This window comes from Melozone crissalis, unplaced genomic scaffold (assembly GCF_028551555.1).
Source record: "Melozone crissalis strain CALT ecotype California unplaced genomic scaffold, PUWL_Pcris_2 ptg000198l_1, whole genome shotgun sequence".
In the NCBI taxonomy this organism is placed as follows: domain Eukaryota; kingdom Metazoa; phylum Chordata; class Aves; order Passeriformes; family Passerellidae; genus Melozone; species Melozone crissalis.
In genome coordinates this window covers 27110-169481 of record NW_026535962.1, presented here as the reverse complement: position 1 = coordinate 169481, position 142372 = coordinate 27110, and the positions used below count along the sequence as shown (strand labels likewise).

Here is a 142372-nt window from a genome sequence, read left to right as displayed (position 1 = left end):
ATTCCACCTCCTCACAACAGCAGAGATGCTACACACTAGGTCAGGTCCCACTCCTCTCTCTGAAATAGTGTTGTCCATAGTGGTGACCAGAAAGAAGGTTGTTTTGGGGAAGAAAATATATTCACATAGCCCAAGTCCTACCTTCCAAGTCAACACTACTGGATATAAGGTTTGGACACTGTGAAGTGTCCATCAAAACTAGCTCTCACCAGCAAATTTAGTTCCACCTTCTCCACGTGCTGTTTTAAGGTGGGTTTGCACACACTCTGGTGACTGAGCTCCATAGGCAGGAGGAGTTACATAAAGCAATTTAATTAGTCTTTTGTGCAAGCCAGATATTCTTCTTCAACTTGGCAGGTACCCCATGAACTCACTTTTGACCCATTGTGGCGGCACAACCACCCCTGGCTCAACAGTTACATAGGCACAGGGTGGGTGCACCATGCTGGTTTCAAAAACTCACAGCAGAAAATAGTTGCAATAGCCCCCGTTACAAATCCCTGATCTTCCATAATCAGAGAATAGGGTTAAATGTGCCTAATAAGCTCATTCTAAATTGCCATTACTGTTCTAATAATAGCTGATAAACCAGTCTTTTGTGGGACAACAAACATTTCTGTTATTCCCCAAGCCCAGCTTGGGGATAGGACAAATAAAGCCAGCTCTTGTTTTAAAGCAGGAGGTCATGCTTCCTCTTAGGATAAAGGCACTGCTACCCTTTCCCTGGTTTACAGGCTTAAAGGAACAAAATTCAGTGATACAAAATGTCAAAGAAAATTAGATTTTCGAGCAGGAACAGCTAAAGACAAGTCAGACAGACTGGCACTGAGCTCCCTCCACATGTGTGTTTAGCAGATAATTTGTTATCACCCCAGTTCAAAGTTAACCTGCTGGAAAGCAGCTGCGGGAGAGTTGGCTGATCTGCAGTTTCAGATTTCCATGTTTCAGTTGGACGCAAACAAAAAAAACTCAAAAAGCTTGTTTCTTATTAAGCCTGTTGCTGCCGGGTACAAATACTTACTTTCTAGGTGGAAGTTCATTAGGGCACAAGCACCAAACGTGATTAATCACACAATGCCCAGTGCCATGGCTTGGGTGGCGGCAGCTCTTGATGCTGCCCTGTGATTTTCACTTCCCTGTCCTGAGCTGGAAGGACGAGGGAAGAGGAGCAGGATGACAGATTTTCCTTACACCCTCTGTCTTTGGGGATTCAGGCACTGGCCTGGGTAGACTAAAGTCTCAGACCCCTGCACCGGCAGCCCTCCTCGCTGAACAGCACCGTGAGTCCCCCGAGTCCCCATTTGGCTCCAAATGCCCCAATGCAGGGATTAAGGGACTCCTTCAGCTCCATCTCGTTGGGTCTGTGGCAGGAAGCTGTGGTCAAGGCTGTTTGCCTGCCCAAGCTCATCTGCTATTCTTACCTTGCGGGGGTGAGCTGTGTTTTCACTGTCTCAGAGATGGGATTTGCCTGTTATGCTTTGGAAAAGCAGCCAACTATGGTGCAGAGAGCTCACAGCAGATATTTGTCGTAGGGCTAGCAGGAGCTGCAGACCTTGCTTCCAGGTCTCCTGCAGCATCCCAGCCCCCTTTGCCTCTTTGCCTTGTGGGATGCCCTGACCATGCTCCCCTAGGATGCCCAGGGCTCAGGTCTCCCAGGATGGAGAGTTTCCCTCTAAGTGTCTGAGCTCTGCCAGAACCAGCCCAGCATCTCTGCGGCATTGCAAGCTGCATGGCCGCCTCTTGCTCTGCCCCTCAGCCCGTGCTGGGGGAAAGAACCTCAGCCCCAGGGCAGGAATGGCCACACTGCCACCTGCCAGTGTTCCCCCTGCACCTGGGGGCTCAGCTCTCTGCCACAAAGCCACGGCACCCTGTCCCAGCCTCTTGTGTGTCATGGAAAATCCCAGGTCCCAGCTGTCACCAGCCACCCTTGACTGAATGACCCCTCCTCTGCTGTCTGGTCTCAGATCAAGCCTCAGCAAACGTATAGGCCAGGCAGGTCCTCATGTGTCACCAGCCATGGGCCCAATAGGGCTACACGTGCACGTGGCTGTGTAATGCCATAAAAAGATTACACTGCAACATGATGGTCGTGAAATAATCCACAGTATCATTCAGTAAATCCCAGGATCCAATTACCTTTCCACATGACACCCCTTCCTGAGCATGGAGAGGCCAAGGGGCTGCAGCCTAGTGCCCTGCCCTTCCAACAGCCTCCTGCTCAGCTCCTCCACTCCCCTGCACCACTCTACCTCCTTGTCATTTAAGATTAACAAAGACTGTGTTTCTCTGCAGGAGCTCCAACCCTCTGCCAGGCTCTGCTGCATTTTCACAACCAGCAGCGCACCGACCCCCTGCCCACTCAGCCCCGGCTCCCTCACCACCCCAGCATCTCCCGTCCCAGCTGAGCTGCTGCTCAGCTGGCTCAGACAGTGATTCCAGCCTGCCCGGGGTGGGGCGAAGGGCCAGTCTGGCTGGTCATGGCCCACAGTGTGCAGGAGTGCTGAGCACACTGCAGTGTTGAACCCAGAGAGCTCTGGTGTGCACCCTGCCTCCCACAGCAGCAGCGTTGTTTGCAAACATTGTTTTTCCAGGTCATTTTCCTTGTCCTGGCAGAGCTGCTCCCAGGAGCCAGAAGATCCCTTTCTGTGAGAATAAAGCCCGGGGCACAGGTACAGCCGCACTGGGCGGCCCAGTAGCAGTGCCAGGGCACGCACGGTGCCCCGCGGCCGGCGCGGCGCACTCCACTGCGGGCGCCACGGTCGCTCCTGGCCCTGGCAGGTGTTCAGACACCAGCGCTGTTGCCAAGTCAGGCAGGGAGTGTGGCCAGCTGCAAATTTCAGCTTCGTTTTTGGAGCCTTTGAATCACTGGCCAGCCGCCAGGGTTGTTATTTGTTAGTGTAAGTATTTTTTTCCCAAGTGAATTTCAAGCTGGTCAGAGGAGCCAGGCTGAGGAATTTGGCAGAGGGGCCTTCAATATCCTCAGTGCCAGGGGAGTGGGAGTGCAGGCAGGATACTGTGGAGTGGTCTCCAAGAGACCCCAGCAGGCTGCATCAGTGCTGGCAGAGCCTTCACACCAGGAAATCTTTAGTTTCACTTCCCTCGTGGGGGAATTCAGACGAAACTCACGCTCACGGGGCAGAATCCATGGATCAGCCTGCTTGGTACAAGGTGTGCACCTCTTGCACATCCTTAACGCTGCATGGGTCTCGGTGAGGTTTCAGAAGCTGCGACCCCAGGTGTGGATCCTTGGGGTGAGCAGGAGATTAATCAATCATTTCTATCTGAAGAAAACCAGAATCCCACCAGAGCTGAGGCCATACTGAGGCTGGGGCTGTGTCCCATCTGGATACCAGAGCCCAGGAACTCTAACTCTGGCCCTGCTCTCTACCGCTATGCTGTCTACTCACTCTCTGGCATGGGGGGCTGCACTGAGCTGCAGCTTTGTGCTTGGCCAGCTTGCACTTGCTGAGCCCAGGATGCAGGCAGCTTGCTGGGAAAGGCACCTGGCTCCCACACCCACTCATGTGAAGGTTTGGGCAGAGTTCACAGGGAGATCATACTTACTGGGGTGGCCCTGGGTTCCAGGGAGACCAACCACAGCACCTGTGAGCTGCCCGAGGGACAGCAGCCCTGGCTTCCATGGCTGTGTGAGGAGAGACAAAACAAAACAGGGGCAATTTTCAGGGGAAGAAATTGCTTTTCTACCCTGGAAAACTGAGCCTCTGGCTTCCAGAGATTGGGAAACAAAGACTTGGAAGGGAAGGGCTGGCAGGTCCTTGGGAGAGCACAGAACATGGGGACAGGGATGAGACTGTGACCCTAGGGAAGTGCCAGCAGGAGGGAGCCTGCCGGGATCTGGCAGGGACAGCGCACACGCAATTGGAGCATGTCCTGCCATTCCCCCCACACTTCCCATCTTCCCATCACCTTTCCAGCCATTGTTTGGCAGCTCTGGGGCTGAGGCACGGCATGGAGAGAGGCTGTCTTTTCTACTTTCCTGCCCCTCCACCTCTGCTCCCACCCCACCACCTTGCAGGTGGTATCTGAGCCCTACCACCAGGCCACATGCCACCAGCTCTCAGGAATGCGGGTCTAGGGCACCCTGTGCTCTGCCTGCCCCAACACCCCACCACTGTGGGGAACAGCAGCTGGCTTATCCCAGGACGGTGTGGCAGCAACCAGCACCTCCCCAGGAGCCCATCCACAGCCAGGAGCAGGGCCAGGATCCAGCTCCACACAGACAGAGACACCCACAGCATTTAGAGGGGCTCTGTGGCCCTCTCTGTTTAGATGGATAAATATTCCATGGTCCCATCTCCGGGCAAAGCCATTTCTGTCATGTTGCCTCATTCTCCTAACATTACCATGATGGATTTTGTAAGAGAACTTTCTGCCAAATTGTTGAGTGTCTTTTCTGTGGCTGAGCAGTGGCCACTCGCTTGCCATTGCAGCCACATCAACCTGTCTCTTCCAAAGGCAATCCCAGCCCACCTGATGGCAGATTGAAAGGCTGTTCCTGCCAACAGAGTGGGAACATGTCAGTGCCCACCCAGTACATGGCACAGTGGCCGGCAGCTCTGTGCTGGGGGGACACTCCAGACCCCTGGAGATCCCTCTGTGTGCAGGGACCCTGCTGACATTTCCCAGCACAGAGCTGGCAGCCTGTGAAGCCTCACAGACAGCACAGGGGGCACATGGGAGCCCCCAGCGCCACAGCTGCAAGTCCCACACGAGCCTAAAAGATTAATGACCTTTTCCCAGTGTTTGCTTTAGGCAGGCGCTCGTGCTCCAGGGCTTTGCTCAGATAACAGTCTGGTATGAGAATAAGCTCCCCTGGTGAGGTGCAATTTGGAGAACTTGAATAGGGGCTACAAAACGAGTTGCAAATAAAGAGATTAAGATCAGTATTTGTCCTTTTCTTTTCCTTTTTCCTTCCTAGTGGAGCAAAAATATTCCTGTTTATTGCTATAAACCCTTGGGGGTTGTGTGGTAAACTCCCAGTGGGAATTACTGTCTCAAGAGATCAGAGATCCCGAGAACATCCCCTTGCCAAATTTACAGTTATCGTTAGTTTTAATTAGCCTTGTTTATCTCTCCCTGCAGTGGTATTTGGGGAACTAGCTCAGGTCAAACATGGGGCAGTTCCCTTATTGTTACCAGATATCCAAAATCTCCCTTCAGGCCACACCAAAGTGTCACAATGTGGACACGTTCCTCAGGCCTCTCCTGGAGCCTGGCTCTGGGCTCCTGCATGTCTGTGAGGAGGAGTAAATGGTGCTGGGAAAAGGCCAGGAGAGGAGGAGACCCTGTTATCCCACTCCCAGCATAGCTCCCGCAGCCCCCAGCCACCCCAGCTGCTCAGCTGCAATGCCTGTGCACTCACACCCTCCCTGCTCTATATTCTTCCTAAGAAAATAAAGCATCACTGTCCTATTAATTATGTGAGTTCTGGAGCAATATTTTTCCCAGAGTCACCTACTGGTTCACGTATTCGTTTTCCAGGCAGCTTAGCCAGTAGCCTGGCAACATGGTGACCTTATGCTCTGCTCAGCTTTGAGCATTTTATTAGCCACACTGGACTCTCTCCACCGCTCCATATTGCTGAGCCCCTCATTAGTACAATTAATAAGCCGCTGCTGTCAATTCAATCAAATGCCAGGCTCAACAGCAGGAGAAAGCTTTGGCAGATCAAGTAGGGGAGATTCTGGGTAGCACTGGGAAATTGTAGGAAACCTTTCATCTCCCCCAAGGAGCCAAACAAGAATGGAATTGTGGGATTGGGATTCTCTCAGGTCATGTTTATTTATCGCTGGCTCGTTAGTATAATAAATCAGGTCCCCTGTCACTTTGAATGAGCTCGCTGGAAGGAACTTGGCAGAACACCTTGATATTATTAGTGATGGTGTGGACAAAGCCCCCTGAAAGGCAATGCCCTGGCTGGGGTGCATGGGCACCTCACATGCACCCACTCAATCCCGCACCCCACCAGAGACTGGCGCAGTCATGTCAGGGGACCAGGATTGTCTTGGTACACACCACACAGCATGTCCCAGGTACTCAATAGTCACAGAAATGGATGATTCTCCCTGCTCCTGTGCTTGCTTCAGGAGATGTGCATGGTGGGAGACGTCCCCATCTTGGCCCGGTGTGTGCTGCCAGTGTGGAGCGCTGGGCAGACTGTGTGGGCGACGTTCTGTGCTGGCAGTCACATGGATCAGGCACATGTGACCACCCTTTGCCTTTCACACCTTTCTGTGTCCTGCCAGACTTTGTCCTGGCTCTGACGTAGCTGTGCTCTTTGGATCCCATGCTGGCTCCAGGAGCTCCTGCCACAGCAGTGCTGGGAGGTGCTGCAGCTGCAGGGCAGGCGAGTGGCAGGCGAAGGCCTCATGCTCTCACTGGTGCTCACTTTCTGCACCGGTGTGGCTGTGGCTCCTGAGCCTGACCCTGTGTCCTCTGAGTGGGACCTACCAGCGGCAAGGGACCAGGAGATGGCTTTCACATTTCACCTCTCCCTGAAGTGGGCACACCCAGTGGTCTGCCAGAGATGCTGGAGGTCAGAGTCTCCTGCCTTGATCCAGTGCTTTTCCACACCAGAGAAGGGGATGTGCAGGTTGGTTCCCACATTGGAAATAATGCTGAGTGACAACAGGAAGAGTTGTGTTGGTGTCATAGTCTGAGTGCCCCAGTACAGCAGCATGACAAGTGTATGTCCCAAAACTCTTCTTTAAATAAATTCCCCAGGAAATCCTTTGATCTGGTCTGAGGGTGAGAACATAAATTTGAGTATAGTTTAAAGGTTACAAAATAGCCGTTCTGTTTTATTGTTTAATATAAAATGTTGTTTAGTCTCCCTGATGTGATAAATATTAAACTGTTCCTAATTCTCTTTTCACAGACCTTCTCTACGAAGACCTTCACCTTTCACTTTCACCACAAGTCAATTCTATCATCTTTGAACTGGACCTGCACCATCCTTGAAACGCAGGGATTCCCATATCAGCTGTATGCTGTTGAAGCATGCCCCATCTCCATCCCACCCTGTTCCTAGTCCATAAGAGCCTGGGAAGTTCCTGAGGCCATGCTCCTGCTCATTAGTTCTCTTGACTCCAGCTGACCTATAAATGTTAAAGGAAACAAAACAAACTGCTGGGAGGGAGAGGAAGGGCTGTCGGTGTTGGCCACATGTCAGCGGAGCCAAGCCAGACTCCAGCTGAAGATGCTATTGTGTTGCAGTGATTTCTCTGGAAAAACAGGCCTGGAGATCTCCTTACTGTTCCTGGGAAGCACTTGATGACTGGGAGGGTGTGGATTTGAGGAGCCCAGAAGGCTGTGGGGGTACTGGAGGCTTTTGACAATGTTATGAATGTGATCCTGAGCAGACGTGACTGCAAACCTGCAGGACTGGACAAGGCATCGGTGCCCAGTTCCAGCACACATGGCTGGACGTGCCAAGGCTTGGCTCTGGTTCCCAGACAGACAGTGGGTGTCTGCAAAGAAATGCACATGGTGCACTTGGAGAGGTCCAGGACACAGGCACAGCAGCTCCTGGGCTGCTTCCCATCAGCAGCTGCAGATTTGTGGTCCATTGGGCACCAAACCCATAGACTAGGAACCAGGAAGGAGATTGTGGCAATGGAGGTGTCTCCCGTGTGTGTCCAAGCAAGACCTGTGAGCCCTGACCAGGCCCACGACTACTGCTCTTTGGGCTTTGTCACCCCTTTCAAGGGCAAAGTTCAAAGTTCCCTACTGGTTTGTTGACAGAGTGGATGTGAGAAGGTTAGTGTCCTGCTCCTGGAGCAGATGCCAGCAGACTGCTGCATCCCAGGGTTGTCCGGGGGAGGCAGCAGTGACACCAGCCCCCTGGCACTCATCCCTTCCTCCCAAGAAGTGCACTGGCCTGCATACTGGGGGCCATGGGCAGACACAGCCAGGATCACCAATTTGCATCCCATCCCTCAGGGCTCTGGTATGGTGCAGACACCCTGGGAATGGACTGGAGGAGACAGGAACATTCCAAGAACCCCAGCCAGAGCTCAGCCATTTCTTCTGACCCTCAGCCATGAGGAGGGTCTGTGGGTGATGGAGTTCTCTCCAGAGCTTCACAGGCAAATCACTTCAATCTTTTTAAAGGTCTGGCTTTGACCCTTAAACCACCACCCAAGCATGCCATACATCCCCAGTCCCTGCCCACACTCAGCATGGTACATAGAAAGCTGTCTGGGGACACAATGCTGTCCCTCTCCTGCACCACAGGGGAACCTCCTGCATCCGCCACCCCTGGACACTCCATCAATGCCCCCTCCCTCCTTATCTTTCCCTGAGCAGCAGGGGTCTTGGCATCTCCTTAGCCCCTGTTTCCTCTTCCAGCTCCTGTTGACACAGTGGCTGTGGGAGAACAATGGGGCCAAGGGCAGCAGAGAGACAACCTGTCTGTTCCTCTGGCTGTCCGCTCACTTTCCTGGGCACAGCTGGGCCATGGGGACCTGCGGCACAGCTGATGAGGTGGCAGCGCCAGGGAGAAGTTGGGGCAGGGTGACCCCACAGGTGGGCCACAGCCTGAGCAGTCTGGCACGCCCCCATCCCAGCACCGCAGCACTGGGCATCCCACAGCACAGGGCCACCCTGCACTGCCTGGATGCTGGTGGAGATGTCCCAGTGAGGAAAGGGATGCAGATGAGAACAGGGCTGAGAGGGCAACAGGGGCAGATAGAAAAGTGGATTTGGGGGAGAGACGAGTTTTTATTGCGAGTTATTGGCCAGGCTGGCATCCTCTGCCCTCCAGCAGTGTCATTGGCACAAACATATTAAGTAAAGAGCTCGTTTCAGGCCGTGCTTGTGAAGGCCAGCAGGTTTCAAAACCTCCCTGAATTTCCAGCCTGCGAGGAGCAGGGAGGTAAGTTCAGCCTTATCTGGGGGGAGTGCTGGAAGAAAACTGTGGGCTCCTGAGGAGCGGCTGGACGCCCAGCCGGAGGTGCGGCAGATACTGCTCAGCCAAGGTCAGAGTCCCGCTCCGACCCAGCTCCGACAGTCCCGAGCGCGGCGTGCAGGGAGAGACGCGAGGGGCCGGGAGCCCAGCACCTGCCAGCACCTCCGGCAGCCTCCGGCACCCCCAGCCCGCAGCCGGCAGCGCTTGGCTCAGCACCCCAAGGCCACCCAGGCCCCTCTGCTGGGGCTCGTGTGCCATCCAGTGGCGAAGGCTCAGCTCCAGCGCAGGCTGAGCCTTCCCACGCTGCCGCCCAGCGCCGCGGAGGAGAGAATCGCGCTGAGCTGGAGCCTGGAAAGCATCTCGCCGTGGAGGACCCAGTGTGGAAGCTGCAGACAGCAGTGGGATGCGCTGAGTCTCCATTGCCACCCGGCCGGAGAAGCATGCCCAGGCCAACGATGCTCCTGGCAGAGGCAGGAGCTCCTGGCTGTAGCAGGATCCCAGGCTTCCCCTCGAAATGCCCAGGAAGCAATCCAGATGTTGGGAGGGGAGAGTGGCCCGAGGGGGATGAGCAGGGCTGGACTGCAGCAAAGCCTCCTGCACCTTCCCTAGGGATCCAGGATCTGTGCTGCAGAGTGGGGAGACTCCTCATCTCAGAGAGTTAAAGTCCTTCCACGGCAAGTCCCTGACCACTCCGTCTGTCTTGTCCCCAACAGGGAAGGGATCGAGTGCCTCTTCCATTTTAAACCATACTGACACTGATGGCTGGGCTGTAATTACCTCCAGCAGGGTTGTTTCAGCTGTACCCTCGGTACCTGCCCTGCAAAGGCTGGTGCCCGCTTTAGCACAGTCAGCAGGACTGGGCTTTGGAACACCTGTGGGCAATGCTGGGCACACAGGAGGTGTTCTGTCTATAGCACCAGCCCTGCGTGGGCAAATGGATTCCAGAGGCATCGTCCCAGAGGACCCTCAGAGGGATGTCATGTCTAAATGGATACTGTGGGCAGCTGCACAGGTCTTGGAGCTGTGCTGGACTGGGACTGGCAGAGGGAGCAGGAGAGAGATCCCTGCCCTGCAGTTTTAAGGGAATTGCCTGAGAAGGCAGGACCTCCAGCAGTGGCAGTTGTAGCTTGGTGAATCACAGCAGGTTCCTTTCTGCTCCAAGCTGTTAGGAGCAGCTCAGCAATTAAGACTGGCTTCTATTAATATGCAAATTTCTGCTGCCATGGCAATAGTCTTATAAATGCAAATTGCACTGGGAACAATTGATGGAGAGACCTGTGCTGGACCCTGGACTTTGTCTAAGCAGATTCTCCTAACTGAGCTCCCCTGAGCCTGCGGCAGCTGGGGGCAGCACTGCCTGATGCAGGCAGCGGATTCCCACCTGACATCTTCCCTGTCCTTGCTCAGCCCTTTTTGCACAGATCATAAGGAATATCCTGAGTTGGAAGGGACTCACAAGAATCATCGAGTCCAACTCCAAGCTCTGAACAGGACACCCCAAAATCCCACCCTCTGCCTGAGAGCATTGTACAAACATTCCTTGGCTCTGGCAGCCTTGGGACCATGCCCATTCCCTGGAGAGCCTGTTCAGTGCCCGACCACCCTCTGGGAGAGCCTTTTCCTAATATCCATTTTGACTGTCCCCTGACAAAGCTCCAGACATTCCCTTGGGTCCCGTCATTGGTCACAGAGAGCAGAGATTGGAGCTGCACCTCTGCTGGCCTCGGGAGGAAGCTGCAGCAGATGCTGATGAGGTCTGACCTCAGACGTCCCTTCTCTGGGCTGAACAAACCAAGTGATCTCAGCAATTCCTCATTCAACGACCCTCTCACTCTGTATAACTCCCTAAGAGGAGGGTGTAGCCAGGAGTCAGGCTCTGCTTCCAGGGAATGAATGACAGGACAAGAAGAAATGGCCTCAAGAGGTGCCAGGGGAGGTTTAGATGGGACATTAGGAAGAATTTCTTCAAAGAAAAGGTGATTAGACATGTAACAGGCCGCTCAAAGAGTCACCATCCACGGAGGTGTTTCAGGAACAACTGGGTGTGTCACTTAGTGCCATGATCTTGTTGACAAGGTGATATTCAGTCACAAATTGGACTCGATCTTGGAGGTTCTTTTCCAACCTAAAGGATTCTGTGACCTTGGCCAACCTGGAGGCCATGGCCATGGCAGTGGGATATGGGAGCAGCCTGAGACCCCCGTTAGGACGTAAATGGCATGGAGGGGCTGCAGAGGGCACACAGTACTGGGCACACAGCCGGTGGTTTGGTCTGTGCCCAGGTGCTGTAGCCAGGCTGGGCACTGGCGATGGCCATTGCTGGCCATGCTGGTGTGATCCAGGCGGGGCCCTGCAGGTCTGTGTGCCCTCGTGGTGGCTGTGGGAGCGCAGACTCAGGCCATGGTGCCAGTGGAGCCGCATAGCTTTGGGGACACCTGAGCACAGGTGCGCTGCAGCCACAGCCCGGGGAGAGCGTGACACCCTCGTGGGGACACAGAACGGTCCACTTGGAAGGAACAGCAGTGGGTCATCTGAGCCCTTCGTGCAGACCCCGACACCCAGCGAAGGACAAGCTGGCGGTGCAAATGGACGAAGCGGAGGCACCGAGAGCGCCCACCCTCCCCGCCTCAGGCCGCCTCAGGCGGCACCAGGCCCCACCCCTACGGCGCCAAGCGGAAGTCTTGGTGGGAGGGGCTTGCGGTGGCACCGCCCCTTCTGTGCCTGTGGGCCGCAGGGCCGCCTGGGCTGCCGGCCGTGTCGCCGCGCATGCGTGCCACGCCCCGAGAGATCAGTCGGGGGCGCTGGGCGGGGCTTGAGGTGGCTCCTCGCTTCCCTGGCCCCGCCCAGCCCGGCAAATCAGCCGGGAGGCAGCGAAGGGCGGAGCTTGTGTTGGCTCTGCCTTTCGGCGCTTGCGCGTTGCGGTAGCTCCGGGCGGGGCGGCGCGGCCGGGCCGGGGGATGCGGGGAGCGGGGCCGGCCGTGCGGGCCGCCCGCGGGCCGCCGCCGCTGCTGCCGCTGCTGCCGCTGCTTCTGCTAGCGGCGGCAGCAGCGCTGTGTGCGCGGGCGGCCGTCGCTGAGCCCTGCGCCGCGCCTTGCTCGTGCCGCCGCGGCCTGCTGGACTGCAGCCGGCAGCGCCTGCCCAGCGGGCCGGGCCCACGGAGGATTCCGCCGTTGCCCGCCGGCACCACGGGGCTGTGAGTGAGCGCGGGGGACTGCGGGGCTGGACGGGCGGTGGGCTGTGCGCAGGTCTCGGCCTGGCGGGGGTGCGGGCCCGGGGCCCGGCGGCGGGGGCGGTGCGAGGCCCGGGCTGAAGGGCCGGCAGGGCTCGCGGCTCGGTGTCCTTATCTCGCTCTGTAACTCCTGTCAGGAGGGTGCAGCCAGCTGGGGGTCGGGCTCTCTTGCCAGGTAACAAGCGGTAAGACAAGAGGACATAGTCTTCAGCTGTGCCTGGAGAGGTTCGACATCTGGAGGAATTTCTTCACAGAAAGGATGATTAGGCATTGGAAGGAGCTGCCTAGGGAGGTGGCGGTGTTCAAGGAACGACTGGACGTGGCACTCAGTGCCGTGGTGTGATTGACAGGGTGCTGTTTGGTCATAGGTTGCACTCAGTGGTCTTGGAGATGTTTTCCAACCTACTAGATACTGTGGTTTTGTCCGCGGGATGTTCTCACGGAGCCCGGAGGGCTGCGGGCCGAGCACCCGGCAGTGGTGCCCCAGGGTGGCAGGCAGCTCTGCAGGTGGGGTCTCACCTGAGCGGGGCAGAATCGCCCCCTCCTTTGCTGCTCATGCTTGGGGATCAGCCCAGGACTCGTGGAGGGGAAGGTGTTCTGGGCTGCAGATGCACGTGTCTGTTGAGCTTCTCATCCACCAACATCACCAAGTCCTCCTCAGAGCTGCTCTTGATCCATTCTGTGTCTATCCTCTGTTGTGGCTTTCAGGATTTTGGCAAATGAAGCATGGGTGATGTTTTTTCTTCCCTAGTACTACTCTAGAAATTCTGAATCTAAATGAGCTATAATGTATACCAGCTGTTTAAAATTAATAAAAGCCTAATTTTCCTCACATGATCAAGTCCCTGATGTGCTTTTCTCTACTAGTTCTGTGATACCATTTCAACTGGCTCTGAGGACTAAAAATTCTTCATTTTCCTAATTCTCAAATTACTTGCAGGTGGTGCTTCCAGTGTGTGTGTGCAGTTTGGTTTTATTTTTCACCTTTTGTTTTTATTGAAGCCAGCAGAACAGAACTTGATTTTCATGATGGAAGTACTCAGGAAACTAACTTCATTTTGCCTCTGAAGTTATATATGTTTTATGGCTAACCTGGTAGATGATGAAAAGTGTTGTGAAGTTAGGGAGTTATGAATTTTTTTTTTGTATGTCTGCCTCTTAACATTAGTTTCTTTGGAGTAAGGAATGCCAGCCCTGTGTGTAGGAGCAGAGAGAAGCACAATGCTGGTGGTCACTGCCTCTAGTCCCATAGTGGCAGGTGTGTTTATATATCCTGGTAACCAGACAGACGATGAATAGAAGTAGTTCAGGTATCAGTTGATTTGTTCAGCAAGTTCTGTTCCCAGTAGATGTTTTGGGTGAGCTCAACTGGCTGCCTGCATTCTGCATCAACACCTCTACAGTGCCACAGTATGCTTAGCTTGGCTGAATTAGGATCATTCTTCATCCTCCATAATCACTTTGGTATGTGTGTTCTGTTTTGTTTACTTAAGGGATGAGTACCACTTAAGCTCAAAATGAATGTTTAGATGATGTTATATACAATACCAGATGAGTCTCTAAAATACAAATTTTGCATGTTTGCTCTGTATTCTGCACAGCGTGCGCCTCCCAGTTACAAAGGCTGCTTAAAGGATGGGTTCTTTGGTTTTGGCTTTTCCAGAACAAGGGAATGACATCTGGTTCTCCAGAATAGCAGGAATCTTAGCTGTGTGATTGAATTATCTCTAAACACAGAAAATCATCCAGTGTATTTAATTCTGTTTTTTGTGATCAGTTGGTCTGTTTGAAAAAGAAAAGCATTAGTAACAGAATGTAGATATAAATAATGTCAGAATCACTTTAAATATCAACTCTACCCAACTTCTTGAAAGAGGACTTATTGTAATGAAAACTTTGTTGTAGTCCAAATCTGAGTAATAATAGAAAAATACTTCCCGTGCTTTCTGAATTAAAATCCTAATTTCTAACTCGGTATTTCGACAGTAGGTTTCTGGGGGTGATAACTGGATGTTAGCACATCCTCATCACCTTGGCCCCATGGCCAAGTATTTAGGAGGGATTTGGAGGAATTCAGTGTCCTGAATAATTTTAATTTTTGGTCAGTCCTGAAGTAGTCAGGCAGGTGGACTTAGAAGGTTGTTGTGGGTTCCCTACCCAGCTAACATATTCTATTATAGTCTTCCTGAAAGCCTTAGAAAAATAAAGTTTCAGTTTTCTATGTGTATTAATCTTGCTTCCAAGATGTATGTCAGTGCCCGCTAGCTGTGCCTGACATACAGGTTGGTCTGGCTCAGAACCCCGTGGCCTGGTTTTGCTCATTAGTGGAGTATCTGCACACCTTGAGGGGTGCAGCGTTATATTCCATGTCCATTGTCTCCTTCCTCCATCTCTTGTGCACTGGTTCTTTGGAAACAGCATGGCTTAGTACTTCCTGCTCTGGTTAAACACTCTGTTCCAAGATTAGACTGCCAGCACTGGCTGGGTGCCTGCATGTTTGAAAAATTCAGGAAATTCTACTGCTGGGATTTAGGATCATATTTCTCTCCACCTGCCTGTGCCAGGCTCCTGTGGATGCCCAGAGGCTGGGGCTGAGCAGGGTTCAGGGGAATGTGGGCAGCTGGAGAGAGTGTCTTGAGCATTCAGCCCCCTGAGGTGGGAAGCCTGCTCAGGAGCAGCTCATGCTTGGTTGTTTTTGTGTTTTTCCTAGTGTTTAGGGCTGGCTTAATTACCACATGTACTGAGGAAGCAGAGCTGCAGAATAGTTCTGCAACTGGCTGCAGTTCTTCTCTCCAGGTTCTCTTGAGTCTTTTTTTTCCAATTGTTTCCAAACTCACACTGCTCTATCTGTGTAAGTTGCATCTTGGTGTAATTAAAAGAATACATTAAGAACTGCCTGACTTGCCATGACACCCAGGATTTTAATAATTCAGCAGAATCTTTACACTGAACCTGAGTGAAAGTTAACAACTGTAACTATACTGTAGTCTGTCAATTTTCAGTCCATGTTGTCTTTTAGTAGGTTGTGGTCTTACAAATCAAAAATAATCTGCCAGAGCTCAGGGAGTGTTTGGACAATGCTCTCAGGCATGCGGTGGAATTTTGAGGTTGACCTGTTCTGGACCAGGAATTGGACTTAATGATTTTTGCAGGATCAAGTTTGGCCCTTGGTGTATTTGGAGTCAAGCATTGGCCCAAAGCTATTGCAGGAACAGAGGAGTGTGTGGATGCTGTGGCTTGTCCAAACATGGTTGTCAATGGAAATATTTTGAATTATACTAATTTGCATTTTAATATTCATTTTAACAGATAGATAGAGTTTTGGTTGCAAAGTGTGATTTTTGTCTCTTGTGTCAGCATAGCTGCTGCCTGCCTGATACACAATGATTCAGGCTCTTGGCATGAGCTTTCAGAGATTCACCTCTGTGCTGGACTTGTACCAGCAAAATGTCACATAGATGGGTTTGTGTCACCTTTTGGACTGACATCTGCCTGTGTTTTCTGGTATGGCTGGGACCGGGTTTCCATCACAAACCTGATTTTTTTGGTTCATCATGACTAGAGGCAGCCTGTGCTCGGAAGTGGATGCATCTGTCGCATTTATGCACCAAGTCCAAGGCAAAAGTAAGATACTCTGTAAAGTTACAGCAATGGGAATAGCACCAACACCCAATGTGAGCATTAAAGCTGGATTTAATGACTCTTGCCCATTGAAAGAGTCCAGCTCCTGCATTTGATTCTTATAAGTAAAACCAGCTGGTGCTAAAGCATCTGTTTGTAGGATTCCCAGCCTCAGGGTTCTCTTTACTTCAGCTTGTTTGGGAATTCTGTGTATATTGTTCCTTTAAAATATGCCTGCCTTGGCTAGTCAGCATCTTTGGAAAGCTGAGAAAATGGAAGCGGTTCAATAACGGGTGTTTTGTAAGAAATTACTGTCATGTCCCTGCAAAGTTTTTCTTTCTTGTAGTGGACAAGTGTTGTTAATAAAGCTCTGGATTAAAGCCAAAATTCTCTGGTCAAGTACAATGTTCCTATCAAGAAGCTTTAACTAAAGTTTTTTTATTCAAATGGAGAAACAGAACTGTGTAGACTTTTAATTGTGAGTGACCACTAAAACAAGCTCTTTTCTTTAGTGAAGGAGCAACCGTATAAAATACATAAATGCAGTTTCAAACTTGAGATTGCATAATGTATACATGTTTTGGGTTTGTTGAGCTTTTTATTATTATTCCAGGAACTAAATAACTTTTTTCTCTGTTCTCTAGGGATCTAAGTCATAATCATTTATTATCATCCAACTGGAGCATTGATTTGTCTGTCCCTACACTCCAAGAAGTGTAAGTTGTTTTTTATGAGGATAAAGTCTAAAGATATCCTTTCTAATTAGAATGTTTTATTGCATGTCAAGATACCTGGTCTGTCTTGCAGAAATATTCAGTGCAAGTTAATTAAAAATTGATGCTCCATATTGGCAGCACATTTTATGTATAAAACTATTGTGTTGTGAGCAGAAATCTTTCTCATGAAGGAGCAGAAGACCAGTGTTTTTAAAGAGCAATGAGGAGTATTTGTTTTGGCTATAGCTGATTTTAAAGGAAAGAGAAGTAATAGTATCCATGAAAATGAGAAAAGCTAGCATGTTTCACTGTTAAAATTGTTAGTATTTAAGCTCTTGAGGAATCTTTTTTGTCAACTACTAAGTATTGTTAATACAGTAAAATTTTTAAATGCATTGATATGAATTATTTCTGTATACAGAAGGATTTTTCTCCTCTTTGAAGTGTCTTTGATGTAATTTTTTTTGCCCTCTATTTAAGGAAAATGAATTACAATGAACTAAGTGAAATTCCATATTTTGGAGAAACCACTTCCAATATAACTCTTCTTTCATTGTAAGTAATAGCTCATCTGCCTTTTTGTTGTTTAACAAATGGGAGAACCATGTTAGAGTTCTGGTATCAAATTGTAGGAAAACATCTTTTTTCTTGAAATACTGCTCACATGAAGAGCATCAGGAAATATGTAAGCACTCTTTAAAGAAATACAAATCAGTTGGACAATCAAGTCACCCTAAATTACCAATAAAATTCAGTCAACCAAGGCAGGCAGCTTTAAACAGGTGGGATTCAGCCCAGGAACTTCCCACAGGACCAGCTCATCTATCGGCCTCAGAATTTGAATCTGTTCATATGTCATGGTGGCAAATAGCTCTTGGATTTGCAGTATTTCTTTAGGAATTAACACTTTTGTAAGCATGTTGTGCATGTCCCATTCATGAAGTTCACTGGTACAGTTGATATACAGAACCCTCTTGCTGTTTCAGCTGTGCATCCAGAAGGATGAGATATTGTGATAATCATATTTATTGCTGATCTTTTTCAGGGTGCACAATACCATTCCAGAAATAAATGCTGAGCAACTCCAGGTCTACCTTTCATTGGAAAATCTAGATCTTAGTTCTAATCTTATCTCAGAAATCAAAGCCTCTTCCTTTCCGCGAATGCAACTGAAGTACCTGTAAGTATGAGTGATCTGCTGTCTCTAGGATTCCTGGCTCCACAATGATAGCGTTGGAGATCTCATTTACTCTTAAATTAGTGTCTTAAAGTCAACATCCTTATACAGCTTTGAGCTGATAGCAGTGCTTAGTGGAGCTACAGATGTCCTTGAAATAAAATAGTTTTCATACCAATCTGTATTGTATTTTCCCAAGTAACATAGAAAACAGCAATTGCTGTTGTCAGAGTGCAGGTACATAAGCCGTCAGGGACAGGGAATAATTTCTGCCCTGTTTGAGTAGATCACTGTGGACATTGTGTTAACCACTTCTAACTGAAACATGGTCGTGCTGTAAAAATCAGCTCCTCACACCTATTCCTTTGGGAAAAAGGCTTTAGCTTGGTGATTTAGATTTCTCATGTGACTTAGCAAGGGTCTCGGGTTCTCTTAATCAGTGGTTGCTCTGAGATGCTTGTGCCATTGTGTTCATCAAATTTTCTGTGTTCTGAAAGGCCTTCTTCCTTTCTTCCTTAGGAACCTGAGTAACAACAGAATAACTACTCTAGAAGCAGGTTGCCTTGATAACTTATCTAGCTCACTAATGGTGATAAAACTGAACAGAAATAGGATTAGTATGATTCCACCAAAGATCTTCAGATTGCCTCATGTGCAGTTTCTGTAAGTAACAGTCTTGAAAACATCCAAACAACATTTACAGCTGAGCTGTTAATCTCAGCATGTTCTTGACTTTCACACAGTGATGCTTGTTGCAAGGTGTCTTAATATTTGACTGTCATCTTTATAAAAGGGAACTGAAAAGGAACCGGATTAAAATAGTGGAAAGTCTTACATTCCAAGGATTGGAATCCTTAAAATCCTTGAAAATGCAGCGCAATGGGATTAGCAGATTAATGGATGGAGCATTCTTTGGCCTGGGTAATATAGAGGAATTGTGAGTATGCCTGGTTGTGGAGTTTTATAGCGTAAAGAAAATGGCTCTTGGGGTTGTGTCCTGTATGGTTCCCCTTATATCAAGGCTGTGCTGAGATATTGACAAAATCATGGGAAAATAGTTCTCCCATTATTTTTGCCATGTCTGGTTACTTCAGAAGTGGTAATATACATTTCCCCATTCCTGGGGAAGTGTTTGAGGCCAGGCAGAATAGGGCTGAATAGGTTGAGTAGAGCAACCTGGTCTAGTGGAAGGTGTCCCTGCCCATGGCAGGGAGCTGGAATTAGAAGATCTTTGAGGTCCCTTCCAACACAAACTAGTCTTGTGATTACTTTATATTGGTCCTCTTTCCAGCTTCTTCCTACATGCTGTTCAAGAATGTTTGCCTCTGTAGTTGCTTTTTGCTGGTTTTTATTTGCAGTCTCCATAACATGGGGTTGTTCTTTCCGCTGTGACTTTGACAGTGTGAACACAAGGATATATGATGTGATGTTAGCAGAAAACTTCTTTTTAAGAAGCTATTTTTGAGAATAGAGATTATAGTTTTGTTTCTGCCACCCGTCCCTGGTGTTTAATTACTCAGTTCTTCATATACTTTAGTTACTTTTTAAAAATTCAACAGGATTGAAAGAATCATGCATTTTGTGTTGTCTGAGGCTTAAAGTTAATAAATAATTTTGACATCCATAAGGTGAAATTTTGTAAGTAGATGTTTCATTGGTTATCTATTTGGCAAATGTTTTTTCCATCTAATTCATTAGAGAACTGGAACATAATAACTTAACAGAAGTAAACAAGGGCTGGCTGTATGGGCTGCGGACATTGCAACAACTCTATGTTAGCCAGAATGCCATCACCAGGATCAGCCCAGATGCATGGGAATTCTGCCAAAGACTTGCTGAGCTGTAAGTCCTGGGCTACTATTCATTGGGGATTTTTGAAATGTTGCCGTTATTGATTGGCAAGAATTAATTACTGAAGGAAGTACTCAATTTCCTTGCTAGGCCCATGGTGATGTATTTTAATTATAAGTATTCTGTTGGAGAAATTAGAACACAATAGTTAATCAAGTCAGATAGTATCTTAATAATTAATCCCCCTGCATGCCTTTAAAGTGTGTATTGAATGTTTTCAGAGACTTGTCATACAATCAGCTCACTCGCCTCAAGGAATCTGCCTTTGTGGGACTTGGTTTATTGGAGAAGCTAAACCTGGGTGACAATCGCATTAGTCACATTGCTGATGGTGTCTTTAGAGGTCTGACAAATCTTCAAACCTTGTAAGTACAGAAAACTTCAAGCATAAGTTTCAGTTTAATGCAATTTTAGTTTAAGTGGAGCTTTTGGAAGTGGAGACAATGGATATTGCACTGTAGGAGCCTGAGATCGTTGTTGGTGCTGTCCTGCCTGCAGGTGTGGAAGGGCTGTGTGTCCTGTGGCTTCTGAGAGGTGTGGGTGCCTTGTGTTTCCAGTTGTGGAGCAAATAGCCTGGAGCTCTTTATTCTAGAGGGTTTCCTTAGGTTTGGAACCTCAGAAACCAAGGACTGAACCTTTCTGTGTTGTAGAAGGTGTGGTTTAGCCCATCTTGCTCATGTTCTGACCTCACAAGCGTAACAGGGGGTGTAAAGTTGCTTCTTGCTGTTTAAGGCACAGCTTTGCACTTGCCAGGACTTTTTCTGGCAGATCTTGGATATTTATGAAGAGATTCAGTCCTGTCCCAAGTAGATCTGAACAGTTGTAATTATCTTAAACAACAGTACTTGAGAAAGGAGTGAAAATTTATAACCCCTCTGTCACTTCATTAAATAAATGCTTAAATAAGCAAATTCACCAGAGAGATTCATGTAAGCATTCGTACTCTGATAACCTTAATACAACCTTTTAATGAAATAATTAAACCTAATTTCTTAGATTTAGAGTAGCATGAAAAAGAACAAGAGGAACAAGAGCAGATTAATTAGTAAGTTGTCCTGGGCTCTCAGGGGTGTCAACAGTGAGGGCCTGGCCCTTTGCTTTGGCACTGGAATGTGCATGATGGAGAGCAAGGGTGATTAACAAGGCTCCAAGCATTAGTGCCCAGCCAGGCGTGAGGAGCCAACTCCTCTCTCACACAATGAGGCGTTTTCTTTTGGGCTGCTCACTTATTTTGCTGAGTGGTCTGAGTAGTGGAGTGTAAAAATACTTCAAAAAATAAGAGATACTGTGTGGTTTTAGTTCCATTGTTGGTTGTGTGCTGGTTGTTTGGTGCTACAGCTGGTGTATGTATTTCTCTGTGTGGTTTTAGCAGGACTTCTATATTTCAGAGGAAGAAAAGTTAAGAAAATTGTTGTTACCACTGATGATATCCTGGAGGTTGATCCCAGTCTCTTCCACAATGGTTTTCTACACAGTTTACAGTCTCACATAATGGGAAAGTAGATACTTCATTTAACCCTCATTAGCACAGGGAAAGAGGTGCTTGTATCAGTGGTATATACAGTTCCCTGTGTATGTAGCTAGATTTGTGTCAGTTGACTTGTTTGGAAGCTTCATCTAGCTGTTTGCAGAATATCAGGTAAAACACAGGCCAGACTATTTTTTATCAGCGTGATTTCCTTTAAACACACTCCTCTCTATGCATGGTGGTACCAAAACAGCTGCTTTTGGCTCAGTCCATGCCATTCAGGCTAAAAATGCAAGTGAATTTATTTAATCTTCTTTCTGAAGAGCATTTAATCCTCTCCAAACTGTATTGCTCTATTGCTTTTGCTGTTCAGACCTTTCTTCTCCATGAGGCCCTGAAGTGCTATGCTGAGGTCAATCAGAAATACCATTAGCTGATAACAAGATTTGTGAGCAGAATATCAACTTCATCTTGAAAAAGCCACCAAGGTGTGCCTGGCAGGCCTACACTGTAGCCTGGGTGTAATTCCTTAATGGGCTAATGCTGGTATAAGCCTGTTACTTGTGAAGGTTAATGCTGCTGGTGTATTGGTTAATTCCCTTACATGAACCAACTTGCTTCAAGAGCCTCTCCCAGCTCCTGGCATATAGTCCATCACATGAAAAGTACTGGTCAGACTGGGGCTTTCCTTAAATACCACATCAAGAAGTTCTGCTGTGGAATTTGTTTGTGGTGCTTACTGCAGCACTCATCATGAAGTTTTCCCTTTTGCCCCTCTGAAGTGAGAAATTCATTTCCTGACAAGTTTAGTTTTGTAAAAGATTTGAGACCTTGCAGGTGTGCCAGAGCCCCATACCTGACCTGTCTTCCCCAGCTCAGCACTAGCCCTGGTTAGAATCATGTTCCAAGTCTTCTTTCTGAGGAATGTCTTCTCCTGCAGGGACTTGCGGAACAATGAGATCTCCTGGGCCATAGAAGATGCAAATGAAGCTTTTGTGGGACTCGGCAGACTGGATAAACTGTATGTATTACAAATTAGGGGAGCAACAGCATTTCCCAGGCATGCAGAGAGGGCGAGTGCAAAATATTAAGTAATTGTCAGTCAATGACATGAGGTAGAAAGCCTTTCTCACAGTGTTTCCACTTGTGTGTAACAACCACCTGATGTAGTCCTGGGTTCCTTGTTCAGGGGCATTAGATCTGTGTAGCACTGCATTTCCTTACAGCACCAATTTGATGAGATGACGCATAAGTATTTGACTGCATTTATTATTGAATACCTCACTCCCTCTGTGTGGTGATTGTCATTTTGCTTCTTTGGTTTGGGTAGAAGTTACTACTTCTCAAAAAAAACAACCCCCAAAATACAAAGTATCTTTGAGCAAATTTGAAACACTATTGCATTAACAACCTGCTTGATACTTAGACTGTGCACTTTTCATCTGGTGCCGCACTGTTTTCTGGGAAGCTCCATCTTGTGTAGTTACAAACTTTGTTTATAACAAATAGCCTGGTGTGAGGGTGCGGTCAGGAAGTTGTGGTGGTAGCAGGTTGGTATTAGGAAGTTATTGCTCCATTCCCAAGTTCTACTTACTGCTCTTTCATCCTCCTGACTTAAATTATTTTCTGACACATTTCTGATCCAAATCTCTAAGTTGAAAATAGAAAAAAGCCCCGTTCTCAGGAAAAATAGTTGAGCCTTTAAGCTAAAAAGAATAATATTTAGTCCTGTATCTCAGCTACAATTAGAAAAAAAAATGTAGTTAAGCATCATAGGGTATTTCTTTTGGGTCTTGTTTCTGAACTCATATTAACATACAGACTGGTTTCTGGGCCTTTATTTTCAGAATCTTGCAGGGAAACCAAATTAAGTCAATTACCAAAAAAGCATTCTCTGGTCTCGAAGGACTTAAACATCTGTAAGTATTTTAATTTGTAGAACTCCTAATTATTTGTCAACTTTAGTCTTGTGTTCTTTGTGAGATTTTCAAGTATTTAACTGAAGGCAGCATATGAAATCACACTGACTCCTCATTGTACTCTTTGCTTAACTTACAGAGATTTAAGCAACAATGCAATAATGTCCATCCAAGAAAATGCCTTTGCCCAGGCTCAGCTGAAGGAGTTGTAAGTTCACAGCAATTATTTAGAGATTGTTTACAAGCCCTGCATTGGAAAGAATTCTTCAGCCATTGTAGGGTTGCTTGAAGTTCTCTGAAGTGTGCCTGCTTTCATTGTGAAATATTTGCAGCAATGCTGGTAAAACATCGACTCAAAGTTGGTAGCAGAATATTTAGATTTAAGGTTTGATAAAATCTTCAACTGCATTTCCTTATTTGCAATTAGGAGGAGTTAACTTTTTCTTGCAGTACTGAACCATTAAGCTTTTCCTGTCCTGATTTTGCAGCAGGCTCAGTACTGCATGTAGACAGTGAACAAAACAAATAATTCATCAGGATTCTCTCAGGGGGATTAGCAAATCCTGTGTTTTTCTTCCTATTTTGGGGGGCTAGGGAAAGGCTTTAAAATTCACAGCTAGACAAGATTTTCTATGTGCTCAGCAGATGTTTAAGCTGATAGGGTCTCTTGTGGTCTTCAGACATCTGAAGTAGTATAACGTGAAATGACCTTCGCACCCAAGACTAATACTACTGTATTGCAGTCCTTTCTGTGAGATAAAGTCTCTGACTGTTGTAATCTGGTCTAAAACTGTTTACTACTCCATTAGTTAACTTTGGCCAGATGGACTTAGTCTGCAAGATCTACTGCTGTGAGGAGACTATTTCAGGTGTTAAAGTTGCCTCCTCTGATGTATTTTAAAAGCAATGAGTCATGGATATGTGCAGGCAAAGAGCAGGATGGAATCCTGGCTTGTTTGGTGCCTCTTTTCTTCCATGACTGGCTGCATCTTAGGATAGATCACTTCTTATTAAATGCTAGACTGTCGCAAGTCAGTCAAACTCATATTTGGAGTATGGCAAATAAAACTCAGCCCCCATGTCTTGAAGTCAGTTCAGAGGTGGCGTCTGGCTCTCCAGCGAATGAGTAATAATACGTGGGAAACTTTGAAAGCAGATGGTAGGAAAGAAGAGACCCATCAATTGCTTTCTGTTGGTAGGTTTTCTGTGGAGCAGAGAAAATGAGCTGCAGTTGATATCTGTATGAAACAAATTACTTTTGGCCTTAAATATTTATCAGCTGGCATTAAAATGAGAATTGAGGCTTTTGCTCATTTCATAATGGCAGTTGTGTTTACTTTGAAACGTGAAGCTGCGCTGCAATGTTATGTTCTTTAAATTGCTTTAAAGAGGAATGAGTTAATTGTAAAGACAGGCTTAGTGGTTTTGGGATTGTTTTTTTAGATGTTGAAACTCTGAGTTTATATTCTCCAGGATTAAAATGAAATGTTAGGTTTTAATGATGATATAGAGAGACTGATGCTAGCATAAATACCCAAGATTTTATAATAAATACCTGCAAGTATAAAACAATACTGTAAATATGATATGTCTGTATGTGTATGCTTTAAGTTGCTCTGCTGTGTGAAATCACATGTATGCATGTGAAATAAACTTCACTCACCCTTTTGTTTTGCCCTGTTTCTGCAGAGTGTTGAACACAAGCAGTTTGCTTTGTGATTGCCAGTTGAAATGGCTGCCCCAGTGGCTCAGTGAGAACCATTTGCTGCAGGCTGTCAGTGTCAGCTGTGCTCACCCTGAGTGGTTGGCAGGACAAAGCCTTTTCAGTGTGGATCCTGATGACTTTGTTTGTGGTTTGTATTTTTAGTGACTTGATACAAAAGCACAGTAACACAAGTCATGTAGCTGAAATCAGGCTGTAGTTCTGGGGAGGTACTTGGTCCTGGCCATGGTGCCCATGTACATCCCTGAGTCTGCTGTAAGTTTGGGGTTTAATTCTGTATCTCTTTGCTCTGTTTTGTGGTGTTTGAGCACTGAAGTAAACCCAAAGGAGTAGTGCTGTTGGGCATTGTTTTTTATTTAGCTTACTAGTAAGAAAGGATTATGCTTTCATTCTCCCTGCTTATGACTACCTTTAGCTTTGTAAGGTCTGTTTGACATTTTCTTCCTGCTTCTTGCCCGTACCAGCAGAATATTGCAGAATCATAAAATAGTTTGAGTTGGAAGGGACCTTAAAATCATCCAGTTCCAACCCCTGCCATAGACAGGGACACCTTCCATGAGAACAGGTTGCACCAAGCCCTGCTCAACCTGGCATGAGCTCTTCCAGGAATGGGACAGCCAAAGCTCTGGGCAAAAATTAGAGTAGCTCAGGCTCTGGCACATTTTCTGGTGTTCCATAACTGTGATGTTTATGGTGGTCTGAAACTCTTTGCCCAGAGTCTGCGTGAAGCCTGTGGCAGGCCTGATGTTTCCTTTTCCTGGTGAGCAAATTTATAACAGTTATTTGTGTATGTGCAATTCTTTCATTGCTTTGGTGGCAAAGGCTACAATAGTAATCATGTAGGTCATGCACCCACTTCTCCACTCCAGTACCACCACAGTGGCATCTGACAGAGCTCTGCATGTGCCTGTGGGAGTGTCTTGGCTGAATTTATGGATATGGAAATAATTTTCATCGAGTGGGATGAGTTAGTGGAGTTGCAGCTTGTTATGCTTTGTGCTTGTAGAACTTCAAGGCTCTTCAGGGTACTTAAACTATCTGAAAGTAAGTCTCAGTCCTTCATAAAATGGTCTGGCTCTTCAGCTGAGCAGGATTTTTGAGTGTGATCTAAATATAGCAAGTTTCAGAAGTTGGACAAAAGGCAGGGCTGCTCAGCACCACATCTCTACACAGATTGTTTTCAATGCTGATTCTTCTGCCTCCTTCACAGCTTGATTCCCAGCTCAAAATAGCTGAATTTGTGCCCCTCAAGCAGGACATCTGTTCCCAAAGTTTTGGTTTTGTTTGCATTCTTTTGAGTGAGTTTTTTTGCAATGTTAATTCAAGTTTAAGAGGAAAGTAGCTGATCTTCGTGCTTTTCTTTTCAGATAATTTCCCTAAACCGCAGATCAGAGTGCACCCAGAGACCACGGTGGCCCTGCGAGGCACAAATGTGACCCTGATGTGCACTGCTGTGAGCAGCAGTGACTCGCCCATGGCCACGGCCTGGCGCAAAGACAGCGAGGTCCTCTATGATGCTGACGTTGAGAACTTTGCCAGGTACCAGCAGCAAAGTGGGGAGGTGCTGGAATACACCACTGTCCTGCACCTCTTCAATGTGAATTTCACTGATGAAGGGAAATACCAGTGCATTGTCACCAATCACTTTGGCTCCAATTATTCCAATAAAGCCAAGCTGACTGTCAATGGTAAGTGATAATGGTAAAAAAGGAGAAACACTCTGAACCCAAAACTCCATTTAAGTAGCTACAAGTCTATTTTTCACTAAAGCTGGCCCAAAATACTCTTGCAAATGTCAATGGGATTTAGATGTATCACACATAATTTTATAAAGCTGGAAAGAAGTGATTTTTTTTTTTGTGGATGAAAGGCTTCTGTTCACTTTTTTGACAGTGGCATTTATCTCCCATATGTTATTAGGACACAATTAGTTGTTCATTTTGTTAATTGGAGGTGGAATCCTTTAAACTAAAAGCTCCCTCTACTGTCTCCTCAGAACTCAGCACCTTTCCCACATGTTTGTAAAACTGGGGAAGACTCATCAGAAAATAAGTGGTAAAAACTCTGAAAAGTCAAAAGTGAAGTATTTTTTTTTTATTTTTAGCCATCATGATTGTCTTCTTACCTCCCTTCCCTTAAAATAAACAATGTTCACATCAGTCAGCAGACCACTGGTCCCCACAGTACCTCAGAGCAGAGGTGATGAGATGGAAGCTTGCCTTCCCTGTTAGCAGAGAAGAAAAATGTGACAAAGACTTTTCCCTTGATTCTTTCCATGAGAAATCATCTTCTTCCCTTTATCCTCTTAGAGGAACTTAATGGCTTTAAACTGAAATAGAGTATGTTTGTATTGGATATTAGGAAGAAATTTCTCTCTCTGAGGCTGGCACAGGTTGCCCAGAGCAGCTGTGGGTGCCCCATCCCTATAAGTGTTCCCATCCCTATAACGCCAGGCTGGACAGATCTTGGAGCAAGCTGGGAGAGTGGAAGGTGTCCTTGCCCTTGGGCATGTATTGTCTTAAGGAGCTCTTCCAAATCAAAGCATTCTGTGGTTCTATGAACACTGTAGGTACTGCATTTAAATTTTGGGAGAAAGACTCTTAAAAATAACCACTGAAAATTTGTACAGTTCTTCAGAAGAATCTGTTGCTCTCTCTTATGGAGTGTTTCAGATGCGTTTTCAAATTTCCTCTCTACTGTGGAGCTTTTGCTGCATTTTACCTGATAATGAAAATGCTGAATTAATGTCCCCTTTGTTCCAGAGCTCCCTTCTTTCCTGAAAACTCCCATGGATCTCACTATCCGCACCGGGGCCATGGCCCGCCTGGAGTGTGCTGCTGAGGGCCACCCACCCCCACAGATCTCCTGGCAGAAAGATGGTGGCACAGACTTCCCTGCTGCAAGAGAGAGGAGGATGCATGTCATGCCTGAGGATGATGTGTTCTTCATTGCAAATGTGAAGATGGAAGACATGGGGATCTACAGCTGCATGGCCCAGAACGTCGCAGGGGGACTGTCAGCCAATGCCACCCTGACTGTGCTGGGTAAGTGTGACTGGCCTGTACTGGCAGATGGATCCCTGCACATCTGCGGTGGAAGTGTAGCTTAGCCATAAGTAGCAAGTTGAAATGGTGGAGAATGAAGTTAAAGTACATGGAGCAGCACTTGGTGTGATGTTTACACAGTGAAGCTTTAGAACCTGAGTTGCAGAGCTGCCTGGTGCAGTTGGAGTTAGTGTGATCTTTGCAGGGAGCTGAGGGGCATATCTTAGTCCAGCAGTGTAGATCAGGCAAGTAATTTGTGTTGCCTTATAGCAAATTTTGTCACAGGTAACAAACTTGCCACAAAGAAGACCAATGGGATCTTGGGATGCATGAGAAAGAGCATTGCCAGTAGGTCAGTGAGGTGATCCTGCCCCTCTGCTCAGCCCTAGTGAGGCACATCTGGAGTGCTGTGTCCAGTTCTGAGCTCCTCAGGACAAGAGGGATTCAGAGTCCCTGGAGCAAGTCCAGCAGAGGCTGCAGAGATGATGAAGGGACTGGAGCATCACTCTTAGAAGGAAATGGTGAATGGTTGGACTTGATAATCTTAGAGGCCTTTTCAAACATAAATGATTTCATGATTTTGTGAAAGGCTTATGGAACTGGGCTTGTTCAACCTTGAGAAAAGATGGCTGAGAGGAGCCCTCATCAATGTGTGTCCGTGTCTGCAGGGAGGGGTCAGAGGATGGACCTGGCTCTGCTTGGTGCTGCTCAGCAATGGGACAAGAGGCCATGGGCAGAAACTGATGCGCAGCAAGCTCTGCATGAATGTGAGGAAGAACTTCTTTACTGTGCAGGAACAGGCTGCCCAGAGCGGAGTCTCCCTCACTGGAGATGTTCCTGGATGCAATCCTGTCCCGTGTACTCTGGGATAACCCTGCTTGAGCAGGGAGGTAGAACCAGATGACCCACTATGGTCCCTTACAAGCTGACCCATCCTGTGAACTATGCTGAGTAATAATGGAAGGTCAGTTCCTTCCAGACTCTTAACATTATGGCCAAATTTAGAATTGGAGTGGCACAGGTTTCCCAAAGCAACTGCAGCTGCCCCATCCCAAAAAGTGCTCGAGATGCTTGGGTGGGGCTTGGAGCAACTTGGTATAGTGGAAGGTGTCCCTGTCTATGGCAGGGGATGGGACAGGATGATTTTTGAGTTTCCTTCCAACCCAAACCATAATAGTTTTCCATGATTCTTTAAAGTTATCTTACAATTTCACTTTTTGTCCCCAGAAACTCCTTCCTTCATGAGGCCCCTGGAGGACAGGACAGTGACCAGAGGTGAAACTGCCGTCCTGCAGTGCATAGCTGGTGGCAGTCCTGCCCCTCGCCTCAACTGGACCAAGGACGATGGTCCCTTGACAGTCACCGAGCGGCATTTCTTCGCTGCAGCAAATCAGCTCCTCATCATTGTGGATGCAGGACTGGAGGATGCTGGGAAGTACACATGCATCATGTCCAACACACTAGGCACTGAGCGTGGCCACATTTACCTGAATGTCCTGGCTTCCCCCAACTGTGATTCTTCCCAGAGTGCCATTGTCCATGAAGAGGATGGCTGGACAACAGTAGGGATTGTGATTATCGTTGTTGTGTGTTGTGTGGTGGGAACATCCTTGGTGTGGGTTATCGTCATCTACCACATGAGGAGAAAGAATGAGGACTACAGCATCACTAACACAGGTTAAGTGTCAAATCAACAGTCTCTGGTCCTGTTTTTAGTGCAAAACACTTGATATTTCTGGGTTATTTACAAATGGATAAGATTAAAGAATTGAAGATTTCCTTCTAAAATCCCTTCAGGGTTTTGCTCAAATTCCTCAATTTTAGAAGTTCTTTTAAATACCAGAAGTGTGCTAATTCTATTCCTTATACACTAGGTTGCCCTACATTGAGGGAAAACAGTAAAGTTTGGAAGTAGATATTTGAAGAAATTTAGAAATGTTTTCAGGGCCTGGAATAATAGGTGTAAAGTGTCTTTCTGGCCCTGTCAACTTTGAACTGGCTGTGTAATTATTGAGTTAGAAAAATGATACCTACATGCAAGTTGAAATTCTGGATATTCTTGTTAATGTGGGGAATAGTGGTGGTAATACCTTGAAATCTTTACACTGTTTAATGTTGCCAATGTTAATTCTGCCTTGCAGAGGAGATGAACCTACCTGCTGACATTCCCAGCTACCTGTCCTCCCAAGGAACACTGTCTGAGCCTCAGGAAGGCTACAGTAGCTTGGAGGCAGGGAGCCATCAGCAGCTGATGCCTCCAGCTGGCAGCTACATGAACAAAGGGACAGATGGTAAGCAGAGGCCTCAGGTGTGTTGCCAGTGCCTCATCAGGATGCCAGTGCACAGTCTCATCCTCACAGCTTAAGTGTCAAGATAGATCTTTATCCTGTTTCTTTCCTTTGGCATCTCAAGAGCCCAGGCAGAAGAGGTGGAAAATAGATTTTGCTTGGAAGATGACTAGCTGTGACTCCTATCCTTGCTATAAGGTTGGCTGGTTGGTTTGTTTTAAGGTTGGTTGTCTAGTTACAGTTATAACTAAAGGGTCTGCACTATTTCCCTACCTTGTTTGGACAATTTTCTGGATGTTCATTTCATTGAGCTTACAGAGATGCCTTCTTTGTCATCAAAATGCTGAGGACTCATCACTCGTTATATAGGCTGGCTTGAAAATTGATCCTCAGTGTAAATTTTTCACACCCATCCATGGTCCCTCCAGCCCAGTCCCACTGCACTAGAGTCTGTATGAGGAAGGAGTTGAGAAGCAGCTCATCTAAGTGACCGATTTATCATCAGCTTTGATGTGTGTGGGCATGCAGGGGCAAGTCAGGTCCAAGCTGGATGTGGGCAGGTATCCCAGTTTAATCCCTAGGCTGTTTCACCCTGGTGCCCAAGCTGGCTGCACCTGCATTGAACTTTTTTGCCCATGAAATAGGGGAACATGTCTATGGTTCCCCTGGTCAGCTTCATAAGGGGACTGCTGTGGAGAATTTGGATGGGGGAACCTGAGTGATTTCTCATGTGACCTCTCAAGCCAAGTACTCTGTTAATCCCTTAACTGTAAAAAGACCCTTCAATCTGTGCTGCTATAATAAATGCTCATACCAGGACATAAAGCTTGTGGAAATCTGGCATCCTCATCCTTTTGGGAGTATTTTATTTTTCCATTGTGTTCATCAGGTGGTGCAGCACCATTAGTAATCTGCTCAGATTGTTATGACAATGCCAACATCTACTCCCGGACGCGAGAGTACTGTCCCTATGCCTTCATCACCGAGGAGGACCCCCTGGATCAAACCCTTCCGAATCTCATGGTGCAGATGCCCAAGGAAACGTACACAGCACACACCCAGAATGAAACCAATGCTCTGGGTAATCTCTTAGCAGACACAGATGTGCCTGTCTTCCTTGCCAACCATGACAAAAAAAGTGATAAGAAAATCTCTTCCCAGCAGATTATTGGTGAGTGTCCACTTTTCCTTCTGTTGCTTTGTATTCCCTAATAACTTTGGCTTTCATTATGCTGCCCTTCACTGTTGACAAACAGCTTCAAATGCCAGTAGTTTGTGGAATAACTCACACGTTAAACCACTTGTTTTCCAAATGCCCATGTTTTATCAGCGAGCAACAGCTTGCATCCAGTACCTGAGATTGAAGAGGGTGATGTTAAAAAGATAGAATTTCTTAATTTGCACGTTTAAGTTTGTGAATGTGAGCCTTTGCTTATACTTCAAGGACATGTATTAACCAAAAGGTGGAGCTTCACAAAAGAAATTCAAATAGCCTTTCTGTTTGAGCTGGCCTGAAGTTCAAAGAACTCCCTAAATTGGTTATTTTTCTGTTGACTTTCTTCCAGATCACCTTTTTAAAAATTCGCACTGAAGCTCTGTGTGTTCCTGGTTATTCTAAGAGATTGCTGGAAAAGGAGAGAATCTAGTAAAATATACTTTCAAAACCAGAGAAAATAATCTCAGAAGGATTGTAATTGCCGAGTCACAGAGCTCAAATCTTTTTAAAATCTCAGTGTGATTGATCTCTGCTCTTTATGAGCAGTGACAGCACCTGAGGAACAGCTGGAGCTGTCAGGAATGGTTTGGATTGGGTATCAGGAAAAGGTCCTTCCTCCAGTGGGTGGTTGGGCACTGCCCAAGTTCCCCAGGGAATGGTCATGGCCCCAAAGCTGCCCAGAGCTCAAAGAATGTTTGGACAACGCTCTTCAGGCACAGGGTGGAATTTGTTGGGGTGTCTGTGCAGGGCCAGGAGTTGGACTCCATGATCCTTGAGGGTCCCTTTCAACTTAGGATATTCCTTGATTCTATGAACTTGCTTCTGTTTATCTTCTAATTTTTCTCCCTCAGAGCCTTTCCAGGTTCCTCTCTGGGGAGGCAGCAAAGACCTGGCTTGCTCTCACCCGCAGTTCCTGCACCATCCGTTGGCCCACGAGGCCCCACAGCCGCTCCGGAGCGACAGTATTGCCAACAGTGGCCGGGACCAGGCATCACCCAGGCCCTGCCACAGGCTGCGGGAGGAGAGTTTTGATTTTAACAGGACACGGAACATTCATGACCACAGTGAAACCACATAAAACACTCGCAAAGCCTTGAAAACAAATCCACATTTTGACTGACTGTATTTACTACCTCAGTACTAACCCCAAGGCCAAAGATGCTTGTGTATGTGTCTGCAAGTACTAAAGAGTCAGACTCTCTTGGAGGAGATGGCACATGCCCTTTTTTCTGCAATTTTTCCATTGGAAATGGGAATGTGCACCAGAGAACACATGGAAAATAAGTTCTATCTACAAAAATAACATTAAAACATGGATTGTGTGATGCTGGAAGCAGTCTTTGTGGTGGTGCATGTTTTGGAAAGCTCTGAAGAACATGTGTAGCTATTTCAGTGTTTTGTCTGCTTGGAAACAAACCATCAGGGCCTCCTCGTGGAATTCCCCCGGAACTGTAAGTGTAAAACTCTTGGCCAGCTTTTCCTTCCTTAGACTGTTGGCAGGTGTCTGTTGCCAGTCTGAATTTGGGACTTGTTTTCTTCTATGAATAATGGACTCTAGTTGTAAATAAACTCGCATTTATAAATATTTTGTATACACTAAGCATATAAATGTGTTGACTGTAATGTAAATTATTTTTTATTATGCCAAAGTATGTATCATACTGTTAGTCTTGACGGTTGCATATCAAGCCATATGGGGAGCTTGGGGGGACTGAAAGCTTGTTTGTGAGGGAATAGAGCTGTCTTTATTTTGAAAAGTGCATTTACTTATAGATATGTGGTAGAACTGTGATATTGATGAATTTCATTGCTGCCTACAACTGTGTGCCTGGTTGCAAGCTGATTCATTTCATGATAGTAGCAGAATTTCAAGGTGTATCTAAGCTTTTATCTATTAAAAAAACCCTTTGTATTGTATCTGCTGAGAGGGTCTCCAGCTGACAGTTCAGTGAACTTTTTTCCTAGCTGACAGTTAAGTGAACTTAAAAAGAATGTGGTGATAAAAAGCATGAGGTAAATTGAGAGAGCACTTGATGAATACTTATTTCTTCTGCATAGCCAAAGGCATATGGAATTTAAAACACTGATCCTTTTCTGTTGGAAAATATCAGGCTACATTGTTGAACTAATAGTTCCCTTAAATCTTGGTGTGGTCAAAATATTTAAATATTTGACAGGTGAGAAATGATACAATGCAGGGAACCCCTCACTACTGAAAGATCTTGCAGACACAGAGGAAGCTCAGACTCCATAGTTTCAGTGAGATGTGCCTGAGAAAATGAGGATGACAAATGACATTATAAAGGCTTCCTGGAAAGTTCTTTTTGGGGGAAAATGCCCCTTTTTGTAGAAGGTGTTAAAAGACTCCTTAGGGATGGGTTTTCAGCAGGTACATTGTGCTCTGTGGTCACGCCTTTAGAGTGAGATGCTTACTTCCTGCTCACTACTGTCTGCTTTGGAGCTATAGGATTTGGACCCAAATAAAGCCATCTGTGTGATATTTTTATAAAGAAACCCCTTATTGGCCCAGTTCAGTTGTAGGTGTGTGAGAATTCCCATTGATCCATTCCTGGACTGAAAGGTTTGCAACTCAATTGTTAGGTCTAGTCGTGCAGAATCACAGCAGAATTTAGAGACTGAAGTATTTGAGTAAATGAGTGGAGAAACACTGGGATTAATGATGCTTTTCCTATGGCTCTTTGGACAGGAATAATAGTCAAAACCTTGCAAATGAGTAAATATTTTTAAGGCCTCTTCCCATGCTCTCAAAGCCAGCATGGCTGCTTTGGGTAGACAGCAGCTTTAGTGGGGAGGGGATGCAATTGTCCTTGACCATTGGGTAAAATAGAGAGAAACACAGGTGTGTAAATTTTGGGATTCTGACAGGTGAAGTCTTTAAAAAAAAAAAAAGATCAGTTTTTTTCTTTCTGTTTTTATTTCCTCCAGACTTTTCCTTCCCAGACAGCATTTAAGGCACGGTGCTTATTCTGAATCCAAAGTGCTCCCTGCTGCAGGGACCCAGCACTGTCAGTTTAAATCCAGATGAAAAAGGTCGTGCCATGAAACTATAGCAGCAGCAAAGCCTTATCATTTTGGGCTGCTCTCTCAGCCCGTAGTCACTCAGGCTACTGGCACAAGGTGCTGCTGGCATTTGTGATTCCCAGCAGTGGGAAAACCGCGTCCCTGCTGCTGCTCTGTCATCGCCATTTGGCAAATGCTTATTCCTGTGCCAGGAGCCTTTCATTCCTCTCTCGCTTTGTAGGAGCTGAGCTCACACATCTGTCACAGTGCAGCTGGCATCATCCAGACCCTGAGAGTACTTGGGGTACAACTCCCTGGAGCAAGAGAATTCACTTTAGGTAGGTGAGACCTGCTTGTCCTGGGTCAGGGCTTTAAAATCACTGCTGTCTATACCAGGACTATGCTGGCTGTCAGAGAGTGCAGCTAAAGCTGCTCTGATTTCTGTGAGAGATTGGCCTATAAAAGCTGAATCCTGAATTATGGCATTTACATCCTTCCATGAGCATTTAAAGTCCATAAGCTGGTTGTAAATAGCTGATGCTTGTAAGTAGGTGACACTTCGCTGCACTGTGGAAAAACTTCTTTGGTAGACTTGGAGGAGAAAGTCATGTGTGTCTTGTTTCCCCTTTGCAGAGGGACAGAGTGGCCTTTCTTTTTTCAGTAAAAACAAGCAATTGCCTCAATCTATGCCAAAGCACTACCGGTACAGGAACTGAGGGGGATCAGAAGCAGCAAGAGCAAAGCTGCTTCTGTTCCCTCTTGCTATTTCCTATTGTCTATTTATATTTTTTTCACAGCAGAATGTATATTTTGTATAGCATATGTAATATATGTTTGTCCATTGTAATATATGTCCAAACAATAAAATGCTGTATGCATTGAGCATTCAGTGTAACTCCGTTAGTTTGCAAATTGAATAATTATATTTTGTCCTATGGTATTTAATTTTCATAGGGGGTAAAAATAGAGTTAACTTTGCCAACTGGACGTGGTTCTGGGACTCTCTGGAGGGTGTTTGCATCTCAACCATTCTCTGATTCTGTGATTGTCATTTCAGTTTTCCTGCCGGAAGTACCTGTACCCTTTTTGGAAAATGGAGGACGGGTGGTTTTTCCGCGGCAGTGTTAAATCTGTGCCAGGAGCCTTGCAGATCACTGTGCTCCCCCACTTTTCTCCTGCTTTTCCAATGCTGCCCTCCTGCACTTTGGATCCTCTGCAAAGATGATTTTCTTTCTAGTGATGAACTGTCAGCACAAGTTGGTGGGAGCATCTCCTACATGCCAGCTGCAGGAGGTGCTGCTAGCCCAATCCCTCCTGAAAACCAGCATGAGCTTTTTATTCCTTTGAATAACTCCCTCTCTCTCTCCCTGCATTCTTCTGCTGGTTCATGTTCTGATAATCACCTTTGTTTTCCTGTGCTCTGTCCTGTGTTCTTCACTCTTGTACCTGTTCCCAGATCTTAGCACCAACTAGCTTTTCCCAGGTTAACTGGAGCTCCTGCAGCTGCTTCATCCCCGACTCCTGCTGACAGATATTTACACCGAGGGAAAGGGCTCCCAAAACCTGCATGTGCCTTGTTCCCCCCACCCTAGACACGCTGACCTCCATGCTTATTCTGGACTAGGACTTTGCACAAGGGCATGCAGTGTCAGGACAAGGGGGAAAGGCTTTAAGCTGATGAGGGAAGGTTTAGAGTAGATACTAAGAAGAAATTCTTCCCTACCCCTGTAAGGGTGCTGAGGCCTTGGCACAGATTTTCCAGAGCAGCTGTGGCTGCCCCATCCCTTGAAGTGTCCAAAGCCAGGCTGGGCAGGGCTTGGAGCAGCCTGGTCTACTGGAAGGTGTCCCTGCTCATGGGCAGGGGGTGGAACGAGATGAGCTTTTAGGTCCCTTCCAACCTAAAACATTCCATGATTCTGTGATGTATCAGCTCACATTCCTGACAATCAGGGATTCCTTCAGCCTCTGCCTGGACTAGGACACTACCTGGCTGGGCAGGGGACAGCGGAGTCCCCTGCCACCTCAGGAGGGACCCCCTTATGTTTATAAACCGTATTGGGGTTTCCCTAGAGCTGAAGCATTCAGTGTGTCCACAGCATTCCCCAGATCACAGCTTTTTGTGTCCTCCTAAGTATTTTCAAGCCACCTCAATTGCAGGAGAATGGCCTCAATGATCCTAACCAACCCCATAAGCCATGATTTATACAGGAGTGTTATGGAACCCCACCCCTGTGATCATTTCAACAAGATGCTCAGGAAAAACCAGCTACTGCCTTCCCAGGCAAGTTCAGCTCTCCCTAGCACAGTGCCAGAGCCAACAGCTATTGCAGATAAGATCATGAATAGTTAATGTTCTCAGTTACCCAAGCATATTTAAAAATTAACACAAGCCTGGTGCTGATGAGAGTAAAAAACTGGGTCGTCAAAGACAGGAAAAAAACCCAGAAAACAATTGCATTTACCCTTGGGCTTCAGTAATGACTGGGTTTTTGTGGAGGATCCTAGTCCTTCCTCTCTTTAAGCCTTCAGTGCTTTAATACTGGATGCTTCATTAAACCTTCCCTTTTGCCTGCCAGGTTCTCCTTCCCTCCTGCAGGAGTTTCTGGCCCCTTTGGATGTGTCTCCAGGCTCCAGTGTGATGGCTGCTGCGATGAGCATGAGCTTGGGCACCGTGGAGTGAAGGAGCTGATGAGCACAGTGTGGTGGGCAGGGTTGTGTGACATGGGGATGTGAGCAGGGGCAGGGGGCTGGGTGAAGCCCCCTCTGGGAGCAGCCCCATGTACCCCTGGGGTACTTCCAGACACCCACTTGGAAAAGTTACCCCTTCATTTGTGGGTTGATGTTGTCACCTTCTGCTAAATTGACCCTCAAGACCCTCAGGTCTGGTCTTAGCAAGGGAATAAGGAAATAGCTGAGTTGGAGGGAGAAGACAGTCCTTGGGTCCATGGGACCCTCAGCCTTGGGGGCTTTGGACTTCAATCCCAAAGCAGCCAGGGCTGTTACCTGCATTGGGAGCCCCATGAACTCCAGATTGCTCTTCCCTGCACATAGGAAGCTGGAAGATACACACAGGGTCCTTTTTCAGAATGAACCCGCATATTCATAGGCAAACAGGAGTACAGGAAGCAAATAAGCTCCAATTCTGAATTTTTATGGCTTTGGCCCTGAAGTGGCTCACTGGGAACACCAGCAGCAGGCATCACCACCCCAGAGAGCATCAGACGTTGATGGCATGGGAGCACTAAGTCCCAGCAACATGAGCAGATGATGGCAGAGATCACACAGGGATGTCTGCCATGTCAGGCAGTGATGGGGGGCTTCCCCAGGTGAGAAAAGGGGTGGTTAACTCCCTTTGTGCAGTGGAGATGAGATTTCCAACACCCTTTAGGAGGTTGGGTGAGCTTGTCCCCTCCAGACTGCAGACACTGAGGGAGGAAAGGAACAGCCCCCTGGAGAACTAGCACGTACCAAGCCCTGGGCTTTCACCCAGTGCTTCTTTGTGTGTATGACTCAACTGGTCCTGGGTCTGCTCTGAGCTGACTAGGATGGAAATGGGCTGAAACACAGCACAGCAGAGAAGGGACAACCTCAGAGCATGTCCTTTAATCCAAGGGGCTTTTCCTGCTGTGCCCAGAGGCAGTCCTGGTTGAGCTTGCTATTTGGAGGGAAATGGAGCGCTATTAAGGCCACTGTTTATCTCATTTTCTCCCAGTGAGTTGCCATTTATCTGCTCTCTGAGGGACATGGCACTGATTGAACTGAGTGGTTACTGATGGGTACAGCCACAGGGTCACTTCTGCTCTGTCCTCTCCATCTCCCAGTGATGTTTCATGTCAAGATTTCTGTCACACGAGGGAGAGCTGGGCTGAGGGAATGGTTAAAGCTCCATGCTAGGAGCCCTGACCAGAGATCAGTGCATCCTCTCTCTTGGATCAGGGCTCTCATTCCAGCTCATCTCTCTTGGCAGAGGCACATCTTCTATGAACAAGACCCTTTTGCACATAACTTGCATGTAACACAGGATAACTGCTCTGCTCACCACTTGGAGGGTTTGATTTCACATTAGGTTTAATGTATCTTCTAAAGACTTACCCATGTAATTTGCCCCAGCAGTTGGAAACATTTCTTCTGTCCTTGCACAGATTTATGACTGACACCATTTGCCTGATGCTGCAGGAGTATCTATTGAACAGAGTGTTGTGATTTGTGATTTGCCAAAGGGGATTTTGTGATGCAGAAATAAATGTACCCTGTTCCATTAATAGCTAACAGCCTGCTGAGAGTATCCCTGGGAGCATGTGGGGCTTGGGAAAGGTCTGGCTGAACTCGGTGAGGAGCTGTTCTGTAGAACAGGACTGATCCTGTCCTGAAAAATTTTAATTAAAATAAATGCTCAGGAAAGGGCCAGCCATTTGTGCTGTTGCTTCCTGAGCCTCATCCCTGCTAATTAAGCAGTGTGTCTGTGCAAGAGACCTACAGCTAATACAGCACCCAATTCACATTTAAGTTAAAAATTATAGTTTTAAAATAAAGGTTTGTTAAGTCCTGTTACTCTGTCTGTCCAGGCATACACATTATCAGCAGCAGCAGCTCTAGGAGGTGTCCTCTCTCCCTCAGATGTTCTGACATGGCCAGATCCAGAGAAATTTTGGCTGAGCTCTGCTTCCAGAGATCTGGTGTCCGTGTCCAGGCTGTAAAATCTCAGGACAGTGCTTCTGATAGTGAGGGGCTCTCGGTGTCCTTCCAAGGGGGGTGTCATTTTTGCATCTGGTGTTTTTCTGCCCTGTGTTGGCACTGTCCTCAGCTGCAGAAGTCTGCAGCTCCTTGGTGGTGCTGGGGCCGTGCCAGTGGCTTTCTGAAGAAGTTTTCCCTCTGCTGCTTCCCAATGCAGCACCTGCCCAGGCCAGTCGGGCTGCCCAAAGCAGCTGCAATGTTCATGAGTGGGTTGTATAATGAGTGTCATGACCCCACAGTGACTTGTGCTAAACTGAGTGCCTGGAGGAAGCAGGAGCATCCAGCCTGGGAGAAATGAGCGTCAGGCTCGGCAGGGGCCTGGCTCCAGAGGGAACAGGGGCTTGCACAATTGTTGGCTCCATGTGGAAGGGGTAACTTCAGACAGACAGCAGGATATGTTGTTCCTGTGTGGTTTCATGATGGGAATTACAGTCTTCATGTGGGGTCCCCCCAGTCCCTCACAGTAATCATCTGCCTGTAGCACCCACCACACTGTCAGTCAGACCCTCATTCCAAAATGGGGGATCCCCAAGGTGCTTAGTGAGAGCCAGGGACACCCTCTCTGGAGGAGAAGGTCTGTGTGAGGGGATGGGATGGAAGCACTTCTGGTTAGTGGGAAGCCCTCACTCAGCAGAGCCCAATAGCTCATTGAAACACTCCTGCAGCACTGCCTCTCTCCCAGGCACGTCCTCTCAACCACACTTGTGGTCATGGAGCTGGCAAGTTTCTGAGCTGGCTGAGGTGACACCAGGGTCCTCTCATCCTTCCTGTAGCCACATTCTGAACCTGAGATCCTACGGTGCCGGGATGCCCCATGGGCAGTGGTACCTGGCTCCTTGCTGCACTCCTGCCCTTCCTTTCAGCTTCTGCTTGGATCTGGCTGTTCTGATTTCTTGCTCCTGGTTAAGGAACACAAAGTTTGTGACAGATGCCTTTGCCATTATTCTTCCCTTAATGTTGGTGTTGTTTTGTGTTACTGTCAAATTGCATCTTCCCAAACTCCTTCCCATCTTGTCAGCTGCAGATGAAGCACATGAAGGGCTGAGTAATCTCCTGGCTCTGACAGGGGAAATTGTCTTTTATTATTGATAAGGCAGCACTGCCTTTGGAGGACACAACTCCACTGTGAGCTGGAGCAGGAGCTGTGGAGCAATGCTCAGCCCTGCCAGTGCCTGTGGGTGCTCCCAGGGAAGTCAACCTGCCCCTGACCTGAGCAGGTGGTGAAAAGAACCAAGCAATGCTGCATCAAGGTGGATCTGAGGCTGGGAAACTCCTGTCGGGCACCTCTCCTGGAGGAGAAGCCTGCTGCAGGAAAGGGGCTGATGCTGCTTGGAGCATCCCAGCTTCTCCTCCTGCACCTTACAGGGAGCAAGGCAACCACTTTCCCACTTTGTTCTTGTCCCCGTTGCAGCTGAGCAGTGTGGCACCTAGAGGCATGGCTCAAAGACAAGCCCTGTGAGGGTGGGACAGTGGGCAGGGAAAAACGTGACGTCCTGGCTGATTTGGGCTGGGGGCTGCTGTGCACAGAGGTGAGCTGTGCACATCCATATCCAAGCTCCCATTTTGTTCAATCCCCTTGGGTCCTGGTGGGGCATCAGGGGGAAAGAAATCTGGGTAATGGTAAAAACTCTCTCCCTGAAGAAGAAATATTTATGTATGTTTACAGTGTGTTCCTGCTCCTGGCTGCACAGGAGGGGCTGCTCGGAGCAGTGAGTGTCCACACACGTGTTGTGGAGTGAAGACGTAGGTGTGACAAGGTGGCCATGGGCCCTTCAGCCATGGGTGATACAGACATGACTGGGTCTGGCTCCTGTGCCCATGGCTCTGCTGCTGCTCTTGGAGGGCCTTGGTTTGTTTCCACCTGAGATTGGCACTGGCTAATGGCCCAGTGGGGTAACTGTCACAGGAGCTGGAGGAAAAGGATAGAGGGTGCTGGCTGGGAAGGGAGCACACAGGGGAAGGACATTGCTCCTCTGAGCACTAGTATCCCCTTTCTAGGGTGGATCTTGAGCTGCTGAGGAACTCCAGTTACACTTCACTCCATGAACAGTCCCACCTTTGCAAAGTTACTGACACTTCTCATGATGTGCTAAAAGGTCTTTGGCACCAGCACAGTTCCTGCAGCATGATTCAGCCGGTGTGAGCTGCTCCTACCCCCAAAACTGTGTACAACAGACCTGGACTGCTGCAGAACAAGAGGAGCAGGGCAGACCCTACTCCTAGGTGTGGGAAGTGGCAGCTCGGAGATCCATGAGGAGCAGGGCAGGTGGTACATTCTGGGATGCAGCTTTACAAGAACTGCCTGGATCTTCCTGTTATGAACAAAATTCGGTTAATATTTTCTTTGAGAAAAAAGTTACAAAAAAAAAGGCAGCCAGATCACTGTAGCTGCCGAAGCTCTTCGTGTTTTGTTATTGTAATCACGGGTCGTTGTCGTTAATGGTTGTTTTTGTATTAGTAAAAGCCCTGGCTGGGGCGAGTTAATGGCCCTCCTCAGACACAGTGAAGGGTGGGGACCTTCCCAAACTGTGAGGAGAAGGGACCTGGAGGGGGGGGTTATGCAAAGTGACTCCAAGGACCAGAATGCTTTGTGAGACCCCCGACTCCAAACCCATGGAAAGACCCCAAAAACAATGAGCCAAATAAGAGTTGAGAGACTGGAGTGATGTCTGGACGTGAGGAGCCAAGTGCTGAGCCGGCAGAGATGCGGAACACCTTCAGAGCCTCTCGCTCTGAGCAGAGAGACGACCCCGGCGGTGAGACCAGGCCGACTGAGTGGGAGGGGCACCGTCTGAAGGGGATCAGCAGGCCCTAAAGGCTCCCACGAGGATCTGATCCCCAACTCTGCCCGTTGTGGACAGAGCTGTGCATATCCTCCTCCTCTGAGTCGCCCTGGAAGAAACGACGGATGCTGCGGACCCGTCGAGCCGCCCAATCCTGAGCAGATCACTTTTAATAAAAGCATTAAAAAGGAGAAGAAGTCTCCGGGCCCTTGTTTATTTCATTCCCATACATATTTATATCCTCCTGTGCCACATAGGAGCGTGGCCAATGCCCAGCTGTTCCTTTGGCCTTTCTCCCAGGCAGCCACACAGGGATCTGCCAACAGTGGACACAGGGATGACACCCCTGGTGCCGGTGCTGCTGCCACCACCGGTACATGTCACAAACTGTGTTAACCCTGCTTTGTGAGTGCTGTGGAGCAGGACAGACTGATGGTCCCTTGAGCACAGCATCCAGCTGCCCAAACAGGGTCCAGGCTCTTTGCAGCACTGAGTTCATTGTGCTTCCATGAAGGTCATTCCCTTGGTGTGGGCCTCCTCCTGCTTGGTTTGCTGGTGGAAGTCCAAAGTCCAAGGCGGTCCATATCCCAGTGGTGCTGTAAGCAGAACACCGTGGCTGGGAAGGGGCTGAGGGCTCTGTGCTAGTGCCTTTTGGTGATGAATTGAGCAGAAAACTGCCGAGTCAACACAAGCCCAGCAAGATACTCTTGTTGGAAGCCACCATAGCAAGTGCTACTATTTTGCTGATAAATCTGATTTTTAAATGAGCTGCATGTCAGGCTGGTAAATAATGCATCTTGTAAATGAAGAGAGCTGGAACCAGGCTGGAACAAGCAGCCAGTGCTGCAGGTACAGCAAGTCCTGCACAGCAGGGAGAGCAGTGGCAGCTGTTCTTGGGAGCACATTCCCTGCACTGCTTCTCAAATTGCTTTTAAAATTGTCAGTTCCCACAGCACATTCCACGAGCTTTTCACATAAGCATAAATCCAGGAGTAGCAGTGATGGGAACAAAAAGGTTTTATATATATGAACTTCAGAGAGCAATAGGGAAAGCAGGAGGCTCTTGAGGCAACAGTCCTTGGGAGAGAGGGATCTTTTTCATTTCAGGAGCATTTGCAGCCACATCAGAGCCATTCTGGTGGTCTTCTTGCTCCAGATCCTGACAGACAGCTTTTCCTAGACTCTTACCATCAATACTTGAGTAGAACAGATTGTTAATTACTATTAAAATTCCCGGGAGCTGCACAGTACTGTGTGCTTCCTACCCGCGTGGAACAGATGGGGGAGAAACTCCCTGAGGTCTTGGATACATGTGGCTTTGCACTGGATAAAACTCCCTGTTACCTCCAGCTTTTTGTGGGGAATTCCAGCCCTGAGTGGGCTGTGCTGGGGGCAGGGGGCTTTGTCCTGGGTGCAGCTCTGAGCTCAGTGCTATGATCTGAAGGGTGAGAACTTCAAATCACCATGACTGATCAGTCTTGAAAACCACTTGTGCTGAGGGCTGTCACTGGCTGCTCGTGGCACATCCCCGTGCATGTGCTAGCCATAGAGTCCCAAAGTTGTCCTGATTGGGTTCCAGCTTCTCCACAGATGCTCCAGGTTCTTTGGGTGCATCAGCCAGAGAAGAGATCTGTGCAAGGGAAGGATTTGGAGTCAGAAAGTACTTGGACTGCATAGCAGCTGGACTGCATCCTGATGAACAGATTTCCTCAGGGCTGCAGGGGAATAAACCTGGGGCAGATCCCAGTTTGTTTTGTAAGTCCTGTCCCCATCACATCTGGTGGTGACCTGGGACCTTCTGCAAAGCAGGAGCACTGGCACAGAGCAGCATCAATGCAAACACCCCAGGAGGGGGGCTGGAGCTTGGTTTGGTGGCAAAGCTCCAGGAACCATGACTTCCCAGGAAGGCTGCTACCCATCTCTGGAACAGGCAATGGCACAGGCTGCTCAGAGCAGCTGTGGCTGCCTCATCCCTGGAAGTGCTCAAGGCCAAGTTGGACAGGGCTTGGAGCAACCTGGTTTAGTGGAAGGTGTCCCTGCTCTTCACAGGGCGGGGTGGGGGGGGGAATGGGATGAGCTTGAAGGTGCTTCCAACACAAACTGTCCTGCGATTCTATGATCTTTGGGCAGGCTGCAAGGAGCAGAGTTGGTCAGTGATTATGTGCTATTGGAAACAATTACTGATCAACAAAATGCCTTGAGATAGCCTGAGGCTGCGGCAAGGGTGTGAAACCAGCACAATGGTCTCCTTGAACACTGCTGAATGTGCAGGGAAGAGTTAATGGCTAATTAAAACTCTGGATGATTTCCAGGGTGATAGTCAAGGTGCTTGTGAACTGGTGTTAAAAGACAAATTCTTCATTGCCAATCCAATCACCATTCTTGTTCGGTTAAACTCTGCAGCAGATCTCCCACAAAGCTAATTTTCTGCTTCTCTGGCTTAATTCCATTCATATTTTAGAGGGCAATTAGCATCACTTGGTGTCCTTATATGCCCAACTGATACCATTGCACCTAGATTCAGGAGTGAAAGTTAATGCCTCTCCATGTAGGTTAGTGCCACAATTTGTTATGAAGGCTGGGGCCAAGCAGAGGTGGGGACCAGGGCACCGTTGCCACTGCTGCTGCCAGAAGACTGGTGCTTGCTCCAGTGCAGATTCCCCAGATTCTATTTGAGCTGTTTTCTGGATGCTGTGGCTGGCAGCATTGAGCCCACAGTGCCAGCAGCTTCCTCTGCTACTCAGCAATGGTCAGAGGGGTGCAGGACAGGCCTGATTGTGCCAGGCAGTGTGTGACAGCAAAAGGATGCCGAGGGCACGCCATGGGCACACGTTGGTTTCAGGGTCATAGGGGACAGTGACAGGGCTGTCACCTGCCACACAGTCAGAGAGGCTCAGCCAGCAAACAGTACCCAGCAAAAGGCAACTAGACATTGTGTTTGGAGGCCTCATTTATGGAGCTGCTGATGAGGCATCAGTGACTTTGATAATGTCAAGGACTAGAAAGTAAATGCTTCCACCATAAATCTTGTCTTCTTTAAAAGTAGGTTACACTTTCAAAGTGCTTTAATTCTAAGGAATTTGATATTTCTATGTCAATTGTAAGACAAGTAATTGGTGAGAAGGTTGTTACTGGAACCCGAGATTAAAGGCAGGATTTGAAATGCTGTGTTGTGTGAAGATGGGTGGTTTTTTTCACTGCAAATGTGACTCTGGAGGTTTTGCTGGCACCATTTCTGTTTGAAATTGTGGAAGCACAGAATATCCTGAGCTGGAAGGGACCTGCATAGATCAGCTCCTGACCCTGCACAGGAGAACCCCAAAATCTATCCTGTGCTTGAGAGTGTTGTCCAAATGCTTCTTGCATTCTGGCAGTCTTTTGACCATTCACAAGGGAGCCTGTTCCAGTGCTCAACCACCCTCTAGGGAAAAATCTTTACCTAATATCCAGCCAAAACCTCTCAGCACCCATGGAATGGCCCTGGCAGAGAGGACCACTCTCCCAGCACCTGCCATGCCCAGGGTACTCATCCACAGAGTGGTGTGTCCATGGAGGGAGCAGCTCCAGACCTGAGCTGAATCCTCCCTGGAAGTGGGTTGTTTTAATCACACCAAGCAGTTTATCTTGAGGGTATCAAAAGCTCTTTTGGCTGGGAGATACTTGGGCTGCTTCTAGCAAAAATTCTGCCTCCTCCTCCTACCCTCATTCATTCCTTCCTGCCTAGGGAAGGAGTTTCCCACATCCCATGAGCAACATTTCCCTGGTCTGTCCCTTTCCAAATCGCAAGCTGCACTACTGCAAGCTGGCATCAAGACTCTGACGTGAGCACGAGCTGGCTGAATCCAAGCCCTCCCTGTGGGACTGCAACCCCAGAGCCCCTTGACACGCACCATAGCTGTAACACCTTGGCCATGGATTCCCCTGAAGGGATGGAGCAGCACTGATAGAGGTCCTGGGCCACCCTTTGTGAGATTGCTCTCACCCGAGGGGTGCCAGAACCATGCAGCCCTGTCCCAGAGCTCCATGCTCAGCCTACCTGAGCTGAGAGGAAAATGGGCTCCGTTTAATGACAAGACTTTCATATTCCAGCCTTAAACTTTCTGTAAACCAGCAGCTGCTGGACAGGTGAGCTGGACTCCTGTGCCTAATGTAGATTGATAGCAGATCAACTTTTCTGTCTTAATTTGCTTATGACCTAAAGAATTAGCAGAGAGGATCTGTTATCCTGCCAGTGCACTAATGACTCTGGCAAGAGAAGGGCTCCCCAGGGAAGCAGTGGTATTTGCTAACCTTTCCCCAGTTTGCTTTACATAATAACACACTCCTCCAAATGTCCTCAGCATGACTGGCCATACCCCTTCGCCTGCACATGCCTTGATATTTCCCTTTTTAAATTTCAAGACTATTGCACAGTAAGAAAAGGTGCTGAATGCCTCATGTCATTCATCTTCCCTCTCCCTTCAGAGGCTATTCTTAGCCACACCATCGGTTTAGCAATGCAAAGGGAGGTACTTTTCCTTTTCAAGGTCTCTAAAGATTTCCTGTGTCCATATGTCCAGCTAGAAAAGAGAAACAACATGAATCTGCCTGCCAGTCTACCCTCCAGCTCACTGCTTTTCTCCAAAATGAATTGCAAGGCTGGGAGCATAGCAGAGATCCTCTCCAGGGGTGTTTGTAAAGGCAGTGGGACAGTTGAGCACACAGTGTGCTGAGGATTAGCAGGACACTCCATTGACATACCATCCCAGTGAGTGTCACTGCGAAATATCATGGAGTAGCCATGGAAAAAAGGACCTGGGGGTGCTGGACACATGCTAGCCACATGTGCTGGGACCCAGAAACAACCCTGAGCCCTGGGCTGATCACACAGTGTGGGCAGCAGGGGAGGGGGGATTCTGCCCTGCTCGGGTGAGATCTCACCTGCAGAGCTGCTTCCAGCTCTGGGAACCAACATCAGGAAGATGTGGAGCTGCTGGAACAAGGCCAGAGGAGGCCACTGAGATGCTCCAAGGGCAGCCAGGCTCCTGCCAAGGACAGGGATGGGGAGGATGGTGTCACCGATGTGTCCATGCTGGCTGCCGGGTAACAAGTGTCTGCTCTGGTTCACCTGACAGTACTCCAGAACACAATGCACCTTCCCTCAAGAGCAGGCTGTAGCTGGCAGCCCTTCATTTCTCAGGCTTAAAAATAGTCAGAGGAGTTATAAGCAACCTTGCACATAACACAACGGAAATCTTGTTTTTCATCCTCTCTCTGTTCCTTGTGGGAACAAATGCTCTTATCTCCTTTCTGTGCTTGGTTGACTGCTCTGTGCAGGAGAGAGACATGAACGATACAGCACATTCAGCACATTGCCTTGTGTAAAGGAAATTATCTATTCATTTATTTCTGCTTCTGTGATGCTCCAAGTTCTTCAGGGGAGCCAGGATGAAGCAGCAGCTCAGCAGCCACTGGAGAATTGTTTGGAGACTGGTATCCACCAGCCTCTGAGCTTTCAAAAAAATCTGCTTACAGAGGACAGACTTTGGCTCTTTCTCAAGAGCTCCTTCCAAATCCAAGGGCTGTCTGGAAGACTCACATTAATAAACAGTTGCACATTAACAGTTATGAAGTTTTTATCTTCTGCTAAAATGTATGAATTATGCAGCAGGGAAATACATGAGTTAATAGTGTGTAAAGAGCTCAGAGCAGCCCACGGATCCATTGTGTGGAGGTGCCATGAGCCCTGCGGTTGCCCTGTCTCTACCAACCCCATTCCGGCTGTTGGCAAGTTGGTGCACAGGTTCCTGTCCCGGTTTGGTGCATGCTGGTTCCCAGGCTGGCCTGGAAAGTCTGTGAGCATGGCTGGCTCTGCTCTCCCTGGGAATGACGCAGCTGCCAGTGCTGGTCCTGCCCTTGCCGTGCCTCCAGCTTCACCACATCGGGCTTTCCCCGCAGAGTGGTGATAGTGAAAACCAAATCCACACTATTTTGCTGTAATTAGGATTTTCTTTAAACTTTCAGAGACTTCCCTTCACTGCCACAGGGTAAAGATCTTGATGGTGGCTTTAAGTCTGGCAGTAGGTTTGGTTTTTGGGGACCTGACTATACGGGGCTGGTTCATCCCACCCATGTGCTGCAGCTATGGCAGCATTGCCTTCCCGACCTTATTCCCTAAATCAGCTGCTGTTAAGGCTTTGTTTATAGCTCTGCTTAACTAACAGAGTGTTGCATGTAAAGGTTCTTATTTATTATTTGGCAGACGGGGGTCTGTTAAATTCCAGTTAGAAATGAGTTGTGGGAAGATCAGGTTTTTTGCAGAAGCTTCCTCCTAAAACAATGGAATGGGACCAGGGACATGGAACTCATGCACCCCATGGCACTGCCCTGGGAATGAGGGACAGCAATTATCAAAATTAACTTCATAGAATCATGAAATGGTTTGGATTGGAAGGACCGTGAAAGCTCATTCCCCCACCTCGGCCATGGACGGGGACTCCTTTCCCAGGCCAGGTTGCCCCTCACCACACAGGATTCTGTGCCACAGCTCCCAGGTCCTGCTGTGCCAGTCAGGCACATGATGCTCTCCTGTTTTATGCATGCTGTAAATCCTGAGAGATTTCTTGTCTTTTTTCTCTTCCTTCTCTCCATGCAAGCCCCTGGATAGCCACCTCTCTGCCTGCTGCTCTGTATGGAATTTTTACTGGTGTAATGTATATTTTGACAAGGATTGTGAAGGCTCGAGGGTGACAAATATTAATTGCACACTGAATTTTCCACTCATTACTAGGACAAAGCTTCCCATGAAATAATTCAGAAGTGGAAGAGATGCTGAGGAAACAACTTCTCCAGAATAGTGTCCCAGCTCCCATGAACTGAAGGAGAGAGCTTTAAATAAGCAACAGGCAAACATTTGACCTAGTTTTATTTTCTCCCAGCACCACTGCTTATGATCTATAAGCCATAGCAGGCAGATTTTTCCAAAGAAGCTATAAGAGCTCATTAATATTCATGTTGTTTAATCATGAGGCAGCAGTGGCGCTGCAGTGATAATACCCAATGAGTTTTGATGCATTGAGCTCACATCTGTAGAGGCTCCAGCTCTGTCAGCTGGTCTGCTAGGTGATGGACAAGACGCTCTGCTCCTCTTGTCTTGCTCGGGCTTGTCTCCCACCAATCCAGCCACTGCTGTTTTCCATCAGTCTGCATCTCAGCCAGAGGCTGTGCTCTGGGAAAAGCCCTGCTGCTGTGTTTACCCATGCAAGACAATCCTTGGAACCGGCTTCATGGCACCAGGCAGCATTCAACATGAACCTGCAGTTAATTATGCGTTCTTGCTAAAATAGTTGAGTAGCCTACATTCTGATTGCTGTAATTGCATCCTAATGAATTTATGTGTCAGCTTGTTACACGCAACTTTGGTGTTCTGTAAATACCAAATTAAGTTGATTGTTCAGTCTAGAGGCACCTGAGGCACAAGTAGTCTACAACAACCTCCCAAATGGAGAAGGCTAGACTTGATTATCTTGGAGGTCTTTTCCAAATTTAATGATTCTATGATTCTATTCTATAATTATTCCAAGATCTTAGATGGGGAAGGGCTCAGTACCAGACCTTGCCAGGGACAGAGTTGGGCTCTGCTGGGCAAACAGTGGGATGTGGCTCCAGTGCCAGACCAGTGCTGGGCAGCCCCTGCCACCAGCCCAGCTGTTGGAAAACACTGCTGATGTTCTGCCAGTCCATGGATAGGGTTCCTGAAGAGTCAGAGAAGAAACTACAGAACATAAATTAACCTGGAGAACAGAAAACTGTAATCCTGTTGATTTCAGTGAGAGTTAAAAGCAAACAGTTTTGTTAACTGTTAATTATTATAATTGGACAAGATCAGAAGCCCAGCCTGTGCTCTATGAAGAAAATTGAAGCTTCTACAAAAGTTACCAAAATGATGCCATGCTTCCATTATGGCTCTTTACAGAATATTACTTATTGTCAATGTTTTTCATGTTTGCTACCAAAATACAAACAATAGCTCCCTACAAAACTGTGCATGTTAGTTAACCTCATTAAATCCTAAAGGATTAGTTCCTCAAAGTTATGTGGCTTGGAAAGTGATTTTCTAATATGCAAACTTCAAAGGAATTTTGAAATCCTGCAGCGTAAGCGAGACAGGCAAATGTTAATCCACTGAAGTGCTGCTTAATGGCCTGTTTAATTTTTGTCTTTCTTGGTCTCTGTAAGCAGCTGGACATGAAGGCTGCTTGCAATTCACCTTCCTCTTGTATCACCCCACTCACTGAACATGGATTCCTCTTCCTCATGGATGACAGTGCATTCAGGTATGGCCACATTCCTGCATCTTTTCCCCAACCTACAGCTATGTATGGACACAAACCCACTTGGGGAGGGCCTCCCCAGGCCCACTGGTGGGTGATCATGGTTTGAGTTGGAAGGGACCTAAAAGATCATTCCAAACCCTCTGCCATGGGTAGGAAACTCTACCACTATCCCAGGTTGCTCCAAGCCATGTACGACCGGGCCTTGGACACTTCCAGGGATGGGGGAGCCACAGCTTTTCTGGGCCACCTTTTACCAGGGCCACCTTTTACCAGCCACACTTTTTATCAGGGCCTCAGCACCCTCCCAGGGAAGAACTACTTCCTAATAGTTAACCTAATTGTTTCCTGTTTTAGTTAGTGTTAGGGAGGACAGGGAGTCTGTGCCTGCCCAGCATATCATGTGGAATTGGGAACCCACCATCACACAGTCTTGGTGGGAACTACCCTAACTCAAATAAATAATGCTATTAACTGGGAAGTAATGAAGGAATTAAACACACTGAATTTTGAGAGCACGAAGAACTGAAACCCACAAATTAATTAAAGTTCACAGCCCCCCTGTGCAATTCAGAGGTAGTTGGTCAGTTCATGGTTCATGTGGGAGAAGAGGGAAAGGAATGTGGCACATTTGTAGCAGCTCTGTAATGTAATAGAAGAAGCATAAGTGGCACTTCAGCCCCAAGAAGTGTCTCCTGCCTCCCCTGCACCTCCTGGGGCTCACAGGAGACTGGAGGAGCTGAGCTTGTGTGCTCTGGTGTTGTGAGTGGAGTCTGGACAGAGATCCCTGGCTCTGGTCCCATCCCATTGCTTTTCCCCATTAAGCCCTGCAGCATCAGCCATGTTCTGCCAGGATACTCAGATGAATCTTGAGATCCCTACCCATAAGTGTTGGAGGATGTTGCTGTAATGGAGACAGCCAGCAGTAAAGTCAGCAATCCAGGCTGAATAATGTATTCACTGCTGTATTATCAGCTTGGGAACCTGTTAGTAATAAAAATACATGAGCAGAAGCAAGAGCACATGAATGTTTAAAGGGACAAGGCCATTCTTGAGGATGACACTTAGGCAGGCCCAGTGTGAGTCTGGGTGTCAGACATATCAAAAGGCTGATGTATGGAAGCATTTCAGCATGTCTAACATGCAGGGAGCACAGCTTTGCCTAAGGGATCTTATTTCATTCACCTAAAAATGAAAAGCATCACACCATACTCTGAAGATCAGTGAAAGATCCTGACATTGGACTCAAGGATCTCAAAAGTCTTTTCCAACGTAAATGATTCTCTCCTCTTCCAAGTAAAGCAGCAAGATGAGAGGAAATGGCTTCAAGTTGCACCAGGGGAGATTTACACGAGATACTAGGGAAAATTTCTTCATCAAAAGGGTTGTCCATCATTGGAAGAGGTTGCTCAGGGCAGTGGTGGAGTAACCATCCTTGAAGAGATTGAAAAGATATGTAGATGTGGCACTTGAGGACAAGGATTAGTGGTGGCCTTAGCAGTCCTGGGTTAATGGTTGGATTCGATGGTCATAAAAGTTTTTTCTGACCTAAATGATTTCATGATTGTATGATTCCTGACCCTTATGTCAATAACAAATAGCATCCAAAACCCACAAGCAGGAGACATCTAACAACAGGACATGCTCTTTTTCTCTTTTTTTTTGTAAAACTGGTTTTGAGGGCTGACATTGAAAGACGAAGTACTGTGTACTCCCTCCCCTCATCCTTCAGTGAGATTGAGCCCAGCAGTGGGAGTTGAGAAGTGATATCAGTAAAACAGATGCATCAGCAAAGAAAGAAAAGTCCCTGCTTTATGAGAGGGAAATAACTTTAACATCTTCGTTATAAGTCAGAGGAAAGGTTGGTGCTGGAATGGTGAGCTTTGAAGATTATCATATTGTCATTATTCATTAATGACTACAAAAGAAGCTGCCTCTAAATGATAACAGTGGAGTATAATGGGAAACCTGTGAGGCTTCTATTAGATCCCATTTACTTCCAAACAGTACTTTGCAAATAACTTATTAACAAAACCCAGCAATATTAATCTGGTTTTGGCTACAATGACATGTGTTGCTGTACAAACACTGCCAGGAGAAAAAAGAACCTAGAAAAACTCTCCCTGTATTTAGAGCAATAATTTAATAACTAAATTATAATAGGATAGGAGCTCCAGAATTATGGATGTCATAATGCAGTAGGAGGATTTTTGTCTGGCTGATGCAGGACGAAAAAGTAACAAAGAAATAACATAGAGAAAGGTGTGTCACCAGTGTTCTCAGAGGAATGGTGACATTGTACATAAGCTCTGGTTCTGAGACTGCCTCTGCAATGTGCTGAAAGCCATGCTGAAAGGGAGGAACCTGATCCAGAACTGGATACAGTGCAATGGGAAGACAATTTATTTCTCAGTGGATGCTCAGCCACGGCACCTCTCAGCAAGAGTGTTGTGGAAGTCACAGAAAATAAGGAGACTTTTACATCTCAAGCATGGGGAGCTCTGGGTGAGTTGCCATGTACAGCCCCAACCCAAGGGATCTGGACCCCAGGCGCATATTTTTTCCAAAGTTCTGTCTTTATTGTAGCCAGAGCTGGGTGACCTCTGCCTTGAGGTGAACTTTTTTTCTGTCAGAGTGCGTTATTCTACTTCCTGTACTAAAATGTAAATTAACTTAAAGCCTTTGTAAGCAGCTTATTCAATATGAGCTGTAATATCAGCTGGGGCTGTAAAAAATTCTCTCTATAAAACTTTTATCAAAGTTATTTTGTGTTATTATTGCTTTCTGTGACGCATCTGGATTTTCTAAACAGCAAATAATTCCACACTTATCTTGGTTCCTTTGACAATATTTTTTATGACAGATCTACTGAGACTTTAGCTACATTATTAACATGCAAAAAGAAGAATGGGGACATTCTTTTCTAAATAACTCTTTGTAAACCCTTGCATGCTGCTGCTTAAATACTAATCATTGAAAGACAAGAAATGTATTAATCATATAGATTTATTCAAGTAACATAACCAGATCTGCATGAGCTATTGCTCAGAATAACGTAGGCAATCATCCTTATGCTGGGCAAGGCTGATCTGCTCAAATGAGGCTTTCTGGAAGGTACAAGCAGTTGGAAGACTAAAAAAGTGATGAATTCAGTGATGTCAATAGCAGTCAAAGAAAGGTTGGCTGTGTCAGTCTGAAATCACACCTCAAACACTAGGGAATGATCCCATGAGAGGACTGATGCACACACAGGTAACCTTAGTACTCCCTGCAACTGTAGGAGTGGGGAAGAAGATTTGTTTTTCACTTCCTAACACTCCACTGCTCTTCCTTCATCCTCTTTTCTAGAAGTCAAGAGAATTGTTAGTGTGTTGTTGCAGCTCAGGCCCCCTGTCCTCTGTCAGTAGGGCTAGTGGAACTGGAGAGGGCAGGATAACACCCTCAATCCTCTGTCACTGGTTCCAGTCCGCTTAGATATTTCAAGGTGTCTGTGAAAGACAGGCTCAGACCTCATGCACAGGACTCAGGCTGGGAGGTGATGACTGACAGGAGTGGGCATCAACTCTCAAGAAAATTGAGTTTCCTTTGGCATTCTCCAGAGAAGTTTGTGCACAGATACAGAGGGCTGGGAGTGCTGCTCTGTGAGCTTTGACTGGTCCTCCTTGTTTCCGCAGGCTGCTCAAGCAGCTGATATTCAGGGAAGAGAGAGAAAGTGACTGCTGAGAAGGAGCTGGAACCAGAGAGGTGCTGGGGATTACTTTTATGAGACAGAATGGGACAGGCTTTTGGACCATGCCAGCTATCCCAAATCCCTGTGAACAGGGTTATAAAACTTGACAAGGCTGCTGCAGATATTTCATATCCTATTAAAGATGTAAAACCACTGACAGAGATGAACTGCTTACAGATGCTAACTCACTGCTGGTGAAGGAGGCTGACAGCAAGGGGAAGGTCAAACAAAGGATTTTAGTGGGTGATGATCAGAAACACACCCAAGTGGAGAGAAATGGCTGAATGGATAGTAAAAATTATAAAACATCACCAAACCAATAGCTTCGGCCATTCCTAATAAATGGATGAATAGCGTACTTTTCCAGTCAGTTCCACATGCAGATGAGAGTTGGCCTGTGACACCCATTAGCCAGGGTTTTATCCCAGCACAGAACATTCCCAGTCATTAAATTTAGAGCTACAAAGTTGATCAAGAGACTGGAGCATCTCTTATGAGGAAAGGCTGAGGGAGCTGGGCCTGTTCATCCTCAAGAAGGGGCGACAAAGAGGGGAGCTCATCCATGTCTATAAGCGTTTAAAGGAGGGCTGCCAAGAAGATGGACCAGGTTCTGTTTGGTGGTACCCAACAGTAGGACAAGAGGCAATGGACAGAAACTGATGTACAGGAAGTTCCACCTGAATATGAAGAAGAACTTCTTTATATGTGAGTGACATATATAAAGCTAAATATATTTGTGAATCGCAGCTAAATAAACACGCTCATGTGAAGAGAAAACCCACTGGGTTTGTGTTTTCCAGTTGAAAAAGTATCTGCATTTGTTTATATTGAAATTGTACCCACTGTTCTGAGCTCTGCTTTGGCCTGAGGTGCTCAAGCAACTTTAAACCAACTGGTTCCACTGGCAGTAGCCATGGGAATGCTGGGAATACACAGGAGTGGTGTCTCTGCCTGTGTGGTTGTGCAGGCACTAAGGGCAAACATGAGAGCGGATCATGCACACCCCACCTCAGCTGTCACACCTATCTCGAACCCAGCTGCCAAGGGGGTCTCCTGGCTAAGGGATGACCCTGGCTGAAGGTAAACTCTTCCTTAGGTGGGAGCTGACTTGGGGGCTCTTAGCTGAGAAAGGCCCTGGCTGAGGGGGGCTCCTGACTGAGGAGAGATCCTGACAGAGATGCTTGCTGACAGGAAACCCTGCCTGGGATGGGCACTGACTGAGGAGCTCCTGGCTGAGAAGAGATACTACACAACGCAAGCCCTCGCTGAGAGGGGACCCTGCTGCAACGGGCGCTGGCTGGAGAACTCCTGGCTGAGGGGATATCACGGCCTAGGCGGGGATTGCCTGAAGGGCTCTTTCCGGAGCAGGGGACCACATCCGGAACGCGCCGCAGCTCCTAGAGGGTCCCGCCGGGGCCGAGTCTGAGCCCCCGACATGCCCCGCCCCGGGCAGGCCGGGCCCGGCCCAGTACCGCACGGTCTGTGACAGGCAGCCCCGCGCCAGGAGCGCGCGCCGGGCGCGGCAGGCCGGGAAGGGCGCGGCCAGTGAGGCCGGCAGGGCGCGGTGGAGACGGGAAGGGCGGAGACTGGAGGGGTGGGGCCGGCGAGGCGGAGCTGGGGCGGCGCGGCGGGGCGCAGTCGGGCGGCAGCCGCGGCTGGGGCGGGAGCGGCGGCAGCGCGGGGTGGGTTGCGTCGCCCCGTGTTGCGGCATGTCCAAGACCCTGCGGAAGAAGCGGCACTGGCTGAGCAAGGTGCAGGAGTGCGTGGTGTCCTGGGGCGGCCCAGCGGGCCCCGACCCCGATCTGCTGCGCGGCGGCGCCGAGCGCGGCGAGTTCCCGTACCTGGCGGGCCGGCTGCCCGCGGGCAGCGAGGGCGCGCCGGGCCCCGCGCTGCTCTCGGGCAAGGCGCCGGCGCCGGGGGACGTGCTGCTGGAGGTGAACGGTACTCCGGTGAGCGGCCTCACGCACCGCGACACGCTGGCCGTGGTGCGGCACTTCAGGGAGCCCGTGCGCCTCAAGACCGTGCGCCCAGGTGAGCGCCCTCCGCCGCCGAGCTGGACCGAGGCCCTCCCGCCGCCGCCTAGCCGGCCGCGCGTAGGCCTGGCCGCGCCGGCGCCCTGCGGGGTGGCGGGAGGGCCGCGGCGGGAAGCGGCGCCCGGAGGCAACCGGGCGGAATCCGGGGCGCGGGTGCCCCGCTGGAAAAGTTTCCGCGGGTTCGGGAAGGCGGCACTGCCGAGGGGGGTGATGTAAGGCGAGAAGCGGTCCCGGAGTCCCGGGGCGGCCCCAGGACGGTGCCCGCTCCCCCGTCCCGTCCCGGTGGCTTCTCCCGAGGGTCTTCTCCCCGCCCGGAATGCCCGGCTTGGCGCCGCCGCGCTGCGGTGTTTGTGCGGGTGTGACCCTCTCGGGCCTCCGGGTGACTCAATGGCCCCCGGAGGGTCCGGTGCCTGCGTCCTCCTCTCAGAGGTGCAGGAAGTGCTTTCCGTGGTGTTTATATAATCCGCTGCTTGCAGAGGTCGAGGGTGGCTGGGGAATGGCCGGGATGGAGCACTGGACTGCCATCGCTTCATCCTGTTGGTTTCCCATTTGGCAGAGATAAAAGCCCTGAGAACAAATTCCGGCTGTTATTTTTTCCACAGATTTGTGTTATGTTTGAGTACACTTCAATTAACTAATGCTTGTGGTAAAATCATATTTATCAACGTGCCTGTTAAATGTCAAATTAATGCTGAATAGTGGCACCTGCAGCTGCATGAGTTAATTCATGGGCTCCAGAGGTACCTACTGCTTTCTTGGTCAGGCAACCTAGATGTGAGCCTGCTGCCTTATATGAAGGTGTCTTGGGAAAAAAATATTTTTCTTTGAATCCCAGTGGGTATCAGTATTTCTATTATAGACCCCCTATGATTAGGGTCTGTAATATTTCTCATAGAGCTTCTTTGCTGAACACTTGTCTTCTTCTTTGGTAATTGCTGGGGGCTATTTGACTTCATGTAGTACATATTTTAAGTCAGGTTTTCCCTGTTTGACCGCTAATGGAAAGTTGTCTTCTATGTAGAGACTGTGCTCTTGGTCCTCATTAATATGACTTGCTAAATTAAAACAACAATCAAAAAAATGAAACAGGCACACATCTTAAAAACACCTATAGAAGCCTGGTAGGTTTTGAAAAAGGTCTTAATTTACAAAATTGGAAATCCTTTCTGAAGGGAGAAAATGGAAAAGAACAAACAGCTGCAAGTTAGATGTGAACTAAGAGGATTTTAAAAAGAGGGACAAATTGTTCAAGATAGAAAATAATCTCTTCTTAAAAGAGAAAGCTTGTGGAAGATGAAACTATAGATCAAAGGGATTTCTTGTATTTCCTATGGAGGGAAATAGGAATTTTCTTGTGCTGGAAATTTCTATAGCAGGGATGTCAAACTGTCAAAACTGCCAGAAAAAGATTTAGAAGAAATTGCTGAAATTAACAGTAGAAAATGGTGAGAGCCAGATGATGTTCATGAGGACTTCCAGGTATCAAGTATTAATAGTATATAAATAGTAGTGTGTTACCTGTTCCTTAAATTCTGGGTGGTGCGGAAGGAATAGGAGTGGGGAATATAGAGTACTGATGAGAAAAGGATCCAGATCAACAGAGGCTGGTTGGTGATTCCAGCAAGTTGATTAAAATTTGAGTTTTAGAAGAGAAGGAGAATACTGGGGATGTGAACCAATACCACTTAATGAGGAGAGTGGGCTGCTTTCACTGGCTGGTTTAATCAAATCTGAGTATTTTGGTGAGGTGGATTTTCAAGTAGGCTTTCAGTAAGGTATCACTGACTTGGATGAAGATCTTGCTGAGTGAGCATGGTGTGGCAGTGTAGCTGCCAAAATACAAGAGCAGAATTCTCCTGTGGCTTAGTAACTGGTTAAAACAGAGGAATGGTTTTTTCAACAGAAGAAAACTGCTGCTGGAGTCTTGTAAGGACCTGTGCTGTTTAGCATAGTCATCTAGAGCTTGTAAACCCAGTGCTGGTGAGTTGCACAAAGAGAAGTAGCATTTTTGTGCTGATTTTATGTAACTTTTGGAACAGATAAAACTGAATCTTCAGATCCAGCAATTTTTCCTATACTGGAACATATGTACCACATCAGATGATATTTGTAGTCCTTTTCTCTGTTAGATTTAGTGTCCTTGAATACGATATTTTAAAACATACTGGTTTTTGGTTGTTTTTTGCAAGGCTGCCACAGCTGTTCAGTGGCGGTTTTCCAGTCAGGGTATATGTAATTAGGAAAGTTGTTGACAAGGCATTCTCTACGAAGACCAATGACTTTGAATTTGGCTTCCCTTTTGATCCAGAGCCATCCAAACCTGTCAAGTTTTGGAAAGCATCTGGGAAGGCGCGTAGGACCATGTGGATGGTTGAGGTGAAGGGAGTGAGGGCCAGGAGCTGGTGGTCCCTGGTAGGCACATAATGTCGGAATTCTCAAGGACATGTAACTGCGTTACTGCATTTCGAGGTACCTTTGTGTGCCCCATGGCTCTTCAGGCTTGGGTGCTATTGGGACAGAAGTCTGAGGGGATCCAGTGTCAGGGGTTGACAGTGAGGGATTTGTCTCCTTGAATCTGAATTGTAAGGTGTTTTTAAGGTCTTGATGCTCACAGTCTGCCTGTGCAATTTAAAGCGTGAGTTTGGTGCTCCATCTTCCTGGCGAAGTCTGTGCAGGTGACCTTGGGCAGCAGGATCTGGACTGCTTTAGTTCAAGTCATGATATAGTCACTCCCTCATTAAAGGCAGTAACAGCTTTAGTTGATGGCAGTAAAATCTGTGATACTTCTTGCAAACTCATAGAAAATTTTAAATGGAAATTTCAAAATGCTGTTTAGGCTTGTTTGATAAGACACTTGAAGGATATGAATGTTAATTTGAATGCCATCTGTTAACTGCACATCACAAATGATGGACCATTTTGTTGGTTAAGAAATTTGTCCTTCCCGTTTTTGTTCTGTCTTTATTACATAATTACACAATCAACTAGGTTGGAAAAGACCATTGAGATCATCAGGTCCAACCTATGACCTAACAGCATCTTGTCAACCAATGCCATGGCACTAAGTGCCACTTCAGTATTTTCTTAAACACCACCTTCACCACCTCCTTGGGCAGCCAATCCAATGCCCGATCACCTGTTCTGTGAAGAGGTTCTTCTTAATGTCCAACTTGATTGCTGAGGAGGGAGAACAAGGCCAGTGTGCCAGGGCTGAGTATCATGTCCCATGTGAGGATGGTCTCAGGTGTGTGCAGACTAGCCAGAAAACCCACAGGTCCATTATGGATAGGGATTGACACAGCATAGTCTGTGGAAGGCCAGTGTTGAGTACTCTGCCAGTGGCGCTTGGGACTGATGCTGGGATCTAAGCTGTCTAAGTAAAACTTAAATTCTAGAGGAACTTTGAGATGATAACCATACCTCTGTTTATGTGTAGTTTATCATTATCATCTTGATTAGATAAGCAAAGCAGCCATACAGAGAGCTAGGGCAGCTTGTGCAGTGGGGTATCAGTATGGATGTGCACGCAAGCTGCCAGGGGCCAGCCTCATCCTAATGAGTCCATTTGTATTTTAGCCGTGCTTGGGTAGTGCTGGTTTTCAGCTAATTGCCTGCTTACATGCATTCAAACAATGGCTGATGTGTGCTTAAGGACCTTCCCTGTCTGGCATTACTTGGATTAGGGTATTAGCCTTGTAACTGGCCAGTGGTGCTGCAGGGTCTTGTATTTCCATTCGTGAAATAGAATGTTGTAGTCATATCCATGGTATTTGAGTGCTAAGTTCATCCTCTATAGGTATCTACTTTCCTTCCAGGACCTGAAAGGAGCCTACAAGAAAGATGGATATTTTTGGAAGCACAAGTTGCGATAAAACAAAAGGGAATGGATTCAAATCAGAAGAGAGTAGGTTTGGATTAGATATCAGGAAAAAATTCTTTATTGTGAAGCTGATGAGGCATTGAAACAAGTTGTCCAGGCTCTCCCATCCCTGGAAGTGTTCAAGGTCAGGTTGGACAGAGATTGGAGAAATGTGGTTGCGGCGTAAAACTTTGATGGTCTTAAAGGTCCCTTCCAACCCAAACCAGTCTGTGATTCTGTGATTGCATAAAATTTATGTTTGCATGCATATTCAAGGGCCCTGAGCAACCTGATCTAGGTGTGGTATCGCTGCCTGTGGTGGGAGGATTGAAGCTGGATGGTCAGTAAGGTCCCTTAAAACCTAAAACCATTTTAGGATTGTGATTCTGTGATGATTCAGAATTAGGCAGAAGGATGTTTGTATGTGCAAATGGGATTGCTAAAATACTCATCAAGACAACCCTGGGTGCCTACTTTCTTCACAGCAACATGGTAACTAAAATACACCAAAACTAGACTGGAGATTTAAAGTAAGAAAAACTACTGGTATCTACAAGTTCCTCTTTCTGCAGGCTGAGTTGCCAGATACTATGTAGGAAGGAATGTGTTCTCCTTCCAGATTAAGGAGCTTTGATGAATACAGCTACTCTGTGTCAATTACTATCCTTTCATGGCCACTATGAGGAGGATGTGGGAGGAAATGGGCAGTCTTAGGGCTCTTCCGCTTGAAAAATGTTTCCAGAGCACATAGTTTGGTTCCTTGGTTTTGGAGCGAATGCACCTTGGCTCCATTGTGTCAAAACTGATCTTTAATCAAAAATGCAGCAAGATGTAAAAGGATGAAAAGTCTTCTTCGGGTTAACTTTTTTTTCAGCACTCCTGAAGCTCTTAAACCATGATTTCCTATAGTTTTGTTTCCTGTAGTTTTCTCTTCAGTTGTGGTTGGAGCTCTTCCTCCAGCTGGTGCATTTATTTTGTGTCTCCAGTCAGGATTGCCTGGCCTCTGGTGAGTGTCAGTTTGTGCTTTGATTTTTTTTTTCCCCAGTGGAACACGTGGAGGACATCCCAGCTCATACTGACAGAACTGATGTGATCTTTTTCCAGTCCTTCATGCAGTTTTGCAGTTTTCCATAGGTTCAGTACACCCCAGTCCAAAGCAGATGTGTTGCTACTCTATGTGCACTCAACCATTGTCTGCAGTTTTGTGATGTGACACCTCTAAGTGCTTCAGATCTATTGCTTTATTTGAATTACAGAACATTAGTGCAGAGGATGAGAGGATTGACAGGTGGATGTACTCATACCAAACTGATTTTTTTAAGTCTGTGGCCTTACCTTCCCAAAGAGCTTTCCTGATCAAAATGTAATGGAAGCTTACAAGAAGACTGCTTATCGTTGGATCCATTTTTTCACATGACTGTGATGAATCCCTAATGCCTCTGTTACCAGCAGGAGTTAATGGGAATGTTATGACTTGGTTTGTGCATGGTGGGGGGTTCTTTCTCTGTTGCAGAATGAATGAAAATGGTGACAAATCCAATGACTTGGAGCAGGATTCAGCACTTGAGACACAATATTTGAAGCCAGGTATCTGAGGTTCATTTACATTTCCTCTTGTGCTTGAGGTAGGCACAAAGCCTCCATGTGGGGGTAAACATTTGCTTGTGCAGCAATTAAGGCAGAGAGGAAGGCGAGCTGCACTCCCTGGCAATTTTCACAAAATTGGATGAATTCTAAAGGTGCTATGTTGAAACAGAGACCAGAGTACATACACTAGGATAATTTTGTCTCTCAGAGGACAGGCATTACCCTGATTCTGTGTTTCTGTGGAAGCTGGCAGTGGTGGAGCTCTATGATGGAAGAGAGGAATGTGTTACTCAGGAAGCCCAAGGAGCTGTGCATCCAGCTTAGGTCCCACAGCCCTTGGTGAGTGTTGGGTAGAGGCTACAGAGTGCTGCTGTGGGAAACAGCCCTCCCTGCTTGAGAGTTAATGGGGAATTGACCTGTTCTGGACTGCAGAGAAAAGCTTGAGTCATTTAGTCATGCTACAAAAAGCCCAGAGCATACAGGTTTGCTGTAACGAATGGAGATATCCCAGTTTCATCAGATGATGCTGTCTTGAAAAAGAAAACGGAAGGGGAAATGCTTTCTGCTGGAGGATGTTGTCTCTCTAAAACTGTCCTATATCAGTTTGGGAGTTGCCTTGTACAAAAAGCTTGCACCTTAAATGTATGAATGCAGAGGACTATTAAGCACTATTACCACTGGGTATTAGGATGTTCACGTACCTTATAATCATGCTTCTAATATTCCTCTTTATATAAATGTACTCTTGACCAAGACCTTAGTGCCTTTCCCTTTCACATACTTCGTTGTTTAAACTTTACTCCACTGAGTGCTGTGGTAACGATCGCACCAGCGATGCCCTCTAATGATTCTGCTCTTTCTTGGTGTGGTCATTTCAGATGATAAGGAGGCCTCATGTGGCTTTTGCAACTAATTTGTACTTTGTTGTTCCTATCAGGAGAACGGTTTTCTTCTCTGTTTCCATCCTTGATGTCTCTCAGGAGAGACCCTGTAGGATAGTGCATTTATCTGGAACTGGTGGTGGGGCAGGTGGTGCTGTCTGTGTTCTCTAAACCCACCTCTTTGGATCCCCTGTTTTAGGGGAATCAGATTTTCACCAGGACTGTACAATCGAGTACTTGTATTCCAGATAATCCTGGAAAGAACTTTTCTTGTGCGGGTAGACAGTTTCAATTGAAATTCTTTCATATATGTTTATGTTGAGTTTTTACTGAGCCCCCACCAACCTTAGATGTCCATACCAGCAGAGATCTTGCTTAAAATCACTAAAGAGTAATTTTGCTCCTACTCTGCAATGGCAGGAGAATTTTTTTTATCTGTGAATGAAGTCAAGAATGAACTAAAGATGAACCTTTATTAGAAGTCATGATTTCAACAGCAGATTTAATCTCAATGACTTTTGTCTAGGTATGACTCTTCAGTTCTTGTCTAGATTTAATGAAATGTGAGTCAGTTGTAGAAAATGGCCATTTTTATCTCAGAAGATCCAATATCCTTAATTTTTTAAAGGAAGTTTCATTTTACTTTGATAAAGCAAAGACACTTTGAAACTAAACAGTCTTTTTGGAAACTTCCTAAAGTAAGCAAGTGATGCTCATATAACTTGTTATGCATTGGGCTCTTTTATTATTGAAGCATCTGCTTCAAGTTATTTTTCAGCTGCAAAACATAAAAGAATCTTAAAATGTGACAAGGATTGTACATTCAAATTTACAGGTGAAAAATTTATTCTAGTTTTCATTATTGCTCTGTTTGAAGATCTTTAAATTCATTCTTCTGGTTCTTGTTTTTAATTCACAATGCATCCTTTTAAGAAATATCTTGTTGTGTTCATGGGCTGTTAGTTAAATTGCTTCTTGTTTCCTGAATGGGAACAATTTTCTTCTTTGAAGCAACTGTATTCTTGAGAATACTAGATTTGAATTCAGAAAAATAGGAGCTCTTTGTATTTGTGAGTAAATCACTTATGTAGTTCTGCTGAACAGAAGGTGAGAGGAAAAATGCAATAGGAAGATTCCAGACTTGTGTTGATCTGCTACGTCATCACAAAAATCAGAATTACTAGTAATTTGTCATCTCTGTTGTTAATTGGTGTTTGAATTTGTGTTAAATTGGTCTTTTTTTGGGCCCTCCGTGGGTCATGATGGAAATGGGATCTTCTCCCAGATGCTATTTCAGCAGAAGCTGGATAACGTGGCTTCCAATCTGATCAGCATTAAAAGCAGGAGCAAGTGCCTTAGCTGGTAAGGGTGGTATCTTAGGAAGGGTGTTTGTCAAGGAGACACTAAAGGCGTTAATGGTGACAAGGGGGTTGTAAAACCTTTGTAAAGCTGTCCCCAGTTGTTTAAGGTGCAGATGCAAGTAGTTACACACAGCAGAGTTCTGCCATTAGCCCAGGTGCAGCTTTCAATATGAAACACAAGCCTTTTATTCAGACTTATATCACTGTGCTTATGCAACCTGTTAAAGTAACGATTTTGTGTGGAAATGTGTTTCTGTTTGCAAAGCACAGCCAGGTTGTTAGTTGTAACTCTGACAGGAAGCTTTTAAAGTGTGTTCTCATGGCTACATTTAAAAAAGCTTGCTTAAAGCTATTTTTCAATATGTATGAGTCTCAAGCCTGTAATTTTTTATGAATTGGTGATTGTTCTCAGTTGAATGCAACTTCTTCAAATTGAAAATCTCTAGTGTGTTTACTATCCATCCTGTATCGCTCTTCACTTGCTGAATAGTGTACTTCGTATAACTTGATCCATTGTAAATTATTTTCCTGAGATACAGTTAAAGAGTGAAATAATTTAAGTTCTGAATTGTCATGTCCCTTCAGTTACTTGTAAAAGCAAAAAGTAAAGCTTGAATTGTAGTTCTGTCAGATCATGGTGCACTTGAATGGTGGTTCTTACTGCGTTCTACTTCAGTGCTGTTTCATTATTACCTTTGGTAATAAATACAATCAGCCTGGCAGCTGGTGGCTGATGAATATGGATTGAGGGTGCTATATGAATATCAGCAGTATTCTGGGTTTTGGAATCTGGAAATGCATTTTCCATCAAAATGGTAATGAAGTATTCTTTAGAAAAGGTGGTAGAGGCAATTAACAAGGTTAATGTGGTCACGTGATTGTCTGTTAGTATTTCTCTTCTTTCATCGAGTGCATTTGGAGCTAGTGAAGATGAAATCCATACTAGTTTGCCCTGATGAGAGCCTAACAAAATCTGACTACAACCACAGTTGTAGTAGTACAAAACTGGGTTGGTTTGGTAAGGCTGGGACTATTCAGGACTGTCTCTGGCACTGGTGGGAGAAGCTGGAACCATCACTGCCCTCTCAGCAGTCCTCCAGCCAAGGTAGGAGTAGGGCACAGTGGCATAAACACCAGTGTTGTGTTTAGGTAGAAGAAACATATTAAAAATATCTCTTTCATGTTGCTGAAAGAAGAGATGAAAGAAAAAATTCTCTCTGAGGCATCTTCCTAATTACTGTTGGATACAGTGATGTAGTTTATTAAATTAAGTTGTTTGTGGAAGTACTGTTAGGCTGGAAAGTGGTTTTTTCCCTGGAGCAGTAACTTTGAACTTCTTTATCTGAATTTTCCAGTGTCACCAGGTTTTGTGTGGCAAACTTAAGCCTGCTTGAAATCTGTCTGCTCCTCCTAAATAATTCAGTTAACACCGTGAGAATCAGTTGGGGCATCTCCGTCTTCAATGGCTTCAAGCTGGAACCCACTGTTGCCGGGTGTCTGACAGTGCTGCGGCTTCTGGCAAATGACCAAAAATATTCCCAGAAAGAAATTTAAAATATGGGGTTTAAGGTATTTGAGTAGGTGTTAGATTATTTGTAAATATGTCTGTCTTAGCTCATGAAATCAGGCAACTGGGTGAATCCAAATAATTAAATGAGTTTTAATTCTTGGTATTCTGAGAAAAAATTACCTGATTTGGTTTTATCTATAAAGAACATAGTCTTGTAAGTCATTGAGAATGAAATTCCTGTGGTGGTTAAGACTGTTAGTAAAAGTTATAACGAATTGGACAAAGCAGGAGGTAGGCAACTTTGTGCTTTTCTTTGTGTGGTGTTTTTCACAGAGTTAGCTTGAAGATAAGAAAAGGAAGTATGTATCAGAGCGTGGTCTAGTGGAAGGTGTCCCTGCCCATGGCAGGGGCTGGAGCAAGATGAGCTTTAAGGTCCCTTCTGACCCAAACACTTCCAGGATTCTCTTCTGTGATCTTTAGATGACTGGGTGGTTTGCTGTCCCGTTTATTAATCCCTGGAAAAGTATTGTGTTCCTTCAGTAGTTGCTATAGTTTAGTCAAACTTTAGGAAAAAGCATGCATGGTGTTTTGGGTGTGCGCTGTCGGTTCTGGACGCACAACATGTATCAGAGGAGGGATATTCAGCTTAGTGAGTCTGGGCAGGAAAATCACTCTCTTAAATCACTCCCTTAAAAACTAATTGAAGCACAAAGCAGAAGTGCCTGTTTTCATATAAGATTTCCTTTTCCCTACAGGAGTCTTTGGAAGATCACAGCAAAAGTGTAACTGAAGCAAGAGTGAGGGCCATGTGCTGTGTCTGGCACGTTTCTGGTGTTTGTGCAGCTGGTTTTGCCCACTAGCTTTGTCCTGCAGATGAGTGTAGAGGTGCATGTATGTAACTTACTTCTTTTGCTGACATTATTAATAAACAAAGCATAAACCCATTGATAAATAATTTGAATTTTGTGTAAGTTGATATGCTGATTAAGTACTTCCCTCCTCTAAGTTATTTCTATGAAAAATCTATGAAATGTTTCTGTGATTTTAATTCTATGCATTTAAAAATTATTTTGACACAATTTTTTTCCCAAATAGACAACAATAACACCCAAACCACTTAAGCCATCTCCCTCTTTGAGATTTCATTGCTTGGAGATGCAACTTTGCTTTGGTTGTACACCAGGTTTACCATGACCTTGTTGCAGCAAAAAGCAGCAAAGTGTGCTGGTACTATTCATTAAATGCAAGAGGATTAACATCCAGTTTATTTCCTCTAAAACCACAGAACTATCAGGAAATAACTAAGCCTTAAAGTTTTAGGTTTGTAGAAATTATTTCCTCCTAATGCATGTACTTGGCAGGGGGGCAGTGGAGGAATTTCGGAATCCTGTTATGTAAAAGAGAGTCAGAGCCCTGGGAATTATGTTTAATGGCTTGTTTCATCCTTTATTGCTCCAAAGAATTCCTCAAAAATCAGCTGACCAAAAGTACCAGGGAAGTATTTTTACCTCTGTTGCTGCAACTATTATCTCTCAGTAATTTCACTAATCTTCTTTTCAGTGAGATTAGATTGGAAATGCTTTGGTGCAGGGAGGACTTGTTTGTGAAAATTGCTTGGTGCTGTGGGTGCCATCAAGGGAAAATACCAGTAAGTAAACAAATGTGGTGTTCCAGCGCTAAGGAATGTATTAAAAGATGTACTGCCTTGGCTTTCCTTCCAGTTGTCAGTGCTTCCTTGGAAGATGACGTTTGGAATGTGAACTTCAATGAATTGTATTTGTCATATTAAAAAAATACTCATGACATAAGTTTGACAACAAAATTGCTGTGGTTTTCTTTCATAGCGAGTGTTGGTCCCTGTTAAAAAAAAAAAAAAGGACAATATTTTAAAAAAAAAATTGTTCTAACCCAGACTATGCTATGATGATTCTATGACTTAAGATCTGACATATTCAGATGCCACTTATGCACATACTTTTTGTTTCACATGGCAATAATATGCCATATATACAACTAATGCATTTTTAAAATGTATTCCCTGCTAGATAAGGTATGAACTGTGGATGGGTGTGTGCAGCTGGGGGTTAAACCATGCAGAACAGCTGAGGTAATAGCTTGAGCTGTGTCCTCTTACACATTTGAAAAAGGCAAGTAGTTATGTCCTTGACACACCTGGGTACTATTATTAAACTCTATTTAGTGGTTTATTTACAGGCAGCAACAAAAATTTTACTCAATCCAGGGCCTGAAGTATTGGTCATGTTGTGGAATTACAGACTACACAACTTGCAGGCTTTCCTCTCTGCCCTAGTTACTCACTCTAAAAAAAACTAATCCTTTGGATTTTATTTCCCTCTCTGTACAGCAGCAGTGAGTAATTACTTTTCTGTAGTGAAGGTAGAGATGCTGGAAAACTTTAATTAATGCTCATTAGGAGAAGCTGCTAGCATCTAAAGGAATTCATTAGAGTGGGCCTCTTAATGTTCATCAGAACAGCAAATAAATGCAGTGAAGTGAGTGTTATTTACACTGTACTGTGTGATATGTTTTTCTGTTCTGCAAAATGTTTCAGAATATGTGGGTTGTCCACAGCCAAGGATGTCTTTTAGCCTCTTTAAAGTGTCCAGATTCAAAATGAAGTTTAGGTTTATAGCATAAATCTCTCAAATCTCCTGTCACTTATCAATATGGAATTGAGGAACTTAGGAGAAAAGTTACATATGTTGGCTCAGCCATAAGGTACCACACTGGGAACGCTTCACTATGACTTAGTTTGGGTGGCTGAATGGCCTTATTAATTTGAATTTTTCATGTTATCTTTCTACCATAGTAAATAGCTCACAGGAGGTGCTTGAGAACATGGTGACAACTTGTTTTGTGCCCCAGGTCCCCTGCGTAGTGCCAACAGGAGTGAAGAAATAACATCACCTGTAAGCTGACATGCAGGTTTGGGTGTCTTGAGTTGGAAATAACCTTGAACTTTCCTCCCAGAGCAGCCCAGACAGCAGGTGAGATGCCCTGTGGCCACAGCTCTGGTTGGCTTTTGGTGTCTCCCTGTTGGTGGGTGCTGGTCAGATCTGGTGGGTTCAGAGTCTGCCCTGAGTTCATTTAAACTCAAGTTGTGGTTTGAACCTGAAGCTACAACTTTTTCTAAATCAGAGGTATTTTTATTGTTGAAACAATGTTCTTAGCACATTTTTTTAAACTTAAGTTATTTGCACAGCTCTTCATTTCCAGCTGTTAGCTGTCTGACACTGGAGCTGGCACTTGCCTCATAAAGAAGCATTGGAAGCATTTGTGTTACTCCAGCAATTCCTTATCTGAAATACTGAGACTTGGAACTCTATGGAGACTGGAAAACTCTGTTACTATGCTGTGATTTGCATAGCTTTAATAGATTTTGACACAGTCAGATCTTACCACAAATTCCGTAACAAAATACAGGCAAGACAGGTGTGTCTGGTACGAAGCAGGAGGTTATTTACTTTCTCTGGCCTTTTCAGAGGGAGGGAACCTGAAATGAGGGAGCATGAAAACTATTGTGTAGATGAGCCCCTATTTAAAATGTGGTGTTGGATACTGCTTAAAATGGAGTTATTTTTATCAGACATTGGCAGCCGGTCGGGGGCAGTGGAGGATGGGATCTTCGGGGTATTCATTAACCTTTTCATCAGTCTGTATTTGTACACAAGTGCGGGTAGTGTCCACAGGGAAGTTGGAAAGTATTCAGAACTACCAATTGTTCTCTCAGTGAAAAGCCTACTAAAAATAGGGTATTCTTCCATTCAGGCATCAAAACCCGATCTCTAATGTGAAGTGCCCTGCTGTAGGAATAGTAAAAAAGCTTTTACATGAGGAAGTTCTTTCTCTGAGCTGTTTCTTACAGTGGGTGAAATGCAGCAAAAAGAAAAAGGACTGGAGTCACTTTATGCTTTATTGAATTACCTTTGGGTGGCAGGAAATTTGTTTGAAATCCTTATTTATTGCCTTTTGGCAAATAGATTTTTTTTTTTTCTATTTGAACTATGTTCTTAAGAGGTCTGCTGCTCTTCCTGGTGTGGGGCGGCAAAGATGTTGGATATTAAGGAAACAGCAAAGACAGAAACAGTGTTTTCAAAAAAACATCCAGTTCTTTGACAGAACCTGGTGTTATCTAAAGATTTTGAAATTGGGACACCAGAATTTGGTGCTCACTTCAGACTGCAGTGATCTGAAAAGATTCAGCATTTGTTGTTTCTTGGCAGTCTAAGTTTTAAATGCTGAATGCAAGGCTTTTCTCAAATTCTAAATGCAAAGTGCTAGGCTTTTCTTATTTAATGAATAAGCACAGATAAAAATAAAATCTGCTTTTTAAGGTAACAATGTGCATCTGGTTCAAACGCAGAAAAATTTGCCTGCAAACTTAGCTGGACCTCAGTGCTGTGGCAAATTATGTTAAGAAGCAAAGCATATTTGGAATTTTGCTGTGCAAAGACTATTCTTAACCTGCATGCTGGACTTGCACTGTTATTTTTTAGAGTAACAAATGATGCAGTTGGCCCTCTCCAGTCAGACGCTTCTGGTACCATAAATCTTCCAGGTGCCCTGTACTGGGTGGGTGAGGATGTGCTGCATACACAGCACAGCCTTGGCTTCACCTGATTGCTCTGACAGTGCCTCTGGGAAAACCTCGTTAAGTCTCTTAGTAAGAATTTAAACTGGCAGGTAAAGACAAGCTAATCTCTATTTCATCCCATGATTTATTTGAACAGCAAGATGTCTGTTTCCTTTTCTTTGCTGTTGCCGTAGATCTGCCAGTGGGGACTGAACAATGAATTTGGGAATTTAAATGGATTTATTTAGTAACAATCAAGTGCTTGCTATGTAATTGCTGACTAATTGTGACTCAATATGAGGAGTAAAATTGGGAAGGGTCTTGACTACATTCCAGTCGCAGTTTTGTGAAATGATTAATGTGGTTAGGACAGGTGCCTGCTGTCAGATTTGTCCAATGTAATTCTTACGCTTGTAGGTGCAGCGTGGGTTTTCATCACCTAGCTGAATGTTTTATTACATTGGTCAATTGATATATATAACATATACTGGTGTTCCGATAAAAATATAACCTTTTAAAACTCTTACCTTCAGGTTCATGTGTGTCCTGGAAGTGAGGAGAAAAGGGAGTTTTTTAAAAAGAGCCATCTACTGAGGGTAACAAACTCTGTGCTCTAGTGATCATGGAGCATTTCAGATTGAATACTGCAGATCCTGTATGGTCAGACAAGGATGATAGTAAAGGAATGATGCAATAAATACAGAAACAAGCTCTGTGCTGTTAATTCCTGTTGGGTTGCACAGCCATAGCTGCCGTCTGGTTAATTGTGAATTGCGAACAGAAATTGGAATTAGCTTTGCCTTCAAAGCTGTCTCTTTATTTGAAGTGCTTTCTTTCAAGGATTCCATTTCTGTGTCAGTCTTTAATTTAGTGAGCTCTCTAAGCAAATATAAATGACTCGAGCCTTTGGAAACAGCTCCATACAGATGCTGATTGGCGAGTTTCCCTAGTGTAATGCACTGCACTCTGAATGCATTGAAACTTCTGTTATTGTAACTGAGGACTCTTTCTGTCTCATGACTTAGACAGCATTATTATTTTGCTTACAACATTCACCTTGTGCCAAACATGGCTGCGCAAACATTAAGTTATAGAATTGCAGAATTGTTAAGGTTGGAAAAGACCTTTAAGGTCACCAAGTCCAGCCATCAACCAGCACCACAAAACCATGTCCTCAATCAATATGTTTTTTAAAAACCTCCAGGGATGGCGACTCCAGCAGTTCCCTGGGCATTCTTAATTGAAATAATGCAACTGGTGCAAGTTAATCACTGAATTTAATGGCATATCAGCCAGCCAGATTTAATTGCGTATCAGTTGTTGCAGATGTCTGCCGGGGAGCAGTTGTTTGTTGCCCTGTTCTCTAGACTTTGATTCTTGTTCACTGCTGAAATGTTTTTTTTTTTTTTTTTGTCATTTATTGTACTTGGAGAATGGCTAGTAGGTATCTTTGAAGCTGGCCAAAGTGACTGTGCCCTGACTACAGCCATGGCCCTATAGGATTTTCTAAAATCAGATGGTTTAGGTTTTTGAAGTGTGTTTGTACATGGCTTGTGCTGGAAATCATAGCATGAAAATGAAGTTACTGTGGATTTGTTGCCCGTGTTCTTTTTCTCTGCTTTGAGTAGTTCTAGTTTATTGTATAGAGTAGTGGAAGAAGTTTGCTCTGAAGTTACAGATAATTGGAAATACAGCTGTGGTGTTCCCCATGTGGAATGACCTCTCCATAGGTGAGGAAGTACTGACACATGGCAGCTAGAACTGAATCTGTTATACAACTGACCACTGAAGAGCAAGTCATCTTTTCATGTTCAGTAAATTCCGATTATGAAAATCAAATTTATCCTTTTAATGAATAGGTTATTTGCCCATTTTTAATCTGTCAATCTCTTGAATGCAGGTGGTCCGAACACTTTATTGCAGAAGTATTTCTTGAAAAGAGATCATCATATTGCTGTTATATTGGAGTGGTTGTGTGCATGGCCAGGAGTTGGACTTCACAATCTTGTTGGTCGCTTCCAGCTCAGGATATTCTATGATTCTGTGATTTGGTTATTAATATGAAGGTTTATGTTTTAATAGCTGTTGGTTACCAGCTTCTTTTTCCACATACTGACATCTTCCGTTGAGACACTTCTGTTGCTAACTACAGATAGATAAGAAAAAGAAATGCTGAGAAACAGATGTTGCAAGACCAAGTACCCAGCTGTGTGCTAACAAAATGAATGTCATGGTGATTAGTTAACAATTCTTTGGCAGGCAGAGGCATACGTAAAACAGTAAACACAGCATGCGGAAATAATAATATTAATTTAGGAAAAAAAAAAGAAGAAATTTCTGAACATTAAACATTGGCAGCATCAGTTCAACCACCTGTGTTCCTGAAGAGCTGACTGTATTTTGGTAAGTCACACTAAGGTCAGCCAAGCTGATTTTAGAACTGGTTTTAGTCATATTTTCCTGCAAACTGGTGATGGGGAAGTGCATGGGTTTTTCAGGTTAGATGCTGCATCAGTAATGAGAAGAAGTCTGTCACTGTCAGCTGTTGGAGTTTGTTAGAAATTCCAATGACTGTGCCAAATAGTGAGGTTGAGCACCTCTGGCAGCTCTTTGAACGAGCCGTGGCTGTCAGTAGGATCCTGCACCACTCCCAGACATGCTTTGGAGCTCATCAGTCAGAACCTCTGGTGTATTTGTGCCAGGTTGGCTGCTGTGACCTGTGTTCCTGCAGGAAAGGGCTGTGATAGGATGTGCCAGCACTGCCTGGGCAAGTCCAGCATGCTTGTATTTCACTAGAAAGCAGCTGTATCTCAGCGGCTGAGCAATTCCTCTATTGCTGGCATCCAGCTCCTCACATGTGTACTCCTTGGAGAAAGCACTCTTTCGTAGTTAATTGAAAATCCTGGGTTCCATAACTAAAAATAAGTCTTATTAAATGAATAGTGATGAAATAATAGGCTATCTTGTGCAAGCAGAAAGAGAAATTCCTTTACTTTTTAATATTATGTGATGATTAACTGAATATGTAGGGAAATGGTTCTTCTTTTACTTGATTACTTAAACAACCGCCTGTGATAAAGATTGTAAACAGAGGCTTCCCTGGAAAATTGGGTTATAATAGAATTGGAGTTCATGCAGTGACACCAGAGGGATTCATGGATGTGATAGATCAGCATGGATCAGTGTCTCTGCTCTTTGTGGGATGCTGTGCTGCACACTGGTGTGCCCCTGGCCCTTGGGTGTTGCAGCAGACCGAGTAAAGCATCCCTTGGTGTAGAATTGCCCTGTGTGAGTCAGGCACTGACATTAGTCATGGCTGGTACACATCTGGACTTCCAGTGATTTCACTGACTGCCTGTGTTGTGCAGTGAGCACTGTGGGGGATTGTTTTCCAATTAAACTGTGCGATGTCTCTAATCAATACTGCTGTGACACAGCATTCTATGGGTTTGATCAGAGGAGTGCTGCCCTGGCATGTAGATCTTGGTGATTCCAGGTTCCTGAGAGTCCTGCAGAGTGTGGTGAGTCACAGCAGTGCAATCTGAAGCCTTAAGCATCAGCTGTCCCTTGGGAATGCTGCAGCCCATCCTGCAGCAGTGCTGGGATTTCCCAGGCTCCTTGAAAAGCCGTTTTCAGGAAGCTCTAATTCCTTCATAAAGGTTGCATAATGACTCGTTTGTCGGAGCAGGAATTGCTCCTTTACCCTTGTGCTCAGGGGGGCTCTGTGGTGGTGGGACCTTGGGGAGGGGAGTTCTCATGGGAAAGTGGCATTGAGAAGCCACTAAAATGCCCTTGGTGACATTCCTGTATGGAAATGATCTGTTACAAGAGGTGTTATACTTGCAGGCAGTGCAAAGCAGCTATCTTCAGAATGAGGCTGGTATTTAAAAGCCCAATTTGCTGTTGTGTAAGTTAGTTATAGGTCCAGCTATGACAGTCCACCTGCTGCTGCTCCCTGACACAGCTAGAGGACACCTCTGCTGAGAACATTTTCTGTTTTCCATGGTGGATGGTCACCCCACAGGTTTGTCTGCTCAAAGGAGAACAGGCATGCAGCATCTTTGTCAATAGTGTGTTTTCGTCAGACTCCTGCCCTGCCAAACTCCATACTGAAATAGGTTAGTGGGCCTAGACATTATGCAGAGTGTAATTGCATATCTTGATTCCTATGGAAAGTAGGCTAAAAATAAACCTGTCTGTGATTTGCGTAAATTCTATTCTAATCTGAATACTCAAAAAAGGTCTTGACATGTGAACATGTACTCTTCTGTTGGGAACGCAGTGCCAAGTCCCAAGTAGATTAAATGGCTTGTGTAACAGAGCAGCTGCAAGGACATTTTTCTCTGGGGATGTTATTGAAGTGTGTCATTCTGTATAGCTGCACGCTGCTTAAGCAATGCGATACGGTATGTTAGACATACGTCACATCTGAAACATGCTGCACTCTCTGGACTGACAGAAGGATTGGCAGTTTCTGCCAAGCACTATGACAGGTTAACCTGCACAGGTGTGCTGTGCGTGGTCCCTTGTTGCACTGTGACATGGAATAATATTAAATATCAGTAAGTTTGAGTTTGCACATAAGCTAGAGATTTCCAAAGGGAAGCATTAATATTAGAACAGTCAGGGGACTCAAGTAACATTTTGTTCAGTTGGATATGTTAATTGTGCTTTCCAGACCAAATGGATTTGTTTGCTGTCTCAGTAAAGCATTTTCTGTAGTGTGAATAAATTAAAACCTCACATTGTAAATTTAAGGGAATGAGTGGAAGATTATTTATAAATTGGGAAAAACAAGCCATAGTTAGCCCTAGGAAAATCATCTCCATTGTCCAGATTATTTGTCTTTGTTTTGGTGCTCCACTTTTCAATTAAGAGCAGACTAAATGATTTATGTATTACTGTAACCTGTGGCAGCTACAGAGGATTACTATTTCATGGCTGTAGCTTCACAGTGCAAGTGTTGCAGCAACAGATACTACTTACCCAGAATAGCCTCTGTAGTGTATTGAGCTGCACAATGATTAAAACTCAGCAAGGCCTTGAGTGCATAGTTAAGGAGTTTTAATAAAGTGCTATTGTTAAAACAATTTTATATTTTAAATTTTTTTACGTGTCTTTGTATTACAAGTTCTGATTGTTGCTTTGACCTTTTCTAGTGTTGTAACATCCTTTTAACATGTTTGAACCCATTGGTGTGTTGCTGTACCAGCTCTATCACTTGCATGGTGGTCTGAGTATATCATGATCAGGAAATGGCCTCAAGTTACACTTAGGCCAGGGTTCATACTAGGTGTTGGGACATTTTTTTCCATGGGAAGGGTTGTAAAGCTTTGGAACAGGCTGCCCAGGGAAGTGGTGGAGTCACTATCCCTGAAAGCATTCCAAGAAACATATGGATGTGGTACTTGAGGACATGGTTTAGTGGTGAACATAGTGGGTGCTGGTTGATGGTTGGACTTGATGACCTTAGAGTTCTTTTCCAACCTTAACAATTCCACGTTCTGTTCTGTTCAGCGTGTTTGATTCATCTGCTGTTGTGGTGTCAAAAGCCTATTTCCTTTTGTGCTTTACGTCCCTTTGTCACTTTGAGAGTCATAATTAGATCTTGTGAATCACATTTGGTTTTTGTGAGGTGTTTCAACCTCCCAGGCTGGGCTCAGGGATTTTTCCATGCATCCCTGTAAATCCTTTTCTCTGTCTCAAACCTGACAGCGGCAGAGGCTCACAGGGTGCAGTTTATCCGGATTCTTGTACTTTACCATCCCTGTTAATGCATCTGACTTGAAATGGAAATCATGGGCCAGTTAACCCCATTTTTGAAAATACAGCAAATCTTTATAAATAGGCAAAATGTTGTTAATCTGTTCAGTGTTTTTTCACTTCTTGAGAAAATATCAAATTAAGGGGAAGTCTCCATATATAATAAAAAATGTCAAACTTCCCTTGTGTAAAGTTATTTTGAATTTTTCTTTTTCCCCACTATAAGTTGAAGGAAATGGTTATGTGTGCATTTTATTTGAAGCCCATTCATTATTTTAAATTACTTGAGTTCTGTGTATATCTCCTTCAGTGTCTGATCTTCTATCAGAAACAGCTGCACAGACCTTTCAGCCTTGCTGTTCTCCCAGTTAATAATAGAACATTAAAATACTTGGCATTATCAGAGTAAACCCTGGTCACTGGTAATTCTCCTAACTGCATTCCCATAGTTAATGGATTTTTGTGTGCATGCGATGTATTACTGTAATCATATCTGATACCTGGTGTGTGTGAAGCTGGAGTCTGAAAGTTTTAACTACTTAACTCAAAAGAATTTTCATTTAAAAATCCTTAAGGTTGTAGCCAATTCATTAGGCTATGCAGGTTTTTTTACTGCCTGTGCAGGGCATAAAATCAACTTAAAATGCTGCCTTTCTGTGGAAGTCATGCACAGGCTGAGAATGTCTACAGATGCAACAAGATACAGAGAAGGAAAGTAGAGACCTGTGCTGGAGCCGTGTAACTGAGTAGTATTGCTGCCCTACATACGGGTTTCCAAATGCAGCTGATCTCAATTTCCTACTTTTTCCTTAGTTCCAAAGTGGTGCGTGACCCTGCCCTGCCATGTGCTGGCTGGGGATGCCCTGCGGAGGCATGGCCATGTCCCAGGAGCAGATGGAAGGGAAGGGGCTGGCATCTGCCCCGAGCTCTGCTGATGCTCTCCCTGCTCAGAATGTGTTTTGGCATGTGAGCTGAGTGCTTGTGCATTTAGGTGGTTTAAAAAAAAAAGCTGTTTGTTGCTGGTTGTTCTTAGACCAGAGCTGCCCTCTGTGGGTGCAGGAGAGTGTCCCCCCACCCTGCCCATGCATACGCTGGAGCAGGCAGGGAAATGAGCTCAGGGTAGGTGGCAAAAGGTTAACAACCTCTTGGTTTCACAGTGCTGGATCACAAAATCCCAGAATGGTTCAGTTTGAAAGAGACCTTAAGGATTGTCTCATTACATAGGCAGGGACACCTTCCACTAGACCAGGTTGCTCCATGCCCAGTCTAACCCAGCCTTGAACACTTTTCAGCCACAGCTTCTCTGAAGAACCTGTGCTAAGGCCTCAGCAACGTCATGGGGAGGAATTCCTTCCCTCTGGCAGTGGGAAGCCATTGGCCCTTGTCCTGCAGTTCAGGCTTATTCTTCATTTCCAAGCTTCTGTGGTTCTGGTACATCTGTGAACAATAGCAAGTGTTAACTGGGTACCAAGTGTTATTTTCATACACCGCCCGAATGGCACTGGCAGCTCTAGCTAGATTTTTTTTTTTCATGGCAGATAGGAACCCACCCATAGATACTCACACTCTAGAGCCTTCTGTTACAGGTGACTTTTTCGATGACAGAACTAAAATCCAGGAGGATTGTGTCCAAGCTCCCACTGTTTACATTTCATATGTTGTCCCTCTCAGCTCCAAGTATATTTTGGAATGAACAACGCGTGATTTGCCACTCCTTCTTGTGTTTCTCAAATACGTTTTGGTGACGTGCCTTTGAAAGGATATTTTAGTTATCTTCAGAACTTGAAATGCTTTAATGATGGAATTTCATGACCAAACACAATTTTTATATTAGTTTTCCACTGGTTTACTTACAGTGGCCAGGTTTATTGGGAGAATCTTTCCAACCCTGTAGGATTTCAAGGAAACAGCACAGAATCCTGAGATATTCAAGAATGTGGAATGAGGAGCTTTGTCTCTCTGAATTGGTCACCACCTCAACTGAGGATCTGAAGGCATCCTATGAAGGCTGGTGTTGAACACCTCTTAGATTTTAGTAATGAGTGATCTAAATCTGGAGGCTTAAAAAGTCAAAATTCATAGTTATTGGTGGTTCTGGAGTCGATTTTCTTGCTGGCAAAAGTAAGAAAATCCCCAAAGTCAACTGGGATGTACATTCTGTAATGGAGTTTGTGGTTACTTTATTTCCTTAATCTGGACAAACAGGTTTTCATTTCTTTCACTAGTACTGTAAACGCCCTGTCAGTATTTTGAGCAGTCTGGTAAATGATTTATTAATACTGTAATGCTTATCTCTACCATAATTTCTGTAAGTTAGGCAATATTACCAGGAATTTATTGGATGGTATATAGCAAACTGACTAAACAAGCCTTTTGGTATAACCCTGTCTTATATTTCTCAGCTTTCGGGTAGTAAATGAGTTTGGTTTAATGGATTATTGTGGCTGTGAAGAGCCTTGAAATGTAATGCTTCACCTGACAAGGAACTTGCCTACATTTTGAAGAAGCTGCTGTTTTTCAGGGAATGAGCAGAAGTTATTCTGAGTCCATAATGGGGCCAAGATCTCTTTTCCCACATGGGTCACTGGTTCAGGCATGGTAGTCACCTCACCTCCCAAAGTGGCCTGGATTTTCTTTTGGGAGGGAACTCGTCTCTTCCACAGGCTGAGTCCCAACTCGGGTTCCTACCTTCATTACCTGGAAGGGAGACAGGGAGGTGTTGAGTGTGAGAATGCCATGGAGCCCTTGGTGACCTGGGACACAAGCTGCCCGGCATTGCTGCTAGTCTCAGCCTTTCTCCTCAAAAATCCCAGGACTGTGGGCCCCCTTCCCTGAAGAAAAAGCAGGCTTCTGCACAGGAGTCCATCTATGCTTCTAACCCACAAAATGGGGAAGCACCTGCTGACTGGGTTGGACATTCTCAAAATGATCTAGTCTCTTTTCTGTATTAGTTGTAATAATTTGAACCTCGCACCTTCTCCTTGTGTTGAGAGCATAGGTGTGTATTTGCCAGGTCACAGTGAAGTACTTTCAGGTGAAGGATGGCAGCTACTTACGGCTGCATCACCACTGGATCTTTCCAACCTCTCTACATTTCATAAATGCAGTGATTCTCTTGCATGCTTGGAAATCATTCATTGTCCTCAGTGAATGCACGTGTTCAGATCTGGAACTTTTGTGAAATCATCGTATGTTAGTAGTTGTTGGGGAATATTATAAAGCCAATGTGTTACACAGTGATTCTAGCTTGTGTTTCCTAGCACTGCATCCCTGATTTGTGGAGCTGAACGTTTCTTTAAATGGTTTTTGCTTGATCACATCAAAAATCACTTAATCTCAGTGGGTGTATTGACAGCCCAGTTTAATTAAACAGTAGCTGTTTTCCACTTGATGAGCCCTGAGAATTCCTATTTTAGTTAGACTGTGAGTGAAATCATGGAGCTGCTTTATAGCTCTCAACGTATGTTTCACTGGAATTTTCATAGTCAATGGCCTATGGCAGCCACAGCTTATGTAACACATCATACAGCTGAGCCGAGCCCTTGGATACTCTGGGATTCTGTTCACAGTGTGGAATTCTGAATGTACCAGATGATACTCTGGTTACATTTCTCCTCTGCTATGTTCTGAGTGAGAAAACAAAATTGCATCTCAGTATGTAATATCTCCAATTTTCACCCTGTGCTGTTCAAACTCCCCTGGGGGACGGGAGTGAGGAGACTTGGGGGGTGGAATTAAGGGGATCAGCAGGAGGTGGCGGCAGATCGCTGCGGGCTGGGCCGGGAGAGCTCCCTCCTGCCCGGTCCTTGAACTGTGGGGGCTGTGTTTTGGTGGATGAGAGGCTGGGTGTGCCCTGGCTACATGCACTGGGACCCACCCAGAAACCAACCCTAGCCCCAGCCCCCTTTTGTCCCCTTAATTTGTCTCCCTAATTCACAATGCTGTGTTTTGCTGCACTGGCACTTGGGCCTTTTTTTTTTTTTCTGCAGCCACTTAATTCTCCTCCCCCAACTCCAGTGGGCATATCCTCATCTGATCAGTCCTTTTTGGTTAATTTAAATTAAAACTGAAAACAAGAGGCTTGTGCTTGTTCATCTGGCAGAACCTGAGTGGTATAAAGTACATTATTCCTCTTGACTGGTCCCTGTGTTGCTGGTGTCATCCTTTAGAAGCAGCTCAGCAGCACAGCAAACACCAACCCAACGTTTATCAGGTCATTTTGGAGAGGCTGATACATGAGGTTTTCCTAAAATCCTGTGTGAAAAAATGTAAAAGAAGCACGCTCAGCTCCTGGCGGGAAAATAATCTTACTTTTGCCAGAGGTCGCCTAAAGCATCCTTACAATTGCTTTATTTTTCTGCTTTCTAATGCACACCATCCTCTCTGTGAATTTCTGTAACTTTTCCTCTGCCCGCTATTTTGTTTGACTTTTTTCTGTTTTCGCCAGGCAATCCCGTCAGTCTTCAATTCAGTCATCTTGGTCTCACAATATAGTGTAGTCTCTAAACTTTTAATATGAAGATTAATCCCTCAACGTTGGTGTATCCTTAGTAGCAGCCTTGCCTTTATTTTGTCTTTAAACTGAGTTGATATTTATTGAAAAGGGTTTATAAGCTTTTAAAATTTTAGACATGAAGAGGGAAAGATCAGTGAGTAAATAAAGTCTGTAGTTCTACATCCAGAACAGATTCTCACATATTGACTGGTTTTTCCAATGTGCAGTACTCTGAAAGTAGCTGATGAACAGATCCATCTGCCTCAGTGAAATGTAAGTGTATTGATCTGCCTAAGAGAAATATGCTGAGATTGCTGAAGTGCATATCTGGCTTTGACAAGGAGATGGATGGACCATTTTAGCAGCAAAACATTTTTTTTAATGTTGAGGAACTATCTTGTCTGCAAAGAATAAAGTAATTTGTAGTAACGACGGGAAAATACTTTTCTTGCTGGAGATTACCCCATTTGTTTTCATATTCCACGATGTGTTGTGCTCCTTATGCTGCAGGAAGCAAATCCAAAATTTTATGAGGAACAGTTCATGCTGGTGAAATAGGGAATTGAGGTGGGGACTGTGGAGTTGTAGTGCGTTCCTGGGAAGGGGTTGGTTGGAGAACTGCATTAGTGGGAATTGCTGTTGTTTGTGTAATTGCTGGACAGCCACAAGGATGATGCTGAGGTGTTGTCCTAATACTGCAAAATGCCTTTTATGTGTTTGGAAGTAATTTTTATATAAATGATGGTATTTAAGGAGATGAGAAGTTGATTTCATTTGGAGCTCAGGACTTGTGTTCAGCACAGGATGTGCTGCTTGTTCAGAGGGTGTGCTGGGCTTATTCTCTCCTTGCATGAGGGTTTAAGGTGATTTTGTAATCTGTGGACATCACTGACCTCTCTGAAGGGCTGATAGATAATCTTAGTTCTATTTTGAAATACTCATCATGACATGGTTTTGTTTGTAGGGAAGAAGGTGCAGGTTGAAATTCAGTTTGCTTTTGGTGAGTGGTGGTTGCTGAGGGTATGTTTGAGAGTTGAGAACAAGATGTGGAATGCCTTCACTTTGGCTAAAAGGGAAGGGAAAGTATAAACTTGCCACAACCAAAACACGCAACCAGCTTTGCAGAAGTGACACATGGTTGGGAAAACTTGGTTAGTGGTGGGAGGATTTTGATGGTTTGGATTTTTTCCAAATTTTACATGTATGTAGGTACGGTAATGGGTTGAAGATGTAGGTGAATGGGCCTTGTATGAGGACTGCTGTGGGGTCTGTGATCTGTTTGAGGTGGTCTCGTTGACAACTTTGAGCTCATAGGCTTCAAAGGCTCCTGTCAGAAATGCTTCTGGGGCAGGTTTAGGTGTTTCATAACCTGTTGGTGATGTAATTTTACAGGAGCAGTTGTCTGTTCCAGCCTTTTTCCCTGCTGTTGTGCTACACCAGCATCCATCTGCTGCTGCCCATCTCCTTCTCTAGGTTTGGAGACAAAGGTTGAGCTTTTTCCCTAAAGCCCTGAGTGTTCTGCTGTAGTGCGTAACTTAAATTTACCAAGGTCACTGAACCCTATTTACTGTGTTTTCTAGGAGGCTGACAGGGTACAAAAGATTGGTTTGTACCCTCCTGTCTGAAGGATGAAGCAGTAATACAAGAGCTCAGTTATTTGTGTGCTGAAGGGGCCGTGGTTCTCCAGTGATGTGACAGATTCACTAATGATATCTGACAGAAGTATTGTAAAGGACTAACTGTAAAAAAACCCAACTCCCTTCTATTATGCAATGTTTTTAAGAAGGAAATATTTTCTTTTTATAATTTGAAGAATGCAAGTTCCCATGTGACAAAATATTGAACTCAGGTGACTGGTGAGTAGGTGTAAATTGAGCGGAAACTACTTCAAAATGCAGTTAAATAGTTTCTTGTCTGTAGAGACTTTGAATTTTGATAATAGGTTTTGTATTTTAATACTTTATATTGATTTTCAAACAATTCCAGACTATTGTCGCTGCCTTGTTTGGGAGATGAGGGGGAATGGTTGTTAGTCAGCTCTGCTGAAAACCGCAGTGCCAGAAGAAATTCTTCCCTGTGACGGTGGTGAGGCCCTGGCACAGGGCGCCCGGAGAAGCTGTGGCTGCCCCATCTCTGGCAGCATTCAAGGCCAGGTTGGATGGGGCTTGGAGCAATCTGGGATAGTGGAAGGTGTCCCTGCCCATGGCAAGGGGTGAAACAAGATGAGCTTTAAGGTTCCTTTCTGACACAAACTATTCTGGGATTCTGTGATTTGATAGCACAAAATTATATTTTCCATCAAGGTTGTTGTATTTAAAACAACGCAACTCTTCCAGCTGCGTGCTTTTTCAGAAACTACTATAGCAGTAAAACACAGTTCTTATTGTGAGATCCTGCTTTACAGATTATTCTAATTTATTCTTTTTTCTTTCTAAGGAAAAGTCATCAACAAGGACTTGCGCCACTACCTAAGCCTTCAGTTCCAGAAGGGCTCGATAGACCACAAACTTCAGCAAGTGATCAGAGACAATCTCTATTTGAGAACCATCCCTTGTAAGTATGTAAAGATCAGCCTCATTTCATCTGTTCCTGCTAACTCCCACATAATTTATGAGTTTGAAATACCTTCTCTCTTAATCTGTTTTAGATTTTACCTTGTAGTGGAGACTTCTGGCTTTGCTACAGTAGCTTCACATCTGAAGTTGCCATGGATTGGTGCAGCCAGTATGGACTGAAAACCAGCAAAAACTTGAGAATTCAAAGTTCAGATTGTTTCAGTAATATCTGTGTGTGGCTCTTCACAAATTTGTCAGTAGTTGTTAGAATGGCTCAGCCACCACAAGAAATAAATCTTTCTCAGCATGATCAAGCAGAGCCAAAACATCCTGAATTTTGTCAATGTGTTACAGTTTTTTTCTTCACAAAGAGCAAACTGAGGCCTTGAGTGTCAAGTGCATTTGGCAGAGCAGGGCAGCTGGAAGGAGGGTGGGAGGAGGGATTGGGTGCAGAAGGGGTGACAGTGGCAGAACGTACAGGCAGATTGTTTGCTCATCCTAAGAAGACTGATTAAAAAGGCTCATCATTGACTGTTTAAATATTCATTACACTAAAAACTTTGTCAAGTAAAGTTTTTGTATCTACAGGAATTCTACTCTCTTTTCTCTGAGCACACCTGAGAGTTAGTGGCTTTCTTAAACTGCATTTCATTATTACTAGCTTTTATTTACTAGCCCTTGTTTATGCTGCTGCCTGAAAAAAATGATACATGCTTTTAAAATGCTATTAGGTTGTAGGCAGTAATGAATTGTAATGAATCAATGAAGTTCTTTCAGGAGAGCTTTAATTAAGCTGTTATAACTATGGGAGGCTTGTTGTTATAGACAAAACACTTTGAGAACCTCTGCATTAACACAGCAGTTTACTGATAAAGTTTACCTTCAGCCAGAGGTTGGAGTGTGGCTGAATTATACCTTGAATCATAGGTTAAAAAATAAATTCTGTGCTGAGTTATGGATTCGGTGGCCCAAAAATCAAATGTGCTTAGTCATGATGACCTCATTGCAAATTAGAGAGTTGGTGCTGGTGGAAATAGGGAAAGATGCAACACCCTTACAGCTGGGTTAAAATAAAATAACCCAGTCTGGGATTGCATGTCGTCAGCTGCCACAAAAGTTGTTTTTGGTTCACTGACCATGAGAAAGAATTCTCTATTAATTGCCACCTCACCGAGCTGCTTCTCTCCTCCTCCCCCAATACCAGAAGTGTCCTTCCTGTATAATTTACTGTCTCAGTTTTTATATGTTATTGTTCACTTGCTTACCAAGAGTCGTTTTAACTCTTACTGAAGTGACATAATATTTGTATAAAGATTTGAAAATACATTGTTTTTACTGACCTGTACAGCAGGCAGCATTTGGTAACAAGCAGCATTTATGTGTCTTACAAGAGTGTTTTCTCTGTCTTTGCAGGCACTACAAGGGCTCCCAGAGATGGGGAGGTCCCTGGGGTAGACTATAATTTCATTCCTGTTGAGCAGTTTAAAGCATTGGAAGAAAGTGGAGCCTTACTAGAAAGTGGAACATATGATGGTATGTCAGTGATGTTTCATGGAATGGGAATAAGGACCCAAAACTTGTGTCCAGGTGTAGCTCCTTGTGGTACCAGCTTTCCTGCTCACTTGATGGTCATGACAGTAGTAGAGAGACAATAATTAGTCTGTTTTTGGATTACTGTGAAAAGGAGGAGCAATCTTGGTTTAAATCTTTCTAATAATCTGCAGATTGTCCTTTCAACTACTCTTAATCCTGCCAGATTATTTTCACTCTTGCGTTTTTGCGAAGCATTCTGAAAGGGTTTGTTTGTGCCTGGTACAAATTTAAGAGAATTTAGTCAATTTTGTGTACACCTCAGAGAACGGAGCCATGTTCTCCTCTCAGGTGTGCATCAAAAAGACAAACGGCAAGAGAAATTCTGACCCTTTCAATGAAAAGTTGAACAGCACTAGATCAGATTGTAGGAAAGTTGGGTTTGTTAAATGTGTTGAGGAAAAACATTGTAATGGAGATGGTGATCAATTTCGTGAAAGGCTCTGTGCCTCTTGTTTTCCTTATCCCACACTATCTGTTAATATTGTCCAGTCTGTGGAAATCTAGTAAACAAATTTAGGCTAAACTAGTAGGTTTTTTTCTTTATCCCTGAGCTGCACTTTATCTGACTGTCCCCTCTCTGAGCCTTGCCCTTGCTTGATATTTGCAGAAGGGTTTTCTTTCTATGTGTATTTCCATGGTCAAAACTGTATCCAGGCACGAAAAGTTACTCCAGCAGGAATTCTGGGAAGCTTCCTTGCTTTGTGCTCAGTTCCCTAATAAAAATCATATGAGCAGTCAGGAGAGAGGTCAATTGCTGAAATTCTTTTCCAGAAAACAGCAGATGATTCCTTTGTACTTCAGATTAAAATATTGAAGGAAAAATCTGTTCTTTTTTCTGACGTAAAAATGTCAGCCTATTGATATGAAAATGTTGATATGAAGCCATATCAACATCTTTGTTTTGCAAGTGTATTGTCAGTAGAAAATTGCAAGTGTAAAAATCAATTACTTGTTAACTGGTTTTATGGAAACAAATGCCTTGTGTCTGCGTAAAAGTAATTTGCTTTTTGACTTCAATATTTCTGTTGCTCTGAATCCATCTATTTCTTTAGAAAATTTGTAGCAGGATAAAAGTTTTCAGATAACCTCTTGTTTTCTGACAATTAGTGCTGCATTAGCAAGAAGTCAGTGTATGAATAAATAGACTTTGACTGTTGATTGGGTTTTGGTAGTGCCAATGTCTTCTTTGAGGCTTTAAAATGTCACCAAAATACATTTGTGTGGGCACTAAACTGGTAACAGCCACTGCTAGTGCCTTCAGCAGTATCTGTGCTTCAGTGCTCCTGATTTCTGTCTCATTTTCAGGTAATTTTTATGGTACTCCAAAGCCTCCAGCAGAGCCCAGCCCCTTTCAGCCTGATCCAGTGGATCAAGTTCTTTTTGACAATGATTTTGATACTGAATCGCAGAGGAAAAGAACCACATCCGTCAGCAAAATGCAAAGGATGGAAAGTTCTCTCCCTGAGGAGGAGGAAGAGGAAGAAAAGGAAGCAGTTAATGGCAGTGGAGGGATAGGTTGGTTGACAAGGGGAGAAATTCCCTGGAGTATTGTATGAATGGATAAGGACTATACAAAAAACATTTGTGCTTCCTTAGTTTAGGTGAAGTATGAAGGCAGTTTCTGTTCAGACTGGTGCTTCTATTTGATTTTGAGATGACCTTTTAAAAAGAACCAGCTGTTATCCCAGCCAGATGTGCAGTTGCATCATAAAATGCACTGCTGGTCAAGAACATGTGGTGCTGGATATGGACCAGGGCCAGTTACACGAGCAGGAAGGAAAAATTTGTCCAGTCTTGAAATAACAGAGTCCTTCACAGTGTAGAATTCATACCCTGAAAATGTTACTGTTGAATTTTGAGGCAATCACTGAATTTGTACACAGGAGATTTTAAGGCAGTGATTGGTTGAAGGGGCAACATAAAATTTTCAGATTTTGCCTAGGGAAACTGTCATACAACCTGAAATCACCCAAGGGGGAGCTTGTAGTGAGAAACAAAGCCAAGCATGTGGAGACTGGAGTGGTGTCCAGCAGGACCTTTCTGGGATTGGCAAGATGCCCTTTTCCTTTTGCTGCCATGGTTACTCATCTGGAGGGGGGCAAATTGATGGTGGAGAGGAACTGTCACATTGCATTTGCAGTTGATCCTGTGTGTGACTGTTTAGGACAGTGTTACACTGACCAGACCTGACCTAGTCTTGTCATCTTCAGGGCTGGCAACACCGCAGAGGGGCCAATGGTCAGGCTGGTGGTTGGGTGAAGGTCGTGGACATTGTCATGTCACAGAGGGTATCAAGCATAACCTCAGTTCTGAAGGATAGAGACTTCTACTTCAAGTTTCCTGCCGGAATTTTTGGGATCTTTTTTCTAGTTGTGGCTTGTAGCAAGGTGTTGTTTATTTTACTGGCAGTTTGGGTCTTCTCTACATTTCCTTCTGATTCTTTGAGGAATATTAGTAGGATTTTTTGATTGTTTTAAGGCATTACAAACACTGTTCTCTCTGTAGAAATGGCAACAGAACATAGTAAACTTGGATTTCTGCCAGTGTTGATTTTTCAGAGTAGGCTCAGGCACATAATACAAGGTTAATTCTATTTGGCAGGGGAAGAGCAGAGTTCAGTGTTTTCATGTCAGCTTTTTGAACTTCACAGCTGAAAAAAAACGTGAAAAAATGCACATCACATAGAGAGACATGTTTGACATCCACTCGTAGCCAGATTAAGAGGGTGGTTCTTTGTGAGAAACAACATAAGCATCTGACAAACACTTTCCCTGAACAACTGCAGAAAACAAAGAAAAACATTCAGATTCTCCTGACTGGATGAAACCTGTTCCCAGCTACAACCAGACAAGCAGCAACATGGACTTCAGAAATTATTTGTCAAGGGATGAGACCCTGGAACCACTACCCAAGAACTGGGAAATGGCCTACACGGATACTGGCATGATCTACTTCATTGAGTGAGTAACTCAACTCCTTGGAGGAGACAAATGCTGGTGGCTGCAGTCTGGAAAGCTTGCTCTTTCACCTCTCTTCTTCTCGTGCTGCTTCTGTTTCTTTATGAAATTTACTATTTTCCTGCTGTTACACTCCTTACTCATTGAATGCTCGGTACAATTCCCGTTGTGCAGGAAGACCTTATGGTTCCGCCTGCAAAGTCAGTTTGTTTTTTCTAAGTTTTGTATCTCACAAATACAAAGCTGGCTGAGTATTGCTAAGTGACACGTGACATGGAAACCTTCTCTATGTCAAATTTCCCTGAAATTTGAGACCTTGTTTAGCTTCTCTTCTCTGCTTGTGTTCCTTGGCTGGGAATGCGTGTTTCAAAATACAAATAGCCCAGATGAAAGCCCAGGGTAGGAAAGTAGCTTTTGTGTGCACGTGTAAAACTGCCTCATTTATGAGTTCTAAGGCAAAAATGAAACAGAAACCTTCCTGAGAGTTTAGCATATGAGGAGGCTAGACATTTTTTTTTCCTATCAGGTAGAAACAGCTGCTGTTCCCATATGAGCTTTTGGGGGGCTGGGGGGAGGATCTCTGCCTCTAACACTTCCTGTGTGCCCTGGAGAGTCTCCAGTGTGCTGGTGCCTTTTCTTTTTAGCATTTTGTGATGTGATTGAGGCACAAATAAAGGTTGTATTATCTAAAGTCTACATTTTCCTACAATAGTAAATACTTGAAGGAAAGTTTCTTCAGTGTGAGAGAGTTCTCTTACTGGCATGTGTTCTGCTCTACAGTCACAACACCAAGACAACGACATGGCTTGATCCCCGACTCTGTAAGAAGGCCAAAGCTCCTGAAGATTGTGAAGATGGAGGTGAGATGTTCAGAATGCATTTGCCACCTGTCACTGATAAATGTATGAGTTTATTCCAACTGGATACAGTCCATTACTTCTGTGGAAAAAGCTTCTCCCGGGTAGATGTGACTCTGGAGCTGGCAGCATAGTACTGAGTGTCACCTGTTTGGTGGCAGTAGGAATTTACATAGGACTGGGGGGGCTGGGGGGAGGACCTGTGCCTCTAACACTTGCTGGTGTATTTTCCCTGAAATAGTAGAATCTGGCCAAACAAAAGGTGTATCTACATTCCTGAGCAGAATATGAGATGTTTTGTTCCAGTGTCATTCTTAAGGAGAAAGCTCCACGTGAGTGATGATCTCACTGGAAACAGTTGTATAGGAGGAATATGGCAGAAGAAGGTCCATAAGTAACAGAATATAGGAATAACAAAGAAGGTGTGGCAAAATACATATTGCTGATGATAACTATTGCATATGACATAGTATTTGAATGCAGAAGCTAAGGGAGCAATCTGACTGATTGATTTAAATTCCTTCAAGACTTCCAGGTGAGTAGCCTCCAGGCAATTTCTGCAACCATTTTCTACACAGGTGGGCAATTTAGTCTGCTAGGAAAGAGTATCAGGTAGCTCTGTCTTCAGCAAATGCCTGACATGTTCCAAAAGCTGAAGCAGGCTCAGAATGACGTGTCATCCTCCAAAATTGCCCAGCCTAACAGCCATGTCTCCATAATGAAGCCAGCTGGAGCAATGGCTGCATACTGCTGCTTATTAAACGTACATGCAGCTCTTTAAACAGAGATGCAGGATATCCAAATGAACAATGTATAAATTAATGGACCCATTGGGTCTTTAGTCAGACCCTGTGGAGCAATACTGGTATTAGTAATTGGTAACATGCTGTCATGTGCTAGGGAAAGTCCTATTATTGTCAAACTTAGGGCACCCTCAAACAAGATTGCAGGGCAAATTTATCCTTAAAATGTCTGGCTGACTATATTCATTATTCTAATATTTAAATTTCCATGGTCAAGATAACTAGAACAATAAACTTGATAAGCTGACCTCTGTGGTAACTGCTTATTACCTTCAGTCAGTCATGCACTGCTGGCACCCTCTTACCAGATGCTGAATTTGCCATAAAAAGGAGCCTTTTGCATGTAATTTTCAGTACAGACAGGTCTTTAAGTTTATTATATGTTTTAAGTTGTGTGATTTCATTGAATACAAGGCTCATTATTTAGTGCAAGAAGGAGTAAGAGTTGCAGGGCTTCAGATTCCTTTTACCTATCATCCAGGAAGAAAACGAGACCTGAATTTTCCTCATATTTTTCATAAGCCTAGGTGTTCTTTAATGAAAACTCTGATATTTGTGGATAGTTTTTCCCCTGTAATGGAAAATTCGGTCTTTCTGATTGCAGAACTTCCTTATGGATGGGAGAAAATAGAAGACCCTCAATATGGGACATATTACGTTGAGTAAGTGCTAATTATTGATTTGGCATACATAAAAAATTGAGCATGAAACTCTGAAGTCCTTGATCCCCAGTAAGTAGAGATTGTAATGCAATGAAAGGCCGGGGTGGACAGGGCTAGGAACAATCTGGTCTAGTATCAATACTCGTGGCAGGGGGTGGAAGTGCTGGATGGGCTTTAAGGTTCCTTCCAGTCCAAGACATTCTGTGATTCTGTGAAACTATTAAATATATCCAGGAAAAACAGTTCTTGGGTTGCAAACTCATGGCATAAACTTCTGGTAGTATGGGCATGAGGGAAAATCCACAGTGTGACCTTAAAGACTTAAGGACTGTTTTTCATTTGGGGAAAGAAAGCAATTTGCAACCAAAATAATTTATAGATGGAAATGAGCTCATATCATTTTTCTTAGGTTAACAAAAACAGAGTCACTTGACTTAAGAGTAGCACCTGATAACTTTAAAAGAGTAAAAATAACTTGTAGATAATTGCTGTCTTCAAAAAGTCAAGTCAATAACCACCAAACTGCTGCAGGAGCTCTTTTGAATCTCCTTCAGGCCAGAGGAAATTAAATCTCTCCTTAACCATGGAGAAGAAAAATGGTAGAGTTGAAAATGTAGCTTCAGAGAACGAGCAAACATTTTTCACTTAGCAAAATTTGAATTATGCTCAAATTCGTTGGTTTTCCCCTCCTATGCTGTACTTCTCTATCATCTGCTAGGGAAAAGGTGATGCCTGAGTTTGTAAATAGTATAGGTCGATGGGTCAAGAGAAAAAGCAGATTTGCTCAGATCTAAACTATCACAACTCTGCCTGGCAATTAAAGGAAGTAAAATTTTATTTGCCTCAAAGTAAGTAAACCACTGGAAGAGTGAGCATATTTTCAGTATTAGTTATGAGAGGTTTTTTGTTCATTTCTCCAGAGCATTCATCTGACATAATAAAAAACAGTGTTTGTAGATGTGTTTTTTTGGGATTGTCTTTTTTGGGAAGGAGTCAGAATGTTTTCTGTTGAAATCCTGACCTACCTTTTGTATGTCTGCAGTCATATTAACCAGAAAACTCAGTTTGAAAACCCAGTATTGGAAGCCAAAAGGAAAAAACAGCTAGGACATACTGATGCTGGCCCTTCCAAATCAGGTATCACTGAATATTGTGTTCTTTGTCACATATATTTTTATCTGCAAGTATGCTTTATAAAAATCCCGTTCTGGAATTCACGAAGGCATCGGCCTTGTCTTTTTGCTAGCCATTGCGATGTTACCCTCCAAGATCTTTTGGGTTTTTTGAAGGATTTTTTCATGTTAAAATTGAACTGACACATTAAGACTGCTTCTAAATAATTTTGGTTGTTCTGAAGCCGGTTCTCATAAACAGCTTTGGAATATCTGGAGGGTTAGAAGAGCCATCTGGAAGTGCAGGTAAAGCCACACCTGGACTTTTTATGCTTTTGATCTACTTTAAGCTTGGTATTCAAGGACAAAAATTAGGAATTTGAGGTGGAAGGTTTGCATACAGCTCTGTTGCAATTTGTTCAGAAAAACTCTTTTCCATGCACTGAATTCAACTGGAAAATGAGTTTAGCACTTCCCTGTCTGTTTATCCTTTAAAACTGCTTCAGAAGCTGATAAACTATAAACTAGTCACTAACCTTTGTGACACCTTAAAAACCAGAATTAACCCTGGCTTACTGCCCTCCTGTCTCTGTATTCCATAATTCTAAAGGACCAGGAAGGTCTCTCTTCACTCGAGATCCATCCCAGCTTACTGGAGCACTCATAAGAACATCCCTGAAAAAAAGTACTATGGGATTTGGCTTCACAATCATCGGAGGGGACAGGCCTGACGAGTTTCTTCAGGTGAAGAATGTGTTACAAGATGGACCCGCTGCGCAAGATGGAAGAATTGCTCCAGGTCAGGTGTTATTTCTGTAAACTTCCATTTCCTGGGGTGCTTTGGAGAACACAGCTTGAGGCACAGGAGGTTGGAGGACTCCATACACATCCTCACTAAATAAAATATTTTCATATTTGTGAAAGATCTGTGCAGAGCAGTGGCTGAAAAGGAAAAGAAGCAGCATTCTAGATAAAAATTGACTTTAAGGGCACTTCTGAAGATTTCAGTACTTCTGCTTTACCAAAGACACTTATCTTCATGTTTATTCATAGAATGGTTTCTCTCTCTGTAAGCGAAGTAAAAATAATGTGTTTGAATCCTAGTCTGTTTTGCCTTGTTGCTGCCAGAAACCATGACACCGATTATTAAAACTGCAGAAAGCCCACAGCAGGAGTAAGGAAGCAAAGTTGTGTGAGCTGGACAAGGGAGGAGAGAAGAGGGATGAGCAACCCATGAGAACTTATGCATTTTTTCATGGTTATTACATGTGTAATTAAGTTACCTGTAACCTTACCATAACCTCTGGTTTGCATATTAGAAAAGGTGAAATGCTTCTTTGCCTATAACATAAACACTTACTCTTGAGCAAATGAGTAAAAGAACTCATACTTGGAATGATAATACTATTAACTCACAAAATGGAACAATTTCCTGTTTTGTTGCTGATGTATTGTTTGAACTTGTTTGTATGTGGTTCATTTTCCACCTTTGCAAAAATGTAAACAATCCTGCAGAACTGTTGGAATGGAAAAGACATGCAGCTATTCTGATTGTAATTCATGGAATAAGGGAGATCCTGTTTTACTGCTGCCTGGGCATTAAAGGGATAGGACAGTTTGCAGGACATATTGTACCTCACATGCAAAGTTTCGCATCAAAATTATGAAAACATGAAACAAGGTTTTGGGATCTGAAGCCCACATAAGTTCATTTTGAAAATGTATTCTTAGCCATGTGTGGCAGCAGTGTAAGAGTATGTGTGTGTGCACAATCCTAGCTTAAGTTCAGCCAGACCTAAAATAAACACGAGGCCAAAAAAATCCGATTTATTCTGCATTGGGTTTAGGATGCTCTGCAATATAAATTAAAGTAGAAGACATCTGCTTGCTGTAGTGTGCGTGCTCTGCTTCATCTCCTGTGGCTGTACAGTATCATTTTTTAAATCTGCAGATTAAACTTTATATATTTAGCACGCTGTGCCCTGAGATGAAATAGAATAAATGCAAAGAGGAAATCCTTTATGCTTTTTGACAATATTAGCCATGAGGTAATATCCCAGACACTAGTTATTAAGTTGTTATTAAGTTATTAATTTGAAGACAGCACTGTGATTTCTGCAAGGTAGGCTTTTATTGAAGGTTTCGCTTCTGTTTTTGACACTGTCAAAATTTCTTTTCTAACAGGTGACGTCATCGTGGACATAAATGGAAGCTGTGTCCTTGGCCATACCCATGCAGATGTTGTCCAGATGTTTCAGCTCATTCCCATCAATCAGTATGTGAACATGACTTTGTGTCGTGGGTACCCTCTTCCTGATGACAATGAAGACCCCGTGGTGGATATAGTGACAGCCACGCCTGTCATTAATGGTCCGCCGGTGGCCAAGGGAGATGCTTCCATGTCCAGCCAAGATTTAGTAGCGGCAACAGTTGTGTTGGACCAGAATGGGAAGGTGTTGGTCAACGGTCGCCTGAACGGCCCTTCTGTGGATTCAGCGGAGCAAAGGGTCTCCTTTGCCTCCTCAGGAGGCTCTCAGCCAGAGCTGGTCACCATCCCTCTGATCAAAGGGCCTAAAGGCTTTGGGTTTGCCATTGCAGACAGTCCCACAGGCCAGAAGGTGAAGATGATTTTGGACAGCCAGTGGTGCCAAGGCCTACAGAAAGGGGATGTCATCAAGGAGATTTGCCATCAGAATGTGCAGAGCCTGACCCACTTGCAGGTGGTGGAGGTGCTCAAGCAGTTTCCAGTGGGAGCAGAGGTGCCCCTGCTTATCTTAAGAGGAGGTACAGACAAAATTGCAGTTGTCATATTGGTTATAAGTTTTTAAAAGTCCTATTTTAGTGTGATATCTAAATTGTGTCCAGTGTTGACAGCTAAGCAGCAGTTCATTCTATCTCTGAGCTATTGTGTTCTAAGTTTGATTTAAACCCCTCACTATTTAGGGTGAGAGCATGTTGCTGGGGTTTTGTTTGAAGTTTTAGTTAGGTTTTTCTTTGGGTCTTTTTCCCTCAACAATTATATGGTGATATGTTTATGCACTGTCTCTTCCAAGTCTCTCGGGAGTGCTAGAGCAAACACGTGGTCTCCAGTGTAATGCAAAGCATATGATGGACTGAGTTTTGTGCGGTTCTTCAAATATATTCTAGTAATTGTGTCTGTAAAGAACAGGGGATTGCAGGAGATGGGAAGAAGCATTAGTGAAGAGGTGGTGCTGGTCACTGGGAATAGCAGAAAAAATTCTGTTTTCCTTTGCATATTCATACCCCTTCCTTGATTGTCAGTCACAGACCGGAATGCATCTTCTCCCCAAAAACTGTAGTAGACAGTGTCTGTCTTTCAAAGGAAGCTGAATCTGAATGAATTATGAGGCAGCTCGTGGCCGTTCAGTGTCCCTTCAGGCTTTATTGTAACCCTGACTTCGGCCGCTGCTATTTGCAAAAATCTCTGGATCTTTTTCTGTATAAATACTACTGTTCCTTAATCAGCTAAGGAAATAATTAGATTTCTGTGTGGCAAGTGAAATTCCTTCAGACAAATTCATAAGTCTCCTTATCCCATGAACTGAGGGGTGACTTGGCTGACCAGCTTCCAGCAGAAGGAGAAATAGATATTTTTCATTGTTGTACAGCTTTCCGTTCTAATTGAGACTTCTCTAAAGTGGTGGTTTTGGTCACTTTGCCATTTAAAAGCACACTGAATCAGCTGCTATTATTTTTACTCCAGGGGCAGCTGATTATATTGCTGAAATGTTGTTGAAACTTTTTGTAACCTGCTATTAAAGTTACTTTCTGTTTTCTTCAGGTCCACCTTCCCCTACTAAAACTGCCAAAGGAGTGAGTATTGGTGATGTATTTAACTTGTTTCTGACCTGCTTTGTAATCTCATTTCCTCTGTATTTTAGTACCTGTGATAACCTGCAAGATGGTTTAGCAAAACCGCATCTGCTTGGTAGGCAAAAATTCTTTGTCTAAGTTAGAGTACCCATTAAAAGGGAAACAAAATACAGTATCTGTTTTTTTCATTCCTAAAGGAAGCTTATGATCCTTTGATTCTTCTCAGTCCTCGCATAGAATTAATGGACTGGTTAGTGCTCTCTTTTGGAAATGCTTATCTTTGGATCCATATTTTCAGCAAGTCTCTATGGAGCTGTACATTCCTAGCTCAATACTCATTGCTCTTGGAATTTTGATCTGTCAGGACATCTTTAATATGTATTAGCTCAGTAAAGAATCCTTGGTCTTAATAGAACAACCTCTGATTTAATAACGCTGATATTAATGCTTATGTTTATTATGAAGGTTTCTGTTGTAAATTAGACTGGTCGAACACAGATACTTCTTTAAAAATGCTTCTTGTGCAGAACAAATCAGGGCAATTTATGAAAACCCCATTACCAGAACATAGCTGTAACTTCTCTTTCTATCTTTATCCTGCTGTTTGAGTGCAACCTTAGTTGCATCCCAGCAGTGGAATGACACAAGCACACATGTGTTCAGCATGCTCAAAGATGACTGTGCTCAATAAGATCTTCAGATTCAGTTCCTTGCAAGCATCCACCTGCCCGCACTGAATAAATCAGAACATAAATCCCTGCAGTTGGAGGGCCCTGGTCCTGTCAGCATGGATCCCATGGCAATGTGCTAAAAATAGTTTGGACTTGGGTACCGGCATTCTATTCCAGCACACATACAGCAGCAACAGCCCACAGAGTGCTGATGCTCAGTGGCATTAAGCAGTGTGGCAAAATAATTCACTTAAAAAGGGCAAGTTCTTGTGTTTATAAACGTACAAGAAGTGTCAAACTGCTGCATGGCTCTGCGCAGTTTCTTCTGCTCTTGATGAAAGGGCAGATCTACATCTGTTCTGCTCCTGCTGTGGTTTGGCATGCACTGCCACGTGCCAGCTTTCCAGTCTGGATTTCAGCGCAGAAGAAATATTTAGAGTTATTTTGTTGCATAATTGATTGGGGATTTAGATGAAACAAGGGTGTCCTTGCCTCATGAACAGGAGAGTTGCAGCTGTCAGATCATGAAAAGACGAAAAAGGCAAGTTGTTAATACCTCACACTGCCCAGGTGTGTCCTCCTGCCCCGTTGTATATTGCTCCAGCAAACAGCTCATGCTAGGAGCACCCCTGGTGCTTGTGGGGAGGGGCTTGGCAAAGGAGGCAGTGCTGATGAGGAGTAGCGTGTGCCTTTGGTGCTGGATTGTTGGCCCACAGCCAGGCAGGCACCTGACAAGGATTCGGTGTCTTCTTCAAACATGATCAGTCCTTTTGCCCCACTTCATCCCATGTGTTGGTAACTACTAGCATCTGCCCATCTTCACTCCTCTCTGAGTGACCTTAAAACTCAGTCACTTCAAACTCTTTCCAATGCTAGTCTCCAGTAGAAACTCATGTACAAGTGAGGAAGACTTTAGTACTCTGGTCAGACATATCCACTGGAAAAGCTGTAATTTTGTTCCTTTCTTCCTGTCTATTTCTTCTGCATGGTGTTCATTGTCTTTGCACACACAAGTGTAGTCATGCCTTTATTTAATGTGGATTTTGCATCTGTGGGCTGTTTCAGAAAGACAGGCAGGACAGTTCCGGGAGTTTGGAAGCTGTCAGCGATACCATTCCGCAGCCGATGCCCTTCCCGCCCTCTGCTGTGCGACCAGGCTCTCCTAAACTGGACCCGTCTGAAGTCTACCTGAAGTCTAAGACAATTTACGAGGACAAACGTAAGTACATAATCTTCATCTCGAAAATACTGTGTTATGAGGGAATTTTTTCTCTTCTTGCATGTGCAGTAAAACTACTGAGACTTTGTTGCTAAGTTTGTTAACCTGCTGTGGATAAAACGTTTCAAGTGATGCATCATTCAAACAGCAATCAGAAAAACAAAAAGGATAAAGTTATGTTTCAGCCGTATTTTCAGTAAAACAGTTAATTGCAGAAATAATGTCAAGGGTGGTTCTGAAGTAAACTGCAGCAGACCTGCTTATAAAAGTAGTTCTGAGTTGTGTTACAGAGTGGCTTTTATCCTGGTCTGCTGCACAGATGTAGTTGAGATTTCTGCTTTGAAAATTAATGTTACCATTTTGGAAAGAGAATATCACTGTACTTCTGGTTGCTGTGTTTTGTCACTAGAAGACTCAGAGTGTACCACCAAAGCATAATCCTTCAAGAACTCCTCAATATCCAGGATAGCTCCTTACATGTTTTGAAATACTGTTTTTCTTTTTCTTAGCTCCAAACACAAGAGATTTAGATGTTTTCCTGAGAAAACAAGAGTCAGGCTTTGGTTTCCGGGTGCTTGGTGGGGACGGACCAGATCAGCCTGTAAGTGAAAATGATCACAGTTATTCACAGTATTGCTGTTGGGATGATCCTACTCTGTCATCCCCATTTCCCATCATCCCATCCAGGCAGCTCAGTGATGGCAAAATTGATTGATTCGTACCTGTCTTTCAGAGATCAGGAGTTAGTCCTCATTACCTTTATTTTTTCCCCTCTTCCTGGACTCCATTCTCCAAGGTTCTGCACCTTTCCCGCTACCGAGCCCATCCTTGGCCGCAATTTTCTGTCGGGCCGAGGACACTGGCGGTGTTTCTACAGCTGTTGCTGTGTCTCGGAGCCCTCGGAAGGGCCATGCTGGTCCCCAGCCCTTGCCCATTGTCATCTGATCCCAGTAGTGATCAGTCATTGGTGAGCTGTGCACAGCAGTGCATCCTGGGAAGCAGCTGAGTGGAAGGAAGTGGTTGCTCCTTCTGTCAAAATTTCATTAGGCTGTTCCTTTCCTTGCTGCCCAGTGAAATGAGGTTTGAGATGGTGACACACCCCTTTTATTCCCTGCTGCTCCTGCTGGATTTTTAGGCATGCGTCGGAGGCAGCTGGGCAAATGCCAGACCAGACACCCCTGGATGGTGTGCTCTCCAAGGGCAGGTTTTAGGAGACTCCCCTGTATTTTCAAACATGCATAAATTTCTCTTTGGGAAGAAGCTCTAAGACTTATACTATATATCAGGGACCTTTCTTTAGGCTGTTTAAGTGGAGAGAAAAAGCTTTTGGAATAGATCTGCGTAGATTGTTTTCCAATTACAGTGAAGGAATTTGGTTTTTCCATTCCCAGCTGTGATTCAATGCTAGCCTTTTTTTTTTCTTTCTCCCTCACTAATATGCATTTAAAGTAAAAAGCAAACACAGAGAATGTTACTTCTGTTGCACTTTATAGCATTTGTGGTGTTTGGTTTCCATAACACCCATAGCTATTAGGAAGTGTGGAGCTGATGTCTTGAGTGCTGTGTACTGATGAGCTGCCCGCCATTCTTAACCTCCAGCAATACTAGCTGTGGTTACCCGTAATCTTCCATTTAATTGAAAATGATTGTAGCATGTGAAATTTAGTGTGGTGTTCTTCTCTGTGTTATATTTAGTAGCACTTATTGAGGTGGGGGGTAGGCAGAACTGTTGGTGTTTGAATTCATTACCTAATTACCAAAAGCTGAGAACTGAAGCAACTTGAAATGTGGAACTGTCTATAAGCAACTTTTCAGAAACAAACTTGAGTTTGTTCAAAAGCTTTTATTTCTTCCCCAGTCATTCTTCCTCAGTCTTGGTAAAAAAAAAAAAATAAAAATAGAGTAGATTGAATGTCAGAGGCTTTTGTGTCATAAATATCTAGGAAATCATATATATAATAAGTACACGGTGTGTGCTCATTTCAAAAATTTTTCTTTCTAATAAACTGGCAAACATGCTCAAGAGAGAAGAACTGACAAAAATATAGATTAAAGATTTTTGAAGTATTTAGTGAATGCTTTGAGACTCCAGATTGTCTCCACTAGATCAGCTTGTGCAGAGTACACTTGCTGGCTGCATTTCTGCTAGAGCTGGACAGTGAGGTAATCTTTAAAAAAAATGTTCCCCAAAAGACCTCTTCTGCACAGATTCACGTGGATTCCAACCACTGTGTGTTCTGATGAACTCATGTTCCCTTTCAAACCCCTGGACTCTGCTCACAGATTTATATTGGAGCCATAATCCCATTGGGAGCAGCGGAAAAGGACGGGAGGCTGCGTGCAGCGGATGAGCTGATGTGCATTGATGGAGTCCCTGTGAAAGGGAAGTCACACAAGCAAGTTCTGGATTTAATGACCAGTGCTGCACGAAACGGACAGGTGCTGCTCACTGTCCGGAGGAAGATCTTCTTCAGTGGTAGGTGTCTGCTTGCCTAGAAAGAGCACTTAGGGCTTGTAATCAAATCCACTGAAGTTGCTCTGGAACTTAATTACTGGTCTGGAGCTGAGCAGCCTGAGATTGAGGAAGGTGAGCTATAACTCTTAAATGGAGAAAAGCAGAATTTAAGAGGCTTGGACTCTGTTGCTCGCTAGCTTGCACTGCTCACACAGGTAAGGCTCTGAAAGTTATGATGCAGGGGTGGTTTCTTCAAACCTTTTTGCAAGTAGTAGTTAGAACAGCCATTAGTGCTATGGAAATTGCATGATAATGCAGTCTGTTTTCTCGACATCCCAGAATGGTTTGGGTTGGAAGGGACCTTAAAACACATTTCTTCCCACACCCTGCCGTGGGCAGGGGCACCTTCTATATGCTGTATTCTCAAGTTTTTTAGCATTAGAGTGTAGGAAGATTAACTGTATTCAAACTAGAGCTGTTTCAGAGCAAGATCTTGAGATGCTGCAGTTTTAGATCAGCGTCCAGATCAACACTTTAGAGAAGATTAGTCTGTGACTCCATCAATGACAAAGCTGGGGTGGGATTTACAGCTGACAAGGGCCCCCTGCTCTGATTATTAACTGCTGTTGCCACCTCATGCTGGTACTGACAACTGAGCTTCAGGGTTGTGCTGAAGTTGCTTTGTGTGATTTGTACCTTATTTGTTGTTTGTCTGTTCCCTGCAAGGGGAAAAGCAGGCAGAGGAGGAGGAGCCGCACCCTGTCCTGACACAGAACAGCTCTCCTCGGCTGAACCGTGCTGACTTTGCCAACCAGCCATGCCCGGAGGTCTACGACGTCCGTCTGCAGCGGAAGGAGAACGAAGGATTTGGCTTTGTCATCCTCACCTCCAAAACCAAACCTCCTCCTGGGGGTAAGTGCCATGTCCTGGTGGCTCTGCCTCTGCTTAACCTCGCTGGGGCTTCTCCACGGATATGTCTTCCTGTGCAGTGCTGGTGTTTCCCTCACAGTCAGCTTTCACTCTCACTGGCACAGCCCAGCCAGTTGTGTTGGTATGTCTTTCTTCATACTTACGCTCTTGTTCACTCAACTGTGACAGAAATGCGGAAAAGGGAATTTATATCTCACCCAAGAGTGTGCACTTGTCCCAGGGCAGCATTTGGGATGTAGATCTTTGTCAGGCTCTAGTGATGTTGCATTAATTCATTGGCATTTTAATGGAAGCATAGTTTCAACTGTGGCTTTATATTACCTAATCAGGTAAAAATTCTTATTCTGGACATCTGAGGAAGTACAGTGTACAGTATTTGATGGAAAACTATGAACTTGTTACTGTCCTTGAGTGTGTTTGTCTAGAAAGATCATCAAAATGAAAAAGTAGTCTGGTCTGGTATTGCAGTTGTGAGATATTGACGCGGTTCAGGCATAGTTGTCTCTAGTTCTGCCTCTGCGTTCGTCTCTGGCAAAAGGACTGAAATCGAACTTTTTGTCTTCTACTTCTCAGAACATTTCTTCTGTTCTCCAGTCTGTCTGTTCTGGCCCCAGAGCTTTGGTTTCTGGAGGAGTCTGTGCAGGGCATGGTGTCGCTCTGGGGTGAACTGAGGGAACCAAGGCAGGAGAGCTGGAGGAAATTTGAGACAATTTTTACAAGTGCATATTCATCTCAGAGACCAGGAAAAGCGGTCAGGTCTATGCAAATCTGATGTAGCACCTTGCACAGGCTCCCTGCTCAGGTACTCACCCAGCTGAATCAGTCGCCGGCAGGAGAATCAGTCCCCAGCAGGAGAAGTTTGATATATTTTTAAAGTGTGTTAAGAGTTAATTTTTGTTTGCAAGTAGGAAGAGCTTGCCCATGCATCTGGATGTCTGTGTTACAGTGGATGGCCGTAAGTCTCTCTGAGCCCACACTGTCTGTCAGGTCGATGCATGAAATGGTAAACTACACTATATATGGTAAAACCAGCTGTTCTGGTGCACTCCAGGGACATACATTCTCACTCATCCCTTTGCAAATATGATCCATTTCCTTCAGGCACAGCACCCTGTACGTGACAAGGCCATGCTGTGTGGTTGGCATCTCCATTCACTCACAGTGAAACATTCCTCGTTATTTGTAGGTGTGTCCTGTACAAGCAGTTTCACCCTTTGGAGTAGGAGAGGAGGGACAAACACTGATCTTTGCTCTGTGGTGACCAGTGACAGGACCAAGAGAACAGCTGGAGCTGTGCCAGAGGAGAGTTAGGTTGAATATTAGGAAAAGCTTCTTTGCCCAGAAGGTGGTGAGGCACTGAACAGGCTCCTCAAGGAAGCAGTCACAGGCCCAAGGCTGCCAGAGCTAAAGCAGTGTTTGGACAACACTCTTCAGGCGCAAGATGGGATTTGTTTGGATTTTGGGATGTCCTCTGCAGTGCCAGGAGTTGATGATCCTTGTGCGTCCCTCCAACTCAGCATATTTTGTGATTCTGTGACTGGCAGTTCTGGGTCTATGTGATGCTTATCTGATGTGCACATGGTAGAATTCTTGAGGCTGTCCTGTGCAGGGCCGGGATTTGGCTTTTCATCCTTGTGAATCCCTTCCCGCTCATGATATGCCATAATTTTGTGAATACTTACAGTGTTGCTGTGCCTGTTCTTGTTTCTTAGTGATTCCTCACAAGATCGGGCGGGTTATTGAGGGAAGCCCGGCTGACCAGTGTGGGAAGCTGAAGGTGGGTGATAGAATCTCAGCGGTAAACAGCCAGTCCATTGTGGAGCTCTCCCATGACAGCATTGTGCAACTCATCAAAGATGCAGGCAACGTGGTGACCCTCACAGTGGTGGCTGAGGAAGGTAAGGAAGGTGCCACCACACTGTCAAAGTTGGGTATTTATCACTGCTGAAGTTTATTGGCTTAAATGGAGCATTTGAAGATGTTTGGAAATTTAGGGGAGTAAATCTTAGAATATCCTGAGTTGAGTGGGACCCATGGGGGTCATCAAGTCCTGGAAGTTGAATAAGTTGGAAGCTCATGTGTTTGCTCTGGAAGAGCTAAAGGCAGGTGGGATAGAGAGAGGAGCTGCCACAATAAGGTGCTTGTACCCAATAAGGGGCTAAAATTAGTAACAATGCAATGAAGAGTGAGAGAAGTTGGCTTTCTTGACCTTTGAAATAAGACTTAGGTAGAGCCAGGCTGTGAATAAAGCCAGCAGATGATTCTCTAATTTCACGTTCATTGCAAATATTTAACATGCCATCTCAGCCTGTAACGCAGAATGTCAAAGACCTAATATTCCTTTTTGTTAATGCTTGAAGTAGAGAGACTTCTATAAGTTGTTATTTTTCTATTAAGATTTTTATTTTTATCAAAACTGGTTCATTCCAGTTTGAAAGGACACACTTCAAAGCAGTTGCCATGGGTGATGTTTATAAAGCAACCGAAGTTTGGTTGAATTAGATCTGTTTTCTCTGCAGCTTTTAGTCATCAAATACAGACTGATTTGGGTTGGAAGGACCTGAAAGCCCATGGGGCTGCCATGGACAGGAACACCTTCCACTTGTTTTCAAAATAAATTTTCTGAATATCATATTTCTACCCATTATTTGTGTATGACCTTGCATGAACTTTGTGCAAAAACCTTTTCCACTGCCTCAATTACAGATTTGGAGCCAAAATACAGAGAGAAAAACACAACCTGGGGAGACTCAACAAAGAGAGGAAAGAACCCCTCAGTAGCAGGTGGTAAAACCAGAGAAAAGATCAGTCAGAAAAAATCTGTGGCTCAGAGGAGCTGGAGTTGGCGTGTTTGAGATGTAAAGAATTTTGTGACAGTGAAGGAGAAAGAAGCAGAGCTGGTCCCACTGGAGTGGGAATATATCTCCACTTTAAAATTCCCCTCGATGTAGCTGAAGAAATAAGAGTTTAGCTCCCAGTAGAGCCCTGTGTAGTGGGGGAATCCAGCATGGATGTGGGCGAGTCGAGGCTTCAGACACTCAGGGACAGAGCTGAGCCTCACAAGGCTGCTTCACACCCAGGAAAATCCAGGATACAGCTCCAAAAACACAAAATGCCCTTTTTGCTGGAAGCTGTTGAGCCTCGCAAGGCAGAAACCCTGATAGAGTTTGCTGTTCCCTAGCTTTGTCCTCTGAGAGTGGCAACAAAACCTCTGCCTGGTCCCCTTCCCTACCCCTAGGCTTTCACAGGCCTGTGATCTTTGCTTTGCTTTTCATGAGATTAAATGAATTCCCTTCATGCGCCAGAAGAAATTCTTTAACATTTTTCACAAAAGCAGGAGCCTGTCAGCTTTTGTCATGTATTAGTTGGGAACACACGAGAGGAGGCTGCAGAGAGGGCTGCAGGATTTGTACAAACAGATGGCGTTTTTCTTGCCCATGCTTCTAAATTAAAAATCTGAGGAGTAAAAGTTGACATTTTGTCTCTAGAGAAAAACCTCTTGAAGGCATGTCATGAGAACAGCATCAAGCAGATGTGTGGAGGGCTCGGGAGGTCTCACATACCTGAGAAATTCAGTGTTATATGCTTTAAATTTCTCTCCCCTTAACATTCTTGAGCACTTTTTTGTATTTTAGTGGAATTTGTTTGTTCTTAATTAAGAAATGCAGTGATGTGCTGCATCTAATGGGGCTGGAACGTCTCTAGTTCTGGTGCTGGGAATTATTGATTGCTTTCTAACCCTTTCAGGGAAAAGGAGGTAATAGTTTATATTTCAGCACAGAAGTCCATCTTGGGCCACTGCTTGCCATTCAGGTTCCAGCTAAGAGGCAGCTTTTTGCATAGGCTGTGGATCTTTATTCTTAAGCGAGTGTCAGTTTTGTATCCAGAAACATGGGGCTTTTTCCAGAAATGCACTGGATGTTTGTAAAGTGCACACTAACAGTATTTTCCCTGGAGGGAAAAATAATAGGAAGTTATTTTAAATGGTTTTATCAAAACCTTTTTTTTCACTTAACTTTTGGGAGAAGGCAAAAGACTTTAACATTCCTCTTGATTGCCTGCCAGTAAACTCCTTCTCCCAAGAGACCAGTTCCTTACCTGGAGCTGGGCAATGGAAAACTGTTGTGCCTTAAATGAGTTGGCAATTTCCCTTTTTTTGATGGGGCCTTCACCTCTAAATCCCCATTTCTCCTGCAGATCCTCATCCCCTTACCTTAAAGAGGGGTATTTCTCAAATGGACATTGTTCTTCATCTCTTAAAAAATCTTATGATAATGAATATCTGAACCAATTTAATGGATCTAATCAGCCCTGATCCCCTCTGGCATTTATTAAGTTGCTGACAGGCTAAAACCCTTCTGTTCCTGTCAGGATCCATACAATTGTGTTGGTATTTCCAGAGGAAAAGCAGAGTAAAAGAATAAAAATAAAGACTAGAATTCCTAAGAATGTATTCCATGGAACTGATGAGCTGTACTTGTGTCCCTGGCTTGGAAAATCCTCTCTCCATTGTGCCCACATGAGCTTGGTTCAAGGTGTTGTGGCTGCAGTTCCTTGGGAGCAGTAGCCCCCAGCACTGGTGGTGACCATTGTCCTGGCTGCAGATTTGTGAAGTTGTGACTGTTGATTTTGTTTGGATTCTAGAGCAACGTGGTCCTCCATCAGGAACAAACTCCGCCAGGCAGAGCCCAGCCCCACAGCACCGACCACTGGGATTGGCACCGATCAACCCTGACAGGTTGGGAAAAAGGGGCTGGGAATGGTGGGAAAAGCTTGGCCAGAGGGATTAATGTGAAGGCAACATCCACGTCCTTTCACCTTTCCGTAGGGGAGCTACAGAAGGTGAAGCTGGAAAAGAAGTTTCTAATAGTTACCGGCTGTCCTGGCCTGAGCACAAGCACATGGCACAGTTGGATGCTGCTTCAGGTGTTGGCAGCCGTCATTCCCAGGTACAAGAATCCATCTAGAGGGTGTGGAGACGCAGGGAATACTCATCCATCAAGGCACTCTAGTGACATTACCACAAAGTTCTCAAAAGCAGAACGTTAAAACATTTCCCTGTCGGATACAGGTAGAACAGTTGTGTATAAAAATATACTGAAGTGTCTCACAGAATGTTTTTGCTCATGTTTCAAATGTGATTATCTCCTATGGGTAGTTGAACACTCATTATAGCTATGAAAAAAACTCAAAATGCTTGTAATGGAGTGACTATAGACCCTTTGGCAAAGTTTCTTCAAGAATTTTGTGCCTATCTCAGACTTAGAAGGAAAGATGTTCTGAATGTTTGGACTTGGATTAAAACCATTATCCTGAGTCATCCCTGAGTTGGGATGAATGCTGTTTAAGTGCTCAAAATATAGAAATATTGTGATATTTTTCTAGAAAAACAGAAGGTTAAATCTGCCTACAGGTCCTCATCTCTCTCTTCCCCCCCCCCCCCCCCCCCGTGACTTCCTGCACAGAATGCTGGCTGTTTCCCAGTGGAGTTGGAAAGGGGCCCTCGAGGGTTTGGATTCAGCCTCCGAGGAGGAAAGGAATACAACATGGGCTTATTCATCCTCCGTCTGGCTGAGGATGGGCCGGCAGTCAAGGATGGGAGAGTCCACGTAGGTTTCTCTTCTCTAATCAATTTGTTGATGCAGTTGATACATTAATTTATCCAGAGTGGCAACAAACTTGAATTTTCACAAGTACAGGGTCCCAGAACAGCATCTGAGCCTTTGCCCTTCTTCCAGCTGTCCCTGGAAAAAGGGCAAAGCTGGCCATGGGCTTTTAGATGAGACGACCATGAACGGCTCTGGCCGTCCCAAAGGAATTGTCTGCTTTGCTGGGGTTACAGTAGCATCCCTGAGTGTGAGTAGCAGGTATTCATGGGTATTTTAGGAGCCCCAAGAGGAGATTGCACAGTGCACCAGAGAGCTGGGAGGAGAATCACTGTCCAAGTCAGTTAAGTTGTGAGGAATGTTTGTGTGTACATTGTGCTGCGGCTGTTCTATGTCATTTCTGGAGACACAGTCCTGATTTTTTCCCCAAATATTATGTTAATTCTTGCCTTTGTGTAAGGAATTCACTCTCAAATATTGTAGTAAAAGCAAAGTACATGGATACAACAGAAGGAACAATGGTAAGCAAGACTCTGTGGCTGCTGCCCAGGGTTGGATTTTCGGAGACTGAAGCATCAAGGTGAGCCAGGTGCCCATGAGATGCCATCCCTTGCAGTCCTTGTGCTTCCCTGTTGCTGGCACGAGGCTCTGCCTCTCTTTGTCCTCTATTTGCAGAATGGGGCTGGCACAGATACTTGCTGCGAGCTTAAATGGATGTGGAATTCTTAGTATTCCTAACTTCTCTTATCCTGTTCTTCACAGTAATTAGTATTTTCCCCCACTTGCTTGAGAGACAGCACAAGTTGAGCATTCAGTGCTCATATTTTTTTCTCATTGTCCTCCTTCAAGTGATGTCACATTGAGCTCCAGGGCTTTGCTTTTTGGGCAAAGCAACCAAAAAAATTGTTCAGCCCAGAGAAGAAGAGCCAGAGGTCAGACCTCACCGGGGTCTGCAGCTTCCTCCTGAGAGGCAGGACCAGTGTCAGGCCCTGGAGGAATGGCTGGAGCTGTGTCAGGGGAGGGTTATGTTAGATATTGGGAAAAGGTTCTTCCCTCTGAGAGTGGTCTGGCATTGGAACAGGCTACCCAGGAAATGGTCACAACCCCAAGGCTGCCAGAGTTCAAAGAGTGCTTGGACAATGCTTTCAGGCACAGGATGGGATTGTCTGGGTGTCTTGTGCCGAGCCACATCTTTGATCTTCCCATCCTCGACACTAAGCTCCTCCCAGTGCTGGCATGTGCCAAGTCCCCAGCCCAGCCCACAGCACGATGGGCTGAGCTCGCCCAGCCTGAGGTTATTAATATTTTTAATTTCTTGTCATCTGGATGTGGTGTCTCTTTCTGGTTGTACTTCAACAGTGTGAGGAGGAACTTCTCATCCAGCTAGCTGAACTGTCCCGGTGTGTCTCAGACCCATCCTGTCCATGAAGAGCCAGCAGTGACCTCCTTTTGCAGAGTGACTTCAAAAAAGGCCAGGAAGCCTCTTTAAGCTGCTAATGTTACACACCAGTGACATCTGTTGGCTGCTGTGTGCAGTGCCAGATAGGCTCCCGCTCCCTTTTTTCCCCCGTTTCCCTTCTCAGTTTTGCCTAATAGAGAACTATTTTTGGGGTATGCTATTCCAGCCCCTTTCCAGCAGCCAGGGAAATTAGCGCTGGCTGAAATTACCTGCCTGGTACCTGTGAGAATTGTTTACTGGCTCTGAGACCTCACCACTGATCTGATCAACCGAAAATAACAATTCCTTTCCCTACGTCAAATCCGTTTGCGTGGTGTTCAGCTTGGCAGTGGGTATAGGGAAGGTGCTGTGTCCTCTCCTGTATAAGGTGACCTCAGGCGGGTGTGATGTGGTTGATCCATGTGCTACCTCCACAGCATGATCCAGGATCAATGAAAATGTATTCAAGCACATCCTGTATCTGCCTCATCATTTGTAAATAAATAGAAGATGTAGTTAAGATCTCTGGAATTTTTCCTGAACAGACAACCTCTGTGGACCTCTGAACCCCCAGACCCTAGGGTGACATTTTGCTTGTAATCCATGGAATGGTGTCACTAATGCCCACTGGATTTTAGCACAAGAAGGAAAACAGAAGCATCTGCCTCTGTTACTCTTTCTTTCTAAATTAGAAACCAGTTCACAGTGTCAGAGATTCCCAAAAACTAATCTGCTGCCCTTGTTTCCTCAGGTTGGTGACCAAATTGTGGAAATTAATGGAGAGCCTACCCAAGGAATCACTCACACACGAGCCATTGAGCTGATTCAGGCTGGAGGAAATAAAGTTTTGCTGCTGCTGAGACCAGGGACTGGACTGATACCAGATCACAGTATGTTGTCTCAAGGGCTTTTTGGTTTTGAGGGTGCAAGGCAGGGAAGTAAAGTGGGATAAGGAGATTCTGCTGCTTGTTCACCGCAGTAGTTGGCAGTTGCCTTTGTGATAGCTGTGCATTTATTATTGAATTAAATTGAAAATTAAAATACAAAAATTGAAAAATAAAATATCTATTTTCAAATACAAGGAATATTTGGGGTAAAATTAACACATGACGGTACGTAGGAGTATTGCACAATCTGAAATTATTCCATATTTCTAATTAGCTTCTCAGCTCTGTCCAAGCTAATCAAATTTTTCTATGAAAATATGATGATTAACCGTGATTGCCTTTTAATTTAAATGAAAATTCTCCGTGCTACAGTGTTGTTAAAAGTTTGTTTCTGTACATATTTACTTCTGGTTTTAGCCTTCTAAGTTATGAAATGCTTTGTTTTTCAAAGTCAGAACTTCAGGAAGCAGGAAAGGGACAACTTTACTCTCCAAAGTTTGATTCAAGGTGATTTCTGTGTCTACAAAAGGAAACCACAGCTTTGTAGGCAAAAAAAAAATCAACCCAAAAAACCCAGGAAGGACAGCAGAGCAAATGTTTGCAGGACCCACAGAGTTCAGAACTGGTGATTTTGTGTCTGACGCGGTCCCAAGACTTGTGTCAGAGACTTGTGGCAGTGGCAGCAGCAGCATTTTAAAGCAAAGAACATATAACTTCCTTATTCTTTGTAAGCCCTGATGCTGACACCAAGGTGCTGATGGCTAAACTTCCTAAATTGTAGGGTCACTTTTTCTGATAAGGAGTTTTTCAGTCACAGTGACCAACGCCAAGCTTATCCTTTCAAAATCCCAAACACACAGTTTGAGCTACCAAATACTTTGTGTGTTCAGTCACTGGCATTACTTACTGGCATTCACTCAAAGGGTAAAATCTGCTCAGAACCGTCTCAATTGCTTTCCTCTCGAGAGCTAGAAAAGGGTCCTGAGCATCACTGCTGGCCCTGCTGGTCACAGAAATTCCCTGAGCTTGAGGTAGAAACAGAATCAGACAAAAGGGAACCTCTGGAGCATGTCCAGGCCAGCCCTCTGTCTAGAGTGGGGCCTGGGATAGGTGAAGGAAATGGTGGAGTGGGGAAGGGTTTATGGCCTCTTGCCTTGCTGTTAATCCCACATTTCTGATTGAAGTCTTGCTTGCTGTACTCTGTGATTTTTTTTTGGTATGTACTTCTGGGCTTTTTCTCTTCCTCCTTCAGGTTTGGCTCCTTCCAGTCTGTGTCCCTACGTGAAACCTGAGCAACATTAAGGGCTTTCAGTGCTTTTCTTGGTTTTTCCTTAAAGACTTGGTAAATCTGCATGTCTTGTTTCATCTCTTCCTATTTTTAAAGTGCAAAGCTATGAATAACCCCAACTTTTCACTGTTTCAGATTCCTTGAGGCATAACAGTTCTAGTTTGTTATTAAATAGGTTAGGTCAGGGACTTTTTAATTTGAAATTTTGCTTTGTAGGCTTTAAAATTGTTTTGATTCAAGATCGTGTCAGTCCTGCAGGCATCCGGCATTCTGAGTACTAGATATTTTTTTCTAAAATCACATCCTCAGGATTGTTGTAGAACAGCACAATACAGAAGGCTGGCTAAATAAAGCTTCGAAAGTATGCTACTCCATAATGTTTTTTGAATTGAACTCAGTAGTTTGCCAATGATTACTTTTTGTGTGTTTAACCAAATCTCTTGCCATTTGCTTCCAGGTGATTGGGATAGCTGCAATCCTGCTTCATCAAATGTAATATATGAAGAACAGTCACCATTATTATCTTCATCTTCCCATTCTGCTTTCCCATCTGAAATGTGTTATTTAGCAGTACCAGGAGAAGCTTCAACCGGAGTTCAGCTGTCTGAGGAACTGGAACAAGCAGAACTCACTGTGCCTGACAAGATAAGCACTTTAACTGAAAACCTGTATGAGAGGAAGCCTCAGTCTTCTCCCCAGAGAACAAAGAACAGATGGGAATGTCCCTCGAGTCCTGGGTTTGGAATCACTCAGCGTAGTTCAGAAGCAAGGACCAGAAGGGGCAGATCTGCCAGTCCAGCAAAGTCAGGGGCTGCTGAAGGATACCCTCACATGGGATTCCACAGCCCTGGGAAAGGGGATCCTGAGAAAAACAATCTCTCATGTAAATCTGACAGTTCCAGGAGTGAGAGTAAAACCACAGGAAAAGGGATGAAGAATAGTGACAAAAAGGAGTCTTCCCATGGAAATCGAGGAAGGTCAGCAAGTCCCCAAAGGCATCATGGCAAGTCAGGAAGCACACAAACAGTGGGAAGGATCCAAACATCCTGTTCCGTTGAGCAGTTGAAAGGTGGGAATGGTAAACCAGAAGTCACCAGGAAAGAAATGAAGCAGAAGACCCCAGGAAAGACAGAAGGGTGTTCTGCAGACCAACATTATCCATTGTTTGGTGGGAATAACCTTCCCTTTAGGGACTCCAGGAGAAATGCCTCTGAGGATGATTTATTAACCAAGTCCAGCTCTGGAGACACAAGTTCCAGCAGATTCAAAACCTCCAGCCTTTCCAATATCCCACTGCTTTCCATGGAGAAACAGAGGAGGGTGGAAACACAGGAAGCTCTTATGCTGAACAGACACCATGGAGAGAGACACATGGAGCTGCCCAATGAAACCAAAGATGGAACTTCCCAGCCCAAGAAGAATTCTCCAGTAAGGAAAATACTGATAACTCCCGGGCCGTGGAGGGTCCCCAGTGGCAGTAAGGGCACCCCAGCAGCAGGGGTGCCTGGGAAACGGGTGTGACTGACTGAGAGACGCTGGGTTTTTTTTGAGAACAAACATGTTTTGATCAATTTTCCAGTAAGGGTAATTTAAAGCATTGGTTTTTCTCACACAGTTGTCTTTTTTTTTTTTTTTTTTCCTTCCTCAGAAACTGGTTGTTGGGGGGAAGTATTTGCTTTCTTTGTAAATTATCTAAGCTCCATGAAGGACTTTGAGATTGCTTCAGTGAAACTCTTCCTGAGCTGCTGTCCCCATGTCCCTTTGCAGGCCATGTCTGCTGCTCCCAGTGTTGCACTGCTGCAGCTTCCCCAAGTATTGTGAACTCTGAACAAAGTTATTTAATGCCTCTATTGCCAATGTGATCCTGACTCACTTCCTGTTGTTGTGCCAAGCTATCTACTGAATCCAGTCAATCTAACCCTTCCCACATGGATTCCAGTCATAGACAAGGCAGGTTTTGGTGTTTTCTCTAGGGCGGGTTGCATGTTTACATCAGGAAACCCACGTGTTCTTGCTGGGTCAGGGAGAACACAGGTGAGTTGGTTCTATCAGTTCCAGGACAGCAAATGAGCTGCTGATGCTGCTCAGTTCATATGTTTCCTGGAATTTTTATACCTAATACAAAACCCTGGTATATGTATTTGACACAATTTTGGAATTTTGCTTTTTCTGACACAGCAGAATCACTTTAGTTCCTTGATTCACAGGGATTTGGGTTGCAAACATCTGTGAGAAGAAAAAAAATTCTGGGTTCTGTTAAATAACACAATTCCTTTGGTTTCACTTGTGGCACCATGACACCCTCAGCCTCAGTGTAGAGTTCATACTGAAGTCCCATCTTTAATTATTTAATGCTAGTTAGGAATTGGGTTTTTTTCCCCTCTATAGAGGTAAGAACTGACCTTAGGACAGACTCAGCTACCAGAGCAGCTTTTTCAGTGAAGGTCTTGCCTGTATATTTTAGAACTCTCCCCTATTTACTATGGATGTGTGATCAAGGAGCATTGGTGACAAACAGGATACAGGAGCCACACCATCTATGGTTTGGGCTGGCAGAGATGTTTTTAAAGAGGGATGTTACCGCCAGAACCTACTGACACATCAGTCTTTTAGCTGTAAGAACAATACAAATTGAAGGGGTTTATTTTATTTGCAGTTCTAGTGATTATTTCCTGACATCTGAGATTTTTAACGACTGGAGAAAATTGGTGAAAGAAAGCCCTTTGCTGGAGAAAGAAGAGTAAATCATTGAGCTTTACTTACTTAAAATACAAACATTATTTGCTCTTTGCAAGTGAATATCTCATTTTGGCTTTGAAACGTTAAATGTTTTTGAAGGCTAACAAAGCACAGTGAGGCGGTTCTGAGTGGAATTTTTCACGAGTACAGCTGAGTGCTCAAACAGCTTTTAAACAAAGACTTTGGGAATTCAAAAGGCTTTAAAGCATCTCTGAACTGTGCTCACCAGCTCGACACCAGGGTTGCTATGTAGCATAACACGTACAAATACTCCCTGGGTGGAATATGACTGTGAAATATTTAATACTCTGAAGTAGCCTGTGTAGATATTGCCCTGTGTTGTTCCCCAGAGGTTGGTTGATGTTGAGCTGTGTGCACTTGGCCTGACCACTGAGTATAGCGAAAAATCCAGTCCTTTAATTCCAGATTAATTAGTCCCACTGAAATTATTTCCCTGCCATCAACTCCTCTATTTTTCTATATGTTCATGTGACCTGATAATGTCTTACCTGTGTGTGGTTTCTCCTTCCATAGACCTTGTATCTGTACTTCCTGTATCAGACTTAGCCATGTGGCCTTGGAATGCTACGCAATGTATGGATGTACTGGGTGTAAATGTTTATATATTGTACAGCACCTTTATACGGACTTCTGAGGTTCTGACTAGAGAGAGACCTGTAAATCGCTCATTATTTTTTATATAGATATTAAAAACAAATTCCAGTTCATGGCCTGTTGATTCTGCACTGTCTAAACCAGGTTCTTGCTTGGCTTTCAGGGGTGTCACGCAGGTTTTACCCACAAACATGCTACTCTTCTGGAAAATGAATGCAGTTTCTCATTGGAAGTGCTTGATTCCCCGTTCAAAAACCAAATGTTCAGCAAAGACGGTATAAAAACCATTAAGTCCTGTCAAAACAGTACAGTGCTGAAGTACTCGTCCTGCAGGTTTATTGGTACATTTTGCTATATAAAATTGTCATCTCCTTTTATATCTCACAACTTTTCCTTCTATAGAAAATAGCTGTAAACAATTTAGTACCAGCTGCAGCTCTTGTATGGCTTTAGTGTTTGATGTCCCACACCAGTTCCTACTGGTTTCAGTGCTACCTGCCAGGATTCAGCCCCATTAATCCAGTTTTTCTGTGCATGGCATGGGATGACATGATGAGGCCAGCGCATTCCGGATATTGTGCAACAGTAAAGCAGAAGGAAAACTTCTGATACGTACACTGAGAATCTGTTTAAAAACTGAATGCCAGTTCCTGTTGTCAGTTTGCAGGAGGCGTTTGGCGCTGCCAGGGTAACCAGAGTTTTCCTTCGCTGTAGCTTTGGTCTGGGAGATATGGAGTTGCCCTCTCCTAACCCTTACCTCCTCCCCTCAGCCCTCTTCTGTCGTGTCCCCTTCTCAGCCCCTCACCCCTTCTCGAACTTCCAGCCTGCTCCTGCCCCATCCATCTCTCTGCCCTTCACGCCTCCCCAGCCCGCCCTGCCCCATCCCTCTCTCCCCCCACCACCAAGCTTTTAGTATAGTTCTAAGATCTCATTGTCTTTTAAAATAATAGAGATCATAAAATAATAAATCAGCCTTCTGAAAGGTGGAGTCAAGACTCTCATCTCTTCCCACCTCATCCTGGGGACCCTCAAACACCACCACAATCACCGGCTTGAGCTGGTCTGGGCAGAACCAAATAAAATAAAAAGTTGTAAAAATAGAAAAATTTAAAATAAAAATTAAATTAAAAACAACTTAAAATTTTTAAAATAAAATTAATTAAAAATAAATGAAAAAGTAAAAACCAGTAAAGTGCTGTAAAGTGAAATGCCGTAAAAGTTCCATAAAGGGAAGTGCCGTAAAGCGCGACTGTCGTAAAACCGGCCGTAAAGCGCGACGGTCGTAAAATCGGCCGTAAAGCGCGACGGTCGTAAAGACTGCCGTAAAGCGCGACTGTCGTAAAAGGTGCCGTAAAGCGCGACTGTCGTAAAATCGGCCGTAAAGCGCGACTGTCGTAAAAGGTGCCGTAAAGCGCGACTGTCGTAAAGACTGCCGTAAAGCACGACTGTCGTAAAAGGTGCAGTAAAGCGCGCCTGTCGTAAAAGGTGCCGTAAAGCGCGACTGTCGTAAAACCGGCCGTAAAGCGCGACTGTCGTAAAAGGTGCCGTAAAGCGCGACTGTCGTAAAGACTGCCGTAAAGCGCGACTGTCGTAAAAGGTGCAGTAAAGCGCGCCTGTCGTAAAAGGTGCCGTAAAGCGCGACTGTCGTAAAAGGGGCCGTAAAGCGCGACTGTCGTAAAGCCTGCCGTAAAGCGCGACTGTCGTAAAAGGTGCCGTAAAGCGCGACTGTCGCAAAACCGGCCGTAAAGCGCGCCTGTCGTAAAAGGTGCCGTAAAGCGCGACTGTCGTAAAACCGGCCGTAAAGCGCGACTGTCGTAAAAGGTGCCGTAAAGCGCGACTGTCGTAAAGACTGCCGTAAAGCGCGACTGTCGTAAAAGGTGCAGTAAAGCGCGCCTGTCGTAAAAGGTGCCGTAAAGCGCGACTGTCGTAAAAGGTGCCGTAAAGCGCGACTGTCGTAAAAGGGGCCGTAAAGCGCGACTGTCGTAAAAGGTGCCGTAAAGCGCGACTGTCGTAAAGACTCCCGTAAAGCGCGACTGTCGCAAAACGTGCCGTAAAGCGCGACTGTCGTAAAAGGTGCAGTAAAGCGCGACTGTCGTAAAACCGGCCGTAAAGCGCGACTGTCGTAAAGCCTGCCGTAAAGCGCGACTGTCGTAAAAGGTGCCGTAAAGCGCGACTGTCGTAAAGACTGCCGTAAAGCGCGACTGTCGTAAAAGGTGCCGCAAAGCGCGACTGTCGTAAAACCGGCCGTAAAGCGCGACTGTCGTAAAAGGTGCCGTAAAGCGCGACTGTCGTAAAAGGGGCCGTAAAGCGCGACTGTCGTAAAAGGTGCCGTAAAGCGCGACTGTCGTAAAAGGTGCCGTAAAGCGCGACTGTCGTAAAGACTCCCGTAAAGCGCGACTGTCGCAAAACCGGCCGTAAAGCGCGACTGTCGTAAAAGGTGCAGTAAAGCGCGACTGTCGTAAAACCGGCCGTAAAGCGCGACTGTCGTAAAGCCTGCCGTAAAGCGCGACTGTCGTAAAAGGTGCCGTAAAGCGCGACTGTCGTAAAGACTGCCGTAAAGCGCGACTGTCGCAAAACCGGCCGTAAAGCGCGACTGTCGTAAAAGGTGCCGTAAAGCGCGACTGTCGCAAAACCGGCCGTAAAGCGCGACTGTCGTAAAGACTGCCGTAAAGCGCGACTGTCGTAAAAGGTGCCGTAAAGCGCGCCTGTCGTAAAATCGGCCGTAAATCGCGACTGTCGTAAAAGGTGCCGTAAAGCGCGACTGTCGTAAAAGGTGCCGTAAAGCGCGACTGTCGTAAAGACTGCCGTAAAGCGCGACTGTCGTAAAAGGTGCAGTAAAGCGCGACTGTCGTAAAAGGTGCCGTAAAGCGCGACTGTCGTAAAAGGTGCCGTAAAGCGCGACTGTCGTAAAAGGGGCCGTAAAGCGCGACTGTCGTAAAACCGGCCGTAAAGCGCGACTGTCGTAAAAGGTGCCGTAAAGCGCGACTGTCGTAAAAGGTGCAGTAAAGCGCGACTGTCGTAAAAGGTGCCGTAAAGCGCGACTGTCGTAAAAGGTGCCGTAAAGCGCGACTGTCGTAAAGACTGCCGTAAAGCACGACTGTCGTAAAAGGGGCCGTAAAGCGCGACTGTCGTAAAACCGGCCGTAAAGCGCGACTGTCGTAAAAGGTGCCGTAAAGCGCGACTGTCGTAAAAGGGGTCGTAAAGCGCGACTGTCGTAAAAGGTTCTAGATCATGCTCTAGTCCCGTTCTAGGTCGTGTTCTAGTCCCGTTCTTGATCAGGTCCTAGGTACGTTCTAGATCAGGTCCTAGGGGCGTTCTAGATCAGGCTCCAGGTACGTTCTAGATCAGGTTCTAGGTACGTTCTAGATCTCGTCTAGATAGGGTTCTAGGTACATTCTAGATTAGATCTAGATATGTTCTACCTTTGGTTCTAGGTGCGTACTAGATCAGGTTCTAGATATGTTCTAAATCGGGTTCTAGGTATGTTCTTGATACAGTTCTAAAGTACGTGTCAGAATGTTCTAGATAAGTTCCAGATATAGGTCTAGGTACGTTCTGTATATGTTCCCGATACGTGCTTAGTATGGTTCTGGATACGGTTCTAGGTATGGTTCTATGTTATATAGAATATGTATAATATATATTCATAATATATAATACATACAATATATTGTTCTATATAATATATGTAATACTATATATAAAGTATTTATTCTATTTACAAATATTAATTGGTTTCACTCCAAGGATTAATTGAATTTGGCTGCTCAGTCATGCAGCAAGCCGGTCCTTCATCTGAATGGATGTGCTTGCTTGAATGCTGGCCAGTGCCTGATGGCTGGAAGGCAAATGAAACTTTCCCTCACAAAACTGTGCAGTGGTATCATGGGTTGACTGGGAAAAAATAATGTATTTTCCTATGCCCGTTTGAGTTACTGATGATTATTTTCAGATTCAGAATAGAAGCATAAATTGTCAAAGCAAAATACCACGTGAGAATTCTCTGAGGAAGAAGGAAAAGCCAGGCGTTTTTATATTCCCTAAAAGTTTGTGTTTTGAAGAATCCAAACATAAACTTAACTCTTGAGCATTTATGTTTATACAATTCATTGTACTCACAGGAAACAACATTAGGAATTGATTACTGCTGGTATCACCCCCTTCTTAGCTGTGTGGACTAGGTTGATTCCAGTCATGTACAGAACTTGTGGCATTTTACTTCTACAATTTTAATTGTTATCCCAACCTCAATTTGAACCTGAAATGTCACCAGACTATCCTTTTTAGGTTAAAATAGAAAATAAAATATTGGAGCCTTTTGACTTCAGTAGTCTAACTCTGCTGAGTTTTCAGGATCCATCTGTAAATTAGTTTGGCTTTCAGCTTCCACTGTCCATAACATGTTCACTGTTCATGATTTTAACTTCAGACAGGGAACTGATGTTCAGGCAAAAATGGATGGTTTAACACATAGCTCTAGATATAGCTCTAGATATAGCGAATTAGATATAATATATATTAATAATCTATAATATATAAAATATATAATTATATATAATAATAGAGACAGTATTATATATAAAGTATATGTTCTATATAACATATATTTCTATGTATACTATATATTTCTATACATATTTTCAACTGCTTCTCAGATGAAAATGATTCAAGAACACTCCTCTTTCCAGACCAGTGACAAAATTGGATTTTCAGCAGAACAAAACACATGTGAGCTCTCAGGTGGGGAGCTCCTGAGTCCTGAGCCCCCAGCTGATTCCAGTGCTGCCTTCTGTCTAATCCCAGCCTGTGTTGGCAATCTGCCCTCCCATTTCAGCAGAAATTCAGAGAGCTGAGCTGGAATCACTGGGCACAGCACAGTGGCTGGAGCTCATCAGCCTGTTCCATACAGAAACCAGCTCTAGCAGAGTTATTCTGCTCCTGTGGTGTGCTCAGCTGGGCTGAGGTGAACCAGTCTGTTTGAATGGATTGCCTGGGAGCATCATGCAGTAATAGTCTCAAAGTGCATTGTCACCATATCCTTACCTGCTCAAGGAAAATTCCCTGGAGCTTTGAGTGCTAAGAACATGGAGTGCATGGAGGAATGGTTTCCTTCAGGCTCTCTGGTTTCCCAATATGTTTTTGGTGGCGACTGGTTCATGGAGAGGATGAGAAACAAGTATGATGTTCTGTAGAAGAAGGTTTATTAGTTCTGTTGGTCTCTGACTATATTTCTGTTATTAATCTGTTTTAGTTAGTAATTGGACAGGTCACCTGTGCATAGGACTGGGAGTTGTTATAACTCCTCTAGGTGAGGCTGTAGCATGTTTCTTCAATCCTTGGCATAGAGAGGAGTCAATACCATGTTATTTAATGGAGGCTGAAGAGTGTTTGTGCTCCTAAAATATTTGAGACAAGGAAGATCCTATCCATAGTGATTTGATAAAGGACAGGGATCCTGCCCTTTCTGTCTGTCAGTGCTGACTCACATGTGTTTGTTATTTGCACCATACCACTGCCTGTGTAGCTCTTAAGACCCCCTTAGGCATCCCCTTTGAGACACAGTCTGTATCTCAAACAGCCTAAAAATTCAATGATGGGATGAATTCTTTTGGAGAATATTTTTCTCTTATTAGGTTCCTATCTCAAGTGAACAAACTGCTTGATTTACAGCACTGTTGTTTGAGAGGTTCCCTTTTGTAGCTGAAGATTGTAATTGCTACTTTGCAGCAAATAAAAAAAATTTCTCTGGTTCAAACTGCAATTTGACTATTTCTGCTGTGTAGAGCCCATTATCAGAGCCTTGATGAGACGCAGAACAGATTTGGATGAAAATGATGAGATTTGGATGAAATGGCCCTCCATCAGGGCAGGCTACAAAGATCCTCCTCTTTGAGGTATTGGCCCTTTTGATGCATAAAATGCATGAAAATTTGCTTGAAAAGTGCAAGTTGATGAGTAAAAGAGAATTCACAGTAATTGTAGTGAAATGAAAAAAGAAAACAAGGCAAAAGCATTGGAAAGAATATGTTTAATTGCATGTAATTACTTGATGTGGGTTTCAGTCAGGGAAAAAAGGAGAAAGGAGCATGCTAAATAGCGCTGGTGTGGCAATTACTCTTTGATGATTTTCTCAAATGACTGAACTTTGTGTATTATTAAAAAAAATAAAGACACAGCAACCAAAAAAAAAAAACCCAACCAGGAAAACCACACACACTACTTTATGTCATAAGAACTTTGCTGTATCAGTCAAAATGCTCTGCCACGTCTTTCACCTCATGATTTTTGCATGTGTAGACAAAATGAACTTTGTTTCCTGGTAATGCTGTGTCAACATGCTAGGTGGGATGCAAGTTTAATAATTTTAACTATCAGGGTGTGAGTAAAACATTGCCTGGGTTATCTGATAGCCTAAGCACTTTGTGATGGAGCTTCTCAGTTGAACAATTTTTTGACATGCCAGGTTTGCTGACAAACAAATCTGAACAAGTTGCAGTCTGGTGAAATAAAAATACAAGAGAAGCGGAAATAGAGATCCAATAGAGGTGGGACAAGGTTCCTAGCACTAACTGAAATGGTTTTGTCTCTAAACAAGTAATCAGACTGTGGTGGTGTTTGAGGGTCCCCAGGACAAGGGAAGAAATGACATCTGATAATGCCTCATCTTCCCTGAGGAGGCTTCCAGTAAGGAAAGGACAAATGTGGGAGTCTGGGGCTTCCCTTCTGGGAAATTGAAAATTGAGGAAGAAAACTAGATAGGGACAAAGAAAACTGATGCTATCCTTCTGATAACAGAACTGAACTCATAAATGAATTTAGGACTGGTCCTCAGCATCTTTTAGGATTCTGTCAATGCACCTGTGACTGAGACTGGCAGTGATTGCTGGGCAAGAAAACTGGAAGTGAATTCCAAAATGTTGAGGAACCAATCCAAGACTTTTTAACATGTGAATACAGGAGGTATTTCCCTTCTCTATCAGAATAATTTCTTTGACTATACTTATTAGAGTTTTCCCAGGTACAAAAATACAACTTCATTTCAATGTGAAGGATTAGTCAAGGTCCAGCTGTATTTTGCTTGGAAAAAAAAATTCTGCCTGCGATATCTGCACCAGAACAGGCTTATTGGTGGAATTCTCTTCTGCAGATGTGGCAATTTTTGAGGGGGCTGTTTTTGGTCCTAATCTGGATTATTTCTTCTGGGTTTTGTGATAACTTTCACAGATAGGCAGGTAACTGGTAGTATTCTCCCAGTCTAAGTAGGTTTCTAGGAAAATGGAGTAGTAATAAAAAAGTAGGCATAGCAAGCTAAGGAAAGAAGACACCTGTGCTGCATCTTTGTAGCCTTTTTTTTTATTTCACTGTGATGGAACACCACTCAGCTGAGTAGGGAAATATTGTCCAGTTCAGACTGTAATTGAGTAGAATCTGACTTATTTGGGGCTGAACACAAAAGTGAGGATAAATCAAGGAATTAACAAGACCAAGAGAACAGACTCTACTTTCCAAATCCCAGAGTGCCAGTGCTGGAAAGTTTATTGTAATGGAATTTCAAGCCAGGATTTCCAGGCTCAGGAGGTTTAGTTATTTTGGATGCATTTCAGATCAGCAGTGCCTGCTTGGCATGCTGTCTGCTCCTGTTGCAGCATTTAGTTTTGTGACAGGTTCTGTGTGAGAAACAAGAATGGCCCATATCAGCACACCTTGGCAGCTTTATTTCAGCTGTAGCATTTTCCAGGAGAAGTTCCACAGCTGTTATTCCTTGTAACCCTGGGCTGGTGTCTTTGCTTGAAATGGTTGAAAAGGATATGCAAACTGAAGGCTCTTCCCCATAGAAAGGTGTCAGCTCAGCTGCTCTCGCTCCCAACGTGTGCAGAGTTACAAACACAGAGCCCTGGGGCAGCAATGCCATCAGCTGGCAGTTCAGCAGTTATAATTTACCACAGGGGATGGAATGGTTTTTTTGTGAGGGTTATCTTAGCAAGGTGCTCGCTGGGGGACCCATCTGTTTCTGGTCATGTGCTTCCAAGGGTGACGTTTGCTAGCAGGGCCAAAAACCCCCAGGGAAACTGCATGTGAGCACAGTTCCCAGGCGTAACCCATTGTAACTGCATTTCCTCCTGTCTGTGATCTGCAGAACTCATCTGATAGGGAGTTTCTTTCCCAGTACTTTGGGTGAGTAGACTCACTCTAAATCCTGCTTCCTCTGTTTCTGCACTAGGGTTCATCCAGCACTGAGTACTGTGGGAATGTGTAAAATCAGAGGGGTTTGGGAAAGCTGCAAAAGGCAGGCCTCAGAGACAGCAGAACTGTGATCAGAGCTGAGCAGCAGCCATGAGATTGGTCAGCAGAAAAACTATTTAAACTGCGGAAAAGCAAGGACAAATACAACAATGGTCTGTGTATTAACACTTGCCTAGAATAACTCCCTAAGCTACAGAAAGTTTATCTAACAAGATATTAGGAAGTTCTAGGCTTAATACTGGAGCTCTGTGCATTGTGTTTAAGGCTCACAAGCGCACTGAGCGGCTCCGAGTTCGGCCGAATAAAGCCGAGCCGCGGCGAGCGCACGGAGAGCGGCTCCGAGTTCGGCCGAATAAAGCCGAGCCGCGCCGAGCGCACGGAGAGCGGCTCCGAGTTCGGCCGAATGAAGCCGAGCCGCGCCGAGCGCACGGAGAGGCTCCGAGTTCGGCCGAAGCGAGCCGAGCCGCGCCGAGCGCACGGAGAGCGGCTCCGAGTTCGGCCGAATAAAGCCGAGCCGCGCCGAGCGCACGGAGAGCGGCTCCGAGTTCGGCCGAATGAAGCCCAGCCGCGCCGAGCGCACTGAGCGGCTCCGAGTTCGGCCGAATGAAGCCGAGCCGCGCCGAGCGCACAGAGCGGCTCCGAGTTCGGCCGAAGCGAGCCGAGCCGCGCCGAGCGCACGGAGCGGCTCCGAGTTCGGCCGAAGCGAGCCGAGCCGCGCCGAGCGCACAGAGCGGCTCCGAGTTCGGCCGAATAAAGCCGAGCCGCGCCGAGCGCACGGAGAGCGGCTCCGAGTTCGGCCGAATAAAGCCGAGCCGCGCCGAGCGCACGGAGCGGCTCCGAGTTCGGCTGAAGCGAGCCGAGCCGCGCCGAGCGCACACAACGGCTCCGAGTTCGGCCGAATAAATCCGAGCCGCGCCGAGCGCACGGAGAGCGGCTCTGAGTTCGGCCGAAGCGAGCCCAGCCGCGCCGAGCGCACAGAGCGGCTCCGAGTTCGGCCGAATAAAGCCGAGCCGCGCCGAGCGCACGGAGAGCGGCTCTGAGTTCGGCCGAAGCGAGCCGAGCCGCGCCGAGCGCACGGAGAGCGGCTCCGAGTTCGGCCGAATAAAGCCGAGCCGCGCCGAGCGCACGGAGAGCGGCTCCGAGTTCGGCCGAATGAAGCCGAGCCGCGCCGAGCGCACGGAGAGCGGCTCCGAGTTCGGCCGAATAAAGCCGAGCCGCGCCGAGCGCACAGAGCGGCTCCGAGTTCGGCCGAATGAAGCCGAGCCGCGCCGAGCGCACGGAGAGCGGCTCCGAGTTCGGCCGAATAAAGCCGAGCCGCGCCGAGCGCACAGAGCGGCTCCGAGTTCGGCCGAATAAAGCCGAGCCGCGCCGAGCGCACGGAGAGCGGCTCCGAGTTCGGCCGAATAAAGCCGAGCCGCGCCGAGCGCACGGAGCGGCTCCGAGTTCGGCCGAATGAAGCCGAGCCGCGCCGAGCGCACGGAGAGCGGCTCTGAGTTCGGCCGAAGCGAGCCCAGCCGCGCCGAGCGCACAGAGCGGCTCCGAGTTCGGCCGAATGAAGCCGAGCCGCGTCGAGCGCACGGAGAGCGGCTCTGAGTTCGGCCGAAGCGAGCCCAGCCGCGCCGAGCGCACAGAGCGGCTCCGAGTTCGGCCGAATAAAGCCGAGCCGCGCCGAGCGCACGGAGCGGCTCCGAGTTCGGCCGAAGCGAGCCCAGCCGCGCCGAGCGCACGGAGAGCGGCTCCGAGTTCGGCCGAATAAAGCCGAGCCGCGCCGAGCGCACGGAGCGGCTCCGAGTTCGGCCGAATGAAGCCGAGCCGCGCCGAGCGCACGGAGAGCGGCTCTGTGTTCGGCCGAATGAAGCCGAGCCGCGTCGAGCGCACGGAGAGCGGCTCTGAGTTCGGCCGAAGCGAGCCCAGCCGCGCCGAGCGCACAGAGCGGCTCCGAGTTCGGCCGAATAAAGCCGAGCCGCGCCGAGCGCACACAACGGCTCCGAGTTCGGCCGAAGCGAGCCGAGCCGCGCCGAGCGCACGGAGAGCGGCTCCGAGTTCGGCCGAATAAAGCCGAGCCGCGCCGAGCGCACGGAGCGGCTCCGAGTTCGGCCGAAGCGAGCCCAGCCGCGCCGAGCGCACTGAGCGGCTCTGAGTTCGGCCGAAGCGAGCCGAGCCGCGCCGAGCGCAGGGAGAGCGGCTCCGAGTTCGGCCGAAGCGAGCCGAGCCGCGCCGAGCGCACGGAGAGCGGCTCCGAGTTCGGCCGAAGCGAGACGAGCCGCGCCGAAGGGTCGAGTTCAGCCGAATTTAGCCGACAATAGCCGAGTTTAGCCGATTACAGCCGAATTTAGCCGAGCGATCGTGAGCCTTGCACGCTTGAGGTGAGCGTGCATCATTGCCGGCCTGGGATTGAGTGAAATGCACTAAGGAAACCAGCTCTGGGGAGGGAGACAGGGAAATCCTCTCTTAACGTTTACCAGTTCTTCCGTCAAACTCATCACGGCAGGACAGCGTGAAGACTGAAAGTGTAAGAAGATGTGGAGGGAAAAAGAGAATCTGACAGGAGCATCGAACGCACAAGTGCACGAATTTTGCTTTTTGCTTGGATGTAAACTCAGAAGTTGTAAGGAATTTGGGAAGGAGAAGGGACATTTCAGAAGGAGAAGAAGGAGAAGAAGTTGTTGTTGCAGTCCTGGCAAAAGCTTTTGTTCTAGCTAATAAAAGAAGTTAGTTTAAATTAAAAAAAAAAAAAGGTTTCTTTTTTCTTCACTATTATATTCATTGGTGGTATATGGTGTGTTGTTTTATTTCTTGGTGTTATTAACTCTGTGTAAATTGTTTTTTGAGTCAAGCTAACTTTGCATGGGTTGTTTTGTATTCGAGGTAGGATCAATTTCAATAGGTTTCTTTCATAGACTTCTGATAAGCTATTACTGGGATTTTGGTTTTGTTTACTGTATGCATAAACATAGAGATTTGGTAGGGCCAGCTGGGCTGCTGGAGTTTTGGGTGTGAATTTATTAGATGGCTTTTGTTAAACACAGAATAATTATGTAAGGTAACAGCAAATTACCCAATTGATCTAGCTATGTAACCTTACCACAAAGTTTTATATCTTGCCAGTTTTCTGTTCTTCTGCTCCAAGCAGTTGTTGCAAAAAAGAAAGCACTGTAATTTTTCTGAAGAGTTTTCTTCTATAAGAAGCCCTTTACTGCCCTTGAATGTGAGATGTGAGTCAGAGGAGCCAAACAGCTGCAGCTGCTCTGAGGGCTTGGTGGGATTCGCCCCCTCCCTTTTTCCGGGTACCATAGGAACAAGGGGCGGGCACAATCAGGGGTATATTAACCCCAGCCGTGGCTGAGGGGCTTCATTCCCTCTCTGGGATGTGCTGGGGTGAGAGCTCTCCTCTCATTTCAGTGAAGAGGCTTTTTGAGCTCGTCTCAGCTTCTTTTCAGCAGGTGTTTCTGGGCATCTAAAGTACAGAGGCTTGGAAGATTCTGTGTAGAAAACAGCATGGAATGCGGGGAGTATTTAGGTTTGTGAATTTGGGTTTTGTGTTTAGGAGTGGTAAGGTGCTTTTGTAATTTTTAGTTTTGCTCTGGTTTTTTTTTTGGTTGGATTTCTTTTGGTGGAATTTTTGATTTTTTTGGTATTCTTTTTGGGGTTTTTGGTTGGTTTTAGTTGGTTTTTTGGATTTTTTGATGGTTTCTGTGGTTTTTTTGTTTCTGTGGGGAGTTAGGTGTTTTGGGTTTTATTGTTTTTGTGGGTTTTTGTTTGTTTCTTTTTTTTTTCTTTGTTTGTTTTTGGGATTGTTTGTGGTTTTTTGGTTTTTTTTTTTTTTTTTTATTAAGGAGTGCAACTCCCTGAAATTCCAAGCTGTGTCAAGCACAACATTTTTTCAGCATATTGATCATGTCACAAGAGGGATCTGCCCAGTGTCAAGGATGATGTTTGAGATTGAGGCTTCAGGTGAGTTGAGGATTGTGACTGGGAGAGGGAGGGTGAGCAGGTATCCACTTTAGTAGTTCTGGGGAGGGGGTTTGCAGGCAGCAGGGTGAGAAAGGGTGTTTATTTGTTTATTTGAGGGCCCCCCCACACAAGGCTGTTCAGAAGCCTAGCAGAGGCATTGCCATGTCTAAGAGCACACAAGGTCATCCACTGCACTCACAGCAATGCCATTTAACTTTGCCTTTCTAACCCAGGTGCCACTCCTAATAAAGGCCACAGCCTTGGAATCAGGATGAAGCTGGAGGCTGAAGGAGCCAGGCACACTCAGGAGAGGGCAAGTAGCTGCCTTGGTGGGATTTGGCCCACATAACTCTGGACTCACACTTTGGTTTTGGTTTTCTTTATTTTAGCTGACCAAGAGTCTCACAGGCCATCACGGGGCCCTCCGAGGCAGACTCATTTCAGGTGCAACGTGGATCCACATCACCGATCGTCCAAAAGATAAGTCTGGGACCACAGCCTGGAGATGAGAGAATAGTGGGTTGAGAGTTCTTGGGGCAGATTTAAAAATTGGCAGCGGGAAAAGCAATCTTCTCCAAGGGCCTCCTAGGACAGCTAAAGGGAGAGGCTCTACTTTTGATGGCAGCTTTCAGGCGGGCAGTGCAGAACAGCTCCGGTCTGTGTCGTGTTGTCCGGTGTGCCGTGTTCCCTGGTGTGTCTTTGGGGTCCCTTTTGCCTTCTCCCCTCGAGGCCCTCACCACAAGCATGATGTGTCGTGTTGCATGTCCCCCTGTTTGTCACGTTCTGTGTCACGGGTGTCTGCACAAATTTGTGCCGGAGCTGTTCTGCCCTGCCGCATGGCCTGCTGCAATAGGACAAACCATGGGGAGTTGGAATTAGTAATGTGGGCTGTACTTGGGCTCTAGATGTTATTCCTAGATTGGCATAAGGTGTTTGCAGATTGTGAGTCATCCTGGTGGTGTTTGACATATGTTCTAACTTTCTTTCAGGTGCAGATGCATTGCATCCATGGCAGGGGGTCAGGGTTAGGAGGTGCCGGGCCTTCTTAGGAGCGCAGTGAGTAGCAGACTGGTGGGGTTTTGGCCGATGTGGTGCCACATTAAGGCACTGATGTTTGGTTCTCTTTAATACAGCTGTCAGAGAGACACCAGCCTGGTGCCAGCAGGACCTTCCCAGCTGATGAGGTGGCCTTACTTTGCACCTGAGACAGACTGGCATCACCAGATGTCTGAGAGATAAGTAGAGGGCTGTGACTCACAGAGGGGATGAAAGCAGGGTGCTGGTTTGAGAATTACTGGGAGGGGTTTTTGAGTCCAATTTTGGGGATAGGGGGGGGGAGATGGATGTTCATGAAGTGGCCCCTTAGGCCCCATAAAAGCCAAGTCTCACTTTTGATCACAGTGCTGAGGTGTGCAGCAGGGCAGAGCAGTCCCGGTGTGTCTTGTGTCTCTTGTCTATTGTGTATCTCCTGTCCTTTCCATTAGCCCTTTGAGGGGTCTGTCAGAAACCTTGGCATCATTGTTAGCATCTGTGATCTCTGCATTCCTTGGCCTGGCACCCAGGCCATAGAACTTTTGACTCGGGAGCTCAGACAGGTATCAGACTTCCATCTCTCTTTGGAAGCATCCAGTCAGATGTCTTGTCAGGTCTTGTTCTGAGCTGTATGGACAGCTCTGCCCCACCTGGATCCATTGTGGTGGATGAGGACTTGTAATAATATGAGGTTAGGTACAGCATTGTGACCGTAGGATTCCTAGGCATCCATCTTTGCTGTTCTTGGAATAAATCCTTCAGTTAGCATCTTCTTCTTCCAGGGTTCTCTGAGCCTCATCAGCTCACCATCGGTCTCAGCTCGGTCATTTCCTTTTGCATTCTCTCAGTCCTTGCAGCCATTTTCCTTGCCTAGAGGTTTCTGTTCCTGTTGTGTCCCCGTTGTCTGTCCTGTCCTGTCTGTCCTGTGTCACGGGTGTCTGCACACATTTGTGCCGGAGCTGCTCTGCCCTGCCGCATAGCCTGGTGCGATAGGAGAGGGCCCGGGGACTTGGAATGTGTAATGTGGGGTGTAGTTGGACTCTAGATGGGATTTTTAGATGGCCACAGGATATCTGGAGCTCTTCAGTTATCCTGTAACAGTTTGACTCTTGTCCTAACTTTTTTTTCAGATTCAGATGGATTAAATCTGGGCCAGAGGGCCCCATCCCGGGTGAGGGGATTCCCTCAAACAGGTGAGGCCCCATTTGTCTCTGCAGCCGAAGTGTATATGGTGACTCTGTTACAGCTCTGTTCTTTGTCTTTCTTTTTAGGAAGTAAATCTGGATGCCAGAAGCCAAGGTGAGCAGCGGAGAGAAGTAGTTGTTATTGCTCAGCTCTCAAGAACAACAATTTGTCAGCAGCTTGATCATGTCACAAGAGGGATCTGCCCAGTGTCAAGGATGATGTTTGAGATTGATGCTTCAGGTGAGTTGAGGATTGTGACTGGGAGAGGGAGGGTGAGCAGGTATCCAGTTAGGAGTTCTTGGGAGGGGGTTTGCAGGCAGCAGGGTGAGAAAGGGTGTTTATTTGTTTATTTGAGGGCCCCCCCACACAAGGCTGTTCAGAAGCCTAGCAGAGGCATTGCCATGTCTTAGAGCACACAAGGTCATCCACTGCACTCACAGGAATGCCATTTAACTTTGCCTTTCTCTAACCCAGGTGCCACCCCAATGAAGGCCACAGCCTTGGAATCAGGATGAAGCTGGAGGCTGAAGGAGCCAGGCACACTCAGGAGAGGGCAAGTAGCTGCCTTGGTGGGATTTGGCCCACATAACTCTGAACTCACACTTTGGTTTTGGTTTTCTTTATTGCAGCTGACCCAGAGGCTGACAGGCCATCACGGGGCCCTCCGAGGCAGACTCATTTCAGGTGCAACGTGGATCCACATCACCGATCATCCAAAAGATAAGTCGGGGGCCACGGCCTGGAGCTGGGAGAGTAGCGGGTTGGGAGTTCTTGGGCCAGATTTGAAAAACAGCAGCGGGAAAAGCATTCTTGTCCAAGGGCCTGTTAGGACAGCTAAAGGGAGAGGCTCTACTTTTGATGGCAGCTTTCAGGCGGGCAGTGCAGAACAGCTCCGGTCTGTGTCGTGTTGTCCGGTGTGCCGTGTTCCCTGGTGTGTCTTTGGGGTCCCTTTTGCCTTCTCCCCTCGAGGCCCTCACCACAAGCATGACGTGTCGTGTTTCACGTCCCCCTGTTTGTCACGTTCTGTGTCACGGGTGTCTTCACACATTTGTGCCGGAGCTGTTCTGCCCTGCCGCATGGCCTGCTGCAATAGGACAAACCATGGGGAGTTGGAATTAGTAATGGGGGCTGTACTTGGGGTCTAGATGCTGTTCCTAGGTTGACATAAGGTGTCTGCAGCTTGTGCGTTATCCTGGTGGTGTTTGACATATGTTCTCACTTTCTTTCAGGTACAGATGCATTGCATCCATGGCAGGGGGTCAGGGTTAGGAGGTGCCGGGCCTTCTTAGGAGCGCAGTGAGTAGCAGACTGGTGGGGTTTTGGCCGATGCGGAGCCAAGATCAGGCACTGATGTTTGGTTCTCTTTAATACAGCTGTCTGAGAGACACCAGCCGGGTGCCAGCAGGACCTTCCCAGCTGACGAGGTGGCCTTTCTTTGCACCTGAGACAGACTGGCATCCCCAGATGTCTGAGAGATAAGTAGAGGGCTACGACCCACAGAGGGGATGAAGGAATGGTGCTGGTTTGGGAATTACTGGGAGGGGTTTTTAAGTGCAATTTGGAGGGGAGGGTGTTCATGAAGTGGCCCCTTAGGCCCCATGAAAGCCAAGTCTCACTTTTGATCACAGTGCTGAGGTGTGCAGCAGGGCAGAGCAGTCCCGGTGTGTCTCGTGTCACTTGTCTGTTGTGCATTATGTGTTGTTTGTGTATCCCATGTCTTTTACCTTAGGGGGGGCCTGTCAGAAACCTTGGCATCATTGTTAGCATCTGTGATCTCTGCATTCCTTGGCCTGGCACCCAGGCCATAGAACTTTTGACTCGGGAGCTCAGACAGGTATCAGACTTCCATCTCTCTTTGGAAGCATCCAGTCAGATGTCTTGTCAGGTCTTGTTCTGAGCTGTATGGACAGCTCTGCCCCACCTGGATCCATTGTGGTGGATGAGGACTTGTAATAATATGAGGTTAGGTACAGCATTGTGACCGTAGGATTCCTAGGCATCCATCTTTGCTGTTCTTGGAATAAATCCTTCAGTTAGCATCTTCTTCTTCCAGGGTTCTCTGAGCCTCATCAGCTCACCATCGGTCTCAGCTCGGTCATTTTCTTTTGCATTCTCTCAGTCCTTGCAGCCATTTTCCTTGCCTAGAGGTTTCTGTTCCTGTTGTGTCCCCGTTGTCTGTCCTGTCCTGTCTGTCCTGTGTCACGGGTGTCTGCACACATTTGTGCCGGAGCTGCTCTGCCCTGCCGCATAGCCTGGTGCGATAGGAGAGGGCCCGGGGACTTGGAATGTGTAATGTGGGGTGTAGTTGGACTCTAGATGGGATTTTTAGATGGCCACAGGATATCTGGAGCTCTTCAGTTATCCTGTAACAGTTTGACTCTTGTCCTAACTTTTTTTTCAGATTCAGATGGATTAAATCTGGGCCAGAGGGCCCCATCCCGGGTGAGGGGATTCCCTCAAACAGGTGAGGCCCCATTTGTCTCTGCAGCCGAAGTGTATATGGTGACTCTGTTACAGCTCTGTTCTTTGTCTTTCTTTTTAGGAAGTAAATCTGGATGCCAGAAGCCAAGGTGAGCAGCGGAGAGAAGTAGTTGTTATTGCTCAGCTCTCAAGAACAACAATTTGTCAGCAGCTTGATCATGTCACAAGAGGGATCTGCCCAGTGTCAAGGATGATGTTTGAGATTGATGCTTCAGGTGAGTTGAGGATTGTGACTGGGAGAGGGAGGGTGAGCAGGTATCCAGTTAGGAGTTCTTGGGAGGGGGTTTGCAGGCAGCAGGGTGAGAAAGGGTGTTTATTTGTTTATTTGAGGGCCCCCCCACACAAGGCTGTTCAGAAGCCTAGCAGAGGCATTGCCATGTCTTAGAGCACACAAGGTCATCCACTGCACTCACAGGAATGCCATTTAACTTTGCCTTTCTCTAACCCAGGTGCCACCCCAATGAAGGCCACAGCCTTGGAATCAGGATGAAGCTGGAGGCTGAAGGAGCCAGGCACACTCAGGAGAGGGCAAGTAGCTGCCTTGGTGGGATTTGGCCCACATAACTCTGAACTCACACTTTGGTTTTGGTTTTCTTTATTGCAGCTGACCCAGAGGCTGACAGGCCATCACGGGGCCCTCCGAGGCAGACTCATTTCAGGTGCAACGTGGATCCACATCACCGATCATCCAAAAGATAAGTCGGGGGCCACGGCCTGGAGTTGGGAGAGTAGCGGGTTGGGAGTTCTTGGGCCAGATTTGAAAAACAGCAGCAGGAAAAGCATTCTTGTCCAAGGGCCTGTTAGGACAGCTAAAGGGAGAGGCTCTACTTTTGATGGCAGCTTTCAGGCGGGCAGTGCAGAACAGCTCCGGTCTGTGTCGTGTTGTCCGGTGTGCCGTGTTCCCTGGTGTGTCTTTGGGGTCCCTTTTGCCTTCTCCCCTCGAGGCCCTCACCACAAGCATGACGTGTCGTGTTTCACGTCCCCCTGTTTGTCACGTTCTGTGTCACGGGTGTCTTCACACATTTGTGCCGGAGCTGTTCTGCCCTGCCGCATGGCCTGCTGCAATAGGACAAACCATGGGGAGTTGGAATTAGTAATGGGGGCTGTACTTGGGGTCTAGATGCTGTTCCTAGGTTGACATAAGGTGTCTGCAGCTTGTGCGTTATCCTGGTGGTGTTTGACATATGTTCTCACTTTCTTTCAGGTGCAGATGCATTGCATCCATGGCAGGGGGTCAGGGTTAGGAGGTGCCGGGCCTTCTTAGGAGCGCAGTGAGTAGCAGACTGGTGGGGTTTTGGCCGATGCGGAGCCAAGATCAGGCACTGATGTTTGGTTCTCTTTAATACAGCTGTCTGAGAGACACCAGCCGGGTGCCAGCAGGACCTTCCCAGCTGACGAGGTGGCCTTTCTTTGCACCTGAGACAGACTGGCATCCCCAGATGTCTGAGAGATAAGTAGAGGGCTACGACCCACAGAGGGGATGAAGGAATGGTGCTGGTTTGGGAATTACTGGGAGGGGTTTTTAAGTGCAATTTGGAGGGGAGGGTGTTCATGAAGTGGCCCCTTAGGCCCCATGAAAGCCAAGTCTCACTTTTGATCACAGTGCTGAGGTGTGCAGCAGGGCAGAGCAGTCCCGGTGTGTCTCGTGTCACTTGTCTGTTGTGCATTATGTGTTGTTTGTGTATCCCATGTCTTTTACCTTAGGGGGGGCCTGTCAGAAACCTTGGCATCATTGTTAGCATCTGTGATCTCTGCATTCCTTGGCCTGGCACCCAGGCCATAGAACTTTTGACTCGGGAGCTCAGACAGGTATCAGACTTCCATCTCTCTTTGGAAGCATCCAGTCAGATGTCTTGTCAGGTCTTGTTCTGAGCTGTATGGACAGCTCTGCCCCACCTGGATCCATTGTGGTGGATGAGGACTTGTAATAATATGAGGTTAGGTACAGCATTGTGACCGTAGGATTCCTAGGCATCCATCTTTGCTGTTCTTGGAATAAATCCTTCAGTTAGCATCTTCTTCTTCCAGGGTTCTCTGAGCCTCATCAGCTCACCATCGGTCTCAGCTCGGTCATTTCCTTTTGCATTCTCTCAGTCCTTGCAGCCATTTTCCTTGCCTAGAGGTTTCTGTTCCTTTTGTGTCCCCGTTGTCTGTCCTGTCCTGTCCTGTCTGTCCTGTGTCACGGGTGTCTGCACACATTTGTGCCGGAGCTGCTCTGCCCTGCCGCATAGCCTGGTGCGATAGGAGAGGGCCCGGGGACTTGGAATGTGTAATGTGGGGTGTAGTTGGACTCTAGATGGGATTTTTAGATGGCCACAGGATATCTGGAGCTCTTCAGTTATCCTGTAACAGTTTGACTCTTGTCCTAACTTTTTTTTCAGATTCAGATGGATTAAATCTGGGCCAGAGGGCCCCATCCCGGGTGAGGGGATTCCCTCAAACAGGTGAGGCCCCATTTGTCTCTGCAGCCGAAGTGTATATGGTGACTCTGTTACAGCTCTGTTCTTTGTCTTTCTTTTTAGGAAGTAAATCTGGATGCCAGAAGCCAAGGTGAGCAGCGGAGAGAAGTAGTTGTTATTGCTCAGCTCTCAAGAACAACAATTTGTCAGCAGCTTGATCATGTCACAAGAGGGATCTGCCCAGTGTCAAGGATGATGTTTGAGATTGATGCTTCAGGTGAGTTGAGGATTGTGACTGGGAGAGGGAGGGTGAGCAGGTATCCAGTTAGGAGTTCTTGGGAGGGGGTTTGCAGGCAGCAGGGTGAGAAAGGGTGTTTATTTGTTTATTTGAGGGCCCCCCCACACAAGGCTGTTCAGAAGCCTAGCAGAGGCATTGCCATGTCTTAGAGCACACAAGGTCATCCACTGCACTCACAGGAATGCCATTTAACTTTGCCTTTCTCTAACCCAGGTGCCACCCCAATGAAGGCCACAGCCTTGGAATCAGGATGAAGCTGGAGGCTGAAGGAGCCAGGCACACTCAGGAGAGGGCAAGTAGCTGCCTTGGTGGGATTTGGCCCACATAACTCTGAACTCACACTTTGGTTTTGGTTTTCTTTATTGCAGCTGACCCAGAGGCTGACAGGCCATCACGGGGCCCTCCGAGGCAGACTCATTTCAGGTGCAACGTGGATCCACATCACCGATCATCCAAAAGATAAGTCGGGGGCCACGGCCTGGAGTTGGGAGAGTAGCGGGTTGGGAGTTCTTGGGCCAGATTTGAAAAACAGCAGCGGGAAAAGCATTCTTGTCCAAGGGCCTGTTAGGACAGCTAAAGGGAGAGGCTCTACTTTTGATGGCAGCTTTCAGGCGGGCAGTGCAGAACAGCTCCGGTCTGTGTCGTGTTGTCCGGTGTGCCGTGTTCCCTGGTGTGTCTTTGGGGTCCCTTTTGCCTTCTCCCCTCGAGGCCCTCACCACAAGCATGACGTGTCGTGTTTCACGTCCCCCTGTTTGTCACGTTCTGTGTCACGGGTGTCTTCACACATTTGTGCTGGAGCTGTTCTGCCCTGCGCATGGCCTGCTGCAATAGGACAAACCATGGGGAGTTGGAATTAGTAATGGGGGCTGTACTTGGGGTCTAGATGCTGTTCCTAGGTTGACATAAGGTGTCTGCAGCTTGTGCGTTATCCTGGTGGTGTTTGACATATGTTCTCACTTTCTTTCAGGTGCAGATGCATTGCATCCATGGCAGGGGGTCAGGGTTAGGAGGTGCCGGGCCTTCTTAGGAGCGCAGTGAGTAGCAGACTGGTGGGGTTTTGGCCGATGCGGAGCCAAGATCAGGCACTGATGTTTGGTTCTCTTTAATACAGCTGTCTGAGAGACACCAGCCGGGTGCCAGCAGGACCTTCCCAGCTGACGAGGTGGCCTTTCTTTGCACCTGAGACAGACTGGCATCCCCAGATGTCTGAGAGATAAGTAGAGGGCTACGACCCACAGAGGGGATGAAGGAATGGTGCTGGTTTGGGAATTACTGGGAGGGGTTTTTAAGTGCAATTTGGAGGGGAGGGTGTTCATGAAGTGGCCCCTTAGGCCCCATGAAAGCCAAGTCTCACTTTTGATCACAGTGCTGAGGTGTGCAGCAGGGCAGAGCAGTCCCGGTGTGTCTCGTGTCACTTGTCTGTTGTGCATTATGTGTTGTTTGTGTATCCCATGTCTTTTACCTTAGGGGGGGCCTGTCAGAAACCTTGGCATCATTGTTAGCATCTGTGATCTCTGCATTCCTTGGCCTGGCACCCAGGCCATAGAACTTTTGACTCGGGAGCTCAGACAGGTATCAGACTTCCATCTCTCTTTGGAAGCATCCAGTCAGATGTCTTGTCAGGTCTTGTTCTGAGCTGTATGGACAGCTCTGCCCCACCTGGATCCATTGTGGTGGATGAGGACTTGTAATAATATGAGGTTAGGTACAGCATTGTGACCGTAGGATTCCTAGGCATCCATCTTTGCTGTTCTTGGAATAAATCCTTCAGTTAGCATCTTCTTCTTCCAGGGTTCTCTGAGCCTCATCAGCTCACCATCGGTCTCAGCTCGGTCATTTCCTTTTGCATTCTCTCAGTCCTTGCAGCCATTTTCCTTGCCTAGAGGTTTCTGTTCCTGTTGTGTCCCCGTTGTCTGTCCTGTCCTGTCTGTCCTGTGTCACGGGTGTCTGCACACATTTGTGCCGGAGCTGCTCTGCCCTGCCGCATAGCCTGGTGTGATAGGAGAGGGCCCGGGGACTTGGAATGTGTAATGTGGGGTGTAGTTGGACTCTAGATGGGATTTTTAGATGGCCACAGGATATCTGGAGCTCTTCAGTTATCCTGCAACAGTCTGACTCTTGTCCTAACTTTTTTTTCAGATGCACCTCCTCAGATGACTGCAGTAGTTCTTTAGGTTCCTTTTTCTCAAAGGGAATAGGGCTCAAGAATTCATCTTCCAGGGAATTATTGCAAGTCCTGGCTTGTATTGTATCTGCCTATGGTGGCTTATGTTGTATGTACCTATACATCTGTTTTCTATTGGATTTTGGGTAGAAAATTTATCAGTCCAGAGTGGGGACAAGTCCTAGCTGTCAGATAGCCACTCGTTGACCCTTCCTGTTGTCTCACAGGTCCCCGAGGCTGCTGATTTCCCCAGAATCTACCATTTGACGTCAGGGAGCAGCAGCCAGAAGATGTGTCACAGCACGTTCTTCAGCGTCTCGAGTAAGGGCCGCAGTGAGCGTGTAAGTGGGAAGAGTGTGTGAGCGTGTGTGAGGGCACGTGACTGTGTCTGTCTGTGTCTGCTCGTCTCTGCGTGTGTGAGCGCATGCTGACTGGATTTAACCTTGTGTGTGTGGCTTTTGCTTTCCAGGTTTTGCGACTCCTTGTTAAATTTAGAATAAAAAATCCCCAGCCGGGTTGTATTGCATGAACTGACATGGTATGTACCTATGTTGGCTTAAAACCCAGAAAAACAGACGAAGATGAGCAGGAAAAAACCCAGAAAGAAAACCCATGATGGACAAGAAAAAACCCAGAAAAAGCCCAGGATGGGCAAGAAAGAAATGAGAAAAAAACCCCAGAAAATAATCCAAGATGGGCAAGAAAAAAACCCAGAAAAAACCCCAAGAAAAAAACCCTGAGATGGGCAAGGAAAAACCCAGAAAAAAGTCTGAAGATGGGCAAGAAAAAACCCGGAAAAAAACCCCAAGATGGACAAGAAATAACCCAGAAAAAAATTCCAAGAAGGGCAGGAAAAGACCCGGAAAAGACCCAGAAAACACCCAGAAAGAAATCGCAACCGAAGTATAAATATAGAAATGTTTTTCAAGTATATGCAGATATATTTATGTTATTTTATATTTTAAATTATTTAACAATTCTTTATATAAGATATATACAGTATTGCTTGTATTATGGATCGTATTGATTTATGTTTATTTCCTATAATACACTACAATATTTATATCAATTTTACATCTATCATATCTATCGTTTGTTATATGTTACACCATGTTGATATACTCTAGGTTTTTTTAAGTAGTTTAAAATAAAGGGGAGTTTTGTTTTTTATTTGGCAACAGCAGGTGTTTTAGTATAAAAATTATAAATACAAATAATATAAAGGTAGAAATCTAAGAATAGAAATAGATCATAAATAGCTAAAGGTTAATATATAAATTAAAAATATAAGAAAAAATAAGTTTTAGCAGTGGATATGGTACATAATTAAAAAAATAATTTATCTCTATTATTTGAATAGGATACATATTATATATAGATTAATATAATGCTTAAATATAAACTACAAATATAAATGTGAATATACTCATGCGAGCTATAAATATAAAAATATTTCAATATAGTTTAAAAGACTAGAGCTTTTTTGTATTTATTTAGTTAGGATGGGATTTTTATTTTAAATAATGAAAGCATGATAGAAATGTAATTTTAAACATAGAAATATGTTTTGTGCTTTTATAAATATTTTTCTATATTGATTGTATAAGTAAATATAAATAATAGACATAGACAGAATATATTATATAAATTACATGCTACATCACTGTCTACTATAGATATGCATGTGAATATAAATACAAAAATAGAAATAAAAAAATTATTTAAACATGGCTTTAAATCAAGGGGGCTTTCTTGGTTCTGGTGGGGTAAGAGGCAGGTTTTTGGCATTTATTTCAGAGCAGTTTTCGGCGGGGGTCGCCCCTGTTCTTTTTTGCCGCCTTCCCTGCCCACAGCCCCGAGGTGCGCTGCGCCCCCGGCCGGGGCGGGCGGCAGTGCTGCCGCCTTGTGGGCAGAGCGCGGTACTGCAGCTCTGTAGCTACCGGCAGCCGCGAGGCCGCCATCTTGGGAGTGGCGAGTCGCGGGTGTCGCGGACTTTTCCTTGACCTTCTCAACATGGCAGCGAGAAGGGCGGGGAAGTCGAGGGCCCGCCTCGGTCTAATCGGCTGCCTGCATGGAACACCAACGCCATGGCGGCCCCGACGGATTTTTATGTGGCATTTTAAGTGTATAAGACACGGACTATGTGGTCAGCGACGCTGCGGGCGGGCATATTTAGGTGGGTTGCTGAGAGGCATCTGCGTAAACCCCTATTTCTTACGAGGGTCCTGCTCGGCCGCCATCTTGGGAAGGGCGCGTCGCAAATGTCGCGGACTTTCTTTGACCTTCTCAAGATGGCGGCGAAATGGGCGGGGAAATCGCACACCCCGATAAATCTCCTCCCCCTGTGGCCACAGAGCGGGACCGCACCCCCCCGAGCCAGCGCCCTGCCCCTCGCCGCTGAGTGCCGGGGGCGGGGCAAGGACGCGACTGCCGAGCGAGAGAAGGGCGAGGGGCGGGAGCCAGCGGCGGTCGGCCCAGGGTCTGTAAATGGCGGGGACGGGTGAAGGACATTCGGTAGGGCAAAGGGACGCGATGGCCGAGAAGAACGGCCGCGGCGGGGGCGGCCGGGCGGGTCCGGTTTCGGCGGGCGGCGGAGGCGCGGTCGCAGCGCACCGCGGGCCGGGGCAGCGGGCGAGGGCGGGCGAGCGGCGTCGGAATAGGGCGGCAGCCCCCGAGCCCGCGCCCGCCCCGCTCCAGGCGCTGGGAGCGACCGCGGGCCGGACAATCCCGGCGGGGCGGCCCCGGGGCGGCGGGCAGGCGGCGGAGCGGGGCCGTGGCGCTCCCCGCCCTCGCTGCCGCCAGCTTTGGAAGGTCGGGCCGTGCGCCCGCCCCGTCCCGCCGCCTCCCGGTCTCTGTAAACTCCTCTCTGGCTTCACAGGTCCATGCTGGAGAGTGGGAGAAAGGGCCCTGCTGGTTGCCGTGTCCTCGGGGGGCAGAGAGTTCTGACCTTGGCCGCATGGGCTGCTGAGTTTTGGAACAATGGGGATGCGCTTTTATGCATTTAGTGACATTTATGTATTTTTATTAATGTACATTTTATGTATTTAGTGACATTTAGAGATTTATTCCCCTGCTTCAGGTGAGCGTACATCATTGCCGGCTTGGGATTGAGCGAAATGGCTGAGGAAACCAGCTCTGGGGAGGGAGGCAGGGAAATCCTCTCTTTACCTTTACCAGTTCTTCCGACAAACTCATCACGGCAGGACAGCCTGAAGACATTAAAGTGTAAGAAGATGTGGAGGGAAACAGAGAATCTGGCAGGAGCATCGAACGCACAAGTGCACGAATTTTGCTTTTTGCTTGGATTTAAACTCAGAAGTTGTGAGGAATTTGGGAGTGAGAAGGGACATTTCAGAAGGAGAAGAAGAAAAAGAAGTTGTTGTTACAGTCTTGGCAAAAGCTTTTGTTCTAGCTAATAAAAGAAGTTAGTTTAAATAAAAAAAAAGAAAAAAAACGTGGAGTATTTTTTTTCCTTCACTATTATATTCATTGGTGGTATATGGTGTGTTGTTTTATTTCTTGGTATTATTAACTCTGTGTAAGTTGTTTTTTGAGTGAAGCTGACTTTCTGGATGGGTTGGTTTGTATTTGAGGTAGGATAAATTTCAAGGGGTTTCTTTCATAGACTTCTGATAGGTATTACTGGCATTTTGGTTTTGTTTAATGTATGTATAAACATACAGCTTTGGTAGGGCCAGCTGGGCTGCTGGAGTTTTGGGTGTGAATTTATTAGATGGCTTTTGTTAAATGAAGTTTTTCATTTTTGAAATGTTTTTCAATGTAGTGGGTTTAAGGTGGTTTTTAAGAATTCACTGTATTGTTTTCTGTTGTTTGTAGTTGGTGTATGATAAGGGATGTGGTGTGACTTCTTGAACGCTATGGTTTTAGTGTTCATAAGTTCTGATTTCTTTCTGGTTCGTTAGGTGTTTTTAGTTTTATTGTTGGGGAGAGGGGCATTTATATGGTGGGTTTTTATAGGCAATATTTTTTAAATTTAGTTAGTGATATTTTGTAGTATTTTAATAGTTTAGATTTTTTTATTTTCATGCTTTTAATTAATTTGTAAAATTTTTTCAAATAACTTTTCCAGATTATTGGTTATTATTTGTGCATAAACGTAGAGCTTTTTTTTGTTAGTACTGTTTTGGGTCAGTTGTACAGTTTTGAGTCTAGTGAGTTGGTTTGATTTAATTTTTAATGGGTGTTTGTTTTTAATAGTAGTTGTGTCATTTTCAAGGTGTATTTGAGTTTTTTGGGTGTTTGAGATATTGGTTTAGGAGGAAGTTTATGATGAGAATGTGTGGAGGCTTTGGGCTGCTTATAGTGGGATTTACAATTTATTTACAGTTAGGTTTATTTGAGTTTTTATTAGGGTTCAATGTGGTGGGATGTTTGTTCCGTTAGTAATAGAAATAGGTTTTGTTTTGATGTGCTGCAATGGGATGAGCGTGGGCTGCGTACAGGTGCTGACAAAGGTACAGTATTGTTGTGGTTCTGATGTGTCGGGTTAATGAACTTATATGGTCTAACATATACATGAAAATAGAAATAAATATAAATTTAAAAATAAGTATGAAATTAGAGTGGTAGACATAAATATAGATAACAGATACATACATAAAAGTATAATATATGGTATATAATTGTAACATATATAGAGTGGAGTATAATTTATATATATTAAGAAAGATATATAAACATAGAATGTAAATATAAAAAGGTTAAAATAAATTGGAGATTTTTTTCATTTTTTTTAGGTTATAGGCTGTTTTTTTAAATAAATAATATAAATAGAAATAATATAAAAGTAGAAATCCAGATATACAAATATATAATTTATATACCGATATCTATAAATATTTAATATGAATAAATATAAGTAAAAGAAATACATAATATAAAAATAATACATCTATTATTATAATAAAAGGTATTCTCTCTAATATATATCTATAAATATAATAAATAAAAATTATAAATGTAGATGTGAATAGAATTTTAACTATTGTTTAAATCAAGGGGTGTCCTTGGTTTTTATTTGGTTAGAGGCAGGAGTTTTATTTTAAATACTATGAGTCTTATAAAAATGTGAATCTTAAGATAGAAATATATAATAATTATATAAAGAGAAATTGCTAAACTATGAATATAAATTTAAATATAAACATAAGTAAGTAAAATGCAGATTTGTAATATAGAATATAAATAACATCATACGGCACTATAAATTATAAATAGGAATATAAATTTAAAAATATGTAAATATATTTCAAAGGAAAGGAATTTTTTTGGCTTTTATTTAAGTAGAGGCAGATGTTATTTAAAATAAAACCTAAGTGTTACAGAAGTAAAAATCTTGACAGGGGAATATATAATCAATATATAAAAATATGTATAAAATAGATAAATGAGTGCTTGGAGTAGATATAATATAGAATAAAAATTTATTTATAAATTGACATTGATAAAGATAAATGTATAAGTAAGCAAAATACATTTATATTAAAAATGTATATTAAAGTGAATGTAAATATGAAAACATAGGGATATATATATTTAAACATTTTTTAGAAGAAAGGGTTGGGGATTTTTTTGGTTCTTACTGGGTTAGAGGATGCCTCCCAGACCCAAGCTGCCACCTCAGCCGAATCAAGCAATCTGCAACAAGGAATCTGGGGGGCTGAGTTTTGCTTACCTGGGAAAAGGGACAGCACCAGTGTTTAGGAGCCTCTGGTCCAGAGGGGCCGGCTGTCGGTCATCTGAAATTCTGCATTGCACCGGATGCCTCCCGGACCCAAGCTGCCGCCTCTGCCCAGTCTGGCTCATTTGTGAGTCCCAGGCGCCTCCAGCTATCTGCAACAAGGAACCTCGGGGGCTGAGTTTTGCTCACCAGGGGAAAGGGTCAGCATTAGTTTTCAGGAGCACGTGGCCCGGAGTGGCTGTCTGTTTGCCTTCTAACATTCCGCATTGCGCAGGATGCCTCCCAGACCCCAGCTGTCACCAGCATAAAGTCAGGCTGGTTTGAGAGCCCCAAGTGGCTCCAGCAATCTGCCATCAGGAAACTGTGCTGCTGAGTTATATTTACCTATGGAAAGGGTGGCATTGGTGTCGAGGGCCCTTAGTGGCCCGTAGTGGCCTGCTGTGTCCTGAAATTCTGCATTGGTCTGGATACCTCCCAGCCCCAAGCTGCCACCTGTGCCTAGTCGACCTTGTTTGAGAGTCCCAAGCGCCGTGAACAATGTGCCATCAGGAACTTGGGCTGCTGACTTTTGCTTACCTGGGAAAAAGGTCAGCCCTAATGTTCAGGGGCCTGTGGCCCGAGCAGCCGGCCGTCTGCCTGCTGGAGTTCTCCATTGCGCAGGATGCCTCGCGGACCCAAGCTGCCACCAGTGCAAAGTCAGGCTGGTTTGAGGGTCCCAAAGGGCTCCAGCAATCTGCCATCAGGAACCGGGGGCTCCTGAGTTTTCTTCTTCTGGCAAAGGGCTGGCATTGGTGTTCAGGAGGCCTCGCCTGGACTGGCCGGCTGCCTGCTGAAATTCTGTATTGCGCAGGATGCCTCCCAGGCCCAAGCTGGCACCAGTTCCCACTCCAGCTGCTTTTGCCTCGCCACGTGTCTCCTGCCATCTGCCATCAGGAACCTGAGATGCTGAGTTACACTTCCCTGTGTAATGGGCAGCATTGGTGCCCAGGGCCCAGGGGCCCTTACTGGCCAGCTGCCTGCTCAAATTCTGCATTGTGCAGGATGCCTCCCCGACCCAAGCTGCCACCACCACAGAGTCAGGCTGCTGTGAGGGTCCCAAATGGCCCCAGCAATCTTGCATCAAGAACCTGAGCTGGTGAGTTACACTTACCTGTGTCAAAGGCAGCATTTCTGTTCAGAGCCCAGGGGCCCTTCGTGGCCGGCTGCCTGCTGAAATTCTCCATTGCGCAGGACGCCTCCCGGATCCAAGCTGCCACCTCAGCCGAGTTGAGCTCGTTTGAGAGTCCCAAGCACCTCGAGCAATATGCCACCAGGAACTTGGGCTGCTGAGTTTTGCTTACCTGGGAAAAGGGACAGCACTAGTGTTTAGGAGCCTCTGGCCAAGAGGGGCTGGCTGGCTGCCATCTGAACTTCTGCATTGTGCAGGATGCCTCCCAGAACCAAGCTGCCACCTCAGCTGAGTTGAGCAGTCTGCAACAAGGAATCTGGGGGGCTGAGTTTTGCTTACCTGGGAAAAAGGTCAGCCCTAATGTTCAGGGGCCTGTGGCCCGAGCAGCCGGCCGTCTGCCTGCTGGAGTTCTCCATTGCGCAGGATGCCTCGCGGACCCAAGCTGCCACCACTGCAAAGTCAGGCTGGTTTGAGGGTCCCAAAGGGCTCCAGCAATCTGCCATCAGGAACCTGGGGCTCCTGAGTTGTCTTCTTCTGGCAAAGGGCTGGCATTGGTGTTCAGGAGGCCTCGCCTGGACTGGCCGGCTGCCTGCTGAAATTCTGTATTGCGCAGGATGCCTCCCAGGGCCAAGCTGGCACCAGTTCAAACTCCCGCTGCTTCGTCCTCGGCACGTGTCCCCTGCTACCTGCCATCAGGAGCCTGGGCCGCTGAGTTACACTTACCTTTTTAAAGGACTAGCCTTGGTCTTCAGGCCCAAGGGCCCTTAGTGGACGGCTGCCTGCAGAAATTCCGCATTGTGCGGGATGCCTCCAAGACCCGAGCTGCCTCCTCTGTAAAGTCAGGCAGGTTTGAGAGTCCCAAGTGGCTCCAGCCACCTGCCACCAGGAATCTGAGCTGGTGAGTTACACTTACGTGTGTAAAGGGCAGCATTTCGGTTCAGAGCCCAGGGGCCCTTTGTGGCTGGCTGCCTGCTGAAATTCTGCATTGCGCAGGATGCCTCCCAGACCCAAGCTCTCACCACCGCAGAGTCAGGCTGCTTTGAGGGTCCCAAATGGGCCCATTAATCTGCTATCAGGAACTGGAGCTGGTGAGTTACACTTATCTGTGTAAAGAGCAGTATTGTTGTCCAGGGCCCTGAGTGGCCCGTAGTGGCCTGCTGTCTGCTGAAATTCTGCATTGCTCATGATCCCTCCCAGCCCCAAGCTGCCACCTGTGCCTAGTTGATCTTGTTTGAGACTCCCAAGCACCTCCAGCAATCTGAAATGAGGAACCTGGACTGCTGAGTTTTGCTTACCTGGGAAAAGGGACAGCACCAGTGTTTAGGAGCCTCTGGTCCAGAGGGGCCGGCTGTCGGTCATCTGAAATTCTGCATTGCACCGGATGCCTCCCGGACCCCAGCTGCTACCTCTGCCGAGTCTGGCTCGTTTGCGAGTCCCAGGCGCCTCCAGCTCTCTGCAACAAGGAACCTCGGGGGCTGAGTTTTGCTTACCTGGGGAATGGGTCAGCATTAGTTTTCAGGAGCACGTGGCCCGGAGTGGCTGTCTGTTTGCCTTCTAACATTCCGCATTGCGCAGGATGCCTCCCAGAGCCCAGCTGCTACCTCAGCCGAGTCGAGCTCGTTTGAGAGTCCCAAGCACCTCGAGCAATATGCCACCAGGAACTTGGGCGGCTGAGTTTTGC

At 45.6% G+C, this 142372-nt stretch overlaps 2 protein-coding genes across 2 annotated transcripts; both read left to right on the top strand.

The window, feature by feature from the left end:
• Positions 1-12029: 12029 nt before the first annotated feature.
• Positions 12030-35084, top strand: LRIG2 (leucine rich repeats and immunoglobulin like domains 2). The gene is made up of 18 exons (XM_054293916.1): positions 12030-12122; positions 16424-16495; positions 16976-17050; positions 17541-17675; positions 18192-18335; positions 18466-18609; positions 19371-19514; positions 19745-19888; positions 21932-22012; positions 22839-22910; positions 23050-23118; positions 24600-24763; positions 26001-26321; positions 27396-27677; positions 28905-29354; positions 29819-29968; positions 30855-31136; positions 32033-35084. The coding sequence occupies exons 3-18, from the start codon at positions 16980-16982 to the stop codon at positions 32257-32259; spliced, it is 2880 nt and encodes a 959-aa protein (XP_054149891.1). The 5' UTR covers positions 12030-12122; positions 16424-16495; positions 16976-16979; the 3' UTR covers positions 32260-35084.
• A 20349-nt stretch (positions 35085-55433) lies between these two features.
• Positions 55434-109258, top strand: MAGI3 (membrane associated guanylate kinase, WW and PDZ domain containing 3). Its single transcript, XM_054293924.1, has 22 exons — positions 55434-55792; positions 82281-82397; positions 83813-83932; positions 85298-85507; positions 86778-86952; positions 87730-87809; positions 89214-89271; positions 90314-90408; positions 90994-91182; positions 92568-93167; positions 94186-94217; positions 95954-96107; positions 96617-96708; positions 98391-98583; positions 99289-99474; positions 101205-101390; positions 104137-104230; positions 104321-104441; positions 104958-105101; positions 107288-107426; positions 108676-108765; positions 109169-109258. Exons 1-21 carry the CDS (start codon positions 55471-55473, stop codon positions 108723-108725), a joined length of 3357 nt encoding a protein of 1118 aa, XP_054149899.1. The 5' UTR covers positions 55434-55470; the 3' UTR covers positions 108726-108765; positions 109169-109258.
• Positions 109259-142372: the final 33114 nt, after the last annotated feature.

What these genes read in the sequence shown, in the direction of transcription:
- MAGI3 (XM_054293924.1), top strand. Translation starts at nt 55,471, where the DNA reads ATGTCCAAGACCCTGCGGAAGAAGCGGCACTGGCTGAGCAAGGTGCAG. An exon ending in TAATGGCAGTGGAGGGATAG is followed by an intron (nt 85,508 to 86,777) that starts GTTGGTTGACAA and finishes GAACAACTGCAG; the next exon opens with AAAACAAAGAAAAACATTCA. An exon ending in GGGACGGACCAGATCAGCCT is followed by an intron (nt 96,709 to 98,390) that starts GTAAGTGAAAAT and finishes CTCTGCTCACAG; the next exon opens with ATTTATATTGGAGCCATAAT.
- LRIG2 (XM_054293916.1), top strand. Translation starts at nt 16,980, where the DNA reads ATGAATTACAATGAACTAAGTGAAATTCCATATTTTGGAGAAACCACT. An exon ending in CTCGGCAGACTGGATAAACT is followed by an intron (nt 22,013 to 22,838) that starts GTATGTATTACA and finishes CTTTATTTTCAG; the next exon opens with AATCTTGCAGGGAAACCAAA. An exon ending in CTCGAAGGACTTAAACATCT is followed by an intron (nt 22,911 to 23,049) that starts GTAAGTATTTTA and finishes CTTAACTTACAG; the next exon opens with AGATTTAAGCAACAATGCAA.